The sequence below is a fragment of the Dermacentor andersoni genome, chromosome 3 (assembly GCF_023375885.2).
Source record: "Dermacentor andersoni chromosome 3, qqDerAnde1_hic_scaffold, whole genome shotgun sequence".
NCBI lineage: Eukaryota > Metazoa > Arthropoda > Arachnida > Ixodida > Ixodidae > Dermacentor > Dermacentor andersoni.
The window spans coordinates 105,344,821-105,479,877 of NC_092816.1; the positions used below are offsets into that span (position 1 = coordinate 105,344,821).

Consider the following 135,057-nt stretch of genomic DNA (forward strand, 5'->3'; position numbering starts at 1 on the left):
TACAGGCAATCTGCAGGGGGTGTTCACATGATCGCGCACGCTTGCTCGCACTGAAATTGCGCAACCGTCCTATTCAGTTTAGAAACCAGGGCGTAAAAGCTACTTTCACATTTAGAAGATAAACACATAGACGGGCGATGCACTCGCGACTAATTCATTATAAGAAGGCACGCACGCTAAATATAATACCTGCGATGCAAGTACACGCACAGACAAGAAGAAAAATCCAAACACAGAGGGATGTGCCACAAGCAATACTAGAACAGACGCATAAAGTAAAGCACCTTATCATGTGGCACAAAAAATGTCTGAAGTATCGAACTGGCCTTAAAGCTCATGTTACATCAGTGTACACCGTTCATACGGCTTCAAGAAGGAACCAACCTCCTCGTAAACGTTACCTTCAGCAATCTCGATGCTGTTGTCACCATATCTTTTTTTTTTTTTTCAACGCCACTGAGGCGCGCAACTGGCCCAAAATCATGCGCCTCCATCGAATACTGCGGCCCGTCCGCGGGAACCAAGGAAAAAGAGTGTGCCGTGCGCAGCGCGCGCAGCTGGCGTGCAAGGAGGATGGACGGATGGATGTTATGAGCGTCCCTTTTGGAACGGGGCGGTGGGTTGCGCCACCAAACTTTTGCTCTTATACTGCCTAATGCCCTACTTAGGCTAAAAAAGAAATCACGATGAATTCTTATAACCAAATTTTCTGACCCCCTATATTGTGAACTTTGTTTATGTAAGTTTCCGTTTTTTTTTTTTCATTTCCCTACTTTTCTTCCACCAATCTCCGTCTTTTGTCGTTTCCCTACTTTTCTTCCACCAATCCTCCAATCGCCTCTTACTAATCTCTACTGCGGACATGTTTACTTTTCCATTGCTCTCGCTGAACCCAAGGGCTTCAAGAAGGCCAGTGGTGCCTAAATCGACCGCTGGGCAGATATCTTCACATCCTAATAAAACATTAGCTTTACCGCAGCAAGCACATGCTTCTTCTTCCTTACTATATCTCGCTTTATAGGTGCGTGTTCTGAGGCATCCTGATCTTACTTCGAAAAGTGATGAGCTTCCCTTTGAGTTATCATAAATTGTTTCTTCCCTGATTTATTTTATTCCTCTTAAGTAGTTACTCATGGCAGGTTTTTTTTTTTTCATTGCCGCTACTTATGAGATTGTTTCAGTCTCTCTGACTTTCCGCTTGACGTTCTTTGTTGCTGTGTTGCTCACCCTACAGGCCGCATACTTGCTGGTAAGCTTCCTAGTTCTATTTCAATGTTTTTCCTGCAATTTCTTTTCCTGTAATCAGTGTTTTTCCTGTACAAATACCTGAACACTCTCCCAGCCCATGTACTTTCTTCCGTATTTCTCAGTCGTTCTTCATAATTAATTTTACTGTGAGCTTCCCTCACTTCAAGATTTGTCCAGCCCATATCACCCTGCGCAGCTTTATTTGTAGTCTTCCCGTGAGGAGAATCGAGGAGGAAAGCGCCGTGGGGAGGAGAGTGTCGCTACTTTCAAATTATCGCGGGATTTTTACGGCGGTATTGGGGGCGAGGACTTACGGAATCGCCATCTGTCGGAAGCGCCTCCCTTGCGTAGTATGAGGGATCACGCGGCGTGCTCCTCAAAGGTTTCGCTTACGGCGCTCAATAAAAACATCACGCGGCAGCCCTCCTGGACATTTATGTAAGTACTCTCAAAACGAAGTAAGTTTTGGGCTGTCGACATAATAATCTTGGGCAAACTGAAAGCACAGAATCGTTTACAGACGCTCTCTCTTTACCGAATACGTATAGTGAACGCCACTGCGCGCGGTCGCCGCGATGGAGTCTCCCGAACCGGCTTCTTTCGTGAAAGGTAAGCAAACACTGTGAGTAAACTATGTGAAATGTCTTCTTATATAATAGGCTGCCTGTATAACCAAATGGGCCATAACAGAATGAAGCTTCAATGGAGCGATGACATGGGTTCCCAGCGACCGACTGCGCGTCTGCATGCATATCCGCGCACAATGTTTTGCTTTCGCTGTGAGCGCGTTTTAATTTGCGTGTTACTTCTCCCTTTCGGTTCGAGTGAACTTGCCACTACCTAGCATCAACAAGTTCATAGACTAAACCGTCATGACATTAGCCGGGCAGCGGGCGCGTGCGAGCGTCCCAGTGCGCGTTTTCTGCTATTCACCGAACATCGCAGTCCGAGCGCCGTAGACGAAATCTTCCTCGCGTCCGTGCTTCATGCATGTATAGTTGTAGCCGATGGCTGTCTGCCGGTTCTAAGTTTCGTGAGCCAAGCTTCGCGCAGCTCCTTGTCCTGCGGCTACGTGTGAATAAGGTTGACACCGGGCTCCGTTGCGTACGTCTGGCACTGTGGCACCGAGCAGTAGCCTACCATGCTACTCGCCTCCAAAGGCAGCCACTACCTATTATAGTACTTTCAAATGTTGTCAAGCAGACACCCAAGGCGGGAGAGCCTCACCACTTAATCAGAGCCGCAGCGCAGGTGGGACTTTTAAACTTTCGTTTTCAGCTCGCTTCGGCGCTTCCGAAGCAACCGACGCGGCCGCTGTGTCCACGTGATCCCTCACGCCACGTCACGCCGACGGTGGCGCCAGCTTTTCCAGTGGTGGCGCTCGCCCCCAATAGGGTGCCTCCATGCGCACGCCACCGCTGCGGCGCGCGCATGGAGGCACCCTACGGCAGTACGGTCGCGATCGCCAACACACGGCGTCCGCTTACAACGCGCGGCGTCGTACCTCCAGTAGCAAAGCAAACGACGTCCCAGGCATATGCTCCAAAAAGCTTTTTCTCCTTCCTCCGTCAGCTCCGTCCAGTGAACGAGATGCGCCACTGGTAAGGTGGAAAGACCGCGAAGTTTAATCTACCTACACATGTCGTGAAAGCCGCACGTATGCGCAGCTTGCGTTGACGTCATCATGGCCGCCATCTTGGAGTAGTAGCATGCCGAAAAGAGGTGTCAGCAAGGCAAGTGACAGCATGACTGCACCACAGGCTCGCGTTGCGCCGTACGACAAAGCGATAACAGTGAGATAGAGAGAGAGAAGGGGGGGGGGCAGGAAAGGTAAGGAGGTCAACAAGACGAGCACCCAGTTTGTAAACCGGTGAAAGAAAGAGTCAATGTAAGAAAGCAAAACACTGTGCGCCTGATAATATACGGTGGCACTGACGTCATCGCAGCCGCCATGTTTGGCTACTAGCGTGATGAGAGCCGAGTCCATGACGTCACGTGAAAACTATCTAGATCTTTGATTCGCCGTTTTTTTGTGTACGTGAAGATACAAGCGTGGTACTCGGTGATGTCACAAATACTTTTTGCGGGTTTAGGCGTATTAAAGGATAGGAGAGTAATTTCATGTTGCTACGTTAACCAGCGGAGACAAGCTGTACGCTACTTCACATTTTCTCTCCGCGAAAGAAGTGGATTGCCTGAACGTTCACGCCAAGTGCTGTTCGCAGCAGGCAAAACGACTGTATGAAGCCATCCTGCACGTGAGTAAAGCCTACTGGGATACTAACATTGAAGTCGCTAAACTGGTACCCTGAAAACTTTGCACTTCTAATAGGCTGACCGATTTTTAATCGGCGCCTCACTGTTGGCGACGCATGTCTCATTTCGCTCCGGCGCGTTGTACGCCGCGGCCTACCATTTGATTCCCATGTCACAGTGTTACTTTATATCGCCATACAGCTTGATATGGACCGGGTACAGCTGCACGGACACTTTGGATCGCCATTTTCCTCGATTTGCGTTTAGTCGATCGCAATCCGCGCATCGAGTTCGAACTTCACGATCGCGATCATAGGCTGTCGTCAGCACCATCATGCCGAGTTAGCTAAACTAACTCGATTAGATTTGTTGGACCGTGTAGCAGTCACCATGCTTGATCGAAACGGCAATTTGATCCGATAGGGCGCGATCTTAATTGAAGTGATTGTGTCACACCGCGGTGCTCTAACGTCCTGCGTGCTTCATCGTCGTCTGGCACGGCGCCAAACGAAAGCTTTTGTGGTTTTGAAGCAGTTGTAAGCGGTCCTTAATGGCTCACGGCTGAACACAAGACCGGGACCTACTTGCCGACGTAATCGGCGCAACGACGAGTCGCTTCGTGCGGCGAGTGAGACAAGCGAGCCCTTACTAATCAGGTCTTTTTATTCCTGAGGTCATTCTCGATCGTCAGCTAGCCGCACTTTCTAAACGTTAGGAAAAGCGTCAGGTTGTTGTCAAGATCACTTTCTATTGTGCCTCTTTTTTTTTTTTTTTTTTTTGACGGTATGCTTAGAGCATATCCTGGTTGATTCGTTTGGGACCCGTTCGGAACCATCTGCAGCTGAAAACGAGATTTATTAATCACGCCATCTCAACTTATACGACGCGAATGTTCGTTTTCCATCATGTGCAATGATCGAGGTTCATTACACTCGTTGTGCAAGGTCTGATTTCGCTTGCATATGCGCTTTGCTTTTGCAATGCGATTTCGCAAACGTAAATTCGCAAGAATAATGGCAATATGGGAAGCGGCGCCTCTGACGCCAGCGGCCGAAACGAGTATCGTCTACGAATTAGCGCTCGCCAGCATAAAATAAGCTTCCTCGGCATAAAATATTGCTCATCGCACCCGCCATTGCAACCCTGATCATAACAAATGCTAAGGCTTGTGGGGATTTGGGGAATGCGACGCGCCATTGCGCGGGCGCATTTTGCACACGGGCTACTCGCTCCGAACCAGTTGTCAGCGGTGGCGCCCCACTCGCGATGGTTCGCGGTGAGGGCGGAGCTACCACGTCACGAGGCAGGCCTTGGTGGCTACTGTCGTGACGGTAGCGTGTCCTCTTTCTCCTTGGGACTGCGCCGGGTACGTACATGCTTCACCTCGTCCGCCGACACCTTTGTGACTAGGACTGAGCTCATGCACGGTGTCTTTGCCCGTGCGGGGAGCGCGTACCTCGTGTTGATCCTGTCCGACGCCAAGGCATCAAGAGTCCAAAGGCTGTAAGGAGTCGTCAAATCAGCACAGTTGTGACAAATGTATTTTAAATGTTGAGCAACTGACCCGGCCATGACCGCTGGCATCGCATAACAAGCTCTAAATGTGCACGTGTAGCACGATTTACAAAACAAACATTTCTCAAAAGAATGATGACAGAAGCTGGCTTACTTTATTCTCTTCATAGCTGCGATCCATTTCCTTCGCCGTTCTAGTTCTTAAGGCGTGCCAGGAAACATGTACCAATTTATCCCAGGCTGGCCTTCGTGGCTGTGAGTCTCTTACGCAGCAGTGTGGCCGGTTCCACTTGTTCTTTTTCGCAGCTCCTTAATTTCGACGCTTGCCCATGAAGCGCATGCCATTGCACTATCGCAATACGTATGGTACCGTATGGTAAAACATTAATCTGGTTTTTTGGGTGGCAAGACGTATCCCCCCCTCCAAAGAAAAAGCCGCGGCGACTTCGTGGACACCGCCGCTGCGATAACAGAGAAGCGTCCTCTTTGTATTAAGGGGTAAGCCTTTAATGGCTCATGAGTGTCCGGGCGCAGTCCGTGGTGGACGCAGGAAAGCGGTGATCACCGGGGAGGGGAGCTAGGAGAGGAGGCCAGCAGCGCTGTGCGAGTGGGGGGGCGCGCACATCGGCGACGAGCCATATGGCTGTGATTGCATCCCATGCTCGCGGCCGCGTCCGTTTGCAGAATAGTTCAGTCAACAGCAATAGAGGCAGTCACAGATAGGCTTTGGCCTATCGCAGTTTGGCTCGGCAAAGACTTTTAACGCGACAGCGTTAAGGAGCTCGTGTCGCAGAAAAGCCGGTGTCGGCGGCGTTGGCCGTGAGCGAAAAATGGCGGAAATCAATTCATAAATATAAACAACTTGCGAGATGGGCTGGTAATCGAACCAGGGTCTCCGGAGTGTGAGACGGAGACGCTACCACTCAGCCATGAGTTCGATGGTTCAAAGCGGGACAAAAGCGCCTCTAGTGAATGCGGTGTTGCCTTAGAAATGTGAAAGTTATACGGCGGTGTATATCGGTAATTATGAGCATGTAAATTACAGAAGTCGCAGTTAAACGCGTAGCGAAGTACGTTTCCGCTACCAGTCTTCTGCGCTTGGCGCACACGCAGAGCCATCTTGCGGCAAACACGGAAGACCCCTCCTCGCAATGTGCGGCGCTGCCCCGACAGGTGGCGCGCCACTCGCCCGCTTCTCCCCTTCGTCTCGTTCGAGCGCATTGGGGTCGTGCGGGGACCGTTGCGAGGATACCCCAGTACCCTTGCATTTAATAAGTTTTCTCGCTCTCTCCCCTTCCAGCGTGCGTCACTCGAACCCTCGTGTTTAGGCGACGCGGCTCCTCTTTCCGCTCACAGCGCGATTCCTAGGTGCAGCGTCCGATGCGGGACGCCTCTGACGTGACCGCTGCGCCGTAGCGCGTCTGGTGGGAAAGTGTCCCCTGCGATGTGTGCCGTGCTGCTGGCGAGGAGTCATGCGTCTGCGTGGTGCTCCTAAGCATGATAGAGGACGATCCCATCGACGCGTCAGCCTCATGATAGCGTCCGCCTTCATGGCGCGTCGCGGCCCTGCTGTCCGTGCCGATCACGACGTTTGGCTCGCGTAGATCGTTTCTCCCTCCGAGACACCGAGTTCTTTGGTTCGTTCCGCTTGCTCAGGCGCACGTTTCGTCTTAGTGTGACTCAAGAGCATGCCGAGCGAATGAGTGGGCGGTGTAAACGGGGTGCGATAACGCTATCGCGTTCCACTCATGAAGGCTAAGATTAAGCGTCATCCAAGTTTTGCCAGCATCAACAGAAAGGACTTGATGAAATCGCGTGTCTGTTCGGAAGGTTTTGTTCCCAGTGAGCGCACGGCGACGAACACGGAACTCGGCACCCATGATCAAGCTTGGATACGAAAGAAAGGCGCGTATTCGAGTCGGTCAACTATTGCGAATGGATGAAGCTAACTTCGTGGACGCACATAAAACTTGTTCAGTTCAAACGTGTTGTAAGATTATTATGCTTGGCACCCAACGTTCTGGTGGAAGTTGACCGATGACGTATTATGAAAACAGTACGTGACTAAGAAATGAAGGTGCGTTCTTTTCCCTTCTGTAACCAAAGCCATGCCTACCATGTGCCGGCGGCCCTAGTTCACACGGGCTCTCCCGTGCTTCCGAAGCTCGCCGGCAAGCTGTCGACTCCGCTCATCGAGCGCGGTATTACTGTGCAATGTTGTTGTTTGTTCCTTTGAAAATGCCGCAGAAAATAATGTTGCTGTTGCAAAGAGTAGCTGTTCGTTTTTCAGCTCTCTCGAGTAGGCGAGGTGCCCTTGCACGCGCAGGCACCATTCGAGACCTAAAGGCGGAACCGCATGGCGCGATTTCAGGCGCGATTGACGCGCGGATGGTGGGACGCGCGTGTCATTTTGACGCGTGTCCAGCATGATCCGTCACGAAATCGCGCCGCCGCGTGCTGCTGCTCGGAGTAGAAAAAAAAAAAAAAAACGCGTCGCGCTGCGCGTCCACCAATCAGAGTTCAGGTAAGTCCCGTGGCATTTGGTCACGTGGCATTTTGGTTCTTTTTTTGCCACCAGATGGCCCTGCTCTCTGCGCATCTCGACGGAACCTCCTTGGCGGATTTTTTTTTTTTCTCGGCAGAACTGGCGCGCGCGTCAAGGAAAACACGTGCTACCGTGATTTCGTTCGCGCATCGTGTTCACCTAAAATGAACAAAGCAACCTTCAACGAGGCCCTAATAACTAAAGTGGAGAAGCGTCGCGTCTCATAGCTAATACTGGCAATACAATTTGCTAATAATATTACCAGTGTATGGTGCTCGCTCTCTTCTCAACCAGGCAGGCCGCACTCACATGTACCTCCTGAGCAGCAATTTTTCTTGCTTCAGTATCAGCATCCCCCTTAATAGTAGCAATCACCTCTTCTGCTCGGTAGTTAGCGGCCGATCCTCCTTTTTATATGTGAAGTTGTAAACAAGCAACGGCTTCTCAGCATGCGAAGGTACATAGTCGCAGTTTCGCACACAATAATGCTGCTTGAAATTAAGCTTGATAAATACACTTCGGAAAGAAATGTCGCTGTCTAATTACACTCAGATTATTTTTATTGTAGTGTTCTGGCATATTATATATGCGGTAACAGAGACAATACATGTCGTTGAGAGTTATGTTGCCTGGCAACCCGGAAAACGCGGTGCGAAAGCGCCGCTCCTTTTTTTCGTACGGGTGCTCGCGCGTCGGCGGCAACGCAGGCGTTTGCCGACCGTCGCGTTTTTCGCTCGCGAAAAACGCGCCATGCGGTTCCAGCTTAAGAGTGCGCATAATCTTTCAACGCGTCGCGAACGTCTGGTTGATCGTGACATAATCGCGGCCACTGTCGTCAGCTCATTTTGTCCATGCTAACAGCCCTTTCAACCGAGTTATATTACAGTTCTTTATTTTGTAGAGCTTGACGCTCGGAGGCCAGATAAACAATCTTCAGAACATCGCACCGTGAAAATTTTAGCAGCACGAAAGCTAGCAAAACATGTTTCCTCGGACCTTCGCCGTTACCTATATTCGGATGTACAGGCGCGGGTTGCCGCGCTCTGCGGTGCGCCACGACGGGTGCCGCGCGAAGTATTGCGGCGCAAGCGCACTCAGTGCCAGAGGCGGAGTTAGCTGCGCGTCGTCCGCTACGGCTCCTCCCACTTCGCCGCGAAACCTAGATTGCGCGCGCGCTTTGGAGTACACAAACCCTCTAGCAATGGTGCGTCAAGAAGTAGTATTCTAAATCAGTTATCAAAGCACGCGGGCATGCTGTACACCTAAAATTTTAACTGAGCCTTTTAATTTAAAAGGTCCCTTCTGTCACGGAGGGCCGATTTCAGAATTCGCTTGCTAAGGAAGTAAAAATTTCTTTTTATTTATAAATCTATGCTTCAGATTTATTATATGGTAAACACGAAGAAGCCCAGACCACTGCTGCAGAGGAAGCTTAGATGAAGGTCTCCTTCCTTTCGAGCACCATGGCTACAGTCTTGTACCAGCGCGCGTGTGGCGAAGTGGGAGGAACCGTAGCAGACGACGCGCAGCTAACTCCGCCTCTGGCGCTGATTGCGCTTGCGCCGCAATACTTCTCGCGGCGCCCGCTTGGTGGTGCGAGGAGCGCGGCCACGTTCGCCGCGTGGCCGCGCCTGTACGCTTGTGCGGCGCACCTCAAGGCACATGGACACAACTCTGATTGTTGTCACCCGAGTGATACCTTATTAAAATTCCAAGGTTAGACATACAACGTTACATGTATACATCACGTATCGACAATATACTTGACTCGCCTCCTACTCCTATTGTGGGCAGAGCTGCGGGAGTGCCTGTAAGCCCGTCGCCGTTCGATATTGCGACTATATCGAAGCTAAAAGCTTAGTGATGACACGCTAAGAAGTTGCACAATCCAAACAGCTTGCTCGCACCTCTCGGGAAAGCGTGAATACTTGCCACTAGTCGTCGACAGCACGTTCGCCGTGCACCCTCCATCGAGATCGCAACATGGCGGCGCCCTCAATAAAACGTCTGTAGTTTTTTTTTTTTTTTTTTTTTTAGTGGAGGCGTTGGCTCGGCAAGGTGGTGGTGGTAGCAACTTTATTAAAATTCTGCTCAGGTAAGTTCTGGCATGCCCGAGTCCTAGGATGACCCCTCACGAGGAGCGACTCTTTCGGCCCAGGTAACGAGGGCTCTTTGTAGTTTTTGATCTGTCGTTCTCAGCAGCTCCTCCAGCGTCTGTTGTGAGGGAGCTGGCAGGAGCGACCTGGGAGATATCGCCAACTGTTCATTGAAGTAACTAAAAAAGTCACTGATTGCTAAAAGGCAAAGTTTGCCGTCAACAGACAAAAAGGTCACAAAATCTAGCGTCAACATCGCTAAAATGGCAACACTGATAAAATACTGGTCAATTATAAAAGCAAATTTGATTTTGTGTTTCCAGGGATGGTTAGGTTAGACGGCCTCAACAAACACGAGATGATGCGAGTGATGGTAGATTAAACTTGTTTTGGACAGCCTAGCAATAGCTTTCTCAGCAATGCAGACTTACAAGGCACGTGCCGCAGGCGTCTCGCACCCCAACTTACGGAGTAACGCGCCATCTGCTACAGCACGTGGAGGCGAGGCCCGAAAGCAGGGGAGACTTAATAAATAAGTCATACCCATGTGAGTCCAATTCTGAGAGAAAACTTGGCTTCAGTTGTTTTGTTGTATTTGTGCAGCGTGCAGCCGACAGTGCTCACTTTCACAAGTGTCTGTGCGTAGAGGGACGAATAAACGGCCTACTTTTCCTTTTCAATTCTGACTGTGGGGGAGGGGCACACCTGCCCCCTAACCGTTAGGTACACCTACGACAAGCATGGTGCCACGCACGCACAGGCAAACATATCTCACTCGATGACCACGAGCACCCGCTGTCACAACGCTGACGTGATGAAGACTGCCGGCAACGAGGACGAACGCTTCGTGCTGCCCCAGTTTCACCGCGGGGATACCTTTCACGACCAAATAAGTGAAAGCAGACTTGAAAGTTCTGGGAAGCTCAATTGCACTAATGAGGTTCGATTCCACTATAGACAGACCAAGTATCCAGAATCAATGTCTAGAGCAAGACTTGAAAGACTACTGCAGACTTGCAGAGGTTGGAAAATTTACGAACTGTTACCGCGTAAAATCTGTGTTCTATATAAATACCAGTGATCAGTGCGCTGAAGAGCCGACGTGGCCGAGACTCCATGTGCAGCTGGTGGAGAGGTCGGACCCTATTATCAGTGCTTCAGGCCGCTTTCTGTAGACCCGAGTGATCTTGGTTGGGACTCTAAGCGCATATATCCCCGGTTTCAAAAGTGGAGGGGGTAAATGACCTACTCCCCCCGTCCTGTGAGAGGGGAGGGGCGAGTGCCCCCCTTGCCCCGCCACCCTCCGGTAGATACGCCTATGAATGGTTGCGGGTTCGCGTCCATTGTGAACATACCGTAAAACGTCTCATTTAGTGTGCTTAATCATTCGCTTACTTCGCTTGTAACCTCTGAAGGGTACCGTAATGGAGAGAATGTAATGATCGCTCTCAATGTTTAGTTTGGAATTCTCCCAGATGGCATTGTCTATGTTCCTGGTATAGGTCAAATCAGGCGAGGTGTTTTGATTCACGCTATTGCCTATGCGGGTTGGTCTTTCAGGGTCAACCAGAAGAGTAAAACCGAGGTCTTCAGCGGTCTTCCAGAGTTTATAGTGCCCTTCTTCTGACATTTTTGATAGCCCCATGCCGAATGCTGTGCATCTAAATCTCCGAGCAGCACGAATAGTGCATGCTTTGTAGCTTTATGTGCTTTGCCTATTAGTGTAGCTATTGCTAGGAGGGCTATATCCCTAGGAGAGCTATAAACGTTCAGAATGTAGAGCGTTTGGTCGGATCGTCGTTTTGGCAGGATTTCAACGAAGGTGTATATATGACACCGCCGTGAATTCTAGGTTTAACTGGTTGGCGGTCAGATTTCTGTTCACCATGATCGCCTTGGCCGGAGAATTGCCTGGAGCGGTAAATTCGTTATAAGCCGCAAAACCCGATAGTTTCGGCCCTATCCCAGTTTCCTGGAGGGCAACTATGTCAAATTTGGTTTGGTGGATTTGAAGCGTGTATTCCAGAGACCTGCGTTTACGGCGGAAACCTCTGCAATTCCACTGCAAGATTTCGATTGGTGCGTTGGCCATCACGCTTGTTTGTGCGGTTCCATGCACGGTGAAGCCATGCTAGGTGTTCTTGTGAGCACTCCGGCAGCGCGTTAATTGAGCCACAGAGTTGCGCAGAATGCTTGGTTCTGGCGTTGGCGCAGGCGGCGTTACCACCTGAGGCTAATGGTGAGGTTGGGATTGGGGTTGTGCCGCGGTTAATCCAATGTGGGACATAGCCGCAGCCACGGCGGAGCTAAGAGCGGCAATGCTCTTCCCCGGCTGTTCATTTTGGGCGGCTTGCTCAGCAACTGTGCTCTCGATCACGCGTCCAAGTTTTGAAATTCGGGGGTCCGGCGCGGCGGCGCTCTCCGCGGGTACTGCCGCGGGACCTTCCGGCTTCCGTTTAGTGCGGCGCGCACCATCTAGCTCCGTGTCGCATTCTGCATCCGCTCCACGCCTACACAAGCCACGATCTCGCTCGCGTTTTTTGTGCTGGGGTCGTTACTAGGCGTATGTCCGCTTTCTAATTGTCGAATTTTGTTATTAGCCGCAGCTAATTGTTGTTGGGGTAATTTCATTTGCTCCGCCAGCTCCCTTACCTGCTGGTTTTGGGGTAGCTTGTTCCCAGGCGACCTGTGTGCTCTTGGAGCTCGAGCAGTCTCCAGGTGACCGGGACGCCGACCGGTCCCTCCCGCTCGCGCTCTGGCCGCGATGTGGTGGAACGGATTCGGTACGGCTCTGTTCGCTCACATGACACCGCTCCTGTGGTCTGGACGTACTCGTCGGCGCCTTCGTGCCCTTTTCGGCTCCTCCACGTGGCGACGGCGAGGTGTTGGCTGGCTTGGCGGGCTGCTTTTTTCGGATAAACCGATATTTGCAACTCCCGCTGCCGGTCGGGTGGCTTCCGCCGCATACTACGCAGGAGGGAGAGCAGGCTGGTTTTTCACCGTTGGGTGGCGAAGGGTGTTCTTCGCCGCACCGCCGGCATCTCGGTTCTGTCGGTCGGGGTTGAGGGCAGACGTCTGCTCGGTGCCCCAGATTCCAACAGTCGAAGCAGGCCTCCGGCCGTTCTCGGAACTGGAATACTTCAAACGTGAAAACCAGGTAATGTACGAATTTCGGGAGCTTGACTCCGGCGAAGGTGATCACGAAGTGGCAAGTCATACCCATTCTCCGCGCGTTCACAATCGGCAGGTCGGGATTTCTGTTTCGAAGCTCGGCGTAGATCGCTTGGTCCGTTTCGTAGCTGTACGCCCTGTGCACCACCCCTCGCACCGAGTTGTCGGGCGCCGGAATGTATGTTGTCACACGCGTATCAAGCTTCTGCTGTGCATTCTGCAGCTTTGTGATATTGCAGTAGGCCTCGGCCCGTTGCCGGTTCGGGGTGCTGACCGTGATCGTGTTGGTGGGGTGGATCCTCACCTGTAGTCAGTAGGGAGGGCTTGGCGAACGTCGAGGTTGGCGGCGGCGCATACCGCGTCCGCGAGTACAGCTGGCCCAATTTCGGTCAGGTTGACGGCACCTTTCGGTCGACGAAAGACCACCTTGTAATCGTCCACTGGTAAGCGTGGCCTTGGTCGACGGTGCACGATCGGAGGCGGGCGGGCCCGTCGTCGCGGCATCGGTGTTGGCTCACCCTTTGGTGAGGCTTCTCCGTTGGCGGGCCTCGATGCGGCTCCGGTCCGGTGTCCATATCTCTGCTGCATGACCAGGGCCGTCTTCCAAGTCCCGTCGGACAGCTCGGATGGGCCAATGGTTTCGCCTTCTACCGCGTACTCCACGGTTGGTCTCGGTGAGGCAACAAATTTGCGTTTGTTTGTTATTTAGTAGACGACAAGAGACTAATTTTCCCGGCACAGTTGGTTCTTAAAGACATGGTACTGGAACTTTTCCGGTTGAGCCCGAGTTCACTGGAGCCCATTTTCGAGCCGCTGCGGCCGCATTTTGATGAAATATGAGGAGGCGATGAAAATGAAATAGGCGAGGAGGAACGTAGCCTCGAACCAGCGCGCTGCACCGCCACGGGAATGTGCGGATCCCGTTTTCTCTCAGCGACAGCTTGGAAAGGTAGCGGTTTAATTGCGAATTAGTGCGATCCTAACGGGTTCTGTCTGCGATTTCTGCGATGTCAGATGACTCAAGGTCGACGGGCTACCACTCTGCTGTATTCGGCTGCAAGAATAAATTTCGGAAGCAAGCGTGGAGTGCATATTCAGCCGCGGCGACTTCGAGGACACCGCCGCTGCGATAGCAGAGAAGCGTCTGCTTTGTATTGCGAGCATAAACAGAAAGGACTTGATGAAATCGCGCGTCTGTTCGGAATCTTTTGTTCCCAGTGAGCGCACGACGACGAACACGGAACTCGGCACAAATGATCAAGCTGGGATACGAAAGAAAGCCGAGCATTCGAGTCGGTCAACTATTGCGAAGATGAAGCTAACTTCGTGGACGCACATTAAACTTATTCTGTTCAAACGCGTTGCAAGATTATGATGCTTGGCAACCAACGTTCTGGTGGAAGTTGACCGATGACGCATTATGAAAACAGTACGTGACTAAGAAATAAAGGTGTGCTGTTTTGCATTCTGTGACCAAAGCCATGCTTACCGTGTGCCGGCGCCCTAGTTCACACGGGCTCTCCCGTGCTTCCGAAGCTCGCCGGCAAGCTGTCGAGTTCGCTCATCGTGCGCGGTATTACTGTAGAAAATAAAGTTGCTGTCGCAAAGAGTAGTTGTTCGTTTTTCAGCTCTCTCGAGTAGGCGAGGTGCGCTTGCACGCGCAGGCACCATTCGAGACCTAAGATTGTGCATAATCAACGCGTGCGAGTGTCTGGTTGATCGTGACATATTCGCAGCCACTGTCATCAGCTCACTTTATCCATGTTAACAGCCCTTTCGATCGAGTTATATCACAGTTCTTTATTTTGTAAAGCTTGATGCCCGGATGCCAGATAAACAATCTTCAGAAAAGCGTACCGCGAAAATTTTAGGAGCACGAAACTAAGCTGTGAAGACGCACTTCCTCTTCGCTTCGCTAAGAGCTTCGTACATCTTGGATTCGGATGTACGCTTGTGCGGCACACCGCATGGCACTCGGAGACACCTCTGATTGTTGTCACCTGAGTGATACCTTATTCGAATTCCAAGGCTAGACACACAACAATAACACGTTACGTGTATACGTCACGTGCACGGTGTTCACGTGTCGACAATGCTTAGACTTGACTTGCCTCCTATTCTATACTGTGGGCAGAGCTGCGGGAGCGCCTCTAAGCCCGTCACCGCTCGATATTGCGGCTATATCGAAGTTTAGCGACGACACGCTAAGAACTTCAAACGGCCTGCTGACACCTCTCGCGAAGGCGAGAAAACTTGCCACTCGTCGTCGACGGCACGTTCGCCGCGCACCCTCCAGCGCAATCGCAAAATGGCGGCGCCCTCAATAAAACGGTCTGAAGTTTTTTTTTTTTCTCATTTTTTCTCGTCTTCTTTTTTTTTTTTTAAAGGAGCCATTGGCTCGGCCTCGGCAAGCATGTAGTATGGACTACAATTACTAGTATGAACCACCGAACCATCGTTAATAGATACGTATGAACCATGTAGTACGTCACGGCTCGCGAGCATGCCAGTGTTGCTCGACTGTTATGCCCATTCGGGTCTAATATAAAAAAAATCAATTACAAATTACGTGCTGGCTCAAATGCCCTAAAATTTTGCCAACGTGTTTTGAACGCACAAGGATTACCCCAATAGGGAGTTTTAGGTTAGGGGACGCAAGCGACTGGCGTACGCAACGACCAGTACCGTGGCCCCTGGTGGTTGGGGTTATAGAGTTTGCTAGAAAAGTCTATTGTTGCGGTAGTGTTGTGCGTGTGGGTCACGAGTCGAACCTGGCACACATAGCCGGCAATTGTTTCGTCTGACACCCTAGTTCTCGCGTACGCAAGCAGCTAAAGAAACTCTATATTATGATCGGAAATTGAGTGTCGTGCTCTTTTAAAGAGTGTATATATGTTAAACCGTGCTCGAGCTCGTGGCAAACGAGATTGGTGTAGGCGCGTGGGCCTCATTCTAGGCCTCCTTGCGATGCAACAGCTCTTCAATGCCATGGCCGTCAATGCAGATTTACAGCAACAGCAGCAGCAGCACCACGGTTCTTCTGCTATCGGTCCTGCAAGCGGCTCTAACCGCAATGCTTGCAACGGTGGTATCGGCGGCGGCGGCAACAACGGCGGCGGTCACATCAAGGAGCCTAAGATTAACGCGTACATACTGTGGTCGCGCGCGCATCGGCGCAAGATCGTGCTGGAAAATCCCGACATGCACTACAAGGAGGTATCCAGTCGTCTGGGCGCCGAATGGAAGCAGCTAAACGAGGACGACAAGCGGCCGTTCACCGACGAGGCCACGCGGCTACGCGAGCAGCACAAGCGGGACTACCCGGACTACAAACAGCCTCGAAGCAAGCCCAAGCCTCCGACGTCCAAGAAGTCGGACCAGCCTTACGGCATGCCGGCCGGCGCGTACTACGTCACGGACTCGCACAGCGCCTACTTGCACCACCATAAGGGGATCGCCTTCTTTCACGACGCGTTCAACACAGCTGAGACAGCCGACGCTGCCCCGAGGGAGAACGTCTGGAGCGTGATGCCTGATCAGCAGCCGCAGCAGAGTTCGCCACATTGTTTCTCGAGCAGCCCGGCGCCGCCTGGCACCTACTCGCCTTGCCTTCCGGAAGTGAAGCCGCACAAGGCGGAACCCTACGAGGAACTGTGGGATCCCCTGCAGGCCTTCTTCCACGACGCGTTCAACACAGCTGAGACAGCCGACGCTGCCCCGTGGGAGAACGTCTGGAGCGTGATGCCTGATCAGCAGCCGCATCAGAGTTCGCCACATTGTTTCTCGAGCAGCCCGGCGCCGCCTGGCACCTACTCGCCTTGCCTTCCGGAAGTGAAGCCGTACGAGGCGGAACCCTACGAGGAACTGTGGGATCCCCTGCAGGCCTTCTTTCACGACGCGTTCAACACAGCTGAGACGGCCGACGCTGCCCCGTGGGAGAACGTCTGGAGCGTGATGCCTGATCAGCAGCCGCAGCAGAGTTCGCCACATTGTTTCTCGAGCAGCCCGGCGCCGCCTGGCACCTACTCGCCTTGCCTTCCGGAAGTGAAGCCGTACGAGGCGAAACCCTACGAGAAACTGTGGGATCCCGTGCACAGCGGACCGGGATCACTGTTCTCCGAAGTTTACGGAGTGTACCAAACCTCGGTACTCACCTCTACCGTTGTGTCGACCGGATACCCAGACGCGGCTGCCGCCACTGCCACCGCGTACACGTACGGCGGAGGACTCGGTTACACCAGAGAATAAAGAACCGTTACACCTCTGCCTGAGACCAGCGTCACGGGCTGCCTGTCAGCTCTTGGGCTTTGCTATACGCGGCCGTGCTTGGGTGCAAGCACGGCCGCGCACTGCAAGCCACTGTCTCATTACCACCAGCTCTTGTCCATTCTTCTGCATGGCCACAAAGCAATGTCACTGAATATAAATATCACCCATGGGGTTTCATGAAAGTTTGCATCCGCCCGAAAGTAGTATGGCTTCCAGCCAGAAAGACAACCGTGTAGTGTTCAGAAACTGTTATACAAACCGCCATTGCGGGGCAGTCGCTCTGCCAACTAGGTTAACTGATATGCTGGCAGATGGTAGAACTAGAACCACAGAAGTAACATTTGCAGAAAAAAAGCAGGGAAACTAAGTGTAAATTACGGAGCTGTACATTTTAATAAATAAACGAAGGATTGAGAAGAGATAGGCAAAATGGTAGACAATGATAGATGTAGTAAAACTTGATTATATCAAACAGTCTAGGTATGGTATGGTAAAAGTCTAATGAGGTCCTGCAGATCATGAGTCATCACGAAGTGGGCCGCTCCCACGTGGGAACCGTTGTGGGAACCACTATGTGGCCAAGCCTCTCGGCCACATCGTGGACCTGCTGGACAGCCCAGAGTTGATCAGCCAGAAGAGGGCTGTGGAGAACCGCCTCCCATCTGGCCAAGCTGTTATCTGTGATAGAGCATGACCAGGCACACCGCCAGGGCATGTGTTCTAACGTGGTTATTTCTCCACAATTGCGGTAAGTACCATCGGTGTAAGTATCTGGATAGGTTGTATGTAAGAGCGATGGATTGGGATATGTATTCGTTTGTAGTTAGCACTTGAGCTCGATTGATTGTCATCTCTTTCGAAACAGGGCAATGACAAATGGTCAGTCTAGGTGGTCATTTGTCATTGCCCTGTTTTGAAAGAGAGGATGATGAAGATGATAATCAATCATCATTGCATACATTGAGGAAGGAAATAAACAAGGAGAGAGAAATTACATCATGCAGCCAGCCTTGGCCAGCTAATTCTCCCTGAAGCCACAAACTTTGCACGCACATTGCACATCTATACACCAATCATACTGCCACTCAGCATTGCACACCAATAACTGCACGCTCAATGCCATCATCCGAACGTTCTGAACCCGATTCTCGCGGAATCAGCAAAACCTACAGAAATCGCACAAGTCGATGTACTGCAACGGCAGTTTCTAGCAATGCAACAAAGCATCCAGCAACTGGCAAGTGTAATTGAAGAAACACGGCTCACAAAAGATCAGTGACGCAAGAAAGTGAACACTGGCACAACAGGAAGTAGAGCAGGGACACCCTGCTGATCCACCCGTAAGCCAGAATGAATAGCAAAACCAACCACAGGAACGAAGACCCACTCTTAATCTGGTAATGGAATTGTCGCAGCTACAAATGCAAGCAAGGATCATTGAGACAGTACATAAGTAACGCCAAAACGACACCAAGCATAATCGCATTGCAGTAAACAGGCACACACCCAACTCAAACTGGCTACAGCACACATAGCACCATGCCTGAAAGCTGCGTGGCCACACTTGCAGCTAAGACGCTCACAACACACAATAGATGGCAGTGACGTTGATCATAATCTAATTGAGATCCTACTGCTTTAACGAGGCCGAAAGAGCTTTCTCATACTGAATATCTACAGCCCACCCAAGCAGAAGCAGGCCAAGTTTGACTACTTGATCACTAAAGCAATTGGCATAGCCACAATAGTCTGCTGATTGTAGGAGACTTCAACGCGGCTCACCAGGCATGGGGCTACACGACAGCCACATCAAAAGGCATTGCCCTCCAGTACACGATACAGCAGCACCGTCTCACCATCCTCACAGACCCCACATGCCCCACACGTCTAGGAAAGAGCATCTCTCGAAATACATGCCCTGACCTCACCCTTTAATCATCATTGGGAAGTGGGTACGCTACCAGCAGGCTGGAAGCACGCAGACATCATACTCATTCCTAAGCCAGGCAAACTCTCCAGCTTAGAAAATATGAGACCAATATCACTGACTTCATGTCTAGGCAAGCTTCTGGAACATGTCATTCTGAACCAACGTCAGCCTTACCTAGAATCCAGCGACCTCTTTCCTGAAACACTGTTTGGATTCCAGCCCCACCTTTCTACCCACAACATCCTCCTTCAGCTGAAGTAACGAGTCCTTGAGCAAATCTCACCACACAACAATGGAGCGATTCTAGCACTTGATCTCAAAGGCGCTTTCGACAATTTGGCTCACCATACCATCCTTACAAACCTAAGTTTCACAAACTGGTCCTAATACTTACAATTACATATGTGCCTTTCTAAGCAACCGCACGGCCACAATAGGCATTGGCTCACTCAGAACCCCGACGTTACCTACCCGCAACAAAGGAACCCCACAAGGTGCTGTTCTATCACCCACCCTTTTCAACATTGCTATGGTGAAATTACCTGACAACCTCAATGCAATACCAAGAATCGGGCATGCAATATATGCCGATGACACCACCAGCTGGACCACCACTGGTTCCAAAGGAGAGAAACAAGACGCCCTTCAACAAGCGACTGACGTCGTCCAGCAATATGCAAAAACAAGCTTCTCCGGTGCTCCCCCAAGAAGTCAGAACTATTAGTCCTTCGACAGAAATCACGAAGAAAGCTCAATGAAATACCCAACATCACACTCACCCTCGATGTCAAAGAAATACCCACAGTAAACCGCGTCGGCATTCTCGGCCTCCACATACAACAGGATGGCGGAGGCGAATACCCCATCCCACGACTCAAGTAGACCACCTTCTAAGTCATGCGAATGGTCAGCCGCATCACCGCCAAACAATACGGACTGAAAGAAGACAACACAACTCGTCCAGGCCCTGATAATCAGCCACATTGCCTACGCTACCCCGTACGTACCCCTCACTACCAAGGAGATGGATCGATTAGATGTACTTCTTCGGAAAGCATACAAGCAAGCGCTCGGCCTACCGCCGGGAACAGGGACACTCAAGATTGAAGCCCTAGGAGTCCATAATACAATAAGAGAAATTATAGATGCCCACCTCACAAGCCAACGAGAACGCCTAGCCCTCACACCAACAGGAAGAATAGTCCTAACGCCCTAGGCTACCCCACACACGGCAAAGGCCACGAACAAGCAATCCACCTGGCCCCCAATTTCAGGGAGCACATCAAGGTAGCCCCTATCCTCGGAAGCATGCACCCGGAACATCATGCCGGTCGTTGCCGAGCTCATGCAAACTCTACAGACAAAATATGGCAGTCTCCCCACCACACTATACACAGATGTCGTGCAGTACCCCCAAAAAGCAGTCATGAAGACCAGCGTTGTCGACCATAACCTACAAGAGGTGGTCTCGATGACGGTCCGCACTGCCAGTGCCTTCGTAGCGGTGGAGACAGCCATCGCCTTGGCCATCACCTCTAGTCTGACCAACGAGTGCATCACAATTATTACCGATTCCCAGGCAGCTTGCGTAGCTACGCGAGAGGCAGAGTATCTTCAATTGCCCACCGTATCCTCAAACAAGCCTGCCAATTTCCGGACGTTGAAATAGTATGGACTCCAGGACACAAGTCCCTCCGTGGAAATCGGTGTGCACATGGTGTAGCCCAAGCTAACGCCCCCCGGGTGCCACAAGAGAGTGATACGGCCGTATCTATGGAGCCCGTACTTTTACAATACGACGCCATACTACACCACCACAGATTGAACAGACGACAATACCCACCTCCACACAAGACCCTCCAATGTGAAGACGCCGTAACATGGGGACAAATACAAACCAATACATACCCCCATTTAAGCAGACTATACGCAATACACCCTACACTATACTCATACAAATTTCCCCTTTGTAACAACTACGCCTCCCTCTATCACACCACCTGGGCATGCCCCAACGTGAAGCCAGCCCCGCAAACACCGAACTCCACACCCGAGCAGTGGGAGGTCGTGATGACTAGTTCGGACCCTCGTAACCAGCAGCAACTGGTGCGGCGGGCCCGGGAGGCAGCAAGAGCCGCAGGAGCCCTGGACTAAGGGCACCTCCCGCACAAGCAGAAAGACACCTGCTTGTCCTTTTTTTTTTAGTAAATGTTTTTCCTCCTCTTTCTTTCTGAAGCCACTCCCATCTGTTCTTCTCCCCTCGCAGTATCATCCCAACTCCTGACCAACAAGACTCATTGTATTGACTGGGAATATATTTTACTGTGAAGCTGCGTAGGTCCAAGATCCAGATTTTGTGGTGTCTGTGTGCAAAAACTATCATGTGGGCCGATCCTGGTGATTTCCAAACTCAATGGCACATACCCCTGTGGGCTTGGGAACCTGCGCCCTTGAAATACCCTCGTCATACCTGGGAACTAAACTATCGTCATCAGCAATGACTCGAGCATTGCAGTCTTTTTCCACAGCTGGCTTGTTGCCGCCTCTTGGTACAAGCACGCGAATGCACTTGTGCAACTGCTCACGTGTTCGTCTTCCACTGCTGGCTCCATTGCAGCTTATCATTCCAGCGTGGAATTTAACTTTTCTGTCGCAATGGGGATATGAGCCATTCATTGTCTTATGTGATAGACATATTTAATGACAGAGGTGATACGCTAATGTGTGTGCGTACCTATATAGTCACGATAACCACAGATCAGGACAATAGAGAGCTTTAGATAAGGGACGCAAGCGGCTTGCGTGCACAAGAACTAGCGGCCACGATACTCACATGCACAGACCCTTATGTCTGGGTGCGCGCGTGCGCAGTACCGTCGCCCCTAGTTCTTGTGTACGCAAGCCACTTGTGTCCCCTAATCTAAAGCTCCAGCAAATGTGTTCGTATCTTTGTTCAAAATTCTGTGTCACCTCTGTGTTGTGCATTAAACAGCCTCGCTGGCCACCCACCTTCACAGAGTGGAATGGCTCATGAATTTTTTTAATTAAGGTCCACTTGTTCAGCTGCCCTGTCTGCAGCTTTATGACACCATGGGCTCTATTCTCGACATGCACAGCAGCTACACGGCTGCCATTATTTGCCATGTTGACTCTCTGACTGGCTGTCGAGAGGTCACGTGTTCCGACATTTGTGCCGGCAAGTGGAAGTCTTGAAAAATGCAATTTTGTGTTTTCATCAAGATGACAAAACATGACGTGGAGCTGCAAATTTTATCGACTAATACTTTTTCTGGCCCTTGGCAGCAAGTTGTGACATCAGCACTTTAAAAAAAAAAAGCAAAGAACGGTAGTGTGCAGAGGCCCGTGCAATGCATCTGCAATTTCGCGAATATATAGTGGCAGTCCAAGATTGCTGCCATGTCAGCTTGCTGATTGGTTGAAGAAATGTGCCGTGAGGAGTGTCACAGGAAGGGCCATTTCATAAACGTCAATGTGATGTTTCGTGACGTTGCACCAGACTGCCATTGCGGAGATGTTCCGCAATAACTTGTGGTGCCGCGAGACACACAAGTTATGCTAATGAGTGGCCATATGCGATGGTGGCCGAGAGGCATGTGTATCGCTGCACTTTCCTCGTCGTTTGGGGCTATGAAAATCTCTTGTTCATAATGCATGCTCACAGCATTTGCATCGATCACGAGTGGTATTGGCATTTGTGTTCTGGGCCATCACTTTTTTTAAAGCACACATTTATTTGAAATAATATTGGTTGAACGTTACAAAACTTCTGCGACTTTTTGCACTTTTCACTGCTGCATTTGTATTGTAGTCAAGATTAATGACTTTCTGCAGCATCACAGGTTATGGCAACAGCAGCTTTTTAATTTATAAAATGAAATGCATGCAAGGCAGCGCCTTGAAGATTCCTCACGTGGTGCTTACTTGCACTGTGTGAAGAAGCTAATCCAAATAATTTTTGTGCCAGAACACTCCTTAGAAAGCACAACGTCTAGCGTATAACCAGGATTCGGTATGTGGCCTAGTGAGAGGCCCTTTAAAAACACCAGTCAGAGGCGCATACAGAGCATCGATAAATTTTTATTGCGCTTCCTTGATGAAATGCATATTATATATATAAGTGCTAAACTATACATACTACACAGCCTTTTATGTCTGCTACATGACAGATCCACCATGTCTAGCAGAAAACAACTTAAAAAGCATTTTTCTCGCTTTTTTTCGTCTCGCTCTGAGTACAAAAGCAATATCGGCACATGCGACATAAACACGTCATTTGAAAATCTCGTCTTGGAGGTTCAAAATTATCTTTTTTTTTTTTTTGTACACGACAATGGTAAATAGTGCTTTTTTTTTTTCTTCACAAGAACAAACACAATAACATTCAACTGGAGTGTGCTGTAGCAGCCCAGGTTCTGTGATCTAAAAATTCATGACTTCTTCTGGTCCACAGGCCCGATTGAGCGTCCAAGCTGCAAAGTAAGGAAATAAAAGCAGGCTGTCATCGATGTTTAGCACCTTAAGCTAGAAAATGAAAAGAAGTATGCGAAATTCCCTTTCATACAGCACTGAGTGTCATACCCGAAGTCGCTGATGCATAAAAAAAAAGAAGAAGCAACAGAAACTTGCAAACATTTGTTTGGGGAATAAAACAACCTGAAAACAATTCCCTATGAAACAAATGTGGGTGCAACTATAGAACTGATACACATTACAATATAGGGCTTGCAAAAGTAGTACTTTAATGCATAATGTAATGGGAAATTTCCAAGGTTTCATTTAAGAGTACGAAATCATTCAAAGTGTTTCACAAGTGGTAAACCTACTTTGTACATATACACAATTTGGGTTCTACACCACAGTACAGTCAACGACTGAATTTTCGGACATGCCTGATATTTGGAACATCTTCGCGGCACCGCAACGAGCCCCACAGAATCAATGAATAAGGACATCTGAAGTTTCGGACGCTCGAACCCCCCGCCGTCCAAATTTCCGGACTTTTTGACGCAACGGAAGGTCCTTTGGCTCCTCGCGCAGCGCCCTTGAGAAGGAAATCGACTTGCAGCCGAAGCATATCACCACTTTGAACCACAACTAGCCGAACCTAGGCGTCACACACCGATTTGGTCTGGCCACGCTGGCTATGTTCATCGCCGCACTTCTGCCTCCGGCGGAGTTCCCGGAGCGGCGCCATTTCGCTTGTTTGCACAGGCCACGTTTTGGCTAGCATGGTGCGTGGTTATGCTGTTGTGTCAAGTGTGCTCTACGACGCTAGACCTAGGTGCTTCGACGCTCATCAGCGAACTCCACTGTTCGCAACTTGAGGATTTCGCTTGCCTTCGATGGCCCCCACTACGTCTTTGTCGTCCTCGCCGATGGCATTGAAGCGCGGAAAGCAGTACCGTCGGTTAACGATGGAGAAGAAAGCCGCCATTATTAAGCAAGTCGTGAGCGGCCGATCGCAGGCTGATGTGCGCAGTGATCGCATGCAACCGGAACGCCGTCCAAACAACTATCAACAAGTTCTTCAAACCACTGCAGCAATAACACCGGCTGCCCGACGATGCACATGTACATAATAAACCGGCAGTCGGCTGCATACCGAGTTTTTGAATGCCTCTTTTTATAGCCACTTCACTGATGCTTTGGCAGGGTTTCGGAAGCCTGGTACTTCGACCTTTACCTCTATATCCGAAAAAAAAAGAAAAAAGGTGCGTTTTTTTTTGCATGCATTCATTTTTTTGGACTGCTTGAATTTTCAGATGTTCTTACGTTCCCTAGAGGGTCTGAAAAATCGGTCGTTGACTGTACATGAGTATCTACCGCTTGAAAACAAATTTGCTGTTCCTAATCATATTTATTGTATATTGCTATCGAATGTATATAGTAGAACCTTGTTGATATAATCCTGGTTCGTATGATTTCATGGTGCAAATGTTTGCGATTCAAAACACAAAAACTAACCCAATATAGCTATGCTTCTTTTTTTACCAGTTGATGCGTTCCTGGAAAACACAATCTTTTGGCACCAACGCTCATTGCATCGCCAAACTGTGATCGTACAATTAGTTTTTTTAGGCTGCTAGACCCTATGTAAACAAGAACAGGCACGGGGCGTGCGCTATCGAGAACAGTTGACTCCGCCGCAGCAGCTTTTCTGCAGTACTCACCCGCCCAAGTAACATGAAAACGCCGGCGCACACTCAGTCTCCTATTTCGGTGGAAGCAAATCTCCTTGCGAGTCGTCGCATGCTGCATTTACAGCGATCGCTTACCTATCTGTGTCACAGCGAGCATGGTGCCACTGGAAGCATACTGCACGCATTTTTAGGCAGTAACTCAAATACTCCGCCGCTCCCTGCTGCAGGCAGTGTGAAGTAAGCGTCATGTTTTGCTCTGGCAGCACTGTATTCTGGTGTTGCCCACTAGCATGGTTTCATCTTGCTTTCCTCTCACCGTCTTCATACATTACACCAATAGGAAAACGACAACGTGCTCGAGCCCAGCCAGATCGACGGGCGTTGCTGTCTCCTGCCGCAACGATTCGTGCCGATTGAGCACATAAAAACTTCCCATCAAAGTGCCCCGTCTGAAGAAGCTGCCGACCCAGGCTGAATATGAGGAGCGCAAGCGTAAGCTTGACAATGCGTTGATGTCTTATGCTGCAACTATTCGTGCAAAGATTTGCATTACATAGATGTGAACTACAGTTGAGCCTGCCGAACCTTTTAATGACTTCGGATCTTGCGTTTTCCCGGCTAGTTCGTTTTTCAAATTTTTTTTTTCAATGCGCACTAATGAGTTTTACTGTATTTGGAGTTATCACTGCTTTACTGGTTGAAATTCAGATGAAAATTAGGTAAAATCTAATTGCTCTTGCAGTTGGGACAGGCATCTCAGTGCCCACTTTTATTCAACTCCTTGTAAATTGCCACATGATGTGTTCGCTTCCATATCTTTCATATCACAACTGACTTGCTTCCATGTTCATGATTATATTGCGCTTAGTGTTACACTGACGAACGTGAAGGACAGGACGCAGACGTACGTAGCGCTACGTATGTCCGCGTCCTGTCCTTCACATTTGTCAGTGTAACACTAAGCGCAATATAATCATGAACGTCCACCAACTAGGCCTGTTCATTGCTGTACTAAATGCCTTGCTTCCATGTATTTCTTATCACAGCTGACATGTGGTCCTTTCACTTATGTTTCTAAGTGCTGCCAGCTCCTCTGGAACACACAGCAACCCTCCTGAAACAGCTACTTTCTACAGCTGCAGGCAGGCGGCGACTCAAGTTTATGCTAGTGCCGCCTTCGCAGCAGATGGCTTTCCCATAGAGAAAGTTTACTTACGATTTCTTTCCCCCCTTAAATACCAGGCAAAAGTAAGTGTGCCAAGTATTACGTTGATCGATACAGACCGCAAATTGCAATCTTTCTGCAACATTTCAGTAAGAACAGAGCAGCGGTAAACATAAAATCATTTTTCTATGATTTTAAGAGAAATATGCACGTCCCTGTATATGAGAAACTAGAGGAAAAAGAATAGCAAGAAAGAGAAAGACAAGACTATTTATGATTTTAAAATACCATTTAGGAGGGTTGTGGCAAGTACTGTAGTAGGGAAGTACCGCTAGATACAAATAAAGATACAGAGGAGGAGGAGGATGTTAGCTGCAGGAGGACCTAGCCTCACTGGTATTGCCAGCAATCACTCCACGCCAGCACCGCCTTTCAGCATAGCTAAGCAGCTTAACAGCTTAAGATCTACAGGTGCATCATTCAGTACGTCCTCATTTAGAGCGCATCACGAGATGGGTGACCATTTTTACTTATGCAGGAAAAAACATGCCCAAACGAAAAAATGTTTGTGCCTACGAAAGGGAGCCTTTCAGCAGACAGTTTCCGATTTAATATATCTGAATGCCGTTTATTTGGACATTGCATGATTTTGTACAGATTTGCAGCCCCTCCACTGGCCCCGTAGACATAATGTGTAAAAACATATGGTATTTCACTCACCTTAGAGTGCGTCATTCAATAATTCAAACTCTGCGTGCACAATGGCATGCTCTTTTGAGCAACAAGACAAGCACAGAGAGATGTTCTTGTTTTGATACGTTGCCAGCGCCTCCTTGAAACCAAAAATAACTCGAGTATATGCCGACTATACCCAGACCACGGGACAAGCCAAGCCACTAAGTTGTCAAGGCAGAACTCGTGTGTTTGCCGTGTGTCCCACTCATGTCTAGATTTTTTACGTTTTACATCTACCTTTATGTTTTTGTTAACAATGGTGAAGCTGTCTCAGGCAACTTCGTTATCTTCTGTTACTAATTTTTGTCTCTTAGAATAATCAAGCGCCACCAAATGCTGCCAGCTCAACTCTTGATGTCGGCGATAGGGGAGGGGGGGAGGGGTATTCAGTAAGTGTTCACTTGACAGGCTTTCCATTGTGGCTGGTACAGGGTATGATCAAGAAAACAGCCTTTCACAGCCAGTTTCATTCTTGCTAGTTCAGCTCCAGTCAATCAGCAGTGGCCAAAATGAACAGTTCACTAGGTGGACACTTACTATTGCTAAGTAGACCCACGATCATTTCGTTGTCGGAGTGCATTCGACCTCTATTTGAGATAGCAAGAGACAGATTTAGTGCATACACTGACCATGTTTTCATTTATTTGTGGCGATGGAATGACAATATTCAAAATTCAGACTGACCAGGTCGCATGCAGCAATGTGTTTACAAGCCTTTCTGGCAAATTGCGGAACAAAGAAAGTTACATTCTTGGCGAATTCATTATTTCAGATTCCCAATTATTCGGACTTTTCAGCAGTCCCTTCGGAGTCTGATCTATTATTCGGCCAAATGTAGTATAGAACATCATAGTACTGATACACTCATTCTAGACAGCAGTATGCTTCTTTATTCTGGTGGCTTTGGTCAGGGCACATTACAGACGCCGACCGATTTTTCGGTCTCCAAAAATCGGACATGCTCTATTATTCGGTCTGCTTCGCGGCACCGCCATTCTCCCCATAGACCATAATCTATAACAACTGCCGAAAGTTTGGACACCTTGCAACCTCTAGTCTGATTTTCCGGACACTCCTTGAGCCAACTCGATCGAGAGCACCATGCACCGACTCTGACCGGTGCATGGTTCGATTAGCTGAGCGCCATTTTTGTTTTGAACGGAGCCTCCTTGCTGCCCCACGAAGTGGCGCTACTGGAAATCCCCACTCATCATCATCGTTTCTGTCTGGTTCGATAGAGTTGCTACAGCAGTTCCGGTATCAGCTTAGTAAGCCACGTCAAGACAATCCAGCAGCTGATTTATTTGTTTCTTTGTGCACAACGCTGCGAGTAGGCTACGTTTTTCGTTTGTGCGATTGGTGTCGGTGTGATGGCGTGGCGGTGTTTGCTTTGTGTGCTGTGTCGAGGTTGCGGTGATCCAACGCGGCATATGGAAACATTGCGTCAAGTGTCTAGTGGTGCAGGCAGACTGCCCTGGGGAATGCTGGCATGCGGGTGCCGGAAGGCCTATGATTTGTCGCCTTCTGATGTGCTCCCTATTGATGCCGAAAATGTTCTGCGGGGACCTGCGCAGCAGTTGCATTGCGATTCCGGACACCGTCTCATTTGACAGTTTCACAGGTGCTGACATGCTGTACTGACATGCGCAGAACTCGATGACGGCGAGATCATTCGTCAGGTTTCTGCTGCACTGCCGGACGATGACACACCATCTGCTACACTGCCGTCGCGTGCGGAGCTAGTACAAGCAGTGACTGTGCTTTCAGCCGCCTATAGTGACCATACGACCCTCTCCGAGATTCAGGCTTATCTGATTGCGTGTAAACAGAACAGCGTGCAACGACGCATTGACGATTTCTTCAAGCTTACTGCCAAGCCCGAATAAGTGCGTGGAAATAAAGGATTTCATTCTTTTTTTTCTTAATCTGCTTTTTCGGACATTTCCGCAGGCACCATGAGGTCCGAATAAACGGTCAGCAACTGTATACATGCCACAAGAGTGTTTCATTTACCTTTGATCCAGTGCTTACACATGTGAAATTTCAAGGAACACTAATTTATAACCGGGCAAAGTACAATAGGAACCCCAGACAGCACATGCCCATCCAAGAGAACACTCACAGTGAGAGTCACATAGAGTCTTGCTGGGTAGAGGAAAAGACCAGTAAGTGCTCTGTGCTTTGGCTGGGCGAGTGGTAGAGGGACACGTCCGAGTTGCACCGAGAGCCAACATCTTCGAAGCATGCCAATTCTGTTGAGTGAACACAAGGAACAGGAGTGATTAAACTAGGTGTACCTTTTTTAGTCACGCATGTAAATCAGTGGGATAGCAAGTGCAACATTCCTTTGTGGTTCATGACGAAGTTACCTCATAACTTTCTTTATGGTGTTTATTAGTATTAAGCAGAAATTAAGCAACACCCCCCGCCCCCATGCCACCACTGCTCACACACTCTTCCTAAAGCGCCGCCAAAACAATCTTGAGACGACAACTATTTGGCCGTTATCATTTTGCTGCCTTTTTCTCTCCTTTCGAATGGCAGTAGTTATCAGTCTCTCCTGGGGTGTGAAGGCCAATTTTCTCATTGATTCGGCACCCGCACGGTTAACTCGAGATGTGTTCAGAAAAACCATCCATAGGAATGATCATGTGTAATCGTTGTTGCTTCGTTAGTTCAACCTTCTTTGTTTAGACTGATCCAGAGACTAAGAAAGGGATTCAGTACATAGTGAGCTGGTCTGTATGATTGTGGAAAGTGTTACGGCGGGAGAAAACGACAGTTGCGTTAAGGTTTTCCTTTTGCTTCATTATTTCTTTGAGTGACAGCTCACCGCGATGCTGGCAGATCCTTAGAACCATATACCCATTATATGGGTTAGATAAGGTGGAAAATAAAATCATGCGAAACAGCGTCCATCATGAAACCCTGCAATATGAATGTTACCCGTCACCTCGTCTTGTTTTTTCCCAATTGTACAGCACTTTTCGTGCGAAATTGGCAACTCGAAACGAGTCTCAAGGAGCTGAGAAATTAAGTGATCTACTAAGGGAGAGAGCCAAGGCAACAGCCAAACAGGAAGGAAAGGCGAAAATGAGCAAATTGAACCTTTGTTTGTGAAAATATTTATGGAGCAACATCATCTTTATTTAAAAAGGAAGTATAGAAAACACCACCAGAAGTGGAGAATGATTCTGGGTTTGTTTTGAATGATGCTTCTACAGTTATCAGTTGAGCTGCCTGATGTAGCCACTTTTCTGCTGGGTTTATGTGGATGTTTTCCTAACCTTTCGCGGTTGGCGTAGTACGTCTAGAACTGCAGCGTCCTGTGCTCTACATGGTTGTACGAGACTGGCGGCCACGCATCGTTATGCAACTTCCCTAATAACAATACGAGTTGGTTTTGGCACTTGGTAGAGCAGTAAATAAGGGATCCAAAATAACTGTGATTGCTCTGCAAATATATATTTCTTTATAATTCTTCCAGAGGTAACTCAAGAATCGCTACTAGAAATTTTTATTTTACACTTTCACTTGTTTATGTTTTCTTCCTGCACTTCTTTTCTGTGAGAGTCCACTTGATGTGTTTCCTTGTTTGTCAAGTAAAGGAGAGGTGTACCTCACGGGCGTGCCTGTGAAGATGCACCTTATTTCATTTTTATTTTGTGGGTTTACGCGTCTTCATGAACGGTGGGAACATTTGTACTAGTAAAGGTACTTCCCCCCTCATTTGCACAGAAAAGTTACCCCAAGTTTACCCCCCCCCCCCCCCCACGAATCAAAATCCTAGGTACGTGCCTGCCTACTTCATATAAACTTGAAAGCTCTAGAAAAAGAAAAGTACCCCTACAAATAACAGCAAACAACAATGATTAACTCTTTGGAAAAACAAACCAGCACAACTGTCAGCAGAAAGCAAACAGCCAGAGAAAATGCTCGTTTCCCATGTTAGAGAAAATGCTAGTTTCCCATGTTCGCTAACCAGGGCCCCTTTCATGCTGCTATTGGCTGAACCATGTTGAAGCCTTCACAGCAATGTGGAGAGCATTTAAAATTGAATTTAGCATCAAGTGTGGCTTGACACGAATGTTTCCTTCAGGCTATGTTGCAAGGCTGCTAGTGAAGGCTAAACTTGCATATAACCTGCCAGTCATATGTGCACTTTATTATAGCAGTTTTGGTACTGCTTACCTCATTAACTCAAACAATCGGCTAAGCCAAAATTTTCTGCGGCAGCAAACCATTTCTCATACGTGCCATGTATTTATCGCCCTTTCTCTTTTTTCTCGCAGATATCTTGAAATCTTGTTCGAGAGCGGAACAAATACTCCACCACTGAAACGTTTTAACAAACTTCGCGCAAGGCCACCACGCCTACCACGAAGTGGACGTTTCCCCCGAATGTCAAGTCGGAACGTAGCGGCATAACAACTTTCTCAGGCAACCATGTGGCACTTCATGTGACGGGAGTCGTGTGCACAGAAGCAGGCACACTTGACACAGTTCGCTTTGTTCACTTTATGCAATGCACGTGATTTACCGACAGAGGCATGATTTCTGTTTCAACACGAGCATTAAGGAGCCCGTGTCGCAGAAAACCTGTTGCCAGACGTCGCTTCGGCTAAAAGATTTTCAAACCACGTATACCCAAGCTCTCCTTGTGATGCAAGAAATTTACTGAACTAATTGAATTTCTCAAGCTAAAATACGTAGAAAAATTGTAAACTATGACTTACACACAACCTACAGACATAATAGCTCTCGGATTGCAATTTTAGTATACAAGAAGACATATTTCTTTTGCACATCAACTCAAAGAAGCCCCTTTTCCAGTGTTTCTACAATTAACAGACCGGCTGTGGTATCCGCCATTCGTGTGCGCCGGCGTGCAGGTGTCTCGGACACCATGGAGCGGCACGCCCGTAACCTAGCAATACCTTCAGCTGGCGCTTGCCTCCGCTGCATTGTGGCCCACGCAAAGGGTCGTGTTTCTACCACAAAGCCTGCTTACGTGCATAGTGTTCAAGGCCAGCGCTTCCCGGTAAACATTACGGTTACATACGCTTCAGTTGTCAGGAAGCGTAAGAAGCAGTCAGGGATGGTTGAGTGCTATTGCGTTCCACTGTTAAAGGTGAAGCTTAAGCATACTCCAAATTTTTTATTTTATTCTACGCAATGCACATGGCCCAGATTTTTTTATTCTACGCAACATAGAATAAAAACACACATGCCACATGCGTTCCGACACATCCTGCCCGCATAGCGCATACTCGTGAATGCTCACGTCGCTTGCGTATGCAACGCAGGTGGCACAGACTTACTGCGAACGGTGCCACAGAAAGCGATGTGAGCATTCACGAGTATGCAATATGCAAGCAGGATGTAACGGGTGAAATTACTGTCGCCGAAATCGCTGGGATGGCTACAAGCGGAGAGGACGGTGAAGGCGGCGGCGACGACGAAAGACCTCGAGAGGTGCCAACATCAGCCAAAGCAAGAAGCATGCTTCGCTTGCTGTGAAATGAAGTCGAATGCAGCGGTGGAAACAATCAGCTCCTGTGATGTGTGAAGCAATTCGATGACACATTTCTAGGTCCAAGTGCTACCATGAAACAGACCAGCCTCACGCGGTTTTTATGCACTGAATAAAATGACAGTGTTGAAAAACGGAGCTGGTTGATATCGCTGGCATTTTTTTTCGCACCTTTACAAAAGCCAGTTTAGAAGCTCTTGTTGAAAAGATGGTCAGTAATGATCAATTAAAAAAAAAAGAGAGCTAGACTTTTCACTGCAATTTCCGCAGTTTTGCTAATAGAAAATCCGGGTTATATCAAAATGTTTTCCGGTTCTTACTACTTCAAGTTAACCAGCTATTACTGTACAGCAAATAAGACAGGGATATCATTGCAAGAGGAGCATCTAAAATTTTTGCTCTCTTGACATCTCAATAAATCTACACAATTCTTGAAAGCTTCAATAATAAATTACATGCACTATTGCCTCACAACTTCTGATTGCCAAGGCTGAGCACCAAACGGCAAACCAAAAATCAAATTATGGAGTTTGGCATCCCAGAGAAACGCACAGGCTATGAGAGACATCGTTTCGGGGGGTTCGGATTAAGTTCGACCACCTGGGGTCTAGTAAGTGAACATCGTTCCATTTAATCACCAATAGCACGTGCCTGCCAAAGAAGGAAATCAATGTGGCAGCCTCGTAATCAGTAGCTGAATGCCAGAGCCACCGCAGTAGACGAGGCAAATGATGAGAGCATTATGCACTAGAAACAAGTGACTGCCATGGCTTGATGAGTCAACCAGCTCCTAATTAAAGGGCAGTGCCACCACTCACCACTGCCGCTAGAAGTGCGCGCTGCTTGTCTTTCTTTGTACGGCGACTCGTTCATGGCGTCGGCGATCCTTTCCATGAGCTGCTCCTGCCCGTTGGCATGAGAAGAGGCGCCCGAGCTGTCGGACCAGTGCCCGCACACTTCCAGAAGGCTAGGTGGCCCTTCAAAGCTACCTGATGAATCCAAAAACCAGGGAAGGATCTAAGCAGCAGCACCCCTGAAGATGGGGCATTGGGGTTATTCATTCCAGTAATACCTTCTGAAACAATAGCCGCTAAAGGTAAAAGTTGCGCCATGGCAGTTCTCCTTCTTCAATCATTTACGTACACCACTACTGTCCCCTTTCACAAAGGAAAGAAATTACTAGGAGGGAGCAGCACGTAACAAAATTGAAGTCAAGAAAAGTCGACCCAACATGGGATCATGTTGCAATAAGTTTTAGTTTCTTCCATGGCTGTGTTCAGCACATGCTGTTCCGAAAAAAACAATGGGTGCAACAGCAACATGTGGCTGCCATACTTACACGGTGCAATGAAGGCGAAAAATTTATATGTTGCAATAAATGACTGAAGATGCACAAGCATATCAGGAGAAAATGTGCACAGAGCAGTTGGCAAAGCACCCAAATGAGTGTTCGTCGATTAACACCTGCTGGAAGCCAAGCACACTGGGACAAGTCCGCTGGGCACAGGCAAAAGGGATGGGTTCAAGGAAAGTTGGCTTGCAAAGGCTGGCTGCATGAAGCAATGCTCCTTTCTATTTAACTGTATAAACTTGTGCAAGGGCCAAACTTTCCTTTGCAATTTTGATGAGATGGGCCTCTCACACGGAACTGGGCCATTTGGTCTACTTTTTTTTCAACTACATGTTAAGGGAACTTGCACACATTTCCATGGGACACCTCCCTAGATTTGTTCATTGCGACGAGGTCCTCTTTCTGCTTCACCAATGTACGGACTTGCCATCAATGCTGAAGCTGCAGCCGGCTGCTTGCTTGCCGTGCACCTTGGTGTACGTGACAAACATGAGCTTAAATGCAGCGTTGTCGCCATTAAATGCTTTTTTTTTCCATTGTGGACTACCGGTAGCTGACAGATGAGCCAAAGGAGCTGGCTGAGCTGGCTGCGAAAACTAACCGCACAAAGAAAAGATGGTGCTGCCGACGCGCGGTGCTAAGGAGGCTTGTCAGTGTTTCTTTAATTGCAATAGCATTTATATGGACACTCCAAACAGATTTCTGCCTTCGCTGTCAGGTTCCGTATAAAGTCCAAGGGCGATAAAAATCGTTGCCGCACACACTACAGTAGTATCTCGATGATATGAATTCCTCGGGAGCACACGAAATATTCATATCATCCCAAATTCGTATGAGCCACAGCAAGCCAAGCTGAACATGAAAGTGAACACCAACTTTATTGGGCACAACTACTTCTGACCGAAAAAGTCTGTAATGTTCTTTTGCACTTTCTTGCCCTCAATGTCGCTGACAAGACCCGCCTGAAAGGGATAAAATCGTGCAGCGGTTTCGTCGCTCACACTGCCGGCATTTACGGCGCGGCGCAGGACATTGAGAGTGTGAAGGGTTTCTGACGTCTGCGTCTTCACCATCAGTGTCAGTCTAGATTTCATACACTTTGTCGACCAAGTCTTCAATGCACCTTAACCCGCAGGTCGCAATGTTGTTGTCCGCGGTGACAAAGTTTTGAGTGGTAAGCTTGAGTCCCCAAACTTTCACAGCCTTTAATCACCAAGTCCTCATCAAGCTCTTGGTTATCTTCAGTCGGAGCCGGATACTGTCTCTTGCCAAATTCACAATTGCGAAAACAATGCGCGATTGTCTCCGAGATTACATTGGCCCAAGACATGGCCAAGAAATGCAACGCATCGAGTAGACTAATCCGCAAATTCTTGTCTTTGCCATCAATTTTTGCCAGCAGGTGCCTTACTAAAAGTCCTTTGAAGTGATGCTTGACATTCTGAATTATTCCCCCGTTCAGCGGCTGCAGATGGCTCGTAGTGTTCGCAGGCAGGAACCTTACGGTGACGTTGTTAAAGATTGTCTCCTTTGGATGGGCCGAACATTGGTCTACGAAAAGCAAAATCTTTCAGTTCCTCGCAGCCATTTCCTGATCCAGGGTTGTGACGAACTCGTGGAAAAAATCCGCGGTTGTCCATGCTTTCTTGTTTCATTTGTACAAACAAGGTAAACGTCCTGCCGATTGGAAGCACCTCGGCTGTTTAGACTTGCCTATGACGGTAAGCTGCATTTTCTCTGAGCCATCTGCATTCACGCAAGAACATTTGTACAAACAAGGTAAACGTCCTGCCGATTGGAAGCACCTCGGCTGTTTAGACTTGCCTATGACGGTAAGCTGCATTTTCTCTGAGCCATCTGCATTCACGCAAGAAAGCACGGTCAGTCTTTCTTTACTTTTTTGGCTGTTCTGGCAAGCCTGTCCCTTCACGCACAAGCTCCTCTCCAGCTGCAAACTGGCGGCGGAGACGTGGAGGTGAAGGGAAGAGGGTGTGAAAAAGGACAGCAGCCGTGCATTAGCCATGGTGGCTACGCCCCCTCTCCAAGACCAGCCACACCACCCCGGTCACGTGCGCAGGTCATTGGCACGTTCGTATCATCCGCTAAAGCTTGAGAAACTGTTTGTGTAATCCCAAATCACAGCGTAGTCTATATAACATAGACCGTCCGAAACAACTTAAAAATTTGTATCATCGCGAAATTCGGATTAGCCATAAGCGTATCATCGAGATTCTACTGTATGCGGTACATGCGAGTGAAAGTGTGTGAGGGTGAGCCGGTGATTGCGGCTCAATCTCGCGCACACAAGGGAGGGAAGTGGGGAGGAAGTGCGCCGTCTTCCATTGTGTGCAAGGCTTCGGAGGGGGATGACGGTAGGGATGGTAGGGGGGGGGGGGGTTCCACTTCAAGCGCTTTGTTTCCGTGGCTTAGTTCGCGCTGATGCGAGATGCAGCACGACGAACAATTCGCCCACTGCTGCTGCCGTGCTTCCTCACTCCAGTGTTCTGACACCGAGTTTCCACATTCATCGAGTGAAATGAGTTCATGTTTGCTTGTGCGCACGTGACACCATGCTTGCCAATTTAGTTAGTATGCCCCTGTTTACAAGTTTATACGGCCGATAAAACTACTATCCTTACTTCGCACAGATGTCCACTAATTTGCTATCGCAATCGGTGCTTCGGCTTTCGGGCAAAACTGCAACTTTTTTCCCCCATATTTTGGGCTGCCAAGATGGGGGTGCGGCCCACACATGAGTGAAGTTAAAGTTTATATGCCCAACAAGAGAGAGAAAAGAAAGATACATTGTTGTCGGGGGGCTTGACATAAAGGCAAATGATGCCCGACTAAGTGTAAGACCCCTAATAACAAAGTGTTAACATTCAAAAGACGGCACAAAAAAGGAAGAAATAATAGCCATAAACAAACCAATAAACAAATCAATTGCTAACACAAGCAATTGGAGCGTGATGACAATGCAAGGTTGAATTAAAGGGCAGTGCGGTCAAATAATTCAGACAATGAAAAAAAAATTTCAGTTTCACCCGAAAGGCGGAGCACCCATTGCCAAAGCAAATTAGTGGATAGCTAGCTATACGAAGTAAGGATAGTAGCTTTATCGACCATATAAACTTGTAAGCATAGGCATACTAACTAAATTAACAAGCATGGTGTCACACACGCACGGACAAACACGAACACATCTCACTCGGAAACCACAGAAATTTGCTGTCAAAACGCTGGAGTGAGGAAGCATGGCAGTAGCAGCGAGCGAATTGGCCTTTGTACTGCACCTCACATCAACACGAACTAAGCCGCGAAACATAGCGTGCGGTGGACTCTGTTGCTGTTGCAGATGGCTTTCAAGATACAGTGGCCCAGGCAGGCCGCGCCCCCTCCCTACCCTCCTCCTGGATACCTGCGCACAATGGAAGATGGCACGCTTCTTCCCCGCTTTCCTCACTTGCATGTGAGAAATTGAGCCGCAATTGCTGGCTCACCCTTGCACACTGGCATGGTGACTATCTTATCGCCCTTGGGGTTTATACAGAATCTCACAGCGATGGCGATGGCAAAAATGTGCCTGGAATGTCCATATAATTGCTATCGCCATAAAAACAATAAAAAATACGCCCCATATATATATATATATATATATATATATATATATATATATATATATATATATGCAGGCAGTAATACGCAGCTAGCCGTGCCCGCCATGTTGCCATTGTGGTGGCGTTTTTTCTGGAGATCATGCCAAGCGCAATGCACCAGCTGGGAGACGAGGCACGGAAAGGTATCTTGCCTCTCCGCATGCAGCAGCACCAGACGTGGGCTCCGAGTTGAACTTCCCTCATACCATGGCTCTTGTTTGTGCTACAGTGGTCGTCGCTTGTCGCTAAGGATAAAATTAGGCATCGGCTTCACTGTTTTGTGTGAAGAATAAACTGTAGCTGATGTATTGCGTCACTGGCGGCAGTGATGCGCTCGGGCCAGGTGGCCAGCTCCCTGCCATTAACTTTGCCTTCGTGCAGGTGTGTGTGTGTGTGTATGTGTGCGTGCGTGCGTGCTATAGTACTAGAAAACCTACATTTTTCATCAACCAATGGTATATAACATGGAAAATGGTGGACATAAGACGCCACGCCACGGGGTTATACAATCATTATGTAAACCCATTTACCTATAGTTATTTATATTAATTTTTATGTTTTTATTATTTTTTCAATCACTTATGGGTTAGACAGTGGCACTACATGCAAACTTCTCCCATTTCACAACATGCTGCAGACCTAGTTTTGGATAGAACAGACTTCGGATATCAAGGACCTTTTTCGCTGGATTATCATGGTCCGCTGTAGCAAGTGTTTGCTGCATACATGCATTAGGAAGCAAATGTTTATGCGCCTGCATTTGGACTTACACGTGCACTGGTAGTTCAGCGCTTTAGCTGTTTAAATTGTCATTGTTCTAGTCCTTGTAAATTAGCCAGAATGTATTTTATGTCACACGACTGCAATATAAAAAATTCATGATCAGTGGGTGACTACAACTAGTGAGTTATAAACAGGACCTGTTACATTGGGAGAGCTGCTACAGTATTTTCAGAGTGGCAGCGCCAATTGTGTCCTATGAATGTTATACAGCATGGGCCGCTTATAACGTAGGTCGTGGGAGTCGGGAAAATCTGCATTATAAGCGGTACTGCACTATATCAAATACGCCATTTTTAGGCTCTTATATTGGTCAACCCACTTTTTATTATTTATTTTACAACTTAACGCACAATAAAGCACCAGAATTGGACACTAAACAAAAAGTGTTTTTTTCTTCATCAATGAAAAAATGCTGTTATCTTCGTCTGGCGCTGAGCCTTCACCACATTATGCACCATCTCATCTTCAACAGCGATCAGACGCTGGGAAGCTTTCTTGCTCAAGCCCTTCTGCGCGCAGTACATCCTGAGCTTGCTTATGTAATCCAGTGCATCTCTGTGCGAAAGTTCCGGTGTGCTGTCTCCTTTGTCGTCGTCGTCATCGTCCGATACATTGTCATCGCGATCATGCACTGCTGCTACAATTGCTTCGTCTGTGCCTGCTTCTTCGCAGACAAAGTCATCGCAATCCTCGTTCACGAAGCCTTCGAATGTGTCATCCTGTCCAACAATGTTCTTTTTCACCAGATCCGACCACACATCACCCGCGTTGAGGACTTCGTCGACATCGTTGCCGCGGTGGCTATCGTCGCTCCTCACATCAGGATCGCTGACCACGGCGTTGCGCACAAACCCCGCCTTTGCGAAAGAGTTGGCGATAGTTGATGCTTTAATCTGCCACCAAGATGCCGTGATCATGTTGATAGCACTCCGCAGGTTTACCTTCATTGCTTCATCTCGCTGAAAGTCAATCAACACTCTTTCGGATATGGGCCTTTTATAATTCGCTTTCACTGCAGCGATTACGCCTTCGTCCATCGGCTGGCTCTTGGCTGTCGTATTTGCGGGCAAGAACTTGAGGCTCACTGCACTGAGCTTTAAGCTTACATGATGGGCACTGCAGTTGTTAAGAACTAGGACAACTTGTCACTTTTCTGACACCATGTCCTCGTCAAATTTTTGAAGCCAAGTTGAAAATAGCTCCCGAGTCATCCATGACTTTCTGTTGGCCTTATATGTAATCGGCAGGCACTCTCTTTTTTTGAAACAGCGCAGCCGTGCCGACCTTCCGATCACAAATAAGCGCCTCTTGTCGCTGCCATCCACACTGGCGCAGAAGAGAACGGTAAACCGCTCCTTCGAAGCCTTTCTACCGGAGCAGCGTTCGTGGGACAGTGCGAGTGTGCAGTTTGGGAGCAAATTGTAAAACACGCCAGCCTCATCTGCATTGTAAATGTCCCGCTCCGCGTACTTCGCCAGCATGGTTTCCATGTTTATACTGAGCCAGGCCTGAACAGCAGAATCATCAACTTGTGCGCTCTCCCCGGAGATAACACGGCAGCTTATTCCGTGCCGGTCCTTAAACCGCTGAATCCACCCATTTGATGAGTTGAAACTATTGTGGCCGAACAAGTTTGCAAATGACCTGGCCTTTGCTTGCAGAATCGGACCACTCACGGGCACATTCTGGGCTCGCACTTTGCAGAACCACTTGAACAAAGCGGTGTCGACATCTTCATACTTTGATGAACGTATCCGCTTCCTTGCTAGTGATCCACAATTTTCTTGCAGTTGCTGTTGCACCTTGTCCCTGTTCTTCCAAATTACCGACGCTGTTGTGTCGGTGATGCCGTACTTCTGCGCGATGGAAACCTTCGTTAGGCCACTTTCGACGTCTTTAATAATGCTTTGCTTTGTCTCCAGGGATAACGCTTGCCGTTTTCTTGAGTTGGAAGGATCAGGCGGCATGGCAACTTAACCCAGCGCGACACAAGTAGTGCGACACAAACGCAAGACAAGGAAACACATTTTCCAGTAGCTAGGCCTACGACACTGGCAGCGCACTTTGGTATCACAAGACGACAACTCGCGCGCACCCACACAGGAGAAAAAGCAGAAGACTGGCGCATGTGCAAAGCCAGCCTGTCAACCGGCCACCCCCAGCAAATGGACCTCCCCAACATTTCCCCTTCTCGCCCTCTGAATGGGACCCACCCCGTTACGACGGCGGTGCCGGTGCTTGGTCTGGCTCGGCCCCGCCATGGCCTCGCCCTCGCGGCGCTGCACAAAGAAAAGCAAAGGATAAGGCCGCTAGTTGCACTTCTTTCTTCGCACGCTGTACAGTCTCTCTCTCCTCTATTTTTCTCCCCTCTTGCGATGGGTTTTGTGGCTTTCTTCTCCTTTTTTGTAGAGGGTGCGGGCATCGTAGTGCCGGGGGATGCGCTCCCTTCTCTTCAGAGAAACCGCACTATACCCGGTCTTCCGCCGTGCGCGACCGCGCACTAAGCGGTACGCTGATACATTAAACTCTATGGGAGGCGTACTGGTGGTCACATAAAGCCACATTATATGCGGTCCCACACTATAGGCGGTTACATTATAAATGGCCTATGCTGTACATTTTATCACTTGCAAAAGTTCAGTTCTCAGTAGAAATGACACATCGGACAACTTGGGACACTAATTTGTTGATTTTGCTTGACTCGCTATTTGTGTTTCAGCTACAACAAAATGTTGAGCCACAACGGTGCCTTGCTGTGCCTTACCAGACGTAGCCTCGATCAGGAGCGGAGGAAAAGCGCTGTCCGAGAGGTAATGACTCATGGATGGTACAGCTACGGGAACTGACATGGGGCCAGAAAATCTGCAACAGAAAGGAAAAAGTTTTCATTCACATGAAACTATATTACATGCCAATGCGAGTCATGTGGGGTCTCCAGTTACAACTAGAGGAAGCAATATTTACTTTTCTGTTTACTGTCAAGATTCCGTTTTAAGTGTAACCAGATTTGCAGACAGATATTCATTTAGCCTAATGGATTAAATACTTTCAAGCAATGAAATGAACTCGTCTTGTTTGTTTCAATTAAGTTTTGAAAGAATATATGAGTGAAATGTAGGTACGCTAAGTTTCAGTTAGATGACACACTGGACACCACTGACCTGTAAAAAAAAAAAAAAAATTCAGCAACGATTACGACACTCCCTAATGCAAAATTTGAGCACAGCTCTAGACATGTTTTCATTTCTCGATATAGTATTGGCTGGCAAGGAAAATCTGTCTCGTGCGGCAAGTTGCGAATGAAGCAAAGCTTTGCGAAACAAGCAACACTCAAACACAAATGATAGCGGCGAGCAGAGTCGGCGATTGTAGAAAATCTGATCTGCGGGTCAAGCGCGCGGGCTCTTATACATGACTCGTCGAAGGTTCCAGTGTAAACATGGCTTCCAGAAATTACTACACAATTTGAGTCACGCGTACAATTGGATTACAAATACTATGGTGCCATCTTGTAGTCTCACGTGGCACTCTGCTTTACTCTTCACCCCCTTTCACGATACTCTGTTCCTCCACTTTCTGCCTCATGCTTTCGCTGCAGCCTCCTCCTCCTCTTTCCTTCTCACGCTCTCTTCTTTCATCTCCCACTGTGCTCTGTGTTCGCTTTGGTCTTTTGCTGTGCTCATTTCCTCGGTTACGCGGTGGAATGGCGCTGAGGCATGCCGATGGAACACTAGGAACACACAGGAACACTAAAGAGCTGTGCTCTAAAATTTGCTGCACGCATGAAGGAACATCTTCAGCCTTTAGTGGTGCCTTTTCAAAGTAATACCGTACTTACTCAAATCTAACGTGCACGCTTTTCCCTATAAAAGGGGCCCCAAAATTACACACGTCTTAGAATTGAGCATGACCCTAAATCTGCATTACCATATCAACATTGGCATTTAAAAATGGCTGCCTCATATGCGCTTCGAGCCTAGCTGCTGTAGCTTCCTCCATGTGCTATAGCATATGTGCTTAGGTTAGTCCACCATCCGGCTTCCCGTATTCTGCATTTGCTCTATCAGCATGGAAGTGATGACTGCGAAGACGCACCGAGTTCATCACGATGCCGCAATTAAAAGGAAAGTGATCACATGTGCAGAGAGGGACGGAAATCGGGTTGCCTCACGGGCGGTGTTTGGAGTTCCCAAAACTTGCGTATGGGACTGGCGCAGACAGGAGAGGCATTCTACTCTGGCGGCTGTGCGGCCCCTATCTTGAAAGCGATTTGGATCTAGGCGCACCGTGCTGTGTTCTCTTCGCTTAGTTCGTGTTGAAGCGAGAGGCCGCATAAAGGCAAATTTGCTCGCTCCTGCTGCTGCACTTCACCACTCCAGCATTTGATAAAAAGTTTCCGCGGTCATCGAGTGAGATGTGTTCATGTTAGCTTGTGTGCACGTGACATGATGCTTGTTAACTTAATTATAAATGAATGTTCAAAACTTTATATGACCGATAAAACTACTAATCTTACTTTTCATATCATCATCATCATCATCAGCAGCAGCAGCAGCAGCAGCCTGGTTACGCCCACTGCAGGGCAAAGGCCTCTCCCATACTTCTCCAACAACCCCAGTCATGTACAAATTGTGGCCATGCTGGCCCTGCAAACTTCTTAATCTCATCCGCCCACCTACCTTTCTCCCGCCCCCTGCTACGCTTCCCTTCCCTTAGAATCCAGTCCGTAACCCGTAATGACCCTCGGTTATCTTCCCTCCTCATTACATGTCCTGCCCATGCCCATTTCTTTTTCTTGATTTCAACTAAGATGTTATTAACCCGCGTTTGTTCCCTCACCCAATCTGCTCTTTTCTTATCCCTTAATGTTACACCCATCATTCTTCTTTCCATAGCTCGTTGCGTCGTCCTCAATTTAAGTAGAACCCTTTTCATAAGTCTCCAGGTTTCTGCCCCGGACGTGAGTACTGGTATAGAAATAGCTATCTACTAATTTGCTATCAAAATCTGTGCTTTGCCTTTCGTAAGAAACTGTGATTTTTGTTAATTTATTGCAATGTTAGTGCATATGGAGCAAATCTTTGTTTTTTCAAATGAGAGAAAGTTGTATTTCTGTAAGAAAGAATGAGTTGCGCACTACTGTAAAGTACTTTTCTTTTTTTAGGTCACAGAAAATGGGTTTGTGCTGCAATCGGGGTCATCTTTCCCCCTTTATTTTTGGTGACGAAAAACGGGTGTACATTACAATTAAGGGCGTATTCAAATCGAGTAAATATGGTATGTCTGTCAACTAAAGCTAGTGAGTACAGTCAAAGCAGCCAAGCGGACAGGCACGGGAGGAAGGGTAGGTGCAGTCAGAGCAGCAAACAGCAAAAGAACAGAGGTGGTGTGGTGAAACCGTCAACTTATGCGTTAATCTCAACATGCTCTTAAGCATTGCAGATATTCAAATGTGAAAGAAACGACTAGAGGAACGGGTACGATGTAGTTACACTGCGAAAAGTACTACAGAATGTGAAAGTATGCTGATTCAAATATGCGAAGCTGAAAGACGCTGTGTGGCAGCCATTGGACAAGAAAAGTATGCTGAGCAATATAACCACACGCAAGAAAATTGAAAATCGACACATGGCAGCTATGAAAGACAAGTGTGTGTCTTTCTACGTGTCTAGTTAAACAAGTACAGTGAGAGAAAAAAGATACTAGACAGTCGCACGTAATCAAATATAGGCCTGAACGCAAGACCAACGCTAACATTTGTGCGCACGTTTGCATAATCATCTACTAAAGCATCGCTAAACACCAATTCCTACAGTGCATGGGATTCACTAATTTTTTTATTTAGGCCGTAAATCTTACAAAAACAGACGAAATAAAACTGAAGCATAAAGCTTCTCTAATTTAGCAATAAAAATTTTTAGCACAATCCTGTAAATTGCATCTATAGATTTATACAATGGAACCCCACTGATACGTTTCTCCCTCGAGCATTTTCCCAGTGGCTAAGTTGTGTTTTCGTGGTCTCGACCTAAAGTCGATTGCCTCCTATGTATTATCGTATTTGCATGATTCTAACGCACCCCCGAATCTTATGTACACCCAATTATCCCGGGCTTAAAGTAAGAAAATAAAAGTGCCCCTGAATGTACCATGCACCTGAATGTAACACGTTCGTGAACCTAACAGGCGCCTGATCTATGAGAGAAAAATATAGCATGTCCTCACATTCGCAATCAGAAAGAAAGAGATGTGCTGAATTTACCTTCCACAGAAGGAAAGTTTTCATAATGAAACCGGCGCATCATTGTCGCCACTGGCGCTTCATATGCCACGAATACCAAGCACACAAGGTGATATCCTCGAGCAATCACTTTTGGAGGTGCTATTACTATATCCCTTTCACGAGAATTTGTGCGACTCTGCATTAGACTTGTCAAAATATGCAGCCGAAAGTGTTCCTGACACTCTGCACATATGGTGAGCTGGGCACAGAGCCAGAAACGCTGGTGGCCGTATGCGCCAACACATCCAGTGCCGAGTCACACGAAACCTCACGAAAGCGACAGTATGTCCAAAAGTGATCGCAGCTGAGCACAAACTAAACCTACAGTAACCTTCAAGGAAATGCGCTCTGCCCCCCCATCTCGTGATGGCATTGATGCTGCATCTGACAGCAGCCTGCTGCCAACACAGCCGACGCAGTTTTGGTTTCGCATGTGATTGTTTCGTGCCGGCAATTTTCGGACCCACCTTTTTCAGCAGAAAGGTGCACACTAGATTTGCGTAAATATGGTACGTCCCCACTTGATACGTTGCCATTCTGTAACATTCCTGCATCTTACGTTCGGTTTGAATAATTCAGCCATCACGTAAATTTAGCAGTGCAGAGGCAAATTTGCTCTCAGATGTTGCTATGGAGACAATATATGCTCGCGGTTAAACCTGTCAAGCCCCAGCGTCGTCCCGCACCAAAATGCCAGAAGTGCGCAATCATCAGTCCCGATAAGCATGTTACTGCACGACTTAGGTTGTTGCTGGTTCCCCAAAGTCAGCTTTACAGCAATACAGGCATGTGGAAAGGGGCTACCATCACGGAACATAGCAGTGCACGTCCTTTAATTACACACAGGTGCATGTGCCGGCTCCAATCACAGTACGTGTGAAAATGGGCCTAATAACTGTGCTGGAAGTCATTCAGTACTGTTTCTGACGTTACTGGAGTGATTTGGAGCCTTCCTCACTGATCATTTTCCTAGCTGTTACGTTTTTCCCCGCATTCCCCTGAAAAAACGTACTAATAGCACTAGTGTAAAACGATCGAGACGTAAGGCTAATCAAAATTTCAGATGCCTCGTAACGCGCCATTAAATATTTAAGACTGCCTGCATGACAGCGCGCTAATTCAGCAGCCAAGACAAGCATAAAAGCTATGGTTTCATTTCGATGTGCTGCTAGCACATTTTTTGAAACGAAAAGTAGCAAAAGGATGCTAATGTTATGGCCCAGTAAAACCAGTAGCCACTGACTGTGCTCGAACTATGGGATAGGCCAAACCAAGCATTCAAGCTGTCAAGCCTGCATCAGTGTGTTCATGAGCATGCCCTCTGCACATAGTGTTGGCCTCTTTAAATGTTAGTAGTTACATGGCTTTGTATGAATTCACTGTTTGATGTTATGAATTTTCGTCCCTCAGTGTCATCAAGCAGCTTCAAGTGTGCCCAACTCTATGCTCACTGTCTGTGCTGGGGGGTACTGTGATGAAGTGAGGGGGAGTCCATGGAAATACAAGACAATGACAGTTGCAAACAAACCGGCGATCATTTGCCCAGCACAGCGCAGTTGACTTTTGTTCCCAGTTGCCAAGGTACAAAGATTTGGTGCAGACACTGACTGTATCGCCATCATGTCCAAATAATTGGTCAGCAACTGTAGCTTCTAACGGAAGCAAAGGGAGTTGGACATGAAGTAATCAACAATGTTAAACGCTTATACTTAACAAGTGATGACACTTTCAGATAAAGTTAACGTTTCCCTGTGTGATCGTCACTTGGTGCAATCGGAAAAAGTTAACAAGTTCTCTCTGTATAAACTTATGGCCACCTATGTACAGCTTTCAAATTACATAAATGAAATTGCGAATTCCACATTCAATTTCATGGGAGTTGACTGCATACATTATAAACACTGCTGTAGCCATGAATTATCATATTTGAGGAACATTTCAATGTGTTTTGGAAGTTCAGAACTAAACAACACAACTAAAGGCCAAGCTCACTTTAATGATTTAGAACTTGGTTCATCATGCACTGTTAGAAAAATATATTTGTCAAGCAAGAAGGCTAACCCTGGACTATGCACGTCGGAGTCTTCCCCAAAGGAATCGGGGGTCAGAGGTGTGTACTTCTCGGAACCCTGCGGATGCTGCGACGACAGGGGGGTGCTCGCGGGGGTTTGAAGAGTCTTGAACGAAAACTGAGGACCCATCCATAGCCTCCGATGCGGGCCCACATGTGTGATGATCTCAACCTGAAACAGTACGATAACACGGGTTCGCGAGTAAACCAGCTGTTACATACTGCGGGTTGTACCGCGAGGCGGCATCAACGCGAGGCAGTGTCGGCAATACCACTTTACTGCCATCACAAAAACCAAACGCGGAATGGAGAGACTGGCTAACACAAGTGAACACATAATTCTTCTGTACCCGGGAAATGGTTCTCTCCGTAAACAGGGTCCACCGACCATGCTCCATTTACCCGCTGAACTCAGCGGCCAGGTTCAGTACACAACACCAGCGGTACTCAAACTTTTGATTGTCATGGACCTCATGACCAGCATAAAGGTTATTCAGGAAAACAAAGCAGCCATTTTGGCTAGTCGGTTGCGCAGCGTTGCATATTCGATGGCTCCAATGTGCCCTCTGCCCTTTCTTCGCAGTGCTGCAGTGCTGCTAACCACTACATGCCTGCCACTGTTTGACGAAACACTGGACAGAGTGCTTCCTTTCCCACAGCGTAAGCAGTTATCTTCACTCAGTCTACGCTTGTGCAAAAGATGAGCAATAAAACCAGCTGCAGATAGCAAAGGACTACACACGGGCTTTCTGTCCTAAAGGAAAGCAGATGGCGGTTGCCACTTATATTTCGCTGTTTTCATATAAAATTTTGTGCAGTAAATCTTGCGCCACCGTCCAATTGACAGAGCACAGACATTTGGTAAGGGGCCACGCACATGTTCTATCGTATTAGAAGGAGAAGAAGAACTAAGGGGCCCAATTTTTTTTGTTACAGCCAACAGATATAACATGTCCATTGGTGTCATATCTATTTATGTATTTTATCACTAATACGTCACAGAATGCATAACACCCTTAGAAAGTTGTACAAACATTTAAGGATACTAAAAAATAAAAGGCTACCGTAAAATCCTGAGAGATCCCACCCCCGAAAGATGACTCACCCTTGAGTGCTCCCGGCATAAAGAAACTGAAAGTTACCCACCACACTGAAAGTTAGCCCGCCTCATATTTTCACTTGATTTTCTCTCGATTGTAGGTAGGCTATATCGGGATTAAATACCTCACTAGGAACACAAACATGAAAATACGAACTAGAAGGTGAATCTTCCACTCGGTATTCATTACCATGTGATAGTGGAGTTATGTATGTCACAGACACTTAGTCATGAGGCTAGAAAGCTTCTGTCTGTCCCAATTGCGTTTCATTGCAACATGATAGCACTCTCGGCTGTAAACATTGTCCTGTGGATGAAAAGTGGCAACAGTGCAAAAGTTCATCGGCATACGTTGAGAAGCGGTGGGGCATCCTTGAGGCCAGAAAGCCAGAGCAGCCACTAATCTAGAGAACTCGAGGGGCGGGTATAAAACAATTCGCAGCAAATCTTAAAAGAAGCCCCGAAGAAGAAATGAAATGTATATAACTGTGCCAAGTTGGGCAAGTTGGTACAAATGCATGTTTACCCGCAGCATGAAAAAAAGTAAGGCAAGGATGGCACTACACAGCACTCCTAAGGTACTGTCCTTCCTTCATGTAGAGTCCGTTTTTGTTTGCGCTGTAGGCGAACATGCTCAGGAGAAATGCCACCAGATTGTGTAAGGTAACCATGTTTATTTATTACAGAGCACTTCAACTGCAACAAGTATGGTAACCCACCTGTGAAAGCCAGCTGTCATCATTCTCCTTTTGACTCAGTCCGGAACCTTCCATGTGGCTCATTCCATTGATATCTGTTTTCAGGGAGGGTGCACACGATTAGAATGAGAGAAAAAAGAGAGAGGGAGGTGGGGGAGAGGTAAAATCATTAGCATACTAACAAGATTTCTAGACGTATCGTATAGATATTTGAACAAAGACAGAAGCTATCAATGCTTTCACAAAAGGAAGGAGAATGAGAAATGCGTGCACATTTAATGACCATGCTGGCATCATTATTTCATGAATTAATAATATTGCTGGTGTATATTAGAGCAGTGTATAACACCTCAGCTTTGTTCACTTGGGATGTCCTAGTTCATGGAGTTTACAATGTTACAATATCCGCTTTCATAGCAGTTATTGAGCTGCAAACATAACATTTCGATACCGAACAAGAAACTGTGATTTCCAGCAATTTTTACAGGAAGATTTAAATCGTAAATAAAGACATTGCTCAACAACAGAGAAGGTAGCTTTTGACCTACTCTTTTAAATGCAATAAATTTATCAAAATTGGTTCAACGAATGCCGAGAGCAAAAAGATTTTCCCATTTCCGACTGGTATTTGGATGGGAGCCCCTGGGGTACCTTATCCCAAGTTGTGGAGGTTCCACTCTGCGTGCGGCTAGGGCTGAAGGCGAGCTCCGGATCTAGCCCCACGCAGTCGCTTCGTGGTACTCCCAACCCGTAGCGCGGGAATCGCGGCTACGCCGGGTTCGAACGAATAAGGCAACCAGCGGTGTCAACGGTAATAACATTTATTGCTATTTGCAATAGCGAACACTCGCAGAGAGACGTCCTCTCAGTAATAGTAGTAAATAGGCTGGCCTCGTTGCCCAGGATAGTAAGGCAACGTGGTCACTCACGGGTTGCGGCAGGTACTCCAGTCTGGCAGGTTAGGGGTCCGGCCTCAGAGAGAGAGGGTCTCTCCCGGTCGCGCTGTTTTGTACCTTTTTACCGGGGCGAGGGGAATGCCCTCCTCGCCCGTCAGCTACCCGCCCGCGAGTCGGGGAGGAAGGGCGCGCACGCGTCGCGAGAGCGAGGGTGAATCGGGAGAGGGCATAGTGCGCCTCTCCCCTGTCTATGCCGGCTCTCGACACGACGGCGCGGGGGAAGATGGGCGCGTGTGCTCCCCACAAAGTCCAAACACGAACCAATTCATGACATGGACAGGGGCCATCCAACCCCAAAAGCTGTTCAGGAAGGAGCTGCAGCCACCAACCTTTGAAGGGCTGCTTCCCAGTGGGCACGTTGGTGGTCAATTGTCCCATCATGAGGGGGTTGTTGCTGCTCAGTGGCTGTTTTGCATCGTGGCTCATGGGTGGCCTGGGAGCAACGCCAGGGACAAGAATAAGAACACCATCAACAGAGCTGAGGTGATCAACCCAGTGCTTGAGCTAAATTGGCAATGAATGAAAAGCACAACCGACATTTGATTGATTCGTTGAGTTTAATGTCCCAGAGCGATACTCGGGCTGTGAGAGACTATGCAGTGGATGGATCTGAATAAATTTTGAACACTATGTGTTCTTTAACTTTCAGCTGAATCAACGTAGAGTTGGAACATTGTTATGAGGAAGCCACATGAAACACAAAAGTATCTTTGTTATATCCAATGTTCGTTATGAGCATACGTGCTGATGTTGGCAACAAGAAAATAACCAAATAAAAGTTTCTTTTTTTTAAAATGGGAGTCTTAAATTAACTTCGCTATATCCATGTTCACTATAGCGAGGTTCAACTGCACAAAGCATTCTTGCATCTCGCCTCCATCAAGATATGGGAACCATGACTAGGGGAGCGTACTCTATGCAAGAGCAAAATAGAACATGCTATCTAGGGAATGTAGTCACAGGCACATCACGACTTTCTCAAACTTCTGACATACACGATTCTCCATTTAAGGGAAGCCCTGCATTAGAAGTACCGTATTTACTTGCATAATGATCGCACCCCTGAATTTTGTGGTCAAAATGCTATTTTTTTCCCTTTCCCATGTAATGATCGCACCCCGAACTTGCCACAGTGATATGTCGTGTGCCAAGTCTAGCTAATGATGATCGCACTTACCACCTGTCAAATGCTGTCGAATGCTACGAGAACGATTCTTCCAACACATACCAAGTGGTCTGCATGCACCAAACATTCTTAAGCAGATGCCCCATTTCATTCCTTTCATCACTTTCCGCACTTCCATGAAAAAAAAAAGCTACAACCAAACTTGCCTTGGCTTTATTATTTGTAGACTTTATAATGGCTGTGGTCAACAACAACAAAAAAAAGCGCTTTTCAATTCTTCTTGTCTGCACTCGTGGGCACGCAGCAAATCGCGAGCGGCAACGATAGTAACCATGTTTACACTAATACGTTAGAAGTGTACCCTATTCATATGCCACCGCTTTTAACACAGCTAAGATATTCGCCCACCCATAGCGGAAGTGTACCGTATTAAGATAGTAGGGAAGACAAATGCTGCAGTTTCCGCAACATGCCCGCCATGGGTTTCTGTCACTGGCACCTAAGCGCACCCATCTCTGTTTCTGTCCCCTCAAAGTGGTCATGGCTATGTTATTGCCGCAAACTTGCCGATAGTAACGATATTATTCATTACTGATATGGAAGAAACTGTCTTAATGCGTGTAATGTACTCACGAGAAGAAAAAAAATTGCATTCGGTGGTTTCGGCTTGCTCCGCCGGCCGCCATTTTTGTGTTGTTTGGTGTCCCGCACTGTTTACAGCATCAGCCACCTATCTGTTGGCCTGTTGTCACCCCGCAGCAAATGCGGGATGAAAAAAAAAATGTTTTCTTTTTGCAGGAAATTTAACCAGCGTAATGATTGCACCCCTGAATTTGCGCCAATTTTTATTTACAAGAAAGTGCGATCATTATGTGAGTAAATACGGCACGTATTTGGCACCTTGAATTAGCGTATCCATAATTGTATCGCTGTGTTGGACGTTGTTGGATGTATGCCTGCGCAGAAGTAGAACAAACATTCAAATTATACTGGCCTGAATAGCGATGAAGTGTTTCTTCTGACAGTGGATGATATTGTGCAAGTCCCACAGCACAAATATGCAGCCACTCACGATTTGAAAAGACCAGAGTTTGCTCGTGGATTCTGTCTACAGTCTGGTGTGCTACACAGGTTGCACATACTGATGGTTGTATGTTAAATAAAATTATGTATGTGGTTTTACGTGCCAAAACCACGATCTGATTATGAGGCACGCCGTAATGGAGGATTTCGGAAATTTGGACCACCTGGGGTTCTTTAAGGTGCACCTAAATCTAAGCACCCAGCTGTTTTCACATTTCGCCCCCATCAAAATGCAGCCACCGTGGCCTTGATTCGATCCCGCGACCTCGCTCTTAGCAGCTCAACACCATGGCCACTAAGCAACCACGGCGGGTTGATGGCTGTGTATAAATAGGAGTGCCTGGTGTACCCAACTGTTCCTGCAACACTGCTGGTGCTTTCACCCTCACATTTCGTACAGAGGTGCTGCTCAGGGCGCTGCTTTATGATGCGGGTGGGCTCACGTGGTATTTCTCATACTTCGCGAGTTTTTTTTTTTTTTTGCCAGTCGGAAAAATATCGTACGCAATTAGTACATCGCTGAAAACACTGCAGTTAGATGTCATTTTATTGTGCCTACAAATGCCTCATTGACAAGTTGATAATTAGGACAGTACTTCTCGAGTTAGATAATTAATTGCAATTACCAAATTAAATACCAGTAACGAAAGAATTACTGGCAGCTACTCCACTGTACTGGAAACAATATGCCTTAAGTTTTCTTCGAGTAACGCAACTTCTCTTTTCTGAAATCTTGGTGCATGATAGTTGGGGAACACGGTATAATTCACTCAGTAACCGAAATGAGGCCAAGCCAGATTCACTCAATATCAGTATTAACAGCAGTCAACAGCAGTCATGCGCAGGAGCGCTTATACTTGGACTCACAGAAAAAAAGAAAAAGACAGAGAGAGGCTGCAGTTTCGCCGGAAAGGCGAAGCAGTATTAGTGATAGCCAAGTATGTGACAATTACACGAAGGAAGATTACACAACCGAGAGGACTCAGGCTGTGAAATTGAACTGTCTCCTACTATGAGGTCTTGTATATGCTCATATAGCGGCGTCACTTCAGCACTCAATTCTTCGAGGTCACATGAAGTTTCTTCAAGTGCAAGAAATATATATATATAAAGAACTTGAGTGGTGCTACAAGGTAAACAGAACAAGTATTTAATTTCGACAGTTTCGATCGGTGGACTGATCTTCATCAGGGTTTACAAAAAATATGGCAGTTCGGCCCTGGTAGTGAAGACACCAGACCGGGTGCCCGGTCGTTCTTACATACATCAAACCGAGAGGAACAGTTGTGACAGTGATTGATTTTCGGCGCCTTGGCAGATTTTATTACAGTGGCCTTTGGCAGCTATGCAGGGCAAGAGGAAGGCGGAGTCACATGTATGTAGAGCAAGGAGGTCAGTGAGGAAAAAAAGGGAAAAAGAAAGAAAAAGGAAAGAAAAAGAAGAAAAAAGAAAAAAAAAGAATAAAGCACACAGGAGGAGGGAGACGTGAGTCGGAGAGTGAGGGGGGCGGGAAGTAGCGGCAGCTAGGTTCTCGTGCACCCGAGGCAAGGAGGGAGAAAACGTTCGCTCCGCAGCACCAGTGCCTGGGCTGCCGTTGTAGCGGGAGAGAGGGCAAGTTGAATCGGGTGGCGGGGGGCACAATAGAGAAGGGGCCCAGAAGGAAGACAGAAGAGCGGCAACTTGTGGAAAGAAACACAGTGTCACAGTACACATATACAAGGCACGGCCCGCTCCGGCAACTCTGTGGTCCAGCTACGGTGCGGAAAAAAAAAAAAAAAAAAAAAAATATATATATATATATATATATATATATATATATATATATATATATATATATATATGGAGGTCGGAAAGCTAGTCGGGCCCCAGTCCCCCCAGAAAAATAAAAACTCTACTGCTAGATTGCTAAGCCTATAGCTTAGCAATATTGTCTACAATGAAGCTGGAGGGGTGTGTGAATATCAAACTTTTCAAATACAAATTGAACATGAATGCTTAACTTCGATTATCGAATAAGGTTATGGAGATGCATTTAATAGTAAGTTTATTAAATCTTCACCACCAAACACAGTTCCACATCAAAGAAAATTATAATAACTTATTTGCCTTTATTTCTGGCCATGGAGAGTACATCGGCACAAAAAAAAAAACTATGAAATGTTTTTGAGGCATACCTTAATCACTACATGTATTAATTAATGAACTAGTAATTGGTTTGCTGAAATATTTACAACTGACAGCTCATTCCAGCATATCAGCGACACCACTGTAGGTCTCGCATTAGCTTTCCCATGCTTGAATACGAATACTAAGGTATCGAACTTAGTGCAGCATAAATGATATGCTGAGCATTACAGAGCTAACCCTCTTGTTACCGCTTTAACATAGAGGGTTAACTTTTTAACATGCTTGAACATTGCAGTTATGTTGCCAACGTAAGATGTATGATTAATAAGCTATTACAGTAAAAGTTTGTTCATGACCATGTTAACTCTTAAAATTGAGTAAATCACACTGTCTAGTCTCCCCAACCTGAGCGTTATTACACCATCAAAGACACGTTAATTCAGAGGCACTGGGCCCTGTGCCAATTGTCACTCAGCCCATTTGTCATAAGGCCAGGGCCTGAGCAGCTCAATTTAAGCCAAATGTCAACAAACCCCAACAGAACCCACCTGAGCAGGTTCCACTGGGCATAAGCAGTCACGTCGAGCTCAATGGGCGAGTCCTCAGTGACTTTGTTCACGGAAGAGCACGGCCGAGGGTCGATAATGTACTCGGTCAGAGCACCATTACACGTCATGATGAAAAGGGAGTCGACAGGATTCTTTTCTGCATTCAGCAAAGAAAACAAGGAGAGAGCACCATTCACCAGGTGAAAGATTAAAATTTAATGAATTTTTTAAGTGTTCGGAACAAACAGATATAAATTTGATAAGGCGAGTCCTCAGTGACTTTGTTCACGGAAGAGCATGGCCGAGGGTCGATAATGTACTCGGTCAGAGCACCATTACACGTCATGATGAAAAGGGAGTCGACAGGATTCTTTTCCGCATTCAGCAAAGAAAACAAGGAGAGAGTAGCGTTCACCAGGTGAAAGATTAAAATTTAATGAATTTTTTAAGTGTTCGGAACAAACAAATATAAATTTGAAAATACATAGTCATACATTTTTTGTTTTTGGCGAGCAAGTGCATTGCCATGAACAAGGCTGACAGCCAAGATAAGTCACAGATGAAGCTTTTTTTTACAGTCACTAACCAATTTTTCTGGGCCATCGTCGATGGCAACAAGTGCGACAGAGCCCTTATGAATTATTGCAGTCAGTCCGCGGCACTAAAGTGTGTTTTGTTTACACACTACCCTCTGTAATGCCTTGGCCTCGAGAGAAAACAAATGAAATGAAATGTAATGGTGGCCCTCTCACCCTTCTTGTCGCGAGACGTGCTGGGGCTTCCTACCAGCCAGGCCCGGGGTGGAGCGAAGGCGGCTGCTATGCTAAAGGCCTCCTTGGTGGCGGGCCCCGAGGGACGGCGCCCCCTGGGGGGACTGCTCTGGGGGGCGCCAATGCCGGCCACCGAAAAGGCGGCCCCCTGTTTGATTTGGGCCAGAGGGGAGACCAGCGTTGGTTGTGGACCCAAACGCCGGAGGCTGCCTGAGGCGTACTTCTCCAGGCTGCTGCTTGACGAGCCTAGGTGGGAAGAAGCATGTGAATGTGGGCAAGATATGCACCAGCTTAACCCTTTTTCACCATTAAAAACCTGACCAAAGATGCACCAGATAGACAGACAAAGGCTTTGTGATCAAGTTGCCAAGAAGTTTCTTGTCTTTAAAGCAATGCAAAACCTGCAGTTTGGACAGCTTTGTTGTGATTAAGAAAGAATCATAGCAGATGTAACCAAATCAGAGCAATTCGTCTAACAAAGAGCACAAAGCTGTATAAGTGAGCTCTATCAGCCCTTGCAAGCCCTAGTTGTCTGGTTGGCCCCTACCCAAGACACTTCACTACTTACATCCAGTCCACACCAGTCTCTTCAGAGGCTTCACTATATCCAGGCTTAGTACTCATATGTATTCTCCACTATATCCAACATATGCACCTGTTTGTTGTGCCGGCTCTGCTCTGTACAATGCCTGTGCCTCCTCAGTAATGGCCACAGCCCGACACCCTGACAGTGCTGCATGAAAACTGTTGCAAAACTCTCCTGTTCAGCTTCACTGTAGATTGTACCTAAGCCTCTTGGTCTCGGAACTCCATGCTGCCTTCTTCACATGAAGGGCCCACAATCTGTATGTGTATGCAACGCTCTACAAATTAACCTATGCCAGTGGTTTTACTTTTGGTTCTGGAAGCTGTCACTTCTCTTGCAACAAAAAGGAGGTGAGGCATTTACACATACCACTGTTGGCCTGGCCAAGCAAAATAGAAAATTAAGAGCATAAAATGCTACCACATAGGCCTTTAGAGCCATCTCATGTAGAGTGCTGTAACAAGAAGCAAATTCAAAAGTTATTTTTGCTAGCAGCTCCGTTGCGCTGGAGTTCAGCCTATGTTGACACTGGCCCATCACTGCCTGCTCATCTTTCCACTGTTCACACTTGTGGTATATTCGACTGACCCTTATCACAGTATGACTCAGTTTTCAGTGATGTGGGATCTTCGAGAGATTGGGGCCAGAAGCCTGATGGAGTTGGAGTTGATTCCAGAACAACTGAAAGGGCCACATGACCGGAATTCTGTCGAAGCTCAATCGTGCTCCCAGCTTGAAGGTGAAAGTGCTCCCTAAGTGCTTTGAGCTAAAGTGCGGCACTCTGAATGAAAACGGTCTATGTGTTCCAAGCGTTAAACTTCAACTGGCTGAATGTAATGTTTGTGGCCAGTTGAATGCGCCACCAGACATGAACCAGGCATGCATTTTATTAAATTTTTTTATTATGCAAGCATGTTCATGAGGCACGTGCTACCATTTTCCTAGTGCGTCCGAACAGGTTCTCAAACGCTAACGCTCCAGCGAAGATCATGGTAGTCACAAGAAGGAACTCTCAGTGGAGATGCTTGAACAGGAGTCCAACTTGCCACGGTAAGAAGGATACATCTATGCCAGTGGAGCAAGAAAAATTGACAGAAAAATAAACAAGGGGGAGAGGGATCTCATCAAAGTGATGCGTTGATAGGAAGTGGTTGGCTACATTGCAGTGGGAAAAGGGACTGAAAGAAATTGACTCGCAGAAAGAGTAAGAAATTGTGTGCACACACGCGACAAAGCACACTGACTATTCTATCCTGTCAACCAATCCTTGCGTCCCAAAAAGAGCACAGCATAACACTAGCCGCAGGCATCTGTCCGAACCAATGTCCAAAAATACCTTTCTGAGATAAGGAGTGACTGTCCAATCTGTCTAGCCCAGCTGAGAGCATTTGTCTCTGCATGCTATAGTGAAGGCACTTTACAAAGCAGATATGTCTGAAATTCTTCTGCAGTGTGATGAAGGGCTGCAACATGCCACGACAGACCAGAAATACAGCCCTGGTACAGAACATGGAACAAGACAAAGGAGTTGACAGAAAGATAAATACACATTAGAATTCACAGTGGGCACACAAGGGAAGCCTCAACTCAGAACCAATATTTCAACAAGGGAACTTGACTTTGTCAGGGTGCATTCAGGATGTCAGGTGCCTCATCATTTTGAAGGCACTAACAATCACAAGTCACACTGACTCAGGGCTGACGCTTCCCTTGTTCGTCTGTTAATTAGTATGTAGAACAGACTCCTGATGGAGTGCACAGAGTTGCTTTCAAGTGCATTGCACAATAAATGTTGTCGAAACAGCGTCATCAGACATCGTTAAAAGATTCTGAGGGGTTTCTATCACCCACTTGCACATATTGTTGCTTAGGGGCACACATGCTGTGTAGAGGAAGACGCTCTTGTTGCCTGGAACGAACAGGCCCTGGAACTGGTGAAGGACGATACACTTGAGGGAGCAGAGAACCGCATGTCTTTGCTCGAGTTACTCTACAAGTTCCAATAAGGAGCAGAGTTGCGTGCTTGTTTTCCATTCACAGCTTAAATGTGTAGTTCAAGAAGCAGCCATGCAGCATGAAGAAGACACCATTGGTGCACGAATAAGCAAGCCTGGCAATGGCAGCACCAGTGCGTCATCACATTTTGATGGTTTTTTTTTATGACCAATGTTGAAATGGCTGCTTCAAAAATTAATGTCCTGTTTATCTTGCAGTAGAAAAATCGCATGACAAATGCTCCACTTTGTATTTTGCATTATTTCAGGAATGCTGACTGGCATGTGTTTTCACAGATGGCGCCACTGTGCTGTGCACAGCCAAGGATCCTGTGCTAGGCAACATCATAGCACATGCAACAGGATATTTCTATTTGTTCAAAAGAAATCGAATAACTACCATAGCTCATATCTGTTAAATGTACACAAAGTGGTCCTTGAGTGTTTCAGCTAAAGCAAGTTGACCACATAGGTAGTGCAATTCAACCACGATCGCCGACGTCACAATGAACTTGGCTTCTGCAAACATGACGTGCGACTTTCCCCCAAAACTTTGGTTGGTTTAGCGTGCAAGATGGCGGACGTCCATGCAACTCTACTCTCTGCAAGAGCACATACAGTAACTTTATTCTTTACCAGACATTTATTCACTGAACAAGGTGAAATTCACAGGATTGTGCCCAGCACACAATTTTCTACAAAGATTGCAAAAGGAAACTGCGCCACTAGTGTCTGTGGGTGCTGAAAGTTTGGCATTGCAGCCAGAATGGGAATGCTCGGTAGCGCAGATTTGCCAAAGTTTCATCCTTCTGACTTTAACAGGCCTTGTCACATTGAAAATAGATCATTTCCAATGAAGTTATATATTAAAAAATTTGGATGATTCACAAAGACTTATTGCTTTGTTTTATTTCAAAAGCAATGATTGCTTGGAACGTTAGAAAGAGCACAGGAAGTAACGCCACAAGGACGGTTAAAGACACACATAGAGATTAGAAAAATTCATGTATGGTTGAACCCACTTATAATGTATTAAAGAGCCAGGACAATTCCGTTGTTATAACCAACAACTGCTTTAACCGGGTTGCATGAAAAAGGAAAGGGGGATGGCAGAGTTGTAGTAAGAAAACTATAATGGTGGGGAGGCCAGTGCACCTCCACACCATCTTCCTCCATCTGGCTGCCGATAGTGTCGACTCGCTTAATTAACTGTTTACCTCTGCTTCCTGCCCCCTCTGGTCACGTGTAATAAGCTGTAGCTGTCAGCATTCAAGAATTGCACTGCTATAACAACTGCTCTCTCAGGTGGCAAGGTGGCCACAGGTGGCAAGTGACATGCAAGCTCCATGGGCATTGCTTTGGTGGCCCAAAAGGGGCCTTTCCCTACCACGTTATCGCTGCCATTGCCGCTGTCATTGTCATCATCTCTATCCGATGCAAGTATGTTCACGATGATGGCCTTATCGGTTAGAATCTTTCACATTTCTAATGCATCTGCATGTAGGAACTCTTAGAGTCCTGAAGCATCTTCGTCAACTGCGGACCAAAGTTCTGGCATCACTTCGTTGGTGGGAGCTTTGCAGGCTTCGTATAAGTCACTGCTGCCTCGGGCATAGCATGCTTTCCCAAAGCCGTTCCGCACCGTAATAGCGCTTGCTTCAGACCACGCACCAAAGATAAAATGCGCGGCCATCACTAGATTGATCTTCAAGTCTGGTTGCTCCCTGCTTGTCTGCCTGGCCATGTCCATCAACAAGACTAATTTGTCCAGGACGCGGTGACGATGCATGACCTTAAAATTGGCAATCACGCCAGCGTCCATGGGCTGAAAGCCTACCGTTGTGTTTGGCAGACGGAAAAAACTTTCATGCTCGAGAGCTTAGGCACGGAGTGGTGGGCACCACAATTATCTAGGATGAGCGTTACCTTCCTCTTAGATTGCTCTACATGGTGACCGAACTCCAAGAGCCACTCATGAAAAATTTCTCGCATCATCCATGCCTTGCGATTGTGACAGTAGTATACCGGTATCCTGGCAGCACCACGGAAGCAGCGGGGATTTTTTTATTTCCCAATGACAAATGGAAGGGCACTTATTGCTTCCATCCTTGTTGGTGCACAAAAACAGAGTGAGGCACAGCTTGCTATTTTCGCCACCTTTACATGTGTCTCCTTTGAGTGCATGCATCTTAGATGGCAACATCTGGAAGAACAGTCCTGTTTCGTCGCCATTATATACGTTGGTGTTAACTTAGTTGCCGAGAGTGTGGGGCAGCGTTTTCTCCCCCCACTTCTGCTTCGCCTCCACATCAAGTGAAGCTCCCTCACCGGTGATGGCTTTGTAAACAGTACCGTGCCTCTTCTTAAGGCACTATACCGAGCCACCACCTGGCTGGAAGTCTACAATGTTGATGAGCAGGGCAAACACCTTCGCCTTTATGGCCAGAATTGGCCCAGTGATGGGCAAGTTCAAGGCACGCACACCGAGAAACCACTTGTAGAAGGCCTCTTCTACTTCCTTATAGGCACCTTGTCGAACGTGTTTGCACCCGTTGTCTACCGAGCAGCTTTCTTTGTTGAACTTCTCTGCTGAGCGAATGACTGTCGACGATGTCGGTTGCGATAGTCCATACTTCTTCACTGAGTCACACACTTTTTTATCATCTTTGTAGTATTTCACGAGACTGCACTTCGTTTTCAAATCTATAGCAGTGCGCTTTCTTTTCACTGGCAGCGTCATGCACTGCTGATGATCAGCGGGCAGATCAGCCATCTCCTGTTTTGGCGGCGAGTCAAACAAGACAGAGAAACCACATGGCCAGCAACGACTTTGACGCAACTAACAAAGACGAGCACGAGCAATTTATTCCATTGGCACGACTGCGCAGAATGAGGGGCCAGTGAGCAATCCGTGAGCAGTGCTGTCAGTGCAGTTGGTGCGGTCCATTTGTGTTTCGGAGGGTGGCGCAGCATACAGCTATGGGCACAGCCCATTCATGTTCGGAGGGGTGGAAGGGTGATGAGACAGAGGCGCGTGAGGCTGGCGATGCAGAGAAGGCTGGAAAACAGGTTCTATTGGAGGGGTGCGCAGCAGCCATTGGAGCAGCTGGTGAGGATGCTCAAATTTCTATTTTTATTTTTTATTTTAAAGGAATTCGCATTCTATTACCTTTTGGCATAGACACCCAGCAACCAGACTTCATCGTTATAACTGACAATGTGACATGGGGGCATTGCAGTAAGTGGGTTATTTCACCACAGAAAACATACAGAAGTTGACGGTGCAGTGGCTTCTCACTGTTATAACCAATATATTGTTAAAACTGGTATCGTTTCATAAGCAGGTTCGACTGTACCTGCTATCCTTGCTCCCACAGTAGCTGAACGAATGCAGCTTCAGAGTTTTCCATCTTTGTGGCGCCCAGCATTAGACTTTCTACCGGAGTTCCTTCTTCTCCAATTATGCGAAGTTGATAAACCACACATTTCTACAGGCCAATTAATGCCTTTGCGTTCACTCGTACCCCAGCCACAACTTTTGATGCCAAAAGTTTCGCACAACAAAACGAACTACACTTTCACAATGCATTTCAGTTAACAAACACTCAACATGAACATGGTGTATTATGGAGCCCAAAAAAGAAGTGCCATCAAAGGGTCGACATAAGTAATAAAACCTTTCTGCCCACAGGTAAGCAGGCTGTCCTTTTCTCGATTACAAAGGATATCCATCAACAAGTGCAAGCAGCCATGTGGTTCCCATTCCACTTCAGAGTGTCTACCAAGTTGACATTTCCAAGTTCCCTGAGTTTTCCAGGTTTTCCTTGAGTGCCTTTGCAAAATTCCCTGATTGAGGCAGAACTAAGTTTTATGTCAAGACGGGCTGAAACCATGTCGCCCAATGCATTCAGTCTCTAATAAGCATGTGAAAAAAAAAAAACTGACTTAATCCAGTTTAATATTAAGGGGTAGTGTTTATTTTATTCAAAAACAGAAAAGAAGGGAGGGGTTATTAAAATGCATAGCAAATAAAATGTCTGAAAAAAATTGCAAATCGAGTCGGACATTCTCAAATACAAATAAAAAAGAGATGCATACAGAAGCAAATATTTTTGAATGTGAGCTATTTCTATCAAGTGACAGGAAGCTCAGTGGTATGAGGCCCGAACTTTGTCACAATTGATTCTTTCTCAACAGCTCGCAAGTCAACCGCAACTGTACTGACATACTCTCAGCCCATGCCTGATGCCTCAGTGTTGCATTTCAATTCTTTAAAGAGTTTATTTTGGTTTGGATGAGGGACACCAGCATCTTGGCATCTGCCAACACTCTGTTTTTTGAGTTCAAGCTCCTTCAAGATGGCGGCAGCATGATTCCTTTCCCGTTCATTTCTTGATGCGTAGGTCCTTTCTGTTCTCATCCTCCTTCCGCTGCTCGCTTGCCCCACGAACCATTTGAAGCACGCTCTTGATGAGTTGCACAGTCAACATCCGATTTTTCGAACTCCCTGGGGGAAGCGAAAATGTCCAAAAAATCGGCCAGTTGGAAAAAATAAATGCATGTCTTTACTGCCCTTAAAGGGCCCCTCACCAGGCCCCATAGAAAATTTAGGTCACAGACTGCAAGCTGTTACATGTCCTCTGGGGAGCATTCTGCCGCAATAATTTTTCAAATCAGCTCATTAATAGCCGAGATAGAAATATTTCAGTGCTGCAAGCCCATGATTTCAGCAGGTGGGCTCCACTGCCAAGCCAGACACTCTCTCCACTCACCCCATCTAGCCTCCGCAAGCGAAATTCCTTCCCTGCATTCTCCCATACCAGACCTCGAGGATCGCATGACGCATACGTCACAGGCCCCGCCTTCATTTTTTTTTCTCCACACTTTTCTTTTTCGGCACTACGCACTTCCGCTGACAGCGTCGCACGGGAGCTGTTGTCTCATTTGCACAGCGCATGGTTTTGCGCGCTGTGCACAAGGAAACATGGCTAGCGGTATAATTCAGTGCTACACGAATACTGAGGCAGAACAAGTGGATTGCAGAGCATGATCACGCGCTCGAACACGGAAGAAAATGGCATAGTTTTGGTACCTGCACACGTGACCGCGCGACCGTGGGAACAAGCAGACAAAGCGAAAGTACATTTCTCTTGCTTCAGTGCGAAGTAAAATAAAAAAACACGCAGACATTCCGTTTGTGTTTTATTTCTCTACATTTCAATTCGTCAATACAAGCAACAGATCACACCGATAACAGATATTGTCTTGAATAATTCTCGAAGTCATGTGTCACCACGAGCGATGTCACACTGCGGACACCAGTACATAGGCGCAGGCACACGAGTACGTCATCGTCCGGCTTGGAGTGTGGTGGCCGCGAGGAGAAGGAAAAATGGCGTTTGGTTTGAAATTTCAGATCTTTCCGTGGCACATAGCGATGTAATACTTTGAAGACACGATCGTTATTGCGCAATGTATTCTCTGCACTTGTAAGCTCAACATGGCCAGACCTGGTGAGGGACCCTTTAAGGGCTCAAACCAGCACAGGCACATTTGAAAAAGCTCGAGTCCTGTCAGTACATGCATTAGGCATACCGGTGCTCATACTGTGACAGGAGATACCAGGTGCACACTTGTATAATTAAGGAATACATACTGTGTCCCGTGACTATAGCCCCTTCTCACACTTGTTATGCTTCACCGCAATACTTTTGTGTATGCTTCACCAAATAACATTACTGTACAGAGGCGATGCTGACTTTTGGGAACCGGCATTATGCAACGCACCATGCTTTCTGAGCTTCGAAGCCAATCGTGCGGAACACAAAGGCGGAGTGCTGGTGCCATTGCTGACAGCGGCGAATTCTTTCAATGAAAAACATGGCACCCAACGGCAAAGAAGCTTAATAGCGAACATCGAAGCACCTAGGCCTAGCGTTGCCGCGGTGGTGGCTACAGCTGCCAGCGGACCTGCGTGCGAGAGTGCCGGTTCGAGGTGGCGAGATAATCAACATGGCAGCGGTGGTGGCTTTGATTATCACTGTTTTAGACCTGTGGTCATGGCAAAAAAGTCAGGAAAATCGGATGTTAAAGGGTTCTTGCGTCCGAAATTTCAGACGTTCTGATACATTGATTCTATGGGGTACGTGGTGGTACTGCGAAGCCGTTCGAAAAGTCGGTCATTAACTGTACATTAGCAACTCCTCCAGCCAACGATAGGGCGTCAAGGACGTGTTACAATTCCTGTCTGTTGCTCGAGCCAGCATTACCGCGACTTTTGTTCCCCTTCAATAAAGTTACAGCTAATTTTTCTTGATAGAAGCACAAACTCCCTGAGAATTCCCGGTTTTCCTGGTTGGTAGACACCCTGCACTTGAAATGTTCCAAGCTGCTCTTGTTATGTACAGTGTCCTGCGATTCCAACATGACAGTCGAAGCACATGACTGCCGGCATTCGTTGCTCCACCGGTGGGTGCTGGGGAACCACGAAGATGCATTCTGGTATACAATGAGTGGGAGAGCATTCCTGGTGCAAAGTGGACGCATTTGGCCCCCCAGCGCGCATCGGTGGTGCAACAAGTGCTGGCCGCCACACGGTCCAAGTATCCCATCCGAATCGCTGAGCACTGTACCTTTCATACACAATCAAAGGAGCACTAAAGAGAAACTCTAAATGTTTTAACGATGATTAAGTATGCTTTCAAAACTTTATTTTTGTTCATTTTGCACAAGGAAGGTGATTACCAGAAGAGAAAAGACCAAACTTCCATTTCCTGAATTTGATATTGAGGTAGCTTTTTGTACTTGGGTCATTGAGGCACCAGTAACATTTCTCAAGACTCTCAAACTTCCCTTTTTGACTACTTTAGAATACAATGTAATCCATATGATAAAAATCAACCAGGACCAAGTAGATGTTGTGCAGAGAGAGAGAGAGAAAGGGAAGAAGGAAAGATGTTGCGTAATTCCATGACAACACTGAGAGCTGGTGCAGGAACTTCCAAGACAGCATCATCAACCATCTTTAATTTTTGTGCCTTCACCGACTTATGAAGCATTTTTCATGGTGACAATGGCTTTCTTGGTGCTGTAGAAGCATAATTGACTAATACAACTCAGCTTCATTCTGTCGCTAGTATCCCTTTTAGCCCAGAAGTTCCACGTATGATAATATATATGAAAAAGAAAGCAAGAAAGAATAATTAAAATAAAAGCTAAGGACTTAAGCAATAGCTATAACCATACATTCAGAAAACGCTGCACTTAAACATTGCTCAATAAACAAAACAAGCACATGATGGGAAACTGCTAGTGTACAGTTAAACCTCAACTCATTGAAGTCCTAACAGTCAGCAGTATCCCTCATTACATACAAACTTTGTTGCATTATACAGTAAAACTTCGTTAAACTGTACCTGCTTAAACAGTAGTTTCGTTTTAAAAGCAGTAAAGTTAAATCCCCAACTCAGCGGCCATTGAACATAATGTGTTTTCTCTCAGCATAAACCGTACCAGCTTATTGCATACGCATCGGTTAAAACGAAGCGTTTCCACTTTTTGTTGCGCAAACACGGCGGTGCGTTGTCTCCATCGGGCGGCCCGGCAGAACAACAAGCCTCAGAGATCGGAACAACAGCCTCCAAGCGCCCTGTGCGTTTGTGCCTGAAGCCACACCAACATCAACATCATTCCGACGCCATGCCAGATCGTGTGCCAGAGAGTGTTGTGGCGTCGTGCAAGCGAGGACTCGCGTCATGCTGAAGCTTGGATAAAAAAGACACCGGGTGCTCAGCATAGAGGAAAAATTAGACATCGTCCGTGTTATTGAACGCGACATGAACAAGTCGGTGCTGGCACGCGACAGGGATCTGCTGTTGACTATGGTGTGTGGCATTTGGAATGCGAAGAAGTTGCTTGGCAGCGCTGCTGCGACTGCGAAGAGATGTCGGCTACGAGGTTCGACTTTTCGCCATCGTTGCCTCTGTTGTTGCCGAAATGTCGGATAGTGACAGTGATGAAGACGACATGGAAAGCGACAGCACGGGCAATTCAGGTCCGACAGTGGCAGAAGCCGCGCATTACGTCAGCCTCAGGAATGCAATCGTCGCGACGAGAACAGGGGCGCGATAACGTAACTCTATTCCGAACAAAAAGTATTCCAAACTCCAGCACCCGGCAATGAAAAAGGCGCCCCGGGACTTCTGCAGCACTACTGCGCACATGCACAGAGAATACGTGACGCCAACGAAGAATCTGCCATGCGAGTGTTTGCCGAGAAGAGGGGGCTGGCTGAAAAGCTGGCACGCAGCTTCAGTTAGTTTCAGGTCGCTGCCGTCGTGCCAGGCCGCCGCGGCATCAAACGAAAATAAAATTTTTGTCGCGCGAAGTGAATAAATACTGCATGTTTTTTTTCCCCTTTCATCGCATTCTCTCTGAGTTCCATTTTCGACAGGTTTAATGAGGTTTCACTGTAATATTTATATTTTTATGTAAGGGCTGCACCCTTAAATTTGTGGTTAAATACAGTCCCCGCCCATAAATAGTATGGCATACAATATGTTTTCATATATAAAAAAGAACATACAGTAAACCCTCGTTAACACGAACTCACATATGTCGAAATATCGGTTAAGTCGAAAGTTTTCCACGCCGCGCCTTCCCCACCCATAGGTGTTATGTATTCGCATCCGTTTATCTCGAAGCATTTTTCGGGCGTAATACGGATATCTCGAAATTTCGACCGCGACGGCTGAAGGCAAAGGCCGTTACCAAAAGGTGATACAGGCTCCGAGCGAGCGCTTGGTTCCTATTAAAGTGCCGAACGCGGTCACGATCGAAGGGCGAATACAAAATTCCCGCGGATGCAGCCGTTTTCCGTCAACCACGTCAAGTAACCTTGGAAGCAGTCACGTGGTGTGCGCCGCTTGCGCGCGGGGGCTCATGGGTTTTATCGGGTAGTCGTGCCACCGCATTTCGCACGTGCGGACGTTATTGTGCGTGTGCGATTCTGTTCTTTGTTTCGTCGCGCTGTGCGCACGACGCGTTGACTGCAATTTTTTTTTGTTGTGAGTGTGGTGTGTGGTCAACGGACGACGACGATGTCCCGCCCCAAGCAGTGTAAGTCTCTGACGCTGGAGAAAAAAGTCGCGTTAATCAAGGAAGTGGACAAGGCGGGAAGATCGAAAACAAGCATCGCCAAAGAATTCGGCATCCCCTTGTCGACGCTTTCGACAGTTTTAAAAAATCGGCAGAAGGTCTTCGATGGCTTCGAGCAAAGTGTTTCCAGCGAGCGGAAGCGGATTCGGGCCTCGAAATTCCCGGACGTCGAAGCAGCACTCATGCTGTGGCTCCGGAATGTCAGGGCAGCCAACCTTCCCGTGACAACCCAAATGATGATGGAGAAGGCAGACGCTCTGGCGTTGCAGATGGGCCACACAGACTTCAGTTGCAGTAATGGCTGGTTTGAACGATTTAAAAAAAGAAATAACGTGGCCTCGAAGCCTATCCACGGCGAAAGCGGCGCTGTTGATGAAGGGGCTGCAGACACCTGGCGCAACCACCGCCTCGCTGAGCTGCAAAAGGCTTATGCGGACAAGGACATTTTCTACCTCGACGAAGCAGCACTGTTCTATAAGATGCTGCCTAGCCGCACATACACGCCGAAGGGAGAAGCGTGCTCAGACGCTAAGCAGCGCAAAGACCGAGTGACGATACTTTTCGGAGCCAACTCCACCGGCGATGAAAAACTGCCGCTGCTTGTTATCGGTAAGTCGCTCAATCCAAGGTGCTTCCGAAATGCACGGCTCCCGAGAGATGCGACTTATCGCGCCAATAAAACGGCCTGGATGACTGCAGCGCTCTTTGAAGAGTATGTACGTGCTCTTCGAGTTAACGAGGGTTTACTGTACTTCTCAATTTGGTTGGCCTATGTTATTCGTGGAACAAGTTCCCCTTTTAAAAGACCTGGCTACAATGGAATATTGACTACAACAAACAATATTTTCTGCTGAATTTTGTCAAGATGAGGCATGTACTACAATGTTGCCGCAGTGATATGTTGATGCGACAGCACAATGAATGCAACTTTTTCTGGCCACTTTCAGAAAATGCGGAATTACATTCAAACACACACTATAGCGAGCTTCTCACAATGGCACGCCACGTGATGCCCAGCTGGCTAATGGCGATGTTCTGGGACAACTGACCACATGCGATCAAGCTTATACCCTTGCACTAGAACTAACTTGTCTATGGTGAACAATGCAGGTGACAGAAGAGATATTAGGATATTCAAAAAGGACAGATGCACCATCCTGTTTCAGCTCATCTATGCTGTTCATGTAACTCTTGTCTCGCTGTGTGTGCTGCTCACCACGCTTAATGAAAACTAACAAGTGCAGCTTGTATCCTTGTACGCACTTGACCACAACAACTCCTTCCTCTATGTGGGATGGCTTGCGGGTGACACTATCAGCTGCCATGGTGGAGGAATGCAAAATCTTCGCAGGCTTCATGTCATATCACCCATGTGAAATATCATAGACACAGCATGAAATCGTATCTTTGGTTGCAGACTCTCAAATTTAACAAAATGAATTTTTTAGTAATTTTTGTAATTGAAATTAATTTTCTTTCCAATTGCTCAGTAATTTGGAATTCTTTTGATGTAACAAACATCCATTGGCGATTGTATGCATGCATTTGCATAAAAGGTTGAATTTCAATATACAGTCAATGACCGATTTTCCAGACAAGCCCGATAATTCGGACGGCTTCGCAGCGATACCACGTACCCCAGAGTCAAGGTATAAGAATGTCTGAAATTTCGGACGCAAGAATCCTTCGCCGTCCGATTTTCTGGATTTTTCCACGACCAAAGGTCTCAAATGGCATTAACCAAAGTAACCAACGCCGCCATATTGATTACCTCGCCACCTCGAACCGGCGCTCTCGCACGAAAATTCGCTGGCAGCCGTAGCCACCACCGCAGCAACGCTAGGCCTAGCTGCTTCGATATTCGCTATTATTAAGCTCCTTGCCATTCGGTGCCATGTTTCTTATTGAAAGAAGTCATCGCTGTCAGCAATGGCGATGATTCTGTCTTGTAATTCTCGCCATCGGCTTCGAAGCTCTCAAAAGCCAGCCTCACCTCAACACTTAAATGTTATCTGATAAAGCATACCAAAACTGTGAAGGGGCAATTACCACGGCGCACACGATGTATTCCTAAAAGGGCCCTGAACCGCCTTTTGGGCTTGGTGAAATAACATAGTCCGCGGGTAGCATACACTGCTGTGAACATCTCAGCCAAGTTTTGCTGTTGTACGCTTTGTGGGGAGCTCGCAAGCGAACCGCGAAGTCACCTTTCTTTCAAAACGCTCTCTTTTCAACAGAAGGCCCTGTCCTCACTCTCTTCTGGACGCTTTATTTTGTCATCAGACACTTTATTTTGTCATGCCCTTAGATGGCTACTATTGGCCGATAGCCGACATCAAGCTGCGGTCGGCTACATGGCGTAGACACTGCAGCCGCCTTGGCGTGCCTCCATTAGTCCACTGGCTAAGCGTACAGTGGCTCACTGAGGACAACCGCGTTTGGCTCAAAGGTGCCAAAGGCGAATGTCGTGGTATCTATGTTAACATCCAAAATTAAATTTGAACTGCATGCCATGGTGACATTTCTATGGCAAAGCGCTGTGGGCACGCCCCACTGAGCCGTTGCCTTTGCAGTTTAAGGCATTGAAGAAGGAACGGGAGCACAGCAGAGGCCGTGTTTGATTGCTAATAACTCTGCTTATGTTGAACACATTGAACTACCTTTTTGCTGCAAAGTATTTCTAAAATAGCCTATTTTCATTTCAAATGCCTTTCTGCATTTTGATAAAAAATGTTTCAGGGCCTCTTTAAATATACACATGTGCAATAAGTGTATTGGCAGGCCTTCAGAGCTTTTTCGAACATGCCTGTGGTGATTTGAGTCTTCAGGGGCAGTAAAAGGCGTGCATTAATTTTTTTTGGCCTGCCCGATCCTTTGGACGTTTTCACCGCCTTTGGGGAGTCTGAAAATTGAACATTGACTGTACAGCTAAATTTCTATATAACGAAGTAAAGTGCTGACTTTACTGACTTCGTTATATCGAGGTTTAACTGTACGGCATAAAGCACGTAAACGCTCCAGCGCCACTTTAAGGTGCGCGATAGTCCAGCTTGCTTACACAGAACAGCTGATCAAACACAATCACAAACTATGAGGAGGCTTCTGCATGCTCCCCAACCTGACAGTCATTGGTTCAAGAGCCTAAAGAACGCTGTGAAAAATAACCCAGATGCTTGCTGCACCGAGTAAAAAAAAGTTTTCACATTTGCAAAGCCATGACTTTTTTGCATTGCGTGGGCATCACTATGGCAAATATTAAAGGCATCAAATATGTGTATTCCCTTCTTTTTTATGGTCTAACAGAAATTGCGAACTAGGAGCAGGGTGCATATGTTTTATATTCCAGATTTTCTTGTTAACTCTCAGCACTTACTAAATAAGCAAATTATTACTTTCATTCATGCTTCTTGAGGTGATTCTTTGAAGTTTCACATAAGAAATCTCCAAAACTCCTTGAGCAATTCTTTCTGCTTTACTTTCATTCAGAACACCAATGATCAGGATATAACTTAATGTATTACAAGTGTATGTTGCCACTAATACATCTTTAAATAAAATGTTAAAACATAAAAGCACAGAAAATGAGCACGCTTCTAGTGGTAAAGGAAGAGGTAAGGGCTTGAAAGGCTTTGAAGATGGCAGTTTCCCATTCAAGGGTTTTTAAAGGGTTTCGAGGACCACTAAGAACCCTGTGCAGCTAGCCAACACCTGGCAAGATCTGGCACGAACCTCACAGGAGGTCCAGTCCAGAGTCAGTGCTTATAACCATTTTTTTTTTTCCATCTTGACATGCCACACATAGTGCCTCCACTTGTTTCTTTATAGATTTGTATGCTACCATGCAGTGTTTAGCATGCACAGTCTCCTGTAAACAAGATTTCATGCAGAATTAAGCTTTGTAGTTTAGCTTTTTAGCACCTTTCTGCAGTAGGTTGTTGCATAAAAATCACCGAGTTGGCATTGCAAGCATAGATCATGTTAAACCTCATGTGCTTAAAGCAAGGAGAGGAAAATGGCATGTGCATACATGCTTCCTGCATTGTGCCCCCTCTCTCTTTTTCTAATGTGAGTTTCTTACACTGCAATACGTGCAGAAAAGGCAACTCAAGAATACCTCTGTCACACAGGAAAACTTATTTTGAACAAAAGTGATGTTCATCCTAACATGAATACTTTAACGTGATGAACAGTAGTCAAACATGTCAGGCTGAAGCCGACATTTTTACAAGGGTACCATCTTCGATAACACTTGCCAACAGATCCCCTTGTTGAAATGTCAGCTCCGAGCACGAAATATCCCTTATCTGCCCACCGTTCACCTACAAAAAAAATATAATGCCATTTGCAAGTACCGAAATTCATACAGCAAATTACATTAGGTCCTAGCAGTACTACACAACAAAAATAATGTCATTGGTGTAATATGGCAACCACGATGGATCAGAGCAAATGACACAGAAACAGTAACGTTTGTGTGTGCAAAACTTTCCGAAGTATAGCAGAACCTCGTTCATACGTTTTGGAAAAAAAACTAGAGAAAATTATGTACTACTGAGAGAAAGTATGATCGGAAGTCAGTAGAAAAACTGACAGATTCAAATGCAGTTGACATCTACTTAATTCGAAGTGTTGCTTGTTGCACGAATTGTTGCACGTCACAGCACGAGACGCATGAGTGGCCAGTGTGCTGTCGTTTTTCTATTGCGAATGTTTCAAGACGACGACGGTAAATACATATTGGTGAGCAGCACCGGAATACAATGCCTATGATGCCACCAGAGCAATACATGGCGCTCCCTTTGCGTGGCCTCCAGCAGAGAATGGTGGCGCATTTGCGTCATTGCCTATTAAATGCATGCAGTAGACTTCCAAAGGCACGACGGCCCATGTGCAGTGAAAGAGATAAGTGGAGATGCTTATCGCAACAGGGTTGGCGGTGATAGCCATGAATGCGGCATGGTGGCGACCCGGGAGGAGATTTGCTAGTACCAAATAAGAAAGTTAGTACGCACTGGCATTTTCATGTGAGACAGGCAGGCAAGTATTGTGAAAAAGCTGCCGCAAAGGGCAGCTACAGTTCTCGATCGCATGTGCCTCACACCTTTTCTTGTTTACATGGAATCTAGCAGCTGGAAAATGTGCCATATGATTGCAGTTTGGTGATCTATCGAACGTTGGTGCAAAAAGACGTGTGTTTTCTGGGAACATATGGATCTGTACAAAATAAGCATAACTGAATGGGTTCATTTTTTGTGTTCGTGACCGCGAACATTGATGCTGGGAAATCATATGTAACAGGATCGCATCAACGAGGTTCCACACATATTCTCGTCAACGTTAATTTTGCATATTTATAGTAATAAAAGTTTCAAGTCATGTTTGTGTAAGCAGTCGAGTGACACTTATGGGTACAAAGTCTAGACAAAACCAGGTACAAATCTAATGTGTTGTCAACATGGCCGGCATGCCACAACGGAATGAGCATGCAGAAGCAGTTGACTGTCACTGATCATGTAACACACATATCAGCTTAGTAGTATATTATGAAAGAACAATTTCTTAAAAACTCAACAATTGTATTTTGTATACTGTATTGCTTTGGCTGCTCCTGTACATTTGTTTCCCAATACTCTTCATCGGAGAGTACGCATTAACTTCTGAAACATGTTTGAATTAGTTGCCTAAACTTGTTCGATTGCATATGCTGGTTTCATCTATTAATATTAAATATCCCCATGTACAGTAAATGCAAATGACAGTAAATGCAAATGGCATCAACCCTTCCCATGTGACAGGGGCAGAAATTTCTCTGAACATCTTCTGGTTTTCTGCATATCTCAAACACCCGAAGATAGCTTACATTATGTGCTTATGCATAAAAGGCAGCCCGTTTCAGTGCATCACCACATGTTACAGCTTGATGAGTAGTTATTGGGGCAGTTCCAGAAAATTCCACAAGCAGCAATTGCAAACTGAAAATATACCGTAGAGGAGAGCTTACACCAAAACAGATAAGCTGCTGCGTCAGCTGCAAAAACGAAAAAAAAAAACGAGAAAAGAGAGAGACAGACTCAACACGTGTGGCAACATCAAACAACACTGCCATCAACACACTGCAGCCAACAGTTAAAGAAATACTGCGAAAAAAAAAAAAGAGAACATACCTTATATTTCATGCCTTGTTAAACTAGACAGACTCCACAATTTACCTTTCCCTGATTTAACTTTTGCAAATCCTAAGAAGTGTGCAAAAAATTTTTGCAAGAAATACATCATAGTGTGAAAAGGCAGACATACAAAATGCAGACACAAGGAAAACAAAAAGGACAACACCAACGCCATTCGGGTTCAACATTTGTGTTGAAACTGCCACTACAGTCGAACCTTGTTATAGTGACATTGCATTTGACACAAAAATAGGTTCATTACATCCAATATTCATTATAAACATATATCCATTACGCTGTAATAGCGGCGCAACAATTTTTTAATTTGCTTTGTTATATCTGATATTCCATTATATCCATGCTCGTTATATCAAGGCTTTTGATAAGCTGCATTCCCAAGAGCATGTGCAGATAGTTTCTGTGTCTCTAATATTTTCAACCAGTGTGTGACCGTTCAGTTAATAGCTGACATATGTGTTGTCCTTTCAGTTCCTCCAGTGTTTGTGTTTTGTATGGTTGCCTTTACACACTACAAAATTCTACCAACTCCTTCAGGGCCAAGATGACGCATTAATTCTGCAGTTCGCAAGAAATACTTAGCTTTAATTTAACACAGTAAAAATAAAATCTATTAAAATGGTATTCCTTTCTTTTACGTTGTCAGTTATCCTAGCGGTGCTCCGCCCACATTATCACTGGAATCGGGAGGCTGTGAATGATGGATGATAAAGAAGGAATAGAATCAAGCAAAAGAAATCCCTACATTACACTGGCTTAGCTTTCTGTAGTCGTAAGAAACAGGTCACACCAGGCCAGAGAAATTCATGAACTTCAGTAACCGCACATACAAACAATGTGCCTGTGTTTTGCGAAATACAGTCCTTCCTAGATACATCAAACTCGGGTATATTGAATTATTGTCTTTGTGGAACAGTTGTATGATCCCCTTGAAATACAATGCAAAAGTATAGTGATGTACTATGTGTACGTCAAGCTCCAGTTCACAGCCACATTCAATATATTGTAAGCTACGCCGCGCCGTGCCCCTCGAAGTGGGCTTCTTGCGTCGTCGGAAATATTTAATGCCAACAGATTTGAAATGGCACTGTTTTGGCAGATGCTGTCAAACATGAGATTGAATATGAAAGGCAGTGGAGGAAATGTGCAGGGCGCTCTCAGTTTTGCTCGATGCAGATATGGATGGCTTGTGCAAACTACAGCCATTCGTTAATGGCAAGAGCAGATCGCCGCTCTGCTTTAAGAAGACCAAAAGGATTCCAGTCCAATACACGTACCACAAGAAAGCGTGGATAACAGTTAGGCGAGTGGAATTGGGCACCGAAAGCCGAAATGGCGACGCAGTGCTCACGGCCTTTTCTGGTTGTAGACAAAGACTTTCGCTGAGTGGCATTTTAGGATTACACAAGCAGGAAAAATGAATCCGACCCCAACTTCCACATGGACACATGTTTACATTAAAGTTTGAGTTTAACAAAACCCCCGTACTTCATGGTAAGACTGTGTTTTGCGAAATACAGCCAATCCTAGATACATCAAACTCGGATATACTGAATTACTGCCTTTGCGGAACAGTTGTGTGATCCCCTAGGAAATCCAATGCAAAAGTATAGTGACGTACTATGTGTACATCAAGCACATTGCTTGTAGAAGGATTGTGTCAATGGCATGCAATACTTATAGCTGTGCAATTTGCGTGTCCGCGCTGAATGCATTTCATTTGGCTCACACAGTTACACGTTAGTGGGAATCGACTTGGATGTTCTGTAAGCTGAAGTCGACTTTCGAAACTAACAGCATGTGTGTAGTGTCGGCAGTCACCGACGCAGGAGCCGGAGGGGAAGGGCCAAGAACGAAGGGACGTACCAGCTACGAGGCACAGGAGTGCTAAGCGGCACACAACTAGACGAGACACGCAGACTTTTTTGGGCAGTCGATAAGCTATAGTGACTAGTTCCAACACGAAACCGACTTCAAGAAGTGACACAAGTGCTCTCGACTCGTTGCCCACATATAACAACTGGCCGTTAATATGGCACATCATAACGAACCCGTGACCGGGAATGTTCAAGCGGTACAAGTGTGCTGATGGCGGCACGCGTCTATTTCACCTGGTGCGTCCATTTGGTGCACCCAGATTGGCCCTGTGCATCCATTTTTACCTTATCTTAAATACACTCAACCAGCACCTCAATGCGCAACGACCCGTAGTCTCGTGTCCGAGCGACACAGGCTTTTAGGGGTAGTGTGGCAAATACCACTCCGCAGCACAAGCGACTTGCAACGTTCGTGAGGAAAAGATAGGTAAACTTTCATGGGTTCAACTGTGGCCTTGGAGAAGCAAATCACTTTTCACAATCCCACTTTTCACAATCTTGGGAAATTGCGGAAAAAATTTTAAAATTAAATTATGGGGTTTTACGTGCCAAAACCACAATCTGATTACGAGACACACCGTAATGGGGGCTCCGGAAATTTGGACCACCTGGGGTTCTTTAACGTGCACCTAAATCTAAGTACATGGATGTTTTCACATTTCGCCCCCATCGACATGCGGACACTGTGGCCGGGATTCAATCCTGCGACCTTGTGTTTAGTAGCCAAAGACCATACATAGCCTTACTAAGCAACTATGGCGGGTAGGCGTGCAAAATTCTCAGATAAGCTTCAGACAGGCTCATTTCATATTTTGAATGATCAATATTTCATACTATTTCGCGATCCTCTTTGAGTACTATATATCTGGGATTGACTGTACTTCAGCCACGATATAGTAGGACTTTATAGCATATATGCTTGAGACAGCCATAACAAGGAAGGGAACCCCGTGATAAGAAGGAATAATGGCTGTGCTCACTTGAAGAGCTGGGGCTTCCCGAGAGCACAGGGCTGTTGCGGCCGGTAGAAGGGGCGGACTGGATTTCTTCCAGGCCCGCGCTCTTGTGAAACCTGCTCAGCCGGTTCACAACTCGGGGGGAGGTGTGGGTTCTCCTGGTGATGGGGCCTAAGGTAGAGAGGAGAGCAAGAAAAATTTTTAAAAATTGCAGTTTCCCTCAAAGTACACAGGATTCGCCAGCTTCCACCACAAAACACAAAGCAGCGACAGCGAGTGCTGACACAACTCCAGAGACCCACTGCCTTGCAAATCTTGCTTTGTTCTGCATGGTTCCATTTCGCATGCCAACAGTGCTTTGTCCAGTTCTTAAAGTGACACGAAAGAGAAAACTCATGCGAGCTGTATTAGTAAATGCCTCTTGAACAATACCAAGAAAGCTACTTTTACCAAGAGAGAAGCCAGGAAGGACACTACACCGAAAGGCAAGTGGCACCGCCCCCTTGAAATTCTCATACCTCCTCACCATGAGGTCATGGATTTAGAGGTATTGGGCCGGCTGCTTATATTAGTGCTTAATGTTCACTCAGCATATACATTCCAAATCAAGTGCACTGACTGCAAAGGACAAGCATTGTACCTAACTCTTAAGCAAATAGCCAAATTATTCTGGAATTCTAAATGCATAAGCATTTCTATGCTTACCCAATGAGAAAACTGTCCGTCTGTCCTGTAAGACCGTCGCTTTCAAGATAGCACCCGCAGCAGCGAGTGAATTCACTTTCATGCTGCCTCTCGCTTCAACGCGAACTATGCGGCAAGAACACAGAGCACATGAATCTGTCAGCACTCGCCGCAACGAGCCCCCATTGCAGGATTGGGGCCCAGAGGTCTCTCTTCGACGCGAACTCAGCGGCGAGAACACAGAGCAGACGAGACTGACAGTAGTCGGTGCTCTCTGTTGCCATCGCAGATAACTTTCAAGATACTGTACAGCCCTCGCGGCCATGCTAGACGCAGACGCCGCCACAGTGCGGTTGATCACGATTCATGATAGCTTGACACCCATGTATAAGGCACTAAAGAGCAACAATGGTTTATAATGATCGGAATGTCATCAGCGCACCTGGCACCGCCACCTGCAGTAGTTTGCTTGTATCATTAATTCACCTTGTGCCGCCGCACCGCTGCCATTTGTACTAGTCGGATCAAGTTTCGTAACAGTGATAATGACAGCAGGCTGTGTGGAGATGAGCAAGTGGCACAATGTTTACGCATACTTAGACACCTCCCAGAGGAGTTTCTGCATACATTTGTATATCATTATGGACATATAGAAAATATGCAATGGCACACAACTGATCAACAGTGGTGGCTTTCTAGTAGGAATTACATATACCAGGGCAAGCTATATAATACATTGAAAGTTATGACATATGGCAGCTCCAAACGCCCACCAATTACAATGAACAGCTGTCACTGTCAAAAGATTATCAGGGTGAATGAGTGGCCTTGACCTCCAGACTCTGCTTTGGGAAAGGGCTGCCAAATGCTGGGTTGGGTGTTGAATGCGACCTTAAAAAAAACTGATTGCTAGACCCTAATCGACTGTATTTTTGGCTATCACGGCTATCTAACCTAGAACGCGAGTTGCAAATCTTCAAAGTCAGTATACTCAGAAGAGTGTTATTCTGGAAGTCTCTTTTTAAAAGCCTTGTAGCTCTTGTTCTAGGATAGCCAGAGCAATAACATTGGTCTTATTCGGTTACTCGAACCATACAGGATCTACTGTAACCACACTTAGTGAGATCCTAAGAGCAGATTTCTCACAAATATTACTGGAAAATTACATAAAGTAAACTTGCATAAAATCGGAACTGATCGAGATAAAAAAAAAAAACATTGACCTCATATTCGAAACACACAAAATTGCATTTTTAAAAACTATCAGTCTAAGCCCTAACTCCCTTTAAGGCATTGCAAAGCCAACTGCGGTAACCAATTATTGTCATAAGTGATACTGCTATAAACAAACCACACTGCAGTGACCGTGCAAAAGTATAGCATCCTCACCTCCATAGGGGGTAATGGGGAATATATGAGTGGTGCCCCTGAGGGTGCTCACTGCGACCCACCGACTGTCCAATGAGAACGCCACATCTTGTATCTGGAGGAACAAGGGCACATGTCTTAAATGATTTTATAAAATTAGTGTACAGTCAGATGCGCAACAACGCTGCTCCTGTTGGGCTAACAAATTCAAACAACATGATCAGAGCCTTTTAGGAATATTCAAAACTGGAGTGGTCAATGTTCAGTACACATTCAAAAAGGGAGAAAACACTTTTGTTCTCACCAAAGAATAATACAGCTTGATAAATCAGAAAGAAGCTGGCACTTTCTGGAGTTCTATCACATCAAACTTTGAAAGTGCACAACATTCAAATCTCGGGGCAGGAAACACTTACGAGGAGGAAATTCTCAATGGTGCCTCCATGAGTAAACAATTGAGTAGCTTCATGCAAAGAAAAATGCAGTAACGGATGAAAGATAGGGAAGGAACTGATAAGACATAAGCAGGCTTGGTTATCACAGCAAATGTGGCAACAGGATGGTTGCAGGTCTGTTGCTTGTTTTTGCCACCACAAGATGCTAACAATGCAATTTTCACATTGCAATGGGCTGGCATTTCAGTACATTGTAATGGAATGCCAAGGTATTTGCCCAGCTCGAACTGCAGGGAATATCTGCCTTCCAGAGGCACTGGGATTCAAAGCTGACGAGAGCATTAACCGGTTAGACATGGAGATAAGCATCACATGTTTATAGAGTATTGGTGGAAAATATAAAACAGATAGATAGGGATTCTCACAGGCATAGGTAATGTTCAGAGATGAAGCTGAGATAGGCAGAGTGGTAGATTACGATATGGTAACGCTTAAGTAGCTCGCACAGGTTATGTTACTATTTGCCCCCCCTCTCTATCTTGCTTTGAAGAAGATTCCATTAGAAATTATCATCACTTCAGAACTGGTGCAGTGGCCCATGATAGCTTTCTCCTCTGTAGATTAGCTACACCCACTGGAGGGTAAATGCTGTTGTCCTGAACATTTTCCACTCTGTGCAGATGATCGACAACAGATCTCCTGCAGTACGACGCCGAGACTTACCTTAGCGGTGGTGTCGCCCCGGTGGAGGGTGTATAGGTGCTGGACACTGCCGAAGGTGGGTCCACCCGGGTGAGGCATGAGGTGAAACAGATGGAAGTTGTGACCCAACCGGTCGGCTGTGAACAAGAGCACGCCGCTCGGGTCAAAGTGGAGCGCTGACAGCGGCTCCCCATGGTGCGCCTGGAAGTGCGCCACCAAGCCCTCGGTGTCAGTGTCCTCTTCCGTGCCGAACGACCCGTTTGCCACACCCAGCACATCCACAACCGACACCACACCAGGACAACACGTGGCGATCGAAGCACCAGCTGCGCCACCCAGGCCACCAGTCAGAGCCCCTCCCAGCCGGTGGCAGTCCTTCTTGGAACTGGTAGTTGTCGACGGCACTTTGTGGCCCGTCAGGCTCGAGGCCACAGTTTCGCCAAACAGAGACAGCCCTTTTCCCAGCGTCTACAAAGGGAACAGAAAACAAAGACAAGGGTATTGAAAGTTGGTTTACGTTACTGCCTTTATAACCCAAAATAATGACTCATGGCTGCTCTTCATGACTTATCAAATGAAAATCAAATAATATGATTTAATGCCCCAACCCAACATGCAAGCCAAGAAGGACAATGTAGTGGGGCGTGCCAGATTAATTGCACGCCCTGGGGTGAAATAATAGATGCAGAAAAATTATAATGAAATTATTTAAATTATTCAATAAATGAAGTTATATTAAATCAAGTAATTAGAATTCAACAATTATTATGCACCTAAATATAGGGTGCACAAGTGTTTTTCTTTGCATTCAGCTCCTAATGGAATGCAGTATCAGAATGCGGCCAAGAATCAAAATCGCAGCCTCATACCTAGCAGCAGAATGCCGCATCCACAAAGTCATTGTGGCGGATTAAAATTGTCTATGCCATATCCTAGGTTTCATCTAACTATGTGTGCAGTTCAATCCATGACAAATTCAGGCCATAGGAGCCCGAAAACAATAACACCAAGAGGTGGTATTTTTGAAATTTCTTTCACTTGCTCACTTCAAAAAACAGGTTCTCGTCGGGAAAAACAAACAGCTCTTATTCAGCCTACCTTGGCAGCATGTATGACTGTTGCTGTGTACGACTGTGTGCCTTCGCCAGCGACCCCGCCTCTCGTCTGGTGCACTGGAAAAAGCTGGAATAATCCACAGAACAGCCCAATTCAGGTAAAAGACAAAGGGCCAGCAGTGAGATAAGAATGCCCTGAATGAAATCAGGTGTGACATTTCCTATGCATCATTCAAAGTGAAAAATCATGACATGAGTCATATTGCTGACCACCACCATTCCTCCCTATGCAAATCAGCAACAGCAATAAAACTAAAGCTATCTACCTTCAAATGGCCTAGAGAGAAATGTACAGTACACTCCGCTGTTAAAAGGAACACCAAATCGTTATATTGTTTCCGATTACAGATCAGTTTTCACATGAACACCTTAGCAATAATTTTTTATCTGTAAGGTCTAGCTAATGCACCATATCAAGCACACTTTCCAAAGAAGTTGATATGTTTGTTATGTTGGTTTGTTCACTTATTAGTTGATCTTTTTATGAGTGTGCCATATTGTACACTTCTATAGAGAAAACAAAGACTATCATGCCTCCCTCTTCTAATGTGCAAAGCTAGGCAGTGTTGCCAATGGCAGCATATTTTCTGCTGTATCTAGTGGATCTTTTGTATGCTTGTATCCATGGGGATGCTCAAATTATCCATCCGCACATTGTATAGAGTATTATGTGATGCTGTAAAGCCTCACACAATCCCCAGAGAGGATGACAGATAAATTAGAAGGTTGTTGTACTGCCAGACGTCAAGTGTACTAGAATGCCAGATGTGAAATGCATTAGGAATTGAACAATCGCGAATGAATTGAAGGAATTGACAGCAACAAGGACGTAAGGAGGCAATTCAAGCAAGGTCAGCTCCTTAATTGAAACTGTTTTTAACGACAGAACGTAAAGGTTGGTGCATTTGCACAACAGGTGCATTGAATAGAGAGATGATCGCACGAAAAAGGGAAAGCGTTGATCTTACACATCACTTGAAATATGTACACCTCACTACTAATTTTTGATATCCTCATAGCTATGCAGTACCCCAACATTTTGTTTAACTGCAAAAGGATTAATTCAAGCATCTATAAAATTGGCTATTCACTTGAAAATGTATTCACTTCCAAGAAAGTGTTTCCCACAACAGTGACTCACCGCTTTGTCCGCAAAAGCTAGCCATCGAGTATGTAGAGCAATTGGGTTGACATTTGGCCCCGACACAGGAAAGCAACCTGCATGTTTAAGAGTTCATAAAAGTGTGAGTGAGCACATGTGGACATTTCTGTTAAAGGAAGCACACAGAAAGAAAGGTCATCTTTTTTCAATAAAGAAAGAGGGTACTCTTTTCATCAGACACCCCAATACCAGAAAAGAATTATGTACAAAAATAATGAAAAAACGCCTTTCCTTGAATCATGTACTAGAAAAAGAAAAGCATGTGACAAGAAAAATAAAGCACAAAATGGAAATACTTACCAGTAATACAAAAGCGTTCTTTAAAGGTGCAAGCATTGTACACAAAAATTTTGTCTTGGAAGGTCACGACCAGGACTCTGCAGAGGAAAAAGGAATGTAACTTGAACAAACTATACAGAGCACAATGAAGCAAAATTAAAAGTAAAAAAATAGATTATGGCGTTTTACATGCCAAAACCTCGATCTGATTACGGGGCTTGCTCTAGTGGAGGGGAGTACTCTGAACTAATTTTGACGACCTAGGTATTTTAAAAATGCACCTAAATTTAAGTATACAAACATTTTTGCATTCTGTCCCTATCACACTGCAGCTGCAACGGCTGGGATTGAACCGAAGACCTTGAGCTTGGCAGCGCAATACCATAGCCACTAAATTACTGCGGTGGGTGAAATTAAAAGTGCTACCAGTAAACCCTCAATAATAACGAAGGCATTGGGACAAAAAATGGACTTCGTTATAGGGGATGTTTTATTCAAAGTAAAGCAGTCCTAAAAAAAGTCAAAGTAATGCAGAAAGTGCCGTCCAGCACCACGAGAGCTTGTAAATCAAATCAAATCATTCTTTCTCAATTGGAATGTGGCTGCTACGACTGGGAATGGAACCCATGACCTTGCGTATCGCATCAGAACACCATAGCCACTACGTCACCGCGGCGAGTAGCACAACGACAGTCGCAAATTCCGGCAACATCTGCGGGCATCTGCCTCGTCACTTGGCCATTATCAAGTGGTACAGCAAGTCCCAATGAACTGCAGTGATGTGCCAGTACATCTTTCACAACACTCTTTGGCGCTCTAGACTGGTACAAGAAAAAAAAGAAAGAGAAATTGGAATAGCTTTACATTACCCCGACCATAGTCTAACCTTGTTATGACCAAGTCACATCCAACAAAAAAATATTATTCGTGAGAAACCTTTTAGACTTAGTACTTCTTGATTACATTTGATAATGGAGGCCTGATGAAATACTAGGCCCGTGTTTGTTACATTGAAGTTCTGGCTGTATCTTGAATAAAGTGGTTGCATGTAATGAGGGCCTATTATCAAGCAAAAGCAGATTTGTAGCACAATGAGGCTTCGTCAATACAAATGCTTGCATTCCCAAATTGCAGTGCCAACTGCGAGTGTCTCACCTCTTATTGGCTCTAATCTCATTGATGGGTTCTTTGAACCTGATGTTGTGAACCTGGTCCATGGTCTTCAGGGAAACGATGCTAACAGAACAAAACTGCTGCGCAGGACTGAGGTAGCCAGGGAAAAATAAGAGGAGAGAAGGGTGAAAGCAGGTCAATAACTGTCGTGAATGCGTGGACTATAGAATGGTTTTCATGTGCAACATCATGCTGTTAATTTGCTGTAGCTGACAGGCATGAAGAAATGCACATGAAGAAATGCATGTGTCAGTTAATTTACTCTCTCTCTCTCTCTCACACATACACACACACACACACACACACACACACAACAACAACAACAACAACTGCAACAACCGCAACAAGAAGTTGCAGCCAGTTACCTCGAGCTGTCGCAAAGAGCCACGAGTGGCCTCTTTGATGCAAACGGGTCATTGCCACAACTGCCTGTGAATAAAAAGGAAAACGGCAACATGTGACGAGAAAGTTTCCTTTATTTTTATTTCTTTAATATAAAGGCACAGGGCGCTGTACTTCGTGGTATTACACAAACAGTGGATGCAACATGTAGAGCAAAACGTAATTAAGCCATACTTAATTTATGGACAAGAAATGTATACACAAACAATAGTATGAAACTACAGTGTAGGCCTAAATACCAGTCAGAAGTCAAATGAGGAGTACATTGGGAAACGAAGCAACAAGCTTCTACATCATGCAAAGTGAGGGACATCAGCTGTTTTTTGCCAACAACTGTTGTGGCGCAGAAATGGGGTGGTTGTTTAGTAAATTCTGCTTTACCCACAGTACCAATTGCCTAAGACCAAAAACACCTAGTACAAACTGTGCGTGTACATCTCTCTCTGTATTTCCTGTAATTTACATTGCACTCACACATGTATGTATGTATGTGTGTGTGTGTATATATATATATATATATATATATATATATATATATATATATATATATATATATGTACAGTATTTACTCGCATAATGATCGCACCCCTGAATTTTGTCGTCAAAATTCGATTTTTTGTATTTCCCGTGTAATGATCGCACCCCGAACTTGCTGTAGCGATATGTCGTGTGCCAAGTCTAGCTATAATAATGGTCGCGCTTTCCATCTGTCGAATGCTACGCGAACGACTCTTCAAGACAAACCAAGCGGTCTGCACGCACCAAACATTCTTAAGTAGATGCCTCATTTCATTACTTTCATCACTTTCTGCACTTTCATGACAAAAGGAGGTACAACCGAACTTGCCTTAATTATGTGTAGACTTTATAATGGTTGTGATCAACAACAAAAAAAAGCGCCTTTCGATTCTTCTCATCTGCACTCGTGGGCACGCAACAAATCGCGAGCTGCCACGATAGTAGCCACGTTTACACTGATATGTTAAAAGTGTACCTTATTCATACGCCAACGCTTGTAACACAGCTAAGATATTCACCCACCCTTAGCGCAAACGTGCAGTATTAGGATAGTAGTGAAGACAGATGCCACAGTTTCCACGGTATGCCCGCCATGTGTTTCTATGTCACTGGCAGCCAAGCGCGCCCATCTGTTTCTGTCCCCTCAAAGTAGACATGGCTACATTATTGCCGCAAACTTGCCGATATTAACGATATTATTTATTACTGATACGGATGAAACTGTTTCAATGCACGTAATGTACTCATGAGAAGAAAAAAAAAACCGCGTTCGGCTTGCTCCGCCGGCCGCCATTTTTGTTTTGTTCTCCTGCATCTGCATCCCGCAGCAAACGCGGGACGAAAAAAAATTTTTTTTTTTCACGGGAATTTTAACCCCCCTAATGATCGCACCCCTGAATTTGCATCAATTTTTTTCTGACAGAAAAGTGCGATCACTATGCGAGTAAATACGGTATATATATATATATATACAGTCGCCGACTGACTTTTCAGACTCCAAAAATTCGGACATGCTCGATTATTCAGTCTGCTTCGTGGCACTGCCATTCTCCCCATAGACCATATTGTATAACAACTGCCGAAAGTTCGCCCACCTTGCAACCTCTCCGATTTTTTGGACACTCCTTAAGCCAAGTCGATCGAGAGCACCATGCACCGACTCTGACCGGCGCATGGTTCAACTTGCTGAACGCCATTTTTGTTTTGCAAATCCCCGCTCATCATCATCATTTGTGCCTGGTCCGATAGAGTGGCTGCAGCAGTTCTGGTCTCAGCTTAGTAAGCCATGTCAAGGCAATCCAGCAGCTGATTTGTTTCTTTCTTCGCGCACAACGCTGCGAGTAGGCCGCGTTTTTCGTTTGTGCGAGTGGTGTCGGCGTGATGGCGTGGTGGTGTTTGCTTTGTGTGCTGTGTCGAGGTTGCAGTGATCCAACGCGGCATACGGAAACATCGCGTGAAGTGTCTAGCGGTGCCGGCAGACTGCGCTGGGGAAGGCCGGCATGCGGGTGCCGGGAGGCCTAGGATTTGTCGCCTTCCGATGTGCTCCCTACTGACGCCAAAATGTTCTGCCGAGACCTGCGCAGTGGTTGCATTGCGATTCCGGACACCGTCTCATTTGACAGTTTCACAGGTGCTAACACTGCTGTACTGACATGCGCAGAACTCGACGACAATGAGATCATTCGTCAGGTTTCTGCTACACCGCTGGACGATGACTCCGAGTCAGAAGATCACGCATCGTGCCGTCGTCGCACGTGGAGCATGTACAAGCAGCGACTGTGCTTTCAGCCACCTATAGTGACCGTACGACCCTCTCCGAGATTCAGGCTTATCTGATTGTGCGTAAACGGAACAGCGTGCAAAGGCGCATTCCCGATTTCATCAAGCCTACTGCCGAGCCCGAATAAGTGCGAGAAAATAAATGATTTTTTTTTTTTCTTAATCTGCTTTTTCGGACACCTGTTTATTCAGACATTTCCACAGTCTTCGTGAGGTCCGAATAAACGGTCGGCGACTGTGTGTATATATATATGCCATACATGAAAATGAAGCCTTGTAATTCTTTGATCAACCAAACACCTAAATGTTGGCAGTCAATTGACCTAGAACCCAGAGTGAGCACTCAGCCACCGAACAAAAAGAAGGCGGTTTTCCATAAGCGCCATGCGAGACCTACTGTCTGGTGCTGGCAGAATGTTCAGTGCCCTCACAGGCCCCTGTCTCCAAGACAAAACTTCTTGAGCTTCACCATTGGCCTGCGAGAGATCAAAAATTGACAGTGTAGATGTCCATAAACAAAAGTTGCCTCAGACAATCTGACATTTACTACATTTCTGAGACATGCTGCGTGGTACTCACCGAAACAGACCAAACTTGGACTCCATTTACATAACCAACGACAAGTAGCAGCGGGGGTGCTGTTCCATTGTAATCTCTGCTGCCATCTGTGCAGGCAACGAGAATCAATGCGTGTCACGTCAGCCATTTCATAAATAAATGTATGACAACTACTTTACCAGCTATTAGTCATTATTTCAAGTACGCATTACCAAGACAGAGAGAGAGGAAAGAGAGGTAGTCTGTGGCTAGCATGCTCATGCATACTTCATTTTTAAGTGTATAACCCAAACCAATTACTTGTTACCATTGTACGTGTAAAGTAGCATTACAAATTATGTACACAAATGTTTTGCTTAATTGAGGCTTCACCACAATGCACTCAAATGGCAGTGAGGCAGAACTAAAGACATAAGTTCAGACAAAATATCAAACAGCAGCTAGGCTTACCATTCACTTCTGTGTATGCAAACTGTACCCACTGAATTGTTTCTTTTTCTTCTGCTTTTGAAGTTTGCGTGTAGGCCTGGAACAAATGAACGACTTTCAATATAAGGTAAAAAAATGCAAATCACAAAAGCAGTAAATACTTCTTAAACTTTAACCTAACAAAGTATTGCCATAGGCCATTGCAGCTTCTAATGTGATGCAGTAGGTTGGGGGCCAGGGCGGGTAAGAGTTTAGGATAAAAATCAGCCAGTGAGCTTTTTTGATTAAATGTTTGCTTCTACCTTTCAGGTGTGAATGAATTTCGTAGGTCAAAATCTTGATTTCAGCTCATTTCGTGCACGCTCAGCATCATTAACAACAGACACAGCAAAATATACAAAACAATTTAATTTTCTTTCCCAACAAATTCAGTTGCATTTACGAGTACGGACTCTGCAAGCAATTAAGAAATCCAGGAATGAAACAGGACCATTTCACTCGCACTGTACTCAGAAATCACTCAGCCACTGAAGAAAGTAGTTTCACACAAACAGTTAAAAGTACAGAACCTACTGGAAGGACAGAACCTATGCATGACCGCATACCACCAGCAAACAACCAGATGTCCGTTTCCAGTGTCTTTTTTTGTTTCTTTCTAAAGCATGTCGCACCTTAGCAAACCACAGGCCTTAATCAGAAGTGCTTTACGGTGCATGCAATGCATTTTAGATATTATTTTTGTCATTAACAATTGCGATTCTAAGACTTTCTTACGCACTTGTAGATTGGTTGCCCTGCGAAGCTCTGCACGCCCCTGCAGAAACTTTGGTACAAAAAATACATTCCTAGCTCAAGTGCAGAACACTCGGTGCAAAATCTGCTGAGGTATCAATATACAGGTGGGTACACTGTTAGAGAGAACACGCAAGCGCATGGCTCATGCTTTGTGTAGCGCCATGTACAATTAGCGGCGAAAATAAGTGCATGCACAAAATGACGCAGGGGCGGCGCATGGCACGTGTCGTCTGCTACCGAATCACTCCGTCGTTTTGCTCACACACGGCCGCCTAGCCATGAAATTATACATCAGCAGCCCCTTGCTTATGGAGAAATAATTTCGTGCACTGCCACCCATGAGAAGTAGAAAGCCCATAAGTACACTCACTTCTTCTACAGTGTCGTGGGATGCAAATAGGCAGCTGAAATATTTTAGGGAGACGGTATTTTTGGACATGCCATATATAGTCACCGTGCTTCGTGTCGCACGAGCATTCCGCAGACAGAATCCTATGCCCAACTACGTCTTCAACTGTTGCAGTTGAAGATGTTCTGTCTCTATTTGCTTATATACTATATTTATTTGAATATGAGGTGACGTTTTTTTGTTTTTTTTCCCCAGAATCTTTAGCCTCGAAGTCAGCCCCCCCATATCAGCAAATATTGCCCATAGGTGTGGCTTCACGGCAGCGCGAATTCACCTTACGGTGTGGCTTTACGGCAGTGCGCGCCGCGATGCCGTGAAGCCACACTATAAGGCAACATCTTATTTTTTTTGTTCCTCCAACTGGCACTCTCGCCTTATAATCGAATAAATACGTTATGCTAGTGCCACTCCCTCACTGGCATTTTGGAAGAGCGATACCTTCAAATGATTATGGTTGTGTGTGTGCAGGCGTGTTCACATTTCTGATTCACCAATGGTAATAGTGTTCAGTAATGTGGAAAGTTCGTGGAGTTGGTGATTATCATCATGACAGCTTTGCATGGTATTTTCCAGCAAATCGATAGACTGAGCGCAACGTATCAAGACATCATCACTGAAACAAGCCGTGCACAACAGTGCTGAAAACAAACTGTAGTGTGACTCGTGCTCTTTGGTTGAGTCATGTGCCACGTTCCATCCACGAAATGTGGCTCACTAAGTCATGTGATAATGTCCGAACATGAAGCTTCCACCAGAAAAACAGAGCTTGATGTCACACCAAGAATGTTCTGAAAGCTCCATCATTTAGATTGTCTTGGCAACCAGATTGCTGGCAAGAGAGGCATAACTTCTCTCCTTTAAATCACATTCCATCGCAAACACAGCTCAAGATGTGCTGTCACCCAGCCAACCAGGTGCACGCCCCATGTAAGCAATGCAGAGGGGTGGTTTGGTAGCAGACGACGCGTGGCTTGCACTTGGTTTTTGCCGCTTCTTGTACACGGCACTGCAGGAGCATGAGCCATGCACTCACATGTTCCCTCTAGCAGTAGACCCATCTATACCTTCCGTCTTTTTTTTTCCCCCTCTTTCATGTCCTATTCCAGAAAATGTGGTGCTGTTGTTTAGCACTGGGTACTTCTTCAGTATTAGGTTGCAGTTACGGTCCTCTTGAAGGGCCACCACCATGAGCGTAGTGCAAGGCAACCAGTGATGGTACTGTTGCGACTGGGAGTCCGACGACGTGGGATCCTCTTTCCTCGTGGAGGGGTAAGTGAACGTGAGGCTGGGACCGATATTCAGGATGTTTGACAAACAGGTATATATTTACATATGTACAAGAAAATGCAAAGTAATACAGAAAGATTGATGAAGTGGTAGTCGCCGATCACTCCCATCGTCAGTTGCTCCTTTTATGCCTTGCATGATCACCGTTCAGTCACTTCCCCCAATCCGGTGTCAGGGTACCGATGACATCAGGTCCCACCAATCCGGTGTCAGGAGACCAATAACACCAGGTCCCACCAATCCAGAGGTAGGTTGCCCTTTCCACTGACTCCGATCGTATTCTGACAGGTGATGGCCGTGTCATCGCACGGACCGCGTCTCCGGCTTGGACACGCCAAATTGTGCGGCTGACAGGTGATGGCTGTGTCATTGCACTGACTGTGTCTCCGGCTGGTACATGCCAATTTCTGAGGCTGACAAGTGATGGCCGTATCATGCTAATTGCTCAAACCTCTCCTGAACGAGGTACTCCCACGCTGGTCATAAATCACCCATGTCGAGAACCATTTGGACGAGGCCTTCAGCACATTCCCCATAATCGTGCGAGCTGTGACCGAAGGGTGTCGCGGGGCGAACGGCCGATCACAACAGCACACAGCCCAAAGCATAGGGAGCTATCCGAGATGAGATGGACAACCAGTGGCGAAATTGTGCACACCAAAAGCAGTGCCGTGGCACACGGTTCGGTGAGCAATAGATGAAACAGTTCTCAGTAGCACATGCTGCGATTTCGGGCACATGTGTCCGGTGTCTCACCCAACTAAATTGTCATGCCTTCTTTTCTTTCTTTTCTTTTGGGGGGGGAGAGAGCACACATGGAAATGGGCTTCTTTCTTTCCTTTGTTTTTCCAATACACTTATTCTGCCTATATGAATGACACATTGAACAATTTTACAGTCTGGATGCATTAAACAAAGAAACGTTAGCGAACAACGCAGCGTACTGCCATCGCCAAGCATCGTTGGGATAAAGAAATGAACAGCTAACTGCTGTCAAAATGCCCATCAGCCCATAGGAGCACTTCCTGTGCACACAAGACAGTAGCAAGCAATTGCAATGCCATTTCTTTCACTTATCGCTTGCTTCTTTTACTTTTAGTTTTGCACAGCGAAAGACAGTGGTTATGATGGTACCAAGATGTCAGCGTTACGTCAAAAGAAAGCTACGTGACTCACGGTGCCACTTCCCTAAATCCTATTTCGACCCTATTTTTCTCAACAGCACACTAAAAAAAATGCAATTTTCTCCACGTCTATTTCTGATGTCTTTCTACTATTTCTCCATGTAATAAAGGAACACCTGGGAATCAAGAAAAAAGAAATATAATAGAAGAATTGGAAACACTGACCAAATCCATCACACTAGTTGCTGAGTCCCCCCTAAAGCAGTGGGCGGTTAACTGGTGCGGTGGGTAGCATTTACATCGCCACTCACCCTGGGTATAACCCTGAATATATTGTTGCTGCACACTCAAAATGCTATAGTGCTTCTTGACTAGGGCAGGTTCCCCATAGCATTCATTTTTTTGCTTTTTGGATATCAGTACAAAAGGGAGTCTTTGGACTACAGTTATTAGGAGTCTGCAGAACTCTGAAAGACAGCCAAGTTTGAGAGATGTTAAAAAGTTCCACTGTATGTGCAGCACCTGAAGGCATTGTATGCATTCGAAAGCAACTATTCTCTTAGTTGCTTGCTGCCTGCAAGGTAAAGCCCCTTTTTTAGGCGGGAGTCATGGATGTCTCATTCTACACATCGCTTCACCTTTCATCTGAAAGCTGCACCATGCTAAACTGCAAGTTTACTGCAGCGAAATATACTCTGTGCCAAAGGCAAGACCAAAAATATAAATAAATAAAAGACGAAAAGACAACAAAAATAAGACGCTACGAGGCTAAGTCTATTCCAACTTGCATGTTCTTCAACGCACTGATTACACCTTCAAGGCAGAGTAGAAGCTGGCTCTGAGTCTCAATCCAAACGATGACAATATCTCAAAGCAATTCACTGGCTAGCAGAGATGCCGCATGGGTAGGGGGTTGGGCTCTAGATGAATTTTGAGCCACTGCACTTCCTTAATGTGCACCTAAATATAAGTAACAGAAGCCTTTTTTGCAATGCACCCACATTGAAAAGTGGCTACTATGGCTGGGAATCAAAGCCCCAACATTGTGTTCAACAGCAAAATTCCACAGCTACTGAGCCAAGTCAACAGGTCCGAGTCTCCGTCTGGGACAATGGTTTTCCTGACAAGGCCAAGCGATAACTCTGGATTATTCATGGCTAAATCCGATGAGAGCGATTTTGTGTGCGACGGCTTCGAGCGACGAAACAGGCTGTGGCTTGAACAGATCACTCGGTTCTGGAAATCTAGAATTCGTCACTCGCCGCCCGGAAGTTCTATGAGTGATTAGCCAATAGCGCAAAGCTGGAACTAGATGTACATCACTCAAATACTATTGAATGTCATGCAAAACAAGCAAACAATTTAACTTTTGTACATGCAAGAATAAGAACCTATAGCAACACCTTCAGAAATATTTTATGCTGCTTTTTAGAATAATATATATGAACTTAAATTAATAAAGCACACGTCACGCTAGTTTCGACATGTATTTGCTGCCTTCATACCGGCAACACCGGGGAGAGGTCACTCAATATCGTTGCTCGCATGGGGTACGACTTGTATGCGACAAGCGAACTCAACAGCCATCTCCATGGCATCACTGTCACATGCAAGATCGCTTGCATGAGGTTTATACTTTAATAAAAGCTGGAATAGTCCTTAAATATGCGGAACGGTTGGCAAATTTAATTACCATACATAACGGTTCAACTATATTAGCATTCAGCTGGGACTTTGTAAGTAGTGTAATGTGGCCTAATGCTACAGGCAAGAACAGAACACTTACAAATCACAGCATCATAATGACCAATTTTCTGTTCTTAAGCATGGTGTCATGTTGAGTGATCAGCCTCACCAATGGTTCTAAGTCCTAGAATGTGTGTGCAATGCACAATTCCAGGTTTCTTCTCACTCTTTAGTGCATTACAAGACACATGCAATATTACAGCAATTTCTGAATAATTGGAGATGAAAACTAGCATGCAATGGCTATAGGTGTTTGAAATATGCATGGTTAAATGCACTGTTATACAAAGAATATATTTCTACAGAAGTACAAGTGACATCCACCTGATGAGGTAGTACAGTACAGTTGAGGTAGCACAGTAATGTAGATACCTCCTGTGTTCTGTAAGCACTCATCTTTGGTAAAAGAAGTTTGTTATGAAAGAAGCTTCTATTGATGTTTGTGTAATTATTTCTTTCAATGAAGAATATTTGTAGAAGCTGCCCCCTCCCTCTAACTTTGAAAAACCCCATGTGTGCCTGTATACATGCATGTTAAATATAGGTATCAGCGCACACACAGCTGATAAACAAGGCGACACGTTTTCTGATAAAGAGTTATTTTTATCAGTAGAATAAATGTCTCTATCATCATGCCGCGGCTTCTCTCTATTTAAAAAAAAAAAAAAAAAACACCATGTACTTTGGCCACAACGATGCAAGTGAACAATATTGATGCAATTTCCAGGAATGCAAGTGAGCTTGCACACTTTAATGTGAATATACATATTTTTTTTTGCTATGAACACTTCCTTGAACTTTTTTTATATGCAACATGTGATTTTTCTTTAAAATCCCATGATTTGTGCAAGCTAAATTTTTTGCTTAGCGCGTAAACTAGCATGTGCTTGTACCACCAGAAGCAATTGTGCAAGGGGAAAAAAAGGAAGAGACACAAGTACAAAGAACATGGTGCTGCATTTAGGTGCACCAAGAGTTTTAATGTGATGTGGCAGTGCAATGTGCGCATAATGTAAAAGATCATAAAGAATAACTAAAGCCTGCCGCAACGCCACACGTCGATGCGCACCGCGGAGCCAAGTTCTGTCACAATGCCTTCGGGCATGTCGCAATGCACTTTTTTGTTGTTGTTTTTTTCTCCTTACCACGCTCCGTTCACGTGTTTAAAACGAGACATTTTGTCGAGCTCACTTACTTGAGGAATGACTTCATTGATCAGATCAACAACACTGCCCATGTAAGACTTGTCACTGAAAGGAAAATCGACACGCATTATTTAAATCAGCTGGCACTCGTGCAAGCGAGCCGTGTTACTAGGGGTGACTAAGCGGACTACAACGCGGCGACGCAACAATGAGCTTTTGTTGGGAATTTTATTGACCAAAAACGAGCATTCTCGCCGAATACGCCGCGTTACAGCGAAGCTGGGGGCTTACGGTCAACCGTAGGAAACTGGTCTGTCGTCAGGGCGCAGACGATGCATGCAAACGAAGGTCAAGCTCTCGTTTGAATGGCACCCCGGAAACAACGGAAAGCGAGAGTTGTTTCGAGGCGTGCGCATGCACGGAACTCGGTTCGCGACTATTCGTGAGTTGTTCTGCGTCGCGTTGCCACCGAGAAAGCAGCGAAGCCCGTAATTAACCCGACCAGTGATTCATACTTTTATTAGGGTTAGGCATTACCGGATGTTGCATAAAAGGTGAGCAGACAAAGTGAGCTGTTCGAGAGCAGCGTGGTTACGGAAAAACGAGGCGCCAGGCGACCCATTCGGCCACGCACGGGCGCCATCGGGTCGAGAAATGTCTTTCGAGAGTGGAGGTTCAACCTGAGCCAGACGAATACGCGAGCACGACAGCGCGATTTCAGTGTCAAGATCGGGTACTGCGTATTTTGGTGTATTGTTCTTCGAGCACCTACTTGATCACGGCTTGTGGTCGCACCACCAGGCCAGATGGCTTGACACCTCGCCTGTGAGACTCCGCTGCCATGTCGCAGGCAAATGAGATCCAATTTTGGCATACGACTGGCTAGTTGTTCGCACAAAATCAGAAGAAATATCAAATGACCGTCCGCGCAGATGTCTCCATCTTGTTTACAAACATCAGCTGAAGCCTGACGTCACACACGCCTTATCCCTCGACCGTGAAGTAGACATGAAAGAACGCGTTTAGCAACAACTATGAGAAAGACAATGAGTAGCTGAAAAAATTTAAAAGGTCGTTAATTTTATATTCTTACAGTTATATTGTTACAGATTGGGCTAAAATGTAGCTATAATTTTGGAAGTATTATATAATGATGTGACATACAGCGCCACAACGACTTATCGGGATTATCAGGCAAGGACCTATGTTTGCATGAGCATCTTACGATCTAGCTAAAAGTGAAGTGGCTTACGGTTTGCATTGTAGTTTAGCTTCTGTTTTCGCCTTCCCTGTCGTATAAGGTGAAACCTGTGACTGTTTGTTGCATGCTGAAGCTTTTGAGATAACCGCTATGTCTGCGTTCGTTGGTGCGATGCCTTCTCCAGCCTTCCAGCAGCTGTCTTCTTTCCTGTTCGTCGACTCGGTCAAACGGCTCAGCATGGAATAGCCACGTAGAGTCCTACAGTTATGGGTGCCGTGCGCGGTGGGGGGGCTATGTAGGACGGTATGAAACTCTGGTGTGCGTGTGTCACCGCCGATCGCCTGCATAAAGCCCCCCCTCGTCCACCGTCCGTCAGCCGACCAACAGTTGCGCAGTGACGTGGTGCTGCCTGCCAGACAGGCGTATACCTCGCAGCGCGTAGAAAAGAAACAAACCATGGATAGCGCCTGTCTGCAGAACACACCCGACTGCACTCCGAGGTGCAAGTCATCGGCGCATGCCGATCTTGTCCTCTCCTCCATCACCAAGGGGACAGTGCCGGAGATACAGACATACTGTCGCTACCTCTGCCACAATTTCTGGTGCGTCAGCGACTCCATCGGTCGAACGGCGCTCCACGTAGCCGCGTCGTTGGGCAAGGTTGAACTCGTCAGATGGCTACTCGAGCAGTGTCACGCCGATGTGGACGCTCGCGACCGCGAGTCCGGCTGGACTGCCCTGCACAGGGCCGTTTTCTACGGGCAGCTTCACTGCGCCAAGGTTCTGCTCCAGCACGGCGCGAGCATCACTACGTCCGACTACGAAGGTCTGACACCCGTGGACTTAGCGGTTCGCGACAGAATGCCGTACATAGAGTACACTCCGTCGGACCCCTGCGAAGTGTACGTCTGGGGCTCCAACAAGAACTTCACACTAGGTCTCGTCACCGAGCAGTCGCCCAAGGACCCCGAAGTTCTGGAGTCGTTTCGGCGAGACGGCATCTCTGTCCAGAAGGTCAAGATGCAAAAGTTCCACTCTGTTTTCCTAACGAACGCCGGCGACGTGTACGTATGCGGACATGGTCTCGGTGGTCGGCTTGGGCTGAACTCCGAGAAAACGACGTTGAGCGTGACGCAACTCCCGCTTACCAAGGTGAACAAAGGAAAGTGCGTGGACATAGCATCAGGACAAGACCACACTGTCATGCTAATGGAAGATGGACAAGTCCTGACATGTGGTTTGAACACCTACCATCAGCTGGGCCTCATCCCACCGCCCCCGCAAGTGCTGTCTCCGAGGCCTCTTTCAATGAAATTCCTCAAGGAAAAAAAGGTGGTTGGAGTCTGTGCAGCAAAATACCACACTGTCATCTACACGGAAGATGGAGTGTACACGTTTGGCCTGAATGCTGGGCAGCTTGGTCATCCAAAAGGAGACAGACTGCAGACTGTTCCGAGGCAAATCTCCATGCTAAGCCATCCTGACATAAGATTCAGCCATGTTGTGTCTTCTGACGGTGCTGTCGTCTGCGCAACAGTGAAAGGTGACATATATGTTTGTCAGGAGTACAAGTGCCGCAAAATAGCATCTAAGCAACTCGAAATCAAACAGCTGAGTGTTGTTGGTGGTCAGATCGATGATTCTGGTGACACTGTTAGTGGCAGTGGGGACGGAGAGAAGCAAGCACTTAAGGTGGCAATGCTAACCAAGTCTGGAAAGCTATACCTGTGGCAGTCTTCAAACCTTACACTCACTCGCTGTCTCTTTAACACCCATCTGCAGCCCAAAATTGTGGACATTTGCCTCAGCACCAGAAACATAGCTCTTGTCTCAAAGGATGGCGAAGGTTACTTGGGAACTCTGGCCTCAAAGAAGGAGGTAAAGAAGGTCTCTGAAAACAGTCCTCAGTCAAGGAAGACAGCTGTGCCATCCTCTAATGCTTGTAGCCTGGTCAAACTCTTGGAGTGGAAAGAGTGCGAGCATATCAGTTTGAAGAGGCTTCACTCTGTTAACAGGGCAACAAGAATCACTTGCAGTTGTGCTGGGGAGAGCTTTGCTGTGCTTCAGAGTAATCCCAAGGTGGGCCTCTTGTACGAACCCAGCGTCAAGTACTCGGAATTTCAGAGCCACATGATGCAGCTGTTGGAGTCAGGTGACTGCGGAGATGCTGTGCACGACATTGTTGTCAAGGTAAAGGGCAACTCCTACCCCTTGCACCGTTACATTTTGGCATCTCGCAGCGAGTACTTCCAGAAAGTTATAAATGAGATAGAGCCATCAGGTGTTCATGTCATTGACAACATAACTGTAAAGGCATTTGAAGAGGTACTCTGCTTTATTTATACAAACAGCTGCAACATCCTTGAGAGTGAGAGTGCACGCGTTATTGTAGGGTTGTCAAATAAGTACAGTCTGGGAAAGAGGATCACGACTGCATTTTTGAAAGAGGTTCACGACGCCTCCAAAAAGCTTGGAGTTCATTCCCTCAAAGACTGCCTCAGCAAAGCAAGCATTAAAAACAACGCTGTGGTTCTTGGCATTGTACCACCAATGACCAAGTACCGCTTCTTCAGGAACAAGTTTGATACCCTATGCGATGTTACCCTGGTGTCTAGCGACAGCGTGAGTTTTCCATGCCACCGGTGCATTCTTGTGGCCAGGTTGGAGTATTTCAACAGCATGCTGTCTTTTGGCTGGGCGGAGTACTCAAGCAGCCAGTTGTCTCTACCCATAACATCGAAAGTTCTGGATGCCATCCTGGAATTCTTGTACACGGATGATGTTCCTAAGTTGAAGCACTCCAGGGACATTGAGTTTCTTTGTCAGGTTCTTGTAAGTGCAGACCAGCTGTTGGCGACACGACTGAGGCAGATCTGTGAGGCCACCCTTGGGGACATGATGACATTGAAAAATGTTTCAGACCTACTGGAAGTGGCTTGCATGTACAATGCAGACCAGCTGAAAACACTGTGTGTGCAGTTTATGTGCATCAACCTTCCTGCCATTCTGGAATGTTCCCTGGACTCTCTCAGTGATGACGCTGCCACTGACCTCGCGTCCTGCTACAAGGAAATGGTGCCGGCCATGTCAAGACGTGTCGTAACACCTTACATGAGTGACCCCAGCAAGGAAGACATTGAGAAGGTCCAGGAAGATTATGGGGCACTGTTTGATCACGCTGAATTTCTGGTCACTAACACCCCTGATACAAAAAGCAAAGCTAGACGGAAGAGTGCGCCAAGGAAAATTTCTGAATCTTCTGCACTAAGTGTAGTCTCCACTTCCCCAGCAAAACCCATGGAAGAGCCCCGTGTTTCCAGCTTTGGCGATTTTGCTAAGCAGAGCAGTAGCTCTGCCACCAGGCCTGTTGTCCTGCCGAAACCATGTCAGCCATCATCAACAGTGGAGGTTACTCCCACTAAGGGCCCGGAACGAAAAGTAAGAACGCTCTCCGAAGGTGCTACCTCTCCGCCAGCAGTGTCAGCCTTCACATTTCCGAGCCTCGGCGAAGTCATGGCTGACAAGAAAGGGCGCAAGTCACCAACGGACAGCAAGCATGTCGAGGCTGTGCGGCCAATGGTAAAGCTGTCGCAAAAGCAGCGAAAACAAATGAAGGGCAGCACACCTGTGAACATACTTGCACCCAAGACGCCACCACCATCCAACTGCCCATGGTTTCAGAATGCATCGCAGACAGCTCAGGCTTCATCCCCTCCCACTGTGGGAATTAATGAAGTAGGTGCACACGGCACTTTCCCTTCTCCGTCTTCACCTCCTGCCGAGGTGCCCAGAATGATAGACATACTTAGGTTCGAAGAACAAAAGGTACAGAACCTTGAGAAGGTGAAGCCAAAAGCGCTTCACATTATAAACATGGAAGACAAAGCAATCGAAGAGCTGCTGAAGTTTTACAATGCTGAAGACAATGCAGAGGAAAGGATAACGGCTTGCAGGGTCCTGCCAGATGCATATGCTGCCCCTGTATGGAGGAAGAAATATTGACTTGCAAGCAGAGGAGGCTTTGTCAAGAACATAAAGGGACTTGTCTAAACTAGAAAGTGAGCTTGGATGCACATCTGCTTTCTTTATTTCTCTCATGAAGTACAGTGTCGAGCCTTCGCAGGCAGCCTTGCAGCCACCTACGGCTTTTAAATCTTCAATGAACTTCTTCTGGCGATTAATTATTATTCCTTGCACTGTTTTGTTGATAAAGTTTTATGTAACACCATTCCGTTGTGTTTTTGTGTAATTTGAATCGAGCATAAATCTGCTGAAGAAAAGTGTAGTAAGGAGGAAAGAAATATTGAAGGTCGTAAGCCTTACAGGGTAGCTTTCTTGTGTTGATGTCAAATATATTTGAGCAGCAGGTGCCTGTCATCCACATAAATTAATTTTCTTGTGATCCATAGAATACATTGTACATCACCAAAAAATTCTAAATTTGATTTTAGGAATGCGTTAGATAGCTTTGTTTCAATTGTAATCATTGACTGATAGCATTGTTTATATTAAAATGGTTTGCTTGTGAAACTGGGCTTCCAACTGACACATCAGGGCAGCACTTTTAAATCCCGTTTTATTGATTGCTTCAAAGTGACAGTGTTAATGTGCTGATAGTGCCTGTTTGTTTTGTCAATATAGCTTAGTGTGTTCACTGTTAAGTCATTTGACTCCTCATAGCAGCATTCAGTTTATCATATTCCTGAAGTTTCAAATACAGACTGATATTCTAAGTCTGGAAAGTATTTATTCCTGTGCCTCATTTCTTAACATGCAATTCCAAAGTACAAGAGGGGTGAAGCTCATGAGATTCCCTGATGATTTCTTTGCATTACAGTTGAAACTAGATTTAACAGAGTGATGACCATGCTCGAACTATTTCATTAAATTAAGAAGGTAATAAAATCGAGAAAGGAATTTTTCGTTGCTTTGAAATCTAAAATTGTAACGTAGCAACATCCAAAGACTACCGCGGCATTGTATTTGCCGCTAATCCAGCCACCTGTCGCATAAACCATGAAATAACAAAAGCAACCACCACCGCCCCTATCAAGGCGGTGTCGAGTCGCCTGTTCTGTGCATGGGCGCAACGTGCAGCCTCGTCAAAATAGAGCTAGGGATGTGACCATGGCGCCTATATGTTTTAACGCGATAGCGTTAAAGCACACTCTCGAAGAAGAACCCGTCTGTGTCAAAATAAGAAAAAAATTGTCACTTTTTTTACTCATTTATTTCAGGAAAAGCTTTGTTAAATCGAGTTCGACCAAGTTTGTTTTGTTAATGCAGGTAGATAGCATTGATCCCTATGGGTACCTTCCAGGAATGTAAATTTATTCGTTAGATTGGGAACTTCGTAAAATCTGGTTTCGTTAGATCGAGTTTTAACTGTATTTTGCTTAACCATTGAACTACAAAGCCCGAGCAGTACTCATCCTAGCTGTTTGTACAGACTTCACCACGGACATGTGCTTGTCCAGGCTACAGTTGCTTCGGCTTTGCTTGCGGGAAACAAGTTACTCTTGTCAAGTTGGTTTGCATTGTACATTTGAGTTTCGGTACTTGAACATATTCTTCAATATTTTCAATTCTTTTCATAATTATCTCTTACGATTATTACATTCAAATTTTGCATGTGCTCTGAGGCAGAGTCTCCATCTCAGGTCATTCATTGATATTTTGGGTTGTTGAGACATACTGCACTATAATGCACTCTGCAGTTAGAGTTGTAATGCACAATAATTTACTGGTAAAGAAAAATGCTAAATTAAGTATGCTTTCTTACAAACGAATTGGGATGTTAAATGGTTAAGTGCATACAAATTTTAATGAGTTTTACACTTTAGTACTTGTACTGTCCTCTTTCAAATATATTTGCCACTGACATGCACCCATTGCACCACTTTTTGAGTGATACGTACTCGCAAATGCTTTCTTTAAGATGGACATGCATATTTGTTGACTGCACTTTCAAATGAAAAGGCGGTTGTAATGACTCACTGTGCTTCTGATAATAGCAAATGATATTGTGTTCTATGCACAGTAGGAAAAAAAACTTTTTCATGGAATTTTAACATAGCATGTACGAAGCATACACAGTAGGAAAAGGAACTTGTTCATAGAATTTTAGCCTAGTGTGTACAAAGGAAGTATTTCAAGGCCGTTGGTGATACCAGGTTCCCCGTAGGTCTGGTATACCTTCCGTTGGAAAAAGAGAATAGCACAAAATTCCAGTCCTGGTTCACTGAGCAAAGCAAGGTGTAGTCTTCAGCCAGGCCTAAAGGTCTAAGGTGTGTGAGCAGTCTCGAGGTCCATGTGTTGTAGGTTGTAGCTGAGACTCCGTGCATGGCCAACTGGACGATCTCACTTAACGTGGCGGCTATCCAGGAAGCCACCGCATGCCACATAGGTGGGAGACTCGTCGGTACCGCTGTTTTGTCTACGCAGTGCTACCATTGCATAGACGTCTGTTCTTCAGAATCAGAATTTATTGTTATAATTTGGGTCAAATTACACGGTCTGTGGGCTTACAGCAGCGTACACGTGTCTTCGAAGAGACTGGTGCACAAGCCTATCTGGGAAAAGAGCAGGGGCAGATGATAGCCCAGATGATAACCCTTCATAAGTTGAACACTCACTAATAGACATGATGAGTACATTAATTAGTTTAAGTATGTACTCTCACTAGTGGAATAGATACAGAAGTATGGAATGCATTTGTATGACACAATATGAGTGTGGTGTTCCGGCGAAGAAGAAGAAGACTGAAGAGAGAAGAACAGGAGGGGGAAAAAGAGAAAGAAGTGGTCAAGATGGATCCCTGTAAATAAATGAGTGTATTTTAACTCGTACTTTATATTTGGCACAGCCGACCATGTGGCTTGAAGTAACGTTGGTAAGAAGAACAGGTGGGCAGGCGACCGTGAAGATCTACCAGCTTGATGGCGAAGACTCAGTGCTTCTTCAGGAATCGGCGACTTCATTGGAACTGCATCGCATCATCACTGAGAAGAGTCAACTGAACGAAGTGGCCCTTGTTGAGAAAGGTGGGGTACGAATCGATGCTTCTGTGTCTGAATTTGAGGTTATGTTTTCGGGACATTCAAGGATAGATTCCAAGAACGAGACTGAGCACACAAATAATGCCTTGTTGTAAGCGCTGTTGCAGCAGCAGACCACACAGTATGAGCAACAGCGACTGATTCTCAAAACAGTTTGCAACTCACTAAGAGCACAGAAACCACATCAAGAAGAGTTTAAGCCTCGATGGGGCGTCCAATGCCGCCAACTTGTGGTTCAGATTTTATGAATACGCATGTGCGTAAAACCACTGGACGTCATTGGATGACAATGTGTGCAACAAGTGCCGTTTTTTATCTGGCAATGCCAGAAAATGGTGGGACAAGCGAATCGCAAGTCAATGCCGTGATTCATGGCACAAGTGGAAAGATAGTTTTATTTCTGCTTTTGAGCGAAATCTGGTTGACAGATGGGACAACGCAATAGCTTTCAGACACAGAGAAGGGACAGTCGTGGATTATTTTTTCAAGAAGAGGCGTTTACTCTACATTGTCGACCCTAATCTACTGGACTCTGCAATCCTTCCGCTGATAATTCAAGGCATGACTAACGAATCGCGAAGAGACGTTTGTGTACACCGTCCAACCTCCACGGATCACTTACTTACTTGCCTTAAGTATGTGTCCAGCAATTGTCTGATTGGTGGTCCCATCAAAAGGCATAGTACTCTACCACTGAGCATTGACGCACATGGCGAAATGGTAGAATATTTAAGTACCGAGTCCAACCATTGTGAAACGATGGAAAATGTGTACCTTTTGAAATCTAATCTTTTATTTGTTAAAAGGATGGTAAAAGGAAAAAGTGTGGACTCCCTGTTTGATACTGGAGCATCCGTAAGCCTGGTAAATCAGGAAGCTGACCAACCGAGAAAGGTGTATGAAGGAAGAATAGTTAGTGTACAAAGCTATGATGGAAAAACTAGAAGGTTGCAACACTGGACAGAAGTAGAAGTTGGATTTGGCGGACATCACCTGAAAGTAGATGCCCTTGTCATGCAGGGTGTTGACTTCGTGCTTGTTTTATCTAGACCTAATATGAAGCGATTGAAGATGAACATTTCTTGGAGAGACGAAGTGACCATTGACGGATCATTTAAGCTTAATTTATGTGGAATTGAAAATTCACATCGAAGCGTTAGAAATGCTGATGAAATACTGACAAATTTTCCCGAACTTATTTGTGTTGAGACGTACCCGCCAGCAGCAGATGTCTTCGAGGTACAGTTTAAGCTTCGTGACGTCACAGTAGTGTGTAAAAAGCCGTACAGTCTCTCCCACAAGAAAAAGACCTGGCTAAAGGCCGAACTGCAGCAAATGCTAAATGCCGGTATTATAAGGCCATCAACATCCACTTTCGCGTCACCAATCACCATACTACCGACAGACGATGGCTCATTTCGCCTTTGCACAGATTACTGGCAGATAAACGGCCAGACTGATTTGTTTCCTTTTCCCATGCCCCGAATAGACGAGATCATCGATCAAACTGGTGGATCAAATTTTTTCTCTCAGATCGACCTCTGTAAAGGATACTGGCAGGTGCCACTACAAGAAGATTACAAGCAGTACACTGCTTTTGTAACGCATTTCGATGTGTTAGAGTACAACCACTTGCCATTCGGTTGGAAGATATTTGGAGCTTGGTTTCAGAAAATGATGAATGGCATTCTTGATGAGTTCCTGGGAAAGATTTGTAATGTATACATGGATGACATCATCATATATTCACGTACAAGAGAAGAACATGAAAAACACCTTTTGTGCGTGTTAGAAGCCCTCAGCAAGTCAAAGTTAAAGATTAACTAGAACAAGAATGAATTTTTTCAGACGAATTTTGTCTTTCTAGGAAGAGTTTTTGACGGCAAAACTAAAACAACAAAGGAGGAGTCTGTACAAAGGATGAAGAAGCTCGTCAAGTCGGATGAACTACACTCACTCCGTGTTTTCCTCGGACTCGCCGGTCATTTTCGTGCGTTCATTAAGGATTACGCTGCAAAGACATGATTCCTCACCAAGCTGACGCAAAAAGATGTGCCATTTATGTGGAGTGAAGAGTGCGAGAAAGCGTACAGCCTGGTTGAAGCTATATCGTCGGATCCTGTGCTTGTTCTACCTGACTTCAACAAGCCTTTCGAACTGTGCACGGTCGCTTCACAATACGGTACAGGGGCCCTTCTATATCAACGAGACAAAGGAACAGCAAGGACGCCAACTCAAAGTGATTGGCTATTATTCTTCTACATTCTCAAAAGCTGAAGAACATTATACAACCACAGAAAAAGAGGCTCTGGCAGTTGTGATGGCACTCCGGTATTTCAGAAGCAACATAGAGGGTCGTCATTTCAGGTTTTTCACTGACAACCGAGCGTTAACCTACCTCTTGGGATTAACCCAGCCTAAAGGCAGGGTGGCGCGTTGGATCAGTGAAATACAACAGTTCATTTTCAATGTAAGCCATCGACCTGGTGATAAGCTCCTTGATGCAGATGCTCTTTCCAGGCTTCACATCAAAGAAGTGAGAACATCTGATCATGGACACTTTTACAGCTTGTGGGAAGGCACCGAATACTTGGCTTGCGATAATGGCCAATTCTGCGTGCCAGCAACTTTGGTGAAAAAGGTTTTAAGTTGTACCATGACAGCCCAGAGTCGGGAGGGCATGATGGATTCTGGAAAACTTATTTTAAGATGAAAAGTCGATTCACATGGAAAAATATGAAGGAAGATATTAAGAACTACGTCTAAACCTGTCACCACTGCCAGATTAACAAGGCCAAGTATCGTCCAAGAGGGAATCAAATGGATGGAGTAACTTTATTGAAAGGTCCTGCGAGCTACAGGGCGCAACGTCCCATAGAGCGGGCTACTCCCACGTTGGGACTGGGAGTTGTAACTCCCTGGACGCATTGTGGGCTCGCTGGATAGCCCAGAGCTGCTCCGCCAGGTCCATGCTGCGTAATGCGTCTTGTAGCCTGGCGGATTCTTGATCCTTGTTTGCGTGGGTCCGACCACACGGCCAGAGCAAGTGATGTACGTCTAGTGTGCTATGGCAATTTTCGCAATATGATGTTTTGTATAGGTCAGGCATGTAGTGATGTAGTCTGTTCTGCGTGGGAATCAAATGGTCATCGCCAATCATTCCCAAGTACCATTTGAAGTAATTCATCTAGATTTTGCTGAAATACAAAAGCGAGGCGAGGGATTCAGTAAGACTCGAGCATTCCTTGTCGCAATTGATGACTGCACACGCATGGCAGCTGCAAAGCCAGGAAAGGAAGACACCATTTCTGTTTTGACGTTACTGGAGCGAAATATGTTCAAGAACACCAGGGTGGTGGTGTCTGACAACGGGCCAGCTTTTTGCAGTAAGAAGCTTCAAGAATGGGCTTGTGATAGAGGAATTGCCCTGAGATTTGCCACACCCTACCATCCAGAAGGAAGCGGCCTTGCTGAGAGGCTAATTCGGGACTTGAAAACATTCATCGCAATTTACCATGATTTCCATGGAGAATGGAAGTGTGCCTTGGAAGCAGCAGTCAAGCACTACAACCATTCTCATACCATGGGATCAGGATGCACGCCTAACTTTGCTGCATCAGGCGAAGCAACTTGGCTACCTGCAGACTATGACCTTGGAATCGTTGGAAAAGTAGATCTGCAGGAAACGCGCAAGACAGAAGAGGAGCTTGCACGCTACAGATCAGCCATGAAGAGACGCTATGATCTGCGACATAGCTCGAAGATGCCTGTAATAGAGTTTGGAGATACAGTTTTAGTCCGGAGGAGTTTAGATGGACTGAAGTCAAGATTTTCTGGGCCCTACACAGTGACAAAGACCATCAAGCAACAAGGAATTTTGAAATCGCTACACTGTTTGGGACTGGAAGAAAAAACTGAAATAGCAACAGTGGGAAATGTACGTCATACCCTATCATCTGTGGGGATGCGCGACTCTCACGCATCCCCTGATATGTTGGTTTTCCCGCACGGCTGGCGTGGCCTGGCACCCGCGGCGGTCGGAGTGGTACAAGCGCGGTGCGAGAGATGGCGCGAGTGTCGCGCCGCTGCGGGGTTACTTGGGTGCAGGGAAGGCAAGGCGCGCTCTCTTGGATTCGGGACTGCGAGCGGGACGGACGTGCCGCGCGTGCGCCGACCCATACTTCTGCGAGACCGTCTCGCGTGGCCGCCTTGGAATGCGCCACCGTTCGCGTGACAGTACGCGCGAACGACCAGGCGTTGGGATCCAGCATGGGGCGAACATATTCGCTCGCTATCCGGTCGCGGTGAGTCGGACTTCTAGATTTGTCGCGCGCCCATCGGCATGTTTTGTGGATAGCAACTCGGCTAGCGGGCATTGATCTATGAAATGTGCAATAAATGCCCTTGTGATTGTTTGTACTACTCTGTTGTCATTCCTTTGTCCCAAGAGTACGGAGGAGAACCCCATATCTCCCACATCTGGCTGCCCAACGTGGACCTCTTGGGGCATCGGACGATAGATTTAACAGTTTTGCTTCGTTCGAGACCTTTGTTTGAATCGAAGCGTAGGGCTAGCGTGGATTTTGATCGCTAGCGTTGGCGGCATGCTTTCTTGAGAGAGGCGACGGTGGCTGTAGTGTGTTTGAACTTGTCAACATGCTAAGCCTTTTCGCAAGTGCTTTTTTCAATGACATTCATTGGTACGAGAGCCACGTGGTCTGCATCCTGGGAGAGCGAGGCTTAGCGCCCGCGGAGCATGGCCAAAGCCTCAAGCGAGTACGGAAGCCTCAAGGGTGGTCCGAATTTCTTATGTAAATAGCTTCTTCTATCTTTTTGACTCTGATGAAGTCGCGGCTCTGGGAGCCGGGTGGCCGCGGGTGCCACTACGGACTGACTGGTATTGCGGCCTGGCACCGGGCGCTCCGACACCGTCTGGGACGGTGGGCGCCGTCAACTCGGATGTTGTGTGCACCGAGCGGAGTAGGACCACCTCACAGAGCTGACGTCTCGCGGCTGCTTGTTTTGCGCTCATTTTGGGTGTTGTTTTTGGATGCCGGTTGTTGTCAGGGTAGCGACGCTTTAGGCCTAAGGCTTTACGAAGCTGCATGTCGCACGTGGAGGGACACAACCTGATGGACCGTGGCGTTGAGGCGTTGCAATTTGCTTCCCTCATTCTATTTAGCCTCGCACGAATTGAAATTACTCATTCGGCTCAAGGAAGCGAGCTTCGTTCACATGAACTTAGCATCTGAGTAGCTGCCCGATCTTTTGCTAGCCGAGTTGAAGATCGTACCACGTGGGCGATGCGCATGCAGAATTCCTCTCCCTTGCACTACTTTAGTGTTTGCCGAGTATGTTGAGTGTACGCAGCGTGATTGGAGTCACCCCTGGCTTGCTGTCACCTGCACATCGTCTGCGCTGCTGCCCCGGACTACGATCGAGTCACCCCGGGCGATGGTGATGCTGTGGCCAGTTCGGCGCAGCGACTTCGGCGGCCTCCTGCATCCAGCTTACAACCCTCGGCGGCGGACAAAGGAGCCAGCGGTCACCGACAGCTACGGCGGCTCTTGCCAGCAGGGCGCGTCGGCGCGAGCGACACTTGCTCGTACCGACTACTGCGTCGTCGTTTCCGGAGTCCTGGCCTGGAATCATGCCGTCGAGTCTGCAAAGCTGCTGCTGTGACCGGCGGACGCTAGCGGTGTACCCAAGGACAATGTCGGCTCGCATGCTATGGACAGCGTGTGGACATTTCCTCAGCGCGGCCACTGTTGCATGTACTATCTTGTTCGCGAAGCACGGGTTGATGTTAGACCTTGTCACTTGTCTCGCCGGAATATGTAGTGATTTAAGGTTGGGGGGATGTGGGGATGCGCGACTCTCACGCATCCCCTGATATGTTGGTTTTCCCGCACGGCTCGCGTGGCCTGGCGCCCGCGGCGGTCGGAGTGGTACAAGCGCGTTGCGAGAGATGGCGCGAGTGTCGCGCCGCTGCGGGGTTACTTGGGTGCGGGGAAGACAAGGCGCGCTCTCTTGGATTCGGGACTGCGAGCGGGACGGACGTGCCGTGCCGCGTGTGCGCCGACCCATGCTTCTGCGAGACCGTCTCGCGTGGCCGCCTTGGAATGCGCCACTGTTTGCGTGACAGTACGCGCGAACGACCAGGCGTTGGGATCCAGCATGGGGCGAACATATTCGCTCGCTATCCGGTCGCGGTGAGTCGGACTTCTAGATTTGTCGCGCGCCCATCGGCATGTTTTGTGGATAGCAACTCGGCTAGCAGGCATTGATCTATGAAAGGTGCAATAAATGCCCTTGTGATTGTTTGTACTACTGTGTTGTCGTTCCTTTGTCCCAAGAGTACGGAGGAGAACCCCATATCTCCCACATCTGCTTCCCCGCACCCAAGTAAACCCGCAGCGGCGCGACACTCGCGCCATCTCTCGCACCGCGCTTGTATCACTCCGACCGCCGCGCGGCGGGCGCCAGGCCACGGGAGCCGTGCGGGAAAACCAACATATCAGGGGATGCGTGAGAGTCGCGCATTCCCACACATCCCAGGAGGGAAGAAAACCAAAGTGATGTGATGTTCCGGCGAAGAAGAAGAAGAAGATTGAAAAGACAACAAGAGGGGAAGAAGAGAAAGAAGTGGTCAAAATGGATCCCTGTAAATAAATGAGTGTATTTTAACTCATACTTTATAATGAGCATGCATAAAAAGTAATAAAGTACACTGCATACAATAATTCCTACTCTAAGTGATATGTAACAGCAATGGAATGAAGGCGCATAGGCAATAAAGTAAAGTAGCTTTACCTGGGACATAATTCACTGCTAATGATTGAAGAACACATTCTGCATAAAAAACTAGCGGTCCAGAATAAATTTACGTAATTGTCTTGAATTAGGTTACAGGGTGTCTACCAACCGGGAAAACCGAGAATTCTCAGGGGTTTTGAATAATCTGAAAACACGCCGGGAAAACTCCGGGAATTTGTGCTTCTATGAGGGAAAATGAGCAGCAATTTTGTTGAAAGGGGACGGAAGTCGCGGTAATGAACGCTCGTGTAATAGAGACCAATCGTAACGAATCCTCTTTGACGCCTTGTCGTCAGTACCGTCAACGACCGACTTTCCGGACGACCGATAATTTGGACGGCTTCGCGGCGCCACCACATCCGCAATAGAGTCAATGTATAAGAACGTCTGAAATTTCGGACGCGAGGACCGTCCGCCATCCGAGTCCTCAGATTTTTTGCTGTGACCGCCGGTCTGAAACAGCATTACTCAAAGCCGCCACCACCATCGCCGCCATTTTTATTACCTGGCCGCCTCGAACCGGCGCTCTCGCACGTACATCTGCTGGCAGCCGTAGGTACCACCGTGGCAACACTAGGCCTAGCTGCTTCGACGTTCGCTATCAAGCTTCTTGCCGATCTTAGCCGCTGTCAGCAACGGTACCCACTCCGCCTTTGTGGTCCTCGCGATTTGTTTCGAAGCTCTGAAAGCACGGCGCCTTGCATAATGCCAGTTTCTGAAAGTCAGCTTCGCCTCATTACATCAATGTTAAATGCTGAAGCATACGCGAACGTATTGCGGCGAAGCATAACAAGCGGGGTAAAAGAGCAATTGTCATGGGACACAGTATGTAGTCCTTAATTATACATGCGTGCACCCGCCATCTCCTGTCACAGTACGATGTGCCTAATTAGTGTACTGGCAGGCCTTTCGAGCTTTTTCGGATGTGCCTGCGGCGATTTGAGCCCTGAAAGGGCCCCTCACCAAGTCTGGCCATTTTGAGCTGACAATTAAGCGCCGTGCATACTATGCGCGCTACATTGCTAGGCGCCGTGGAAAGAGCTGAAATTTCAAACACAATGCCCTCTGCCCTTCTCCTCGTGGGCGCCGTGCTCCCAGTCGTAGAGCGGACGTAATAGTGCAAGTACGCCTCCGTACATCGTACTGCTGTGACGTCGCTCCTAGTGACACGCGACTTCGAGAATTATTCAAGGCAACATCTGTTATTTCTGTAATTTGTTGCTTCAATCGACGAATTAAAGTTTAGAGAAATAATAAAACACACAAACCGAATGTCTGCTTGTTCTTGTTTTACTTTGCACCTCTGAAAGAGAGATGCACTTTCGTGTCGTCTGCGCTGAGAGAGTTGAGCATAATCATTGCCTCACATGGCACATCGCATTGTGGCAGAAGTATTACACTTCAATTGGATTAATGGGCTGCACGTGCCAAAACCACACTATGATTATGAGGCACGCCGTAGTGGCAGATTCCAGTTTAATTTTGACACCGTGATGTTCTTTGACGTGTCCCAAATCTAAGTGCACGTGCGTTTTCTATTTCGCCCCCGTCGAAATGCGGCTGCCGCAATTGGGATCAAATCCACGGCCTCTAGCAATGCCATAGCCACAAAGCTAGCGCGGCGGGCGCAGAAGTGTTAATCTGACGGTCGACCGCTTCCGTATTGTCGCCTGGACGCTGCGATGCGCTTTAATTAATGAGGCTCTGCTTCTACACGCCCTGCGTATTTTGTCCGCTTGGCATATTTGCTTGGTGTTTATTTTTCATAAATAGCAGCAACATACAATACCGTACCTTGAAATTAAGGTTATCCAAAAAGCGCTGCTGCGATATTTGAAAGCGACCGGATTGAGTCAGCGTCTGTGATCCGGACTTAGTGACCGACTGATATCTCCAGTGGACTTTCTCTCTCTTCTTTTTTAATCTTTCCGTCCCCCTTTCCTCAGCGTAGGGTAGCCAACCGGGCTCAGTCCTGGTTAACCTCCCTACCTTTCATTTATCATTTTCTCTCTCTCTCTAAGGTTATCCAGTTTCCCCGCCACCGCCGTCGTATAGCAGTAGGGTTTGCTTGCCTTCTCACGTCACCGACCCCCCCCCCCCTTCCGTGTGGACAGGAAGGCAACAATTTAGGTTTGAAATTTAGTGTTAGAAAATCAGGTGTTATGGTATTCAATGAAAACAGTGAACAGACAGTGGCAATACAGGGCCAGGAATATACCTGGGGTAAGAGAATATAAATATCTTGGTATATGAATAAACGAAGGCAGTATATGTATGGAAACATAGGAAAAAAACAATAACAGTGAATTAAGGGGAAGAGAAATGCAGTCATAATGAAGCACAGAGCGCTATGGGGATACTATAGGTACGAGGTCCTCCGAGGTATGTGGAAAGGTGTAATGGTTCGAGGACTTACTTTTGGAAATGAGGTTGTTTGCCTGAAATAAAAAAAATCAGGGGTACAATCAGGACTCGATGGGAACCAAAGGTTAATAGGGCGCCTCGCATTGGGCGCTCACGGGAAGACTACAGATGAAGCTGTGCAGGGCGATATGGGCTGGACTAGTTTTGAAGTGAGGGAAGCTCGCAGTAAAATTGATTATGAAGAATGACTGAGGAATTTGGAAGGAAGTAAATGGGCTGGGAGAGCGTTGAAGTATCTGTACAGGAAAAACATTCATCCACAGTGGAGGAAAAGAACTAGGAAGCTTACCAGCAAATATGCGGCCTGTAGGGCGGGCAACACAGCAACAAAGAACGCCAAGCGGAAAGTCGGAGAGGCTGAAATAATCTCATTGGTGGAGGCAATTGTTTAATGGAAAAGAAACCTGTCGTGAGTAACTACTTAAGAGGAAAAAACTAAATCGGGAAAGAAACAATTTATGATAACTCAAAGGGAAACTCATCACTTTTCGAAGCGAGATTGTGATGCCTTAGAACACGCACCTATAAAGCGAGATATAGGAAGGAAGAAGAAGCATGCGCTTGCTGCGGGAAAGCTATGGAAACGATGGAGCATGTTTTATTAGAATGTGAAGACGTCTGCCCAGCGGTCTATTTAGGCACCACTGGCCTCCTTGAAGCCCTTGGGTTCAGCGAGAGCAGTGGAAAAGTAAACATGTTCGGCAATAGAAATTAGTAAGAGGTGATGGGAAGATTGGTGGAAGAAAAGTAGGGAAACGACAAAAAACGGAGACGTACAAAAGCAAAGTTCGCAATAGGGGATCAGAAAATTTCCTTGTGGGAGTTCATAGGGTTTCTTTTTCTTCTTTTTTAACCCCCCTATAGGTAGGACATTAGACAGTATAATACCAAGAGCTTGGTGGCGCAGCCCACTACCTCGTTTCAAAGGGGACGCTCATAACATTTATCCATCCATCCATCCATCCATCCATCCATCCGATAGTGTGGAGCAAAAGTAGCCACCATAGCAAAAGTGTCGCATAGGTATTTGGATAGCCACGACCGGTCTCGACGCGCTGGCCGTGGGATAGCATAGGTCCGCCGTTGTGTTCCCACTCTGCAGTGAAGCAACTCCTCGAGCGCGCAGGAGGCAAATGCAGCGCTAGTGTTCCATTTGCATTCTCTTCTGCTGGTCGTGAGCTACATGCGGCAGTTGTTCGCAAGCAGTGAGCAAGACGCCACTTCTTAATGCAAGCTACGCTCGAACGATTGGCGCCGCCGGCGGGGTGCCAATCCCCCGAAATTTTTAGTTTGTATGCACATATATACACGCACATATACAAACACACGCACGAACGTACATATAGGAGTAGGACGCTCCTCGATCCCTCGAAATGAAATCCTCACTACGCCCGTGTCTCGAACAGCTCAAACATTCGCGTGCAAACGCACATTACTTTGCAACAAAAAGCGGGGAGCACATTATGTGAGCACATTTTAGCTGTCGAAACCTGACGAATAATGATCGTGGCCAAGAGAACTATCGTGCCTGCAGTTATGTCAGTGACCGTTAACCGTGGCCGTTATTCATCACTAACCGTCATCCACAGCTGCTGCACGTTTTCGATATATGCGGTACAGACGCGTAGATTTAAACGCATTTCAAATGTTCCCATGCGCACATTTTATGCAAAGCTTATTTTTACGATTCATACCGCAAACTTAACAGCTGCTTCGTAGCAGCAAATCTGCAAGTAGAAAAAGATTCAAGATGCACGAGCTTCTAGAGAGAGAGTGAACTTTAATGAGCACCAGCAGTTCAGTCGGCTGGGCCTAGGCCTCCCACGATGGGACGTCAAGGTCTTGCCTCTTCGCCGCTTCGTAGGCATGCTGGGTCGCCCAGAGTTCGTCGTCGAGATGGGAGCTGCGCAGGGCGGCGTGCCATCTCAACGAGAGGGTCACGGGATTAAGGTCTGGGTATTGATGTTTGCACTCCCATAGCATGTGGGGGAGTGTTGCAGCTGATTCAGTTTTACAGACCTTTCACGTCTGGCTCGGGTAGATGTCGGGGTATATGGGGTGATAGCGCGTGAGGGAGGGGTATGTATTCGTCTGTAACGGGCGAAGGGTGGTTGCCTGTGCTCTGTTTAACTTGCGGTGAGGGGTGGGGAAGGTTCTTCTTGCGAGGTAAAACAACTTCACAAGGTCGTTGTATCTTGTAAGGCGGTCGCGTCCTGCGGGTGCACCTGCACCGTCTCCGGCACGGTTGACTAGTCCTCGTGCTACGGAGTGCGTAACCTCGTTGAGGTTGGTGAGGTGCGGGTGGACAACGCCGGCGTGTGCTGGGATCCAGACGAGGGTGATTTGATTTTCAGACGAATGCGGGGCTTGTTGTAAGATACGGAGTGATTGCTGAGAAATACGACCCTTGATGTATAAGTTGTTGATTGCTGCACGAGAATCGCTCAGTATGGTGTTACAGGCTAGGTCAAGAGTGGCCAGGGCGATGACCACTTCCTCGGCCGTCTCGGCATTTTGGGTAACGATGCTGGCAGCATGTCGGAGCAAGCCACCTGCTGTGGTAACCGCCGCAAAGCGCCATCCATCTTGGTACTCTGCTGCGTCGACGGAGGTGACGCCCGCGGTGTTGGCATAAGCTTTGATGAGGGAGGTAGCTCGTGCCTTCCTGCGTTCTTTGTTGTGGTCTGGGTGCATGTTTTTCGGAATAGGGTCGGCGTGTATCCATTGCTGAATGTCGCGTGGTATTGGGTGTTTGTCTCCATGTTGACGGTGGTAGGTGATATTATAAGCTTGGTTAGAATGCTGCGGCCCGTTTCCGTGAGGGTAACCCGCTCTAGTTGAGATCGACGTTGGGCTTCGATTAACTCGTCTAGCGTGTTGTGGATACCTAATTGTAGTAGAAGTTCCGTGCTGATGTGGTTGGGTAGCCCTAAGGCCTGCTTATAGGCTCCTCTGATGATGATGTCCAGTTTAGTCTTTTCAGCTTTGTACCAGATGAGAAAGGGCGCAACGTAAGTAATGTGACAGATGATAAAAGATTGGACAAGGCGGATGAGGCTTTCTTCTTTCATACCCCCTCGTCGGTTGGTCACTCGTTTAAGCAGTCTGGATGTATTAGCGGTCTGTCGAAGGATCTTGGAGATAGCCGTAGAATTAGCTTCGTTGGCTTCTATGGTCATACCAAGAACGCGGATGCTAGGGACCACGGGTATGGGTCTGCCATCCCTCAGGTTGAGCTCTATTTCCTCGTATTGGCGTTTATTCGTGGAGCCCAGTGGGGGGCGTCCACGGAGTATGGGGCGGTGTAGGAGAAGCTCCGACTTTTCAGGGAAACGGTGAAGTCCCGTGCCTTCAAGATAATTTTCTACGACGTCAATGGCGTCTTGTAGGGCAGTTTCGATTTGGCCGTCACTGCCCTTTGCAGCCCAGATTGTAATGTCGGCGTTTATGGTGTGTCCAATGCCGTCGAGTTGTTGTAGCTCTTGTGCTAATCAGACATTAACCAGATTAAAGAGTATTGGGGAAATGACAGAGCCTTGCGGTGTGCCCGTGCTGCCGAGGGAGAGTTCCTCCGATCGAATGTCTCCGACCGACAGGAAGGCCTTCCGATTGGATAGAAAGTCTCTTACGTAGTTGTAAGTGCGTTCTCCAAGGTTGATTAAGGAGATGCGTTCGAGGGTGGTGAAGTGCCTGATGTTATCGAAGGCGCGCTCGAGGTCGAGGCCCAAGATCGCCTTCGTGTGACGGGATTTTCCTTCTAGGATTTGATGCTGAAGTTGGAGCATAGCGTCTTGGGTGGAAAGATGCTGTCTAAAGCCAATTATCGAGTGGGGGTAAGCACATGTGTCTTCGAGGTGAGTGTTTACACGGGTTAGGAGTGCGTGCTCCATGACCTTGCCTACACATGAAGTTAGCGATATGGGCCGGAGATTGGCGAGGCTAGATGGCTTACCGGGTTTGGGGATGAGAATTAATTTGGCCGTTTTCCATGTCGAAGGAATGGATCCCTGGCGCCAGCAGTTGTTGATGTACTCGGTGAGTTGTTGCACCGAGGGGTCATCTAGATTTCTTAGTGTTTTATTCGTAGCACCATCTGGGCCTGGCGCCGAACGGCTGTTCAGCTTGTGCAGGGCAGCATGAATCTCTGCCACGCTGAAATCTTCATCAAGGGCAGGGTTGGAGGTCCCTGTGTATGGCCCGTGAGGTTGAGTGGGCCCAGATGGGATTTACTTTTGACATAAGCTATTCTTAACGTGGTCCTGACCATGCGTCTTGCTTTCTGTGAATAAAAGCTTGGTGAGGCGATCTTGTTGATATGAGCGGGTGGTGGTGCTATCAATCAAATGTTTGAGGATTTTCCACGAGCGGGGGTGGTGGAGTTGCCCGTCTAGAGAGTGACAGAGCTCTGTCCACTGCTGTTGACTTAGAACGCGGCAGTGTGCTTCAATTTCCTTGTTGAGAAGTGCGACCTTCCGTCTAAATCTTCTATTGAGCCGTTGTCCCTTCCATCTAGAGAGGATGGATGATTTGGCCTCGATAAGGTGGGCGAGTCTACTGTCCATGCGCTCATTCGGGGCATCTGTTGTGATAATGCGGGTGGCCGATTTAGTAGCAGACAGTAGATCGCATGACCATGATTCTATGTCGGTAATGGGAGTGTCCGTCGTTGCTGTTACACGGCGTTTACGGAACGCATCCCAGTCCGTCCAAGTAAAGTCCCTTGTTCTTCTCATAACGGCTGTTAGGTGTGGGAGAGTAATTTCGATGATAGATTGATCACTCCCAAGGTCGTGTTGGGTGTTGCGCCAATGGACGTTGTCTGCGTTTTTGATGAAAGTGAGGTCTGGTGTCGTGTCTCGTTCACTAGAAGTGCCGAGGCGAGTGGGGAAAGCTGGGTCAGTAATGAGTGTAAGCCCGAGATCATGGGAGTCTTGCCATAAGTTACGACCTGCAGCAGAGCTGTGTCTGTAACCCAGGCACGTATCCAAGGGGGGGGGGGGCCGGGGGGGCCCGGCCCCCCCCGAAATTCAGACGCATACTCCCCCCCCCCCCCCAACCCCTCCCCGCCCACGCCACCATTTCTCACACACATCCCTAAGGCACCGCCAAATCAATGTTGAGACTTGACAGTTATTCTGCGGTCAACATTTTGCTGCCTTTTTCGCTCCTTTTGGATGGCGGTAGTTATCGGCGTCTCCTGGGATGTGATGGCCAGTTTCCTCATCAATTCTGTGCCTGCGCGATTAACTCGAGATGCATTCAATTGTTACCGTCTATTCAACGGTAACGCCCATCATTGCTGCTTCGTAAGTTCAACCTTCTTCGTGTAGACTGATCCAGGGACCAGGAAAGGGATTCAGCTCGTGGTCTGTATGTACGTGGAACGAGTTGCGGCCAGAGAAAACGCCAATTGCGTTTAACTTTTCTTTTTGTTTCAACGTTTCCTCGAGTGACGGCTCGCCGCGACGCTGACAGATTCTCGGAACCATATACCTGTGATATGGGTTAGATAAGGTGGAAAATAAAATAATGCGAGATAGCATCCATCATCAATCCCTGTAATAATCTTGAAACTTATAGGCAAATTAATATGACTGTCACCTGTTAACTCGTCTGGTTTTTCCCTAATTATACAGCTCTTTTCGCGCAAAATTGCCAACTGGAAACAAGAATCGCAAGGACTTGAGAAATTAAGTGATGTACTAAGGGAGAAAGCCAAGGCAACAGCGAAACAGGAAGGAAAAGCGAAAATTAACAAATGTAACATTTGTTTATGAAAATATTCATGGATCAACATCTGTTTATTTAAAAAGGAAGTAGAGAAAACGCCGCCGGAAGTGGAGTACAATTCCGTGTGTTCTGAATGACGCTTCTACAGTTATCATTCGAGCCGCTTAACGTTGCCACTTCTCTGCTGTGCTCATGTAGATGTTTTTCTAACCTTCCGTGGTGGGCGCAATACGTGCGGAGTCGCAGCTTCCTGTGCCATACGCGGTTGTACGCGACTGGCGGCCACGCATCGTTACGTAACTTCCCAAATAACAATAAGAGTCGGTTGTGGCTCCTAACTTATCAGAGCAGTAAACGAGGGATCCAAAAGAACTGTGATTGTTCTGCAAATATATATTTCTGTATATTTCTTCCAGAGATAATTCAAAAAAACGCTACTATGGTGGGATACAATTTAAGAGGAAGCTCAGGCCCAACTCTGAGGCGGCCTACTCAAATACACGTAAAACGCAAAAACGTTTTTCTGAGATAATCCCTGGACCGATTTTAATGAAATTTGTTGCATTTGAGAGAGACAGTTAAATTCTAGTGACTGCTTGAAGCGGAATTTCGAATTAGTGCCTGAATTTTGTTAAAATATTTTCATATATTCGACAGTTTGAAAAAAAATAGAAGCACGAAGTTTACAAATCCATAGCTCTGCATCACGAACAGATGTCGCGGTCCTGTAAACGGCATAGATTAGACCATTCAAAGCGGACAAATTCGATAAATCGTTTTACATCTTATGTGAATTTGTTACGTTGTTTACAAGGGTTCTGCAAAAGGTGTATTTCCATATTGCTAAATTTTTTGAGATTTATATGTAACATATCACTTTTGTCCGCTTTAAATGTACTACTAGATGCAATTCACAGAATTTTGATATGATTTTTCGTTGCCGAAAGACAGAGTTGTAAACTTGATAGTCTCTTTTTCTAAAAATTTTCGATTTTGATAATTTTTAATAAAAATTGACAATATAAAAAAAATCGAAACCGACAGTCACTAGAGTTTAAGTTTATCTTTTAAATGAAATAAACGTCTTCAAATTTGGTGTAGTTGTTGCTGACAAAAACGAATTGTCCTTTTACATGTATTTAGATAGGAGCACCCGAGCTAAAGCTTCCTCTTAAGTCTGCAATGAAGCCCTGCCCACGCCCTCATAACCGCCAGCCACTGTTCCTCCGCGAGGCCGCAAATAATTCCTACTTCAAACCTCTTCTTTTACCCAAATAATGCGGTAACTACAAAAGTAAAATTATTAGCGCGTAATTTTATACCTTTCTCCTCGCTTATAGTGGAATGGCGAAAGCCTAATTCATTATTGAACTGAAATAACACGCTTGCATCGCTACAACTATTTGTTGTGAAGTTTCACTTCAGTTGGCAGTGAAGTTTCATGAGTAAAACGGGTTCAGCAGTGAAATGAACTGCACAGCAGACTTTTGAAGAGTGAAACTGCTCAGACTCGATACACTTTGTCCATGTCTGTTGCACACCTCAGTGTTTCCGCCGATGAAAAGACCTTTGAAGAACAGCAGACGCTCCGGAGGTATCAAGTACGACGTCATGATGAAAAAGCCGCATGACGACGATTTTTTTTGCTGCTGTCATTGGCTGGCGGAGTAACACAACTCCGCGCGGTCTGTGTGCCTTTGTTTGCAACTACTGTTTTTAAAGTTCTATTCTACTAAAGTAATCTTTATTTTACAGTTTCTCTTCTTTACTTTTTCTTTGCCGTGTTGTTCCTGCGCTTCTTTCCTGCGCAAGTCCATTTGGCGTGGTTCTTTGCCGAGTAAAGGAGAGGCGCATCGCACAGGCGTACCTGTAAAATACACCTTATTTCATTTCTTTTTTGTGGGTTTACGCGTTTTTACGGCGAATGGTGGGCGTTATTCACATTTGTACTAGTAAAGGTACCCCCCTCCCCATTATTTGCACAGAAAAGTTACCTTGGGTTGCCCCCCCCCCCCCCCCCCCCCGAAAGAAATCCTGGGTACGTGCCTGCTGTAACCCCATCCTATGTGCGGGAGATTGAAGCCACCTCCGATGATAAGGGGGCTGCTGCCTGCGATGTTAAGGGCCTTGTTGAAGAGGGTGTTAAGAATGGCGAGCTGCAAGGAAAAATTGCCACCCAATTACGACTGGGGGACAAGGCGCGCATCCCCCACTCTCCGTCGCTGCAGCTAGACTGCGTTCGAAGAAGCGGGCTTTGTGCTGAAAACCACCTCCATCCACGAGCCCCATCTCCGTTGTGACGAAACGGGTTCGACGGACGAACTATTGTGCCCGAGGTCCCCAGCGCGAACCTGATTTCGCTACGCATGAGCAAGCCGCGGCGGGACAACGAGCTACCCAGGATGTCTCCGAGCTTCCCGGAACGACTCCCCTCGGTCGTCGGCTCCAGTCCTTCGCACCTGTGTGTTTGCGTGTTTGTGTGCGTCACCTTGTCGCGGGAGGCGGCTAGTTTTGCGATGACGAAACGAACATTCGCTGCCTTGTATCGCCGAAGGACCGAGCGTTTAAAAACGGCTGTTGGGCGGAGGCTCGACACACTTCTCTCGTGTAGTCAAGTTGGACTGACACACTTTCTCTTGAGCAGTCATGTTGGACTGAACTTTTTTTTCTTAAGCAGTCATGTTAGACTGATTTAATTTCTGTAAATAAACCCATTTTCCTCGTTCTCGATGAGAAGCAGTTCTTCCCTTCATCAACGTCCTCAGCGTGTTTAAGTTGGACGACGGCATGGGCCAGCTACCTTCGAATTCATGCCGGACTCCAATCTTGGCAACGGATCTCGAGCGATGGGATTGAGCCCCCAATCCTGACAAGGGTTAGAAATCGGCTATGGCGTTGAGATGAAGTATTGTAGATATTGAGGATAAATATAGCTTCTAGATCAAATTTATTTCATACAAGGGAATGAATGAGCAATCGCTGGTGGCAGCAGGGGATGAGTGTTGGTTCTTGGAGCCTTGGGGGCATAATTCAAAGCCACTGGAAAGGCAACACGTTATTAAGAGTAAGCTCATGTTATTTTTATTGCAGTAATCACATAAGATGGAAAACTTGCAAATTATTCACACATTGCCGACTGTAATATGACAACACATTTTTCTTTATCACTTCATACTACTCAGGTTGATTTACTATAACACAGCGCTTATTAACCGTACAAGAATAATTTCACACTCCTCACGTCGACTAAGGCTGATGGAACAAACAACATATTGCGGGCGGTAAATGCTGAAGCTCTCACAGCTGTCTAATAAGCGGGAGCGCACGATGTTTTCGCATACTACAAAACAATGAACACGAGTACATTAATCGACTTTACATGAAAAATCAGAACGCCGACAAAAAAAAAGACAGAGTAGAGAAAAGCCAGGATGCAGCGGGCAAATTGTATCTGCTAGTATTTACTCTGTTTAGAACATACTGTTATAGAGCCGCATAGTCAGAACAATCGTACAAGCTACACAGCGAATGGGGCGAGTTGGTAAGTTAACATTCTTGCGTATATGTGCAGCGCGACACAGACGTGCCGTCCATTTTATGTCCGGCGTCTCTGTCGCGCAGCACATATACTCCAAAAATTGCACAAGTGAACAACCTCTCATGCCAGGCGTACGCATTTCAGCGTGTACAGGAGTGTTACTCGAGATAAGTGTTGCTTTAGTGTAAACAAGCCGAACTCACCTCTGCAAACAAGGCGAACGCACCTCGGATATCCTGGTCCCGTTCGGAGCTGGCCGGTCTCGTCCGTCCGCGCGGCACCGCGTAAGAAGCTTTGCCACCTTCCGTGCGATTTGTGAAGTTTGGTACGCTGCACGCCGTCATACTGGAATACAAGTGTCAAAATGATGTGTTTCGTACCACTTCACCAAAGTTAATATCGTCGAATAGCGTACCTGCAACCCGGAGCCGATCAGTGCAACACACGCTCGACGGTCCGCTGATTGCAGTTTCGATCGCATTGACAGAAACGAGCCGGCGTCGCGCCCGTAAAGTTGGCTTCGCAGCGGCACAGGTCAACATTTGACATCATTTTTGTACCACGTGATAAAGCTTGGCGAATAGCGGTGCGAGCGGCGCCGGAAAAGTTATGCGCAACTCTGCTCCCTGTGTGAGCATATACAGGAACACTAGCACACGAAATTTTCATTTGAGGGATCACTAGCCGTTTGTGCGCAGGCCGAGCACGAGCGGGCGTGAGAAAGAAAATCTGAGGGCCTTTGCTCCTTGAATATTGGGGGCGTGCTCCGCCACAGGAAAAACTGGCGCCACCGTCGGCGTGACGTGGCATGAGGGATCACGTGGACACAGCGGCCGCGTCGACTGCTTCAGAAGCCCCGAAGCGATCTGAAAACGAAGGTTTAAAGTACCGCCTGCTCTGCGGTTCAGATTAAGTGGTGAGGCTTTCCCGACTTGGGTGTCTGCTTGACAACATTTGAAATAACTATAATAGGTAGTGGCTGCCTTTGGAGGCGTGCAGCATGGTAGGCTACCGCTCGGTGCCGCCGTGCCGGACGTTCGAAACGGAGCCTGGTGTCAGCCTTCTTCACGCATAGCCGCAGGACAAGAAGCTGCGTGAAGCTTGGCTCGCGAAACCTTGGACTGGCAAACAGCCATCGCCTACAACTCGGGTATGCAGCAAGCACACACGCTAGGATGATTTCTGCTACGGCGTCGGGACTGCGATGTTCGGTGAGTAACAGAAAACGCGCACTGAGACGTTCACCCGCGCTCGCTGCCCGGCTAATGTCACTACGGTTTGGTCTATGAACTTGTTGATGCTAGACATGGGCAAGTTTACTGAATGGAAAGGGAGTGATAAGAAGCACACTAAACAAAGGCATGGCATATGGTCATGTTTGTGTTATGAATTCACTCATTGGATTACGAAAAGGAAGCATTGCAAAATCGCCCGTTGAGTGCATACAGCGCGACGCCACTTATTGAAACGTCCAAGAATTTAGAAGAAAAAAATAAATATTGAATCGTCGCGACGGCACATCACAGACACCGTAGGCGTCGAGGTCCCTTGTTAAAACGAAATTGTTTTTGAACAGCTCTGATAACGTCCTCGCAACAATGGTTGCTTGTGGACTGTCAAATGTTCATATTCTGCGGCGTTCAAGCTCACAGCACGGTGCGAAAACGCTCTCAGTGAAAGCGAAACTTTGTGCGCGGACATGCATGGGGACGCGCAGACGGTCGCCGCGAACCCGTGCGATTGCTGCATGCATTGAGGCTTGGTTCTGTTATGCGCCATTTGGTTATACAGACCGCCCACTACAAGAACATATTTCACATAGTTTGCGCTCAGCGATTGCCGACCTTTCACGCAAGCCGGTTCGGCAGACTCCATCGCGGCGACCGCGCGCGGTGGCTTTCACTGTATGTGTTCGGTAAAGAGATGGCGTCTGTAAACGATTCTGTGCTTTCAGTTTGCCTAAGATTATTATTTCGACAGTAATAAAGTTCCTTCGTTTTGAGAGTACTTACAGAAATGTACAGGAGCGCACCGCGTGATCCCTCATACTACGTAAGGGAGGCGCTTCCGACAGATGGCGACTCCGTAAGTCCTCGCCCCCAATATGACCGTGCCTAGGCACTACGGAGGCGGTTTCTTAGCGCGTGTTGTATGTGTTGGCACCCCAGACACGCCGGCATTCAGGAGTGCGGTCGAGTTTACGCTCCGCCGCTCGCTTGCGCTGCCCGCGCGGTGAGCCAGTAGCCACGGACGCCCCATTTGGTGATCGCTGTGTCTGACGGGGCAAGGTTCTGACTGGTGTTGTATACGTAGCGGGTCGCTTTTTTCGGCGCGACGATTCATTAGATTTTTTACAAGCACTGCTCCAGGTGGGCACATATAACCGGCAAACGGAGGTCTCAGGAGAGCACCTGAGGTGATAATAAAGCAGGCGGCGCAGGATCTCCAGGGCACCCAAGGGGTAGCGGGGTGATCAAAGCTGGAAGCAGGGTGGCCCGTGGGTTGGGGCTTCGGAGGCCGAAGCGTGCCAGGGGGTGTTCGCATAAAAAATTGGCTGCCCGCGATAGCGGACAGCTGATCTTGTACACCCATGGCACGCGCAGGCCTCGGGGAGCCCCAACCCACGGACCAGTTCGGGTTCTAGCTTTGGTGTCAACATTACCGCTTTGGTGTCCTGGAGGCGCCGCCAATAATGCGAAATAATGACACGTTGTTAGAGTTAGTACAAAAACCCGCCGTGGTTGCTCAGTGGCTATGGTGTTGGACTGCTGAGCACGAGGTCGCGGAATCGAATCCCGACCACGGCGGCCACATTTCGATGGGGGCGAAATGCAAAAACACCCGTGTGCTTAGACTTAGATGCACGTTAAAGAACTCCAGGTGGTTGAAATTTCTGGAGTCCTCCACTACGGCGTGCCTCATAATCAGAAAGTCGTTTTGGCGCGTAAAACCCCATAATTTAGAATTAGAAAAAAAAAAAAAAATGCCGATCCCACGCACTGTGGGAATCGATGTAAGCGAAGCTTTCCGTGGTGGATGCTTTGATTGACGATAATTAGCGGCAATGTTGAGGCTAAAGCTTAATTTCTTCAACGTTTAGGCTAACACAAGAATGGTGAGTTGATGTTAAACGTTACCTCGGGTGCACCCCTGCTGTTTGTCTGGGTAGTGCACAGAACACACAGGGACATGTGTTTGCTTGAGGTGTTGTGCGCCATATTTTATAACCTCTGGGAGGGTTGAGCGTTGTCATTTTCTCACATGGCACATCGCATTGTGGCAGAAGGATTAAACTTGAATTAGATTATGGGGTTGTACGTGGCAAAATCACACTCGGATTATTAGGCAAGCCGTAGTGGCGGACTCCTGATTAATTTTGACACCGTGATGTTGTTTAAGGTGTACCAAAATCTAAGTGCACGTTGTGGGGATTTGGGGAATTCGACGCGCCATTGCGCGGGCGCATTTCACCTTGTTCTGCAGTCCTTAAAGCCACACCGTTCTCGCTCCGAACCAGTTTTGGCGGTGGCGCTCCACTCGCGGTGGTTCGCGGTGAGGGCGGAGCTAGTGACGTCACGGAGCGGCCCCTGGTTGCTACTGCCGTGACGGTAGCGACGCTCTTGCTCCTTGGGACGGCGCCCGGTACGTACATGCTTCCTCTCGTCCGCCGACACCTTTGTGACTAGGACTGAGCTCACGCACGGCGCCTTTGCCCGTGCGGGGAGCGCGTACCTCGTGTTGTTCCTATTCCGACGCTAAGCCGAAGAACGGGTGCCTAGTGCCCGCGCGAGGTCGTACCACGCCGAGCCGCACTCATCGGAGGCCCAAGACGAAGGAGATTGCCCGAGCTCTCGCGAGTTGGCCCATTGGTTATCGCGAGAGCAAGTAGCATAGCTGCCGGGACTTTTCCTAGCGGCGCGTCCCAGCTTGAGCCTGTGCTCTCGCAGCGACGTGCTACAGGCGCCCCTAATTGTATTTTCGCCCTTGGTGCGGGACCCCTTTGGTTCCCCGCCGTCCCGGGACCGGGCGTTCGTGCAGTGTTGGGTGCCGTTGGAGACAATAAACGGTTTCCGTCAACTTAGGGCAATACTGTGTTCTTGCGTGCGTCGCTCGGTAGCCCTTGTGGCCTGAGTTCGCGCGCAGCGGCGCTAGAGGCTGGCGGCTGACGCGGCCCTGTGGCTCGCTAAGCTCGAACCCGCGGTGGTCGGTACTCGTGTGAGACCGTAAGACCCCACAACGTGCGCTTCTATTTCGCCGCCGTTGACATGCGGCAGCCGCGGTTGCGATCAAATCCACGGCCTACATGCGCTCCGTGCAATGGTCAGGCGGCGCAGCGATCGGCTCAACCGTCAGCACCACCGTGTCAGTTGCGCGAAACACCGAGGTGGCCACTGCTAGGGAGGCATGCTTTTGCGGCGCTCGTTTGAAACGTGTCGGACGTTCTATGCGGTTTTAAGGCAATCGAAACATCGAGGCCCATTTTGGACGCTTGAGAAAGGACGTCAAATTTACGACTACAACCATGTATATCGTGTCAAAGAAGTAAACAGCACGGACATCACAGCGAGGCGCCTAAGTTAAATTATGGTGTTTTAGGTGACAAAACCACGATCTGATTAGGAGGCACGCCGTGGTGGGGACTCCGGAATAATTTAGACCACCTGAGGTTCTTTAACGTGGGCCCAAATCTAATTACAAGGGTGTTTTGTTATTTCGACTCCCAATCGAAATTCGGCCACCATGGCCGGGATTTGATCCCGCGACCTTAGCAGCCCAACACCATAGCCACTAAGCCACCACCGCAGGTCGCGAAGTATTCGTCACAACAAAGCGAGCATGTTTACGACGTCGAACTCAAATTAAGTTAACAAATCATTGTTTTATGCCACTTAAGTGAACAAATACGGCCGTGGACGTTTTTCAGCTGTCATTTGCCGCTTCATTACTTGGAGCGTGCCTTGCACCTCACAATTGCAAAGGTTTTGGCGAATTAGCAGGTAAGTGTTTTTTTCTCAGTTGACATAGTGCCTCGATCATATTTTGGCCTTGTATTTCGGGCTCGAATGTGAGAGGGCATTACCACTGATGCATCATAGAAAGCAATCAGCTGAGACTAAACAACGTGAAGACTGAATAAATATTGGCTAGCATGCGCGAGAGAAATGCTAATTTTCGAATACTCTACGTGTGCTGCAGTGTACTCCAACCTTAGTTCTGTTGTTCTAAGCGCCAGAAAGCATCGATCACGAATGAGCTCGGTTCCAGCATTCGCGTCTTGATCTTGGCACAGGAAGAAGCACAGAGCTTACAAGCTCCAGCACGGAGCGATTACGAAGCTAGATTTGACACGTAACAACCACTGCGCGTTTCTTTTGGAGCAAGACGAGCTAAACAATTATCTAAACTCATTTGCAACAGCGGAAATCAGTTCACGCGTTTTTATGCAGTTGACGCTTTATTATGTGTTTTTACGAATGCCGCTGCTGGTTCTTTTTTATTTTTTGTCTTGTTTTTGCTTTTACGTCTTAGTTCGTTTAAGAGAAATTCGCCAGACCGACAAGAACTGCGACGATCCACTTCAGCCGCCGGGTTGCGCCCCCCGGTTTTGAAGGGAAGCGGTACAATTTGGTGCCGACATCCTCTTCGCGGTTGTGACATCCTTAATCGGCGCTTGTTCTTTGTGTTCACACTTCTCACGAAGGAGCTGCCAAGAGGCCGTGGTGAATTCATTGGAAAATTGGTAAAGCAGGCTTTCAGGCAGGCCTGAGTGCACGACGGACAATGGTGAAATGACGGTGAGGGCCTAGCCGCGGGTGCTCACCGCTACTGCTAGGTGGCGCGACATGTACAGGCAAACTAAGGCAAACTTCATTGCAGTGTGCAAAACTAACGCGGCGGGCACAGAAGTGTTGATTTGACGATTGACCGCTTCCGTAGTGTCTCTTGGACCCTGCGGTGCGCTTTAATTAATGCGGCTCTGCTTCTGCACGCCCTGCGTAAGTTGCCCGCTTGACATATTTGCATGGCGCTTATTTTTCAGAAATAGCAGCAACGTACTGTGCCGTGCCTGGAACTTAAGCTTAGCCAGTTTCCCCGCAACCGCAGTGGGGTTTCCTTGCCTTCTCACGTCACCTCCCCCCTCTCTTATATGGGAACTGCCTCTTTCCTCCCTCTCCTTCTCTCTACAATTCCCCCTCCCCACCCCCCTCCGACGCGACAGCAGCAGCCACAACAGCCCACAGCAGCAGCAGCAGTGGGGAAGTCGAATGAAGAGGCAAATAAAGCTTTGCTTTAAAAGCGTGCCTTGCGCAGCCGGCGGGCGAGGAGATCGAGGAGGGGAGTGTCGCTACTTCCAAATTATGAAGGGGCTTTACGACGTGCAAGAGTTACTGTATATGCTACCACAGGTGGTAGCATATACAGAAACTCTACGAGGTGCTGTCGAACAGCACCGCGAATGGCAGAAGTCGGAGCACTGGCATGTGAAGCAGACGACGGGACGAAGGCGCTGTCGGTGCTTCCAGTGGGTTTTAAGGACTGACGAACCGGAAAACGCGTTTTCGTGTGTCTGCTTCTGAGATAGGTCGCCACTTGTACGAGACAGGCCACATTCACGGCACCAAGTAGTAAACAAAGTAGAAAACTAGCGCAAATTGCGATGCAAATGCACCCCGCCAACTGAGCTCACCGCGGTAAGCCAAGATGTGGAGCTCCAGCATTTATATTCCAGATGGTATTTTCCTGTGCACGGTAATATTGTCGCGTGCTTAATCATGTAAACAGAAGAAGGGCACTAAAAAAAATTCACCGACAATGTATGAAAAGTTTATAAAATACGTACCGTTGATACCGAACGGTATGTATTTTATACATTTTTCATACATCGTCGGTGATTTTTTGTTGTTGTTGTGCTCTTCCCCCATTGGAAATCATGGGGCCGTAGGTGTGTGTGCCACTGGGTGTGTGCCTCAGGAGCCAACAGGCATCTGCCGCTCATCAATGAACCTTTTTTGACGTTAGCATGGGTCCCTGCAAGCATCCCAACAACATCACACCTACGCGGTGGCGTTCACATAATGCGATTTTTCTTGCGAATGAAAGTTGGCGTCGAATTTGTGTGTTTTTTTATCGGCTCTCAAAAGGTGCATTCCTGCCAAATATGACCTTCAACATCGCGTTTGTGCGCTTTAAGGGCTTGCGTAGGAGATATTGAGTTAAAAGGCTTTCGCTGCTACCGAAGCAGCGCATGAAAACTGTTCCGATTTTCTCGTCAATCATGCAATAACGAAGCATTTGTCAGAAGACTACAAAGATTGCTAGAGTAACTGCGGTGGTTATGAGCGATAACATGTAGGTTTGCGCGTGCGCTTCTGCCAAAGTTTAAATCTTATTTTGTTGATCTTGCGTACGATGAGTTTTGACTTTACATGAATGCGACAACTGGCGCATCGCAAGAGAGGAAGAACGAGCACGGAACAAGCGTTTCTACCGACGCCCCTGCGTGTTCCACGCCGGGGACGTCCACCTCTCACGCCATGGCGCCTACGGCGTCATGGACTCCCTCGAAGGCCCACGTCTTCGATGTTGTTGTCCCTACGGGGAATGGTCCCGAGACCGTCGTCGACACGACGGCGTCAATAGTTGGCCTCTCTGAGGTCTACTGCGTTCAACACATGGGAGGCCTCAACTTCCAAGTCACCGTCAAGAGCATGGCTTCCATGACTCTAATCGTCGATGCTGGCTGCCTCGTCATCGGTGGCGAGCGTTGTCCCGTTGTTCCCGTCGGCCCGCAGGTAACCAAGGTAACCTGCCTCTTTTTGCCGTCCTTCGTTCCGAACGAAGTCGTCGTCCAGGCACTATCACCATACGACAAGGTTCTGTCTGTCAACGCTGGTATTATGAGCGGACGACGTGGCGTGCTCACGGGCACACGCTTCGTGCGTATGGAAATGAGTACTACAACCCCGGTCCCAAATTATCTGCGAGTCTCTGGTCATCGTGTGACGTTTGACTACCGCGGTTTGCAACGCGTGTGTCGTCGGTGCGGCTCCAGCGACCACTACCGTGCACAGTGCACCGCAGCGTTCTGTGGCCGTTGTGGTGTCCATGGCCACGAAAGCGACGGATGTGACCGTCCTTGTCGGCGTTACGGGGATGGTCACCGTACGGTCGCGTGCCCTGTGCGGCGTTCATACTCAGACGCTGCTACTGGAGCCTTTCCCCCCTTACCGCCGGCGTCAACTGCGGTTGCGACTGCGCGTGACGCCGTAACCAAAGAAATTGCACTGACACCGCATGAAACAGCGTCAAGAAATGAAACAGAAAAGGCATGCAGCTCGGGAAGTCACAACGCGCCATCTTCGCCGGCCTCCTCTATGAAAAAGAAGGCCGTGACGTGGCGGATCGCAACACGCCATGTTCGCTGGCCTTCCAAGCAGCGAAGGACACGCGTGCTGTGGCCGAAAGCGCCTCCACTTCGGCTGCTACCATCACTCCTCCTGATCGCAGCAAAGTTTTAAACGCAGATAAAACACCTGACCCTGCGATCACTACAGTCGATATACCCACGAAATCTGCTGTGGCTTCATCCGCCTCAATTGCATCTCCTACAACGGCGCAACCATTACATCTGAATGTGCCCCCAGCTGCCGAAGTTGTCGGCGACGATGAAATCAATCGCGCCGCCCTACCGCTACCGACATCAACCTCATCAGAAACCAGCTTCAGCCTCGGAGTTGATAGCAGCGTTGGACTCCCGCCAAGCCTGGATGAACTCGACATAGAAATGGCGGCCCCACGAGACGTAAAGCGCGCTCATGCGTCAGCCTCTGGCTCGGACGGTGGCCCGGATCGCCGTGCCGAGTTACAGCGGCCCAAGAAACCTCGGCCTTCTTCGAGAGGGTCGAAGAAGTGATGCGTGCACTGCTTAACCCCTGGACTTGTTCCCGGGGCGCCAACTTGAACAACACGACCAGGTCAGTTTGGTGATACATTTAATTAAATATGGCTGACACTCTGAAGATTATTTCATTAAATGCACAAGGGTTCCGAAGTCCTGTAAAACAAGCCGAAATTATCAGCGTGGCCCGCGCAAAAAATTGTGACATACTGTGTTTACAAGAAACAAATTTTTTCACTATTGGACATGTCCTTACTTTCAAACGCACTTTTAACCTAGACTGTTTATTCTCCTTCGCGACATCACGATCAAGCGGAGTTGGTATTATTATTTTCAACAGAGCTCTCTTGCGAGATCATCATGTCTTTTATGATGGGACTGGGCGTATATTGGCATTTGATTGTGTACTATATTCATTTAGGTTAGGGATTTTGTGCATGGACCCGCGCAGGCCATTAAGTCCAATGATTTTTTCCGTGACCTGGACGTGTATTTCCTTGACGGTCGTCACGTGGTGCTCGTTGGGGATTTTAACTGCGTCTTAGACACGCGAGCAGATGTGCAAGGCCCGGGCTGTGGTCGCCCTGATTGGAACGCACGGGAGTTGCGTCGCCTCGTCCAGCATTTTACGTTGCTGGATACATATCGACTTTTTCATGGTTCTTTATTGCCTGGACCTGGCGATGCGGTGCGTCGTCAAGCAGGTTAGACCGTGCCTACGTGCCAAGCAGTTTAGCTCAGTATGTCACCCGGTCTGATGTGATAACGTTACCTTCATCCCCTGTTTATATTTCCGATCACAAACCAGTTATACTTGAAATTCGCTTCCCTGCTTCCTCATCAGTAAAACCTTGGCGTCTAGACATCCGCGTTCTACATGACGCGCGCTCGCGCTCTTGTTTGTCAAGAGTCTTGGGCGCCTCTGTTTCTAGATCTGACCGAGAGTCATGGGATGCGTTCAAGGTGCAGTGGCGTCTGCACTGTTCAGTTGAAGGACGTGCACTCAGACGACGTATGTCAGAAGAACTGGCGGATACTGCCACGAAGCTCCGCATCGCCCTTCGGGTCAATCAAGTGACTCCGTTGATGCGGTCATGGCAGCGTGAGCTACGGAGGCGTTTCCAACGCCTCATCGCGGCGTCGTCTTTGTCAGCTGCTGCTTGGCGATGCAGACGTAATCCGTGTACACACCCCGAAGTTCTGCGCTTTTCAAGAAACTCGCTTTTTAGACAGCCGAATGCATTCGGTTCTGCGGCCCCAAGAGCACCTCCTGTTACACCACCTCCCACGCGTGATTATTCGCTCTTTGTAACGCATTTTGAAAACATGGCGCGTACGACCATGCAAATAGATTCTGGCTCTCGAGGATTTCATACATTGCTTAGTGGGCTGGCTCAGGTTCCACCTGAGGTAGCTTACCGTCTTTGTGCACGACCATCAGCCGAGGAAGTGAAGACAGCAATATCTTCCATGAAGCGTGGCTCGGCCCCAGGGCCGGGCGGGTTACCCGTTGAGTTTTATCTAACGTTCTGGGAAGATATTGGTGCCACTTTCGTATCTGTTATCAGCCAATGCTTTGAGAACTTTGATTTCCCGTTTAGTTTTCGGGACGGTCGTATTGTGCTAATACCTAAGCAAGATCCGTCATCAGTTCGTCCAGAGGAATGGAGGCCAATCACGCTTCTCAACGTTGACTACAAAACCTACAGCTGTTCTCACCCGGCGCTTGAGAAGCCTGATGCCTTCCCTAATAGGACACCATCAGGCATGCTCAGTCCTTGGCAGAGAGATACAGTATTTCATTCGTTACGCGTGACATAATGACATACACGCTGACCGGGTCGGCACGTGGTCTCTTAGTTTCACTAGATCAAGAAAAGGCATTCGATCGCCTTGAACATAACTACATTTTTAATGTACTGACCTCGTTCGGCTTTTCGTCAAATTTTGTTGAACTTATTAGGAATATCTATTCAAATATCCGAAGTACATTGTTCCTTGATGGTCGAGAAAGTGCACCGTTTCCCGTTACTCGTGGCGTTCGTCAAGGGTGCCCTCTATCCCCAGTACCCTTTGTGCTCAGCCTAACCATTTCTGCGCTCAATAGTGAGAGACCCTTACGTATGCGGTCTCCCACTGCCTGGTAGCGGTGTTGTGAAGGTGACAGCCTTCGCCGATGACATCACATTATATCTCAGGAATGAAGATAGCTTAGTAGCCTTCGAATTTTCACTGAGTACGGAAATATTTCAGGTGCTGCGCTAAACTTTTCAAAATGTAGTTATTTGTTCATTAGTTCACCACAGACACGCCTAAGTCCCCTTTTCCGTCTTCAAAAGAGCAATTCTCTTCGCATTTTAGGCCTTGACTACACCTCTAATGGCATATCAGACTCAATATGGCTCTCAATTCTTGAAGATGTAAGGCGAAATATTGAAGATGTTCTAGGGTATGATTTACCCCTATCAGAAAGAAGGTACTTAGCGCAGTCTGTATTTTGTGGCCAAGTGTGGTACGTTTGTCACGTCGTACAGCCACCATTACGGCTTAGTAGGTCCTTGCAGTCCCTTCTTGGTGCCTTCTTCTGGTCGGGCCGTACAGAACTGGTCTGTCGCGCGGCGCTTGGGCAACCACGCTCTCGCGGTGGGTTCGCCTTCCCATCCGTGTCTGTCCGCTGCCGACTGCTTGCTCTGCGATTTCTGCTACGTCTGTTGCAGCATGATCAGTGTCCAGCGCGTGAACTCGCTTGCTATTTCCTTGGCACGAAAATTCGCTACATGTTACCGGGCGTACATTTAAATCACGGACCACAAGTGTTAAACGCACCTACATTTTACTGTACGGCCGTGGCATTTTATCGCCACATACAACAGGTATGTCCTGATGTAGACGTTCTCCAAAACCGTGTAGTAGATACTATGTCAGCCTTACTGCTTCCTCTAGTTCCCCAGCGCGCCTCGCACGTTCCAATAATGTGTCGTGGGATGCGATAACGGCGTCATTCCTGCCTGGCCACCTACGCGACTTCATGTGGCGTCTAGGGTGGCAAGTGCTTCCAACTCGGGACAGGCTTGAGCGGTGGGACGTTGTCCCATCTTCGCGGTGTCCCAATTGCCCCCTTCAAGAATCCAATAAACATGTACTGCTGCAATGCGTCGTTGCCAGGATATGTTGGAGGGCCGTGCATATTGGATTTCGTGGCCTTGGAGTTAACCGCTTTATTACATCTGGTCGGTGCTCACGTGGCCGCTTCGTGCGACGTTTAATTGCTGCGGGGGCCTTCTGTCTATGGCGTAACCGGTGCGAGGCAGCTGCCACGGGACGACGTCACCGCGCTCTGTTTCCACTTATGGGGAGGCTCTACTCTGAGCTACTGTCGTTTCTGTCGGAGGAGTTGTTCTTCCTTGGAGAAGAAGAGTTCCTTCGACAGTGGTCATGTCGTTTCCTGTCGGTGGCTGATGGACGCGTATGGCTGAATTTTCGCCCAGCCTGGTTCTTGTAGCCAGACCATCAGAAGTATTCATTTAATGCACATAGAACGCAGGTGCCCGTGATTTCTGTGTGTGTGTCCTCTCGTAAACATGATCATTTTTGTATATATACATATCGTGCACATCACTTCAAAATTGTGTAGAGTGTTCTGTCACGTCATCATTGTACATAACCATTGTGTACACTGTATATATTGAAAATCATTTTGTACATGTGGCATTTAGTTTATGTGTAACTGTGCCTTTCCGTGGGTATATGTGTTTATATGTTGGTGCGTGAGGACTCGGACATTACTTACGTTGAAAACGTGCTGTGTTTCGTTTCTTACATGTTATCGTCCCGGTGGAATTGTGCCGTGATTATAACTCAGTGTTCGTATACCGTCTCTTGTCGAAATAAACTTTTTCTAAACACTCTTTAAGAAGTTTACACCCCTTATGGTGTCCCAAAACAACACTCGTCATCTGCCTTGCTTGCGTTTCCTTTCTTGAAACCTCGGCGCTCTCTCCTTTCCTGTCGAGAATGCTGCGTCAAGCTGATAACGCGCAAGCCATTCGCGACTAGGAAGTACCGGGCTCGCAACGTTAAAGGAAGGAAATGCGGTCAAGACAGATGACGATTATCGTTGTGGGACAAAAATACAACCCAAAGAGTGTAAGCATATTTAAGCTTGGACAATCGTCATCTGCCTTGCTTGCGTTTCCTTTCTCGGAAACTCAGCGCTCGCTACTATCCTGTTGAGAATGCCGTGTCACGCTCATAACGCGCAAGCCGTTTGGTGACTTAATGGATTGGAGCCAACTTTATTTGTGCCTGGATGTACCGGGCTCGCAGCGTTAAAGAGAGGAAATGCGGTAAAGACAGATGACTAGTTGTGGGACAAGACACGACCCAAAGGGTGTAAATTTTTTTAAGATTGCATTATTTGGCTCCAACAGCGTCATCCTAGCCTCAGCAATGCCTATCGAACCGCTGACACGACACTTGCAGCATCGCGATGTTTAAATACTCATGCCGACGCCAACTATATGCCGTTGAACTCCTCTTTATGGAGCTGTGCACTGCGCGACGTTTACAAGGACTTTGGGCGCCCCAAGCACTTCGTCATAAAGGCGTTCGACGGCATTATACACTTCTTTGACACGACTGGCACGTATACGTCGCGTCCCACGTAACACGAGCTAGAACACTTGTGTGCGCTCTAGCTTCCATTCGGTCACTAGAATTAATGAATTTCATCCTTGCGTCACGATCGGGTGAGTGTCAGTTTGTTCCGTTCTCGCCTAGCGGCATGTAACGTTTCGGGACACTGTTAAACTGCACCCCCGACTTCGAAGTCGGCAATCATACCCCAGTTTTTTTTTTTTTTACTTACCACGGCCGCGTAGCTGAACGCTATGAAGATGCTGAGAGATAGTGTACCGCCTTCGGCTTCGACCCAGGTTGTACCATTTCTGGAGTGAGTGAGTGAAGAAACTTTGTTATGGATGCCTGCAGAGTGGTTAGCCTTCCCCTGTTAGGGAGGCGTCACCGTGACGTCGGCGGAGTAAAACATTTGCTGACGATTACGATACTACATAATGCGAAATCTATACGCGTTTTCATTTCGCGATATGCAGGCTGGCGTGGACAATCTGTCTCGTGCGGCCCACTGCAAACGGAGTGAAGTGTGGCGCGACTGCCTCGCCAATCGAGGGATCGCGAGAGGCAGCGCGCGGGTGAGGCGTGGGCGTGATTCACAGCAGCCGCTCCGCTCATGCAGCGCTTTTTTTTTTTCACATGGTATCGGCCAACGCGCACCCCGCATGCCGTCGGTGAACAGACGACGGCGCACTACTCTGGCGCCATTTCGTAGCGGTCGCCGCCACAGAGCCCGTCTTGCGCCCCACTACGCTTTTGTTCTCACGCTTTCGCCATATCCTCCTCCTCCGTTTTTTTCCTCGCGCTCTCTTCGCTATTGCCGTCCATCATGCCCGGCAGCGCTCCGTGATCGCTCTTTCATCCTTCGCTGTGCTCGTTCGCTCGGTTGCGCTGACGGTCAACGCAGGAACGGGTGCCTAAAAACTGCGCTCTAAAATTATGGACAAAAAAAAAAAAGGAGACCTAGGTCTCCCTTCTTGAGCTGCTGCTTCTTTCTTGAGCTGTTTCGCCGATCGCACATGTGTCGCTAAGTTCCCGTTCTCTGTCCGTTCCAATAATTTTTGTCTTTGCAATGCTTCGTCATTCTTAATGTCTTAGAATCTAGCCAAATCTTCAGTCATGGTCCACTTCACACAGCTTAGCGTGACGAGAGCTGCCGGTGGCGGCAAGTGCGAACACGCCGGTGCGTTTGCGTTCGCGCCGATGCACAGCAAACAGTCATGCACCGGACGCAACTAGAGCTGGGGAGCGCGGGGAAGACAGAAATATACCTTGAAAGGAAAACTGGCATACACTAATAAGACGGCAAAATGGCGACGTAACCAAGCTCCTTCGTACCCAAGCTGAGGATCCATTACAGCTGCTGTCTGTCTGTCTGTCTGTCTGTCTGTCTGTCTGTCTGTCTGTCTGTCTGTCTGTCTGTCTGTCTGTCTGTCTGTCTGTCTGTCTGTCTGTCTGTCTGTCTGTCTGTCTGTCTGTCTGTCCGTCCGTCCGTCCGTCCGTCCGTCCGTCCGTCCGTCCGTCCGTCCGTCCGTCCGTCTGTCCGTCTGTCTGTCTGTCTGTTCTTCACTAACCACGTCCAAATTGTCAGGTTCATTAGAAACAGCCTATTCTCTCCTCAAGACACTTACGTCCCGTTCGTTTACTGTGGGTGGCAGGCCACAAAGATCCAGCCTTAAAGGAATATGCAGATGCACTCACAGTAGCATCCCGCGATGGCCCTATAATCCCCATTTTACCTACGTCAGCTTTCATCATT

The 135,057-nt window shown here is 47.1% G+C and overlaps 3 protein-coding genes across 4 annotated transcripts; 2 read left to right on the top strand and 1 right to left on the bottom strand.

Annotated features, from left to right (window-relative positions):
- The first annotated feature begins 14,716 nt into the window (after positions 1-14,716).
- LOC126540210 (uncharacterized) lies at positions 14,717-17,102 on the top strand. The gene has a single exon (XM_050187003.3). The coding sequence runs from the start codon at positions 15,724-15,726 to the stop codon at positions 17,077-17,079; it is 1,356 nt and encodes a 451-aa protein (XP_050042960.1). The 5' UTR covers positions 14,717-15,723; the 3' UTR covers positions 17,080-17,102.
- A 6,008-nt stretch (positions 17,103-23,110) lies between these two features.
- On the bottom strand, positions 23,111-93,962 carry LOC126540175 (BCAS3 microtubule associated cell migration factor-like). Of its 2 annotated transcripts, XM_050186964.3 has the most exons (23): positions 93,773-93,962; positions 93,051-93,105; positions 86,516-86,591; positions 86,087-86,172; positions 85,905-85,983; positions 83,173-83,236; positions 82,790-82,897; positions 81,656-81,732; positions 81,335-81,411; positions 80,177-80,260; positions 79,100-79,546; positions 78,003-78,096; positions 75,954-76,100; positions 72,913-72,939; positions 55,158-55,421; positions 54,406-54,562; positions 49,851-49,954; positions 48,587-48,660; positions 46,759-46,940; positions 41,179-41,276; positions 33,443-33,613; positions 29,214-29,343; positions 23,111-23,520 (listed from the first exon to the last, which is right to left on the bottom strand). In XM_050186964.3, the coding sequence occupies exons 1-22, from the start codon at positions 93,841-93,843 to the stop codon at positions 29,222-29,224; spliced, it is 2,664 nt and encodes an 887-aa protein (XP_050042921.1). In that variant the 5' UTR covers positions 93,844-93,962; the 3' UTR covers positions 23,111-23,520; positions 29,214-29,221. The 2 variants fall into 2 exon arrangements, with proteins under 2 accessions (XP_050042921.1, XP_050042929.1); XM_050186972.3 differs by lacking the exon at positions 72,913-72,939.
- A 230-nt stretch (positions 93,963-94,192) lies between these two features.
- LOC126540165 (inhibitor of Bruton tyrosine kinase) lies at positions 94,193-98,429 on the top strand. The gene has a single exon (XM_050186955.3). It carries the CDS (start codon positions 94,658-94,660, stop codon positions 98,201-98,203), a length of 3,546 nt encoding a protein of 1,181 aa, XP_050042912.1. The 5' UTR covers positions 94,193-94,657; the 3' UTR covers positions 98,204-98,429.
- The last annotated feature ends 36,628 nt before the right edge of the window (positions 98,430-135,057 follow it).

Bases quoted from the DNA above. Each gene is read 5' to 3' on its own strand.
- LOC126540165 (XM_050186955.3), top strand. From the start codon at position 94,658: ATGGATAGCGCCTGTCTGCAGAACACACCCGACTGCACTCCGAGGTGC.
- LOC126540175 (XM_050186964.3), bottom strand. From the start codon at position 93,843: ATGGCAGCGGAGTCTCACAGGCGAGGTGTCAAGCCATCTGGCCTGGTG. The intron at 82,898-83,172 runs GTAACTGGCTGC...TGGCTACCTCAG, and splicing joins GCTCTTTGCGACAGCTCGAG to TCCTGCGCAGCAGTTTTGTT. The intron at 54,563-55,157 runs GTGAGAGGGCCA...TGCTGAATGCAG, and splicing joins CACGTCTCGCGACAAGAAGG to AAAAGAATCCTGTCGACTCC.
- LOC126540210 (XM_050187003.3), top strand. From the start codon at position 15,724: ATGTTAAACCGTGCTCGAGCTCGTGGCAAACGAGATTGGTGTAGGCGC.